General features: G+C 43.6%; 1 protein-coding gene and 1 pseudogene across 1 annotated transcript; both read left to right on the top strand.

Annotated features, from left to right (window-relative positions):
- The first annotated feature begins 33,404 nt into the window (after positions 1 to 33,404).
- LOC149445129 (U2 spliceosomal RNA) lies at positions 33,405 to 33,519 on the top strand (annotated as a pseudogene).
- Positions 33,520 to 66,045: 32,526 nt separating this feature from the next.
- On the top strand, positions 66,046 to 133,030 carry COQ8B (coenzyme Q8B). Its single transcript, XM_089654185.1, has 15 exons — positions 66,046 to 66,642; positions 74,821 to 75,006; positions 81,374 to 81,649; positions 83,552 to 83,618; positions 83,718 to 83,795; positions 86,964 to 87,086; positions 93,361 to 93,446; positions 93,541 to 93,681; positions 94,645 to 94,726; positions 97,475 to 97,568; positions 105,462 to 105,603; positions 105,794 to 105,901; positions 109,415 to 109,480; positions 112,206 to 112,292; positions 128,367 to 133,030. Exons 2-15 carry the CDS (start codon positions 74,830 to 74,832, stop codon positions 128,670 to 128,672), a joined length of 1,833 nt encoding a protein of 610 aa, XP_089510311.1. The 5' UTR covers positions 66,046 to 66,642; positions 74,821 to 74,829; the 3' UTR covers positions 128,673 to 133,030.
- Positions 133,031 to 144,179: the final 11,149 nt, after the last annotated feature.

Raw genomic sequence — 144,179 nt, 5'->3', positions numbered from 1 at the left:
AAAATTATATTTTAGATTCCTAATAATTGTTCCTGTATGCAAATAGAATAATAAAAAACATACTCACCAGCAAGATTTGCTTGCAGAAAAAATCTTTTTTGCAGACAAAATCTTTCTGCTCTCACGCTGCCGTCTTGATTTTTCACATGAGCAGATATACTGGGGGTCTCTGCCAGGTTCCATAGAGTGGCAAAGAACTAAGATGAATGGGAGTATCCTCCTGCGCTATATATATATAAAATCCCTATAATATTCCTATAATAATAGCTGCTGTCACTCGACTTAAACCAATAAGTGATCAATGTGTTTACATAAATTAGTGAAGCTCTGTAAATTTATTACCAATAAATAAATACTAAAGTGCCTTTTATAACTAACTACTAGTGCTCTGTGATCAAAAAAACTCATATACATATATATATCCTTATAGTGAAAAATGCACAAACTTAAAGAGAAATGGTGGTGACAACCATACCATGTGCATATATAGTATTCAATCAAATTATTATACAATGTATTAACATATAACTGTGAATCACAAAAATAAAAAAAACCATCTGTAAATAATCAATATATAAAAACAAGTCCATGCAAGTGAAACTTCGTGAAAGAGTGATCTTCACTTCTAGTGCATAAATCCTCAAATGGCAGCAGTGCCTTCTCACCTCCCCACACTGACCCACACAGGGCCAAAAGGCTATTACTCTCCTGTGTATCAGATCCTCATATGCAGATTGCTCATCCAGGATAAATGGAGACTTCTCTATTCCACTCCACCTCCACTCAATAGTATACAAGACACAAGAAAAATCCTTCCATAGTGCGATAATGTTTAATAAGGACAGCATAAAAGACAAAAATTGCACTCACATATATTCCTTGTTACATCAGCGTTTCACCCCATCCCATGGGTGTATTGCACGAAAGCAGGGGAAACCAATATGGCCGGACGTGCGTCACCACATGACCAGAAATGACGTAACTTAAAACCGGATATGGCGTACCGACACCTTGCGTGAAGTGCATCGTGACTTCATCAGCGTTGATGCATGTACAGGATATTTGTCTAAGACACAGCCTCCTGGGATGTGACATAGGCATCTCAGCAGGCAGCAGGGGGCTGAAAATATGTCATCCAAACCGAGCTCCTGGTCTTCCCCCCACCCCGTGCCCCCCCCATCCTCTCCGTCACTACTAACAACGCCACCATCTCTCCCACCCCACACGCCAAAGTCCTGGGTGTCACCCTGGTCTCCCACCTCTCCTTCCTACCCCACATCCAACTGCTATCTAGATCTTGCTGGCTCCACCTCCGCAACATCTCCAAGATACGCACATTCCTCACCCCGGACACCACCAAACAACTCCTACACTCCCTCATCATCTCACGCCTGGACTATTGCAATTCCCTTCTCACTGGCCTACCCAAACGAACGCTATCCCCACTCCAGTCGATCCTAAACTCAGCGGCATGATATCAGTCTCTGCCAGGTTCCATAGACTGGCAGAGACCTATGGTGGTCTGGAAAAGCATTGGGGATCTTGCACATGTAGGCATGATGTGGGCCTCTGCCAGGTTCCATAGACTGGTGTAGGCATAATGTGCATCTCTGCCAGGTTCCATAGACTGGCAAAGAACTATGGTGGTCTGGAAGTACATGGGGGATCTTGCGCATCTGTGGACATGCCGCCAGGACCGGGACAAGGGTGGGCAGGAGGGGACGTTGCCCTGGGCACTGTGATATCATGTGAGGTGGGGGGCACCACAAGAAGATTGGGGGGGAGGTGTGCTAGGAGGGATGATTTGGGGGGATTTGTATTAGGAGGGGGGAAGAGTATTTGTGTTAGGAGGGGAGATTTGTGGGATTTATGTTAGAAAAGGTGATATGGTAGAGGAGGGAAGACATTTGTGCTAGGAAGGGAAATTTCTTTTGTGGGGTTGTGCTAGTAGGGTATTTGTACTTGGAGAGGAAACTAGAGGGGTAGAGAATTGTGCTTGGAAGGGGAATATTTTCTTGGGGAGGGGGGATTTGTTTCAGGGGCATATGTGGAGAGAGAGGATATGAGCTGGGGGGGAGGGGCAACAATATTTTCTGGAAGGGGAGATTTCAGTAGGGGGGGGCAGATTTGTACTGGGAAGAGGGGGAATATATGCATAGGGGTAGGTGTGCAGATTAGTGCGCAATTTATTTTTTTTTGGGGGGGGGGGGGATTGTTGCTGACACAAAATGCCCATATGTCTTTGGGGGGTGCAATTTGGCATGTTCTAGATGACCTTGTCCCTGCACTGTATGTCATGGGTCTCTGCAAGGTTTCATAGACTGGCAAAGACTTACGGTGGTCTGGAAGTACATTGGGGGTCTTGCACATTTATTTATTTATTTCAGGTACTTATATAGCGCTGTCAATTTACACAGCACTTTACATACAGTTGCAAGAAAAAGTATGTGAACCCCTTGGGATTACATGGAGTTTTGCATGAATTGGGCATAAAATGTGCTCTGAATGTCATCTAAGTCACAACAATAGAAGAACACAGTCTGCTGAACATAATACTACACAAACATTAGATGTTGCCATGGTTTAATTGCACATAACATGTAAACATTCACAGTGCAGGGAGGAAAAAGTATGTGAACCTTTGGACTTAATAACTGGTTGACCCTCCTTTGGCAGCAATAACCTCAACCAAACGTTTCCTGTAGTTGCAGATCAGACCTGCACAACGATCTGGAGTCATTTTGGACCACTCCTCTTCACAAAACGGTTTCAGTGTAGCAATATTCTTGGGATGTCTGGTGTGAATCGCTCTCTTAAGGTCATGCCACAGCATTTCAATGGGGTTGAGGTCAGGACTCTGACTGGGCCACTCCAGAAGGCATATTCTGTGCTGTTGCAGCCATTGTTTTGTTGAATTACTTGTATGCTTTGGGTCATTGTCCTGTTGCATCACCCATCCTCTGCGGAGCTTCAGTTGGTGGACAGATGGTCGTACGTTTTCATGCAAAATGTCTTGATAAACTCTGGAATTCATTTTCCCATCAATGACAACAATCCGTCCAGGCCCTGAGGCAGCAAAGCAGCCCCAAACCATGATGCTCCCTCCGCCATGTTTCACAGTGGGGATGAGGTTTTGATATTGGTGTGCTGTGCCTTTTTTTCTCCACACATAGTGTTGTGTGTTCTTCCCAAACAACTCAATCTTGGTTTCATCTGTTTCATATATTTTGCCAGTAGTGCTGTGGAACATCCAGGTGCTCTTTTGCAAACTTCAAACGTGCTTCAATATTCTTTTTGGACAGCAATGGCTTCTTCCGTGGTGTCCTCCCATGTACTCCATTCTTGTTTAATGTTTTCCTTATTGTAGATGTGTCAACAAAAATGTTACCATGTGCCAGAGATTTCTGTAGGTCTTTAGCTGACACTCTGGGATTCTTCTTTACCTCATGCAGCATTCTGCGCTGTGCTCTTGCAGTCATTTTTACAGGACGACCATGCCTAGGGAGAGTAGCAACAGTGCTAAACTTTCTCCATTTGTAGACAGTCTGTCTTACCATGGACACATGAACATCAAGGCTTTTGGAGATACTTTTGTAACCCTTTCCAGCTTCATGCAAGTCAACAATTCTTGATGGTAGGTCTTCTGAGAGCTCTTTTCTGCGAGGCATGGTTCACATCAGACAGTGCTTCTTGAAACCAGTAAACCCAAAACAGGTGTGTGTTTTTTAAGGGCAGGACAGCTGTCAGCAACACATCCAATATCATCACACTGTTTGGAGTCAAGGTTGGCTCACTCCTGGCTCCAATTAGCTCTGGGAGAAGTCATTAAGCTAGGGCCTCACATACTTTTTCCTCCCTGCATTGTGAATGTTTACATATTATGTGCAATGAAACCATGGCAACATCTAATGTTTGTGTAGTATTATGTTCAGCAGACTGTGTTCTTCTATTGTTGTGACTTAGATGACGTTCAGAGCACATTTTATGCCCAATTCATGAAAAACTCCACGTAATCCCAAGGGGTTCACATACTTTTTCTTGCAACTGTACAAGTGATTATTAATTATGGATCTCCCCCTGCCCACACCCCCCCCCCATCCTATCCATCATCTCCAACCACACCACTATCATTCCCGCCCCACAAGCCAAAGTCCTTGGCGTCATTCTTGACTCGAACCTCTCCTTCCAACCTCATGTCAAATCACTTACAAACACATGCAGGCTCCACCTTCGCAACATCACCAAGATACGCACCTACCTTACCCCAGACACCACTAAAATACTCGTACACTCCCTGATTATCTCACGCCTTGACTACTGAAACTCCCTCCTCACCGGCCTACCCCAGTGCAGGCTCTCCCCGCTTCAGACCATCCTGAACTCAGCGGCTAGACTCATCCACCTCACCAACCGCTCCATCTCCGCCACCCCCCTCTGCCTCTCCCTCCACTGGCTTCCGATTGCCCAACGCATCAAATTTAAACTTCTAACCCTGACCTACAAAACCGTTCACAACACTGCCCCTGTCTACCTCACCAACCTGATCCCCAAGTACCGCCCTACCTGTACCCTTCGCTCCTCACAGGACCTCCTTCTATCCTGCTCCCTGGTCTCCTCCTCCCATGCACGACTGCAAGACTTCTCCAGGTCCTCCCCCATCCTCTGGAACTCACTGCCCCAATCCATCAGACTGTCACCTTCCCTCCTCACATTCAGGCGCTCCCTCAAAACCCATCTCTTCAGGGAAGCCTACCCCACCCTCACCAAACAGCCATTCTCCCTCATTCTTCCCACCACTTCATTCCCCTCGGCCACTTCCTACTGTACCTCTACCCCCTCCCTCCTAGATTGTAAGCTCGAAAGAGTAGGGCCCTCTTACCCCTCGTACGTTGTTTGTTATTGTTGTACTGTGCCATGTATTGTCCCCCCTATATTGTACAGCGCTGAGCAAACCCTTTGGCGCTATATAAACTCGATGTAATAATAATAATAATAATGGATCTGAATGCGTGTTACATTGTTTTCACAGGGGCCATTCACACAGGTGCCTAAAACATGAGCTGCTTTCAGATCCTTAACACAGAATAAAAAAGTCTGCATCCAAGAACATGTGATTTACACGATTATCCATGTACAGTTGCAAGAAAAAGTATGTGGACCCCTTGGGATTACGTGGAGTTTTGCATGAATTGGGTATAAAATGTGCTCTGAACGTCATCTAAGTCACAACAATAGAAGAACACAGTCTGCTGAACATAATACTACACAAACATTAAATGTTGCCATGGTTTAATTGCACATAACATGTAAACATTTACAGTGCAGGGAGGAAAAAGTATGTGAACCTTTGGACTTAATAACTGGTTGACTCTCCTTTTGCAGCAATAACCTCAACCAAACGTTTCCTGTAGTTGCAGATCAGACCTGCACAACGATCTGGAGTAATTTTGGACCACTCCTCTTCACAAAACTGTTTCAGTGTAGCAATATTCTTGGGATGTCTGGTGTGAATCGCTCTCTTAAGGTCATGCCACAGCATTTCAATCGGGTTGAGGTCAGGACTCTGACTGGGCCACTCCAGAAGGCGTATTCTGTGCTGTTGCAGCCATTGTTTTGTTGAATTACTTGTATGCTTTGGGTCATTGTCCTGTTGCATCACCCATCCTCTGCGGAGCTTCAGTTGGCGGACAGATGGTCGTACATTTTCCTGCAAAATGTCTTGATAAACTCTGGAATTCATTTTCCCATCAATGACAACAATCCTTCCAGGCCCTGAGGCAGCAAAGCAGCCCCAAACCATGATGCTCCCTCCGCCACGTTTTACAGTGGGGATGAGGTTTTGATGTTGGTGTGCTGTGCCTTTTTTTCTCCACACATAGTGTTGTGTGTTCTTCCCAAACAACTCAATCTTGGTTTCATCTGTCCACAGTATATTTTGCCAGTAGTGCTGTGGAACATCGAGGTGCTCTTTTGCAAACTTCAAACGTGCTGCAATATTCTTTTTGGACAGCAATGGCTTCCTCTGTGGTGTCCTCCCATGTACTCCATTCTTGTTTAATGTTTTCCTTATTGTAGATGTGTCAACAAAAATGTTACCATGTGCCAGAGATTTCTGTAGGTCTTTAGCTGACACTCTGGGATTCTTCTTTACCTCATGCAGCATTCTGCGCTGTGCTCTTGCAGTCATTTTTACAGGACGACCATGCCTAGGGAGAGTAGCAACAGTGCTAAACGTTCTCCATTTGTAGACAGTCTGTCTTACCGTGGACACATGAACATCAAGGCTTTTGCAGATACTTTTGTAACCCTTTCCAGCTTCATGCAAGTCAACAATTCTTGATCGTAGGTCTTCTGAGAGCTCTTTTCTGCGAGGCATGGTTCACTTTAGACAGTGTTTCTTGAAACCAGCAAACCCAAAACAGGTGTGTGTTTTTTAAGGGCAGGACAGCTGTCAGCAACACATCCAATATCCTCACACTGACTGGAGTCAAAGTTGGCTCACTCTTGGCTCCAATTAGCTCTGGGAGAAGTCATTAAGCTAGGGCTTCACATACTTTTTCCTCCCTGCACTGTGAATGTTTACATGTTATGTGCAATTAAACGATGGCAACATCTAATGTTTGTGTAGTATTATGTTCAGCAGACTGTGTTCTTCTATTGTTGTGACTTAGATGACGTTCAGAGCACATTTTATGCCCAATTCATGCAAAACTCCACGTAATCCCAAGGGGTTCACATACTTTTTCTTGCAACTGTATATACATTTGTAAGTGCGTAAATTAAGTCTAAACAAAAGGGAAAATAAAGACAAGTTATGTACACATACGCATCTTTACACGTTTATACGCATCTATACGCAAGTGTTCTACTGATCATTACCCAAGAACTTTTCTCCTAGAAAACATTTGTGTAATAACAGCAGTAACATTTGTACGACTGTGTAAATGAAGCCTAAGGGAGGGGCGGTGGAGAAGCACACAGAAGATTTTTTTACCTTCATGTATAGAATGCATGAAGGTAGAAAACCTTCAGCCTTTACAACCACTTTAAGAACACCCTCCTGCCTGTATGCCTGAGCTAAGGGCAGATGGACTCCAGGAAGTAAATGCTACATGAATTACCTGTCCTTGTTCAAGATGGCCATGGCTAGAAATGCTAGAGGGGTGCTAGAGGGGTGATTGTGTAACAGAATAAAGCAATGAGACATGAATGGATGAGTTAAAAATGATATATACAGGCGTACCTTGCTTTACGAATGCCTCAGTTAACGTAATTTTCGGTTTACGAATGAAAATCCATTGAAAATAATGTCTCGGTTTACTAATTTTTTGTAATATGAACGGATTAATTGGTTTTCAATGCATTTACAATTTTTATTTATCATGTCCCTGTACAGTATTTATGCCTTTAAAGACTTTTTTTTACTTTTTTTCTGACCTCCGGAACGGATTAATTGGTTTTCAATGCATTTACAAATTAATTTTTAATCATGTCCCTGTACAGTACTTATGCCTTTATAGTGCACTTTACTGTATAAAGAGTTTTGAACAGATAAGTCTTTTTTTTTTACTTTTTTCTGACCTCCGGAATGGATTAATTGGTTTTCAATGCATTTACAAATCTATTTTTAATCATGTCCCTGTACAGTGTTTATGCCTTTAAAGCACACTTTATAAAGAGTTTTGAACATACAAGACTTTTTTTTTACATTTTTCTGACCTCCAAAACAGATTAATTGGTTTTCTGTTTCAATATTTTTATTAGGAAAGTTTTGTTTTTAAGAATAAAACAAGCTCAAAATACGCCCTCGCAGGGGCAGAGCAGAACAATAACACATAAACAGAGTCATCCTGCTGATTTGTATTAGTCAAATAACGAAATGTCCAATGACATCAAGAAGGGACAGCAAAAAAACGAACCAAACACCAGCAGTAATCCAACATAAACACATAAAAAGTGAGCGCTCTAAAATCAGCAGCAAATGCACTCAAGGTAATCACAGCAAACCTCATAAGAAAATAAATAAAGTAAAGTGCAGCGCTTAAATAATAGCAATGGATGTGAGAAGTATAAATGAATGATGAATGAATAATAAATGTCCCGTAAAATATCTGGAAGCACAAATAAACTCTTCATAAAATATGATCCACTTGTTGTAGCAGTATACCAAGGCAAGTTGTGACAGGAACAAGTGATAAAAGTGCGCACTCACCAGACGCGCATATATATTGCGCATGTAATCAATATCCACCCGGATCACTTAGGAAGGTAGAGTACGTGAGTTCCCATCTACAGGTAGGTAATCTTGTCTTGGTGAAATAAAACTGCTAGGTCCAGAGGTCCCCTTAAGGTTAGATGGGTGCACAGCCTGGGTACAGAGCTCCCTCCTTCTGGTGGTAGTGGATTGCAATCAGATGTCCTGGAAATCAATTAGCTTCAAATTGGAGCCAAAAAGATGCCCATAGTGTAGTATTTTAAAAAACACTTTATTTGAAGTATACACAAATAAAACAGGGTAGTATGCACTCTAAAAAAGCCTGTATTGGTGAAGAGTAGTAATCCAACATAATATCGGAAAAAAAGATAAAAGAAAAAAAATTAGAAGAAAATAAAATAAAACAAAAGGGAATCAGAAAGAAAACATGAAAGTAGGGAAACTAGAGGGATCACGCATCCAAGGCTATCACAGGCAGCGACTATAGGAGGCCATAACTAGTAGGAGGCAGGGATGGCAAGGAATAACGTATCCAAGGTTCCCAAACCTTAAGGAATCTCAGATGAGAATCATGAAGAATGCTAGACATCTGTTCGTTGACCAACATAGCATTCATCCGGGTCTTCACCCCCTGGAAGACTACTGGAGGGGTTCTCCATGCTTGAGTTATAGCACGTTTGGCCGAAATGAACAGGTAGGATGCCAATTTCTGCTGAGACCTAGACAGACCCAAAATTGGGCCATGCAGGAGGGCCACCTTTGCATCCCTACGGACCGTAATATGAAATAGCGTTTGTAATAAACCAAAAACCCTAGACCAGAAGCCTATCAATCGCGGGCACGACCACCAAATATGCAAGACGTCCCCACGTAGACCACAGTTCCGGAAAAACCTATCTCCGCCAGTCGGATTAAAGTGAGCAGTCCGAGCCGGGACCCAGTACCACCGCAGTAGAACTTTGTAGGTTGCCTCGAGTGATTGTATTGAATGAACATTTCGCCACCATCAGGATTAATTGGTTTTCAATGCATTGCTATGGGAAACTGCGTTTCGGTTTACGAATTTTTCGCAATAAGAAACGTCCCGCAGAACGCATTCAATTCGTAAACCGAGGTACGCCTGTATAGTGTTTTCAGTTTGCGATGCTTAGATACAGTTTAGTTCTGCTTTTAAAGTAGTTGAATGTAGGAGAATAGGTCACATCACACTTCAAATTCAAAGTAGCTTGATGCATCAATAAGACAACAATAGTGAGAGTTAAAATAGTTCCATATCATCTAATTTAAAAATAAAACACTTAGGACCCATTCACGCTAAAACGTTTTTTCCTTTTAGCATGCGGGCTAGACTACGTTGTGTGGCGTCGGTGGGGTGGTGCCTTCTGTTGTTACAATAAAGGGCAGCATATTCCTTTCCTGGTTTAACACATTTGAAATGTCAATGCGATATTTCATTTAGGGGAGTTCTGGTGTGTTGTGGAAGACGCAGCGTTTTTCCACAACACGCTGCAACCAACCTGAAGGCAGCATTGCAGTCCTGACGAAGTCACGTGATAGCGTGACGCAACGCGTCGACGGCACAGCGTGATTTCGGCGTGACGCACTTCCAGCGCGGCGCCATTTTCAAAATTCCCTGTTTCATCTCAATACACCCTATTACATGGGTAATGCTTGAATCTACGTAAGTCATTTAGCGCTACACCATTTTGTATTTTTATTATTCATTGACCTACAGGTTTAGGATTAGGTGTCTAGCTGCTTTCAACCGCCAAGTAGATCTGTTTGGGACATCTGAGCGCGGGAGGATCATTGTATTTTATTTACAGTTCATTTAACATGATTTTCTATGGGACAGGTTCACATCTCTATGATTTCACCCGATGCATTTTTTGGAAAGGGCCGGGGACTTTTTTGAATGCCAAAAGTTGCGTTTTTGTTTCTATAGACTTCAATGGAAACGCTGCAGAAACAGCATGTATTGAGTTTTTGCCGCGCTTTTTGATGCATTTTTTAAATCTGCCAGGCAACAAGAAAATAAAAAATGAAAAAAAAACCCTGCAAAACTCATTAGGAACACAGTAAAAATGCGGCAAAAACGGCTCAAACGCAACCTGCATAGGTGTGAACCTAGCCTGAGCCCTGGTTCACAATGATGCGGTGCGGAATTTGCAGTGTTTTCAGTGTGAATTCCGCACTGTATCACACTCTCACCCCGTTCATGCAAATCGTTGCAGGTGTGTATGTTAAGTTAACAACACCCCGAAAGCGGTCTGCAAAATGCGATGCGATGTGCAGAATTGGATCGTATAGGTATGCATACCCAATGCGATCCGATTCTAGTGTGGACCTAAAAGGGTCCTGCACATTTTTGGTGTGGGTGCGGTGCTAATAGAGCTATACAAAATGTATGGCTCCGATCACACCGCACACAAATCACATGTGATTTGCACAGGAATGCAGTGTGGTTCCTGTGCGAATCACATGCGATATACCGCACCGCATATATATATGAAGCCAGGCTTAAAGTGGTTCTAAAGGCTCAAGGTTTTTTACCTTCATGCATTTACATAATCATTAATTAAATATTCATTGGAATTTCTCCAAAAATATCAGCAGAGGATACATTTTCAACAAATTTCCGGATCTTCTAGCAAGTTTCCCTCTTTACTGGTTGTCACCACGCAAGTCTGATGATTGTGAATTTGTTTTATAATACATCTGAACTTGTAGAAGTTGTCACTGTCTCTATAGGACCCCGGCCATTCAAGGCATGTGCACAGACAACCTTTAACCTGTTTTTGTATCCTTTTTGTTCAAAAAAAGAAAGGACATTCACCCATGTGCTCTACCACATGAGTGTTATATCACATGTATATCACATGTTGTAGTTCTAAGCCTGATGAAAAGCCCAACTGAACCTTCAATCTAACCTCGTCTCTGGCCCTTTAAACGGGCCTCTATGGTGGAAACCAGCAGGAGGGGATCCCGTTATGTCATTTTGTGCTTGTCTGCACAGTCATGACTTAAAGCAGAACTTCGGGTAAAATATTTATTTTCCCATATAGTGGGGCTGTGCCTGTACTGCATGGGTTAACTGCTTGTTTTGTCCAGGGGTGCAAGGAAAAACTATACTTACCCAATCCTTCGATCCTCCAGAAAACAGAACTCCCCCACTTATGGTGGTCTGTTCTTGCTGTCCTCACGTCCAGAGCCTGTCTGGCGTGATGACGTCAGGAACAGTCCATTCACAAGTTTGCTAGTGTGCGGGGGGGGACAGGAGCGATCTTTCACCCAGAGGATCAGCGGATTAGGTAAATAAGTCTCTGCTCTGCAATCCCCTAGACCAGGGGTGGGCAATCTGCGGCTCTCCAGCTGTTGTGGAACTACATTTCCCATGAGGCTTTGCAAAGACCAGTTACAGCTATGACTTGCAGAGGCAACAGCCGGAGAGCCGCAGTTTGCCCACCCCTGCCTTAGACAAAAATGAACAGTTAATCCATGCAGTGCCAGCACAGCCAAACTGCATAGGAAAATAAATATTTTGACCGGGGTTCTTCTTTAAAGTGATTGTAATACTTCATTTTTTTTTTAAATGAGAATAGTATACATGTTATACTCATCTGCTCTGTGCAATGTCATTGCGCAGAGCTGTCCTGAACCTCCATTTCTGGGGTCCTTCGCTGGCTCCTCCTCTGTTCCAAGTGCCCTCATAACAAGCTGTTTGCTATTGGGGCACTCGTGTGGATTTGTTCCTGACCTAAGCTGTGTGCGTCCATAGACACATTTAGCGCAGCTCAGGTCCAGTCCACACTCCCTCCTCACAGGATTTGATTGACAGCAACAGGAGCCAATGCAGGAAGAGAGGAGAGTAGGGTTGGATCGAGAGTGGTGTCAGGTAAATGTTTGGGTGCGGGGGGAGGCACAGGCATTGAAAGTTTTTTGTACCTTAATGCAGAGAATGCAAAAAAAATCTTTTGCCTTTAGGACCACTTTATTTGGGGGCCTGACGCACTGGCTCCTGATATTTGGTATTTGACTGTGAGCAGCTTGATTGGTGTTCTAGGAGCATCAGGTGAGTGCTCCTGCTGAACAATTCAGTGACGCATATATGCTCAGCTTCAAAGGAGAAGTGTGGGAATGTCACCCGTTATGGCCGGAATGGGGAAAATGGATTTTGAAGAGGTATGCCTAATGCAGGTCAGTGGGGCATTGCTCCCAATATTCAGTCTGACCTCCAGCACAGAGACACCTCTCAGGAATCAGGCTGTACAATCTGACCCAGGCCACATTTCCGCCAGGGCTATATCTGCTGTTGTGGCATTCATGAGCGTTTGTTTTGCTTGTAGCCTGTGGAACTTCTCCTTGAGGTTTCTGCACAGTGGCTGATCCAGTGTGATTCAGAATCATAAGCAATGCCAAGGGTGAACATGATTACATCATTTTTCGTTTCTGACTTTTATATACAGGAATTCAGAGCATATGTCAAGTAGGGGTGAACATATCTGCCTGGGTTTGGTGTGCAGTTTCACAAAGCAAACTTTTTGGCAAACCCCATCAAAGTCTATTGGGGTGAGTCTTACTCAATGCTGGTCATTTGTAAGGCTAATGATAAAACTATTGTCAAACGGAGGCATTTTAAGCTGGGCACTGTCACGGGCGACATGTACCAATTGCTATAATATATTGAAGGGTTGGGGTGACCCTCGGGTGGTAGGAGGTCAAATCCCAGCAGGTAAAAGAGTTCCACGTCCCTGTATAGAATATTGAGAGGAAAAGTATGAAGATGGACTTTCTAGGCACAGAAACTCAATACACAAAAGAATAAAATCAATGTTCCTTTATTAATATCACATCATCTCTATAATGTATCTTGTATGATATCATTGCACAATTAGCCCACAGCTAATATCCCAAGACCCACCAACCACATAGAATAATTACAAAAGATGTCAGCAGTATGGATAGTACCAACAAAGTAATCCTTCAAAGAGGGAGGGGATATTCAAGCTGTGCAAGCAGATACCTCTTTGAAGGATTACTTTGTTGGTACTATCCATACTGCTGCCATCTTTTGTAATTATTCTATGTGGTCGGTGGGGTTGGGTCTCCATTCCTTTAAGTTATTGGCCCTATGGCCAGTATGAGTTGTTGTTTATTTATGGCCAAAAGTTTGCAATTCTTCATTTTTGCAAATCATGGGGGGTTTGTCGTGAACCAAAGCTGTTAACCTAAAGCTCATCCATAACATCAAACCAAAAACGTTTTCTCTAGGTTTGGATAGAATGTCTTAGGATTAGAACTCCCGTCTAGTTTTTACTGCTATCTGCATTATTAACCCCCAACATAGGTGTCAGTGAGTGCAGTAATTACCCCCCAACATTGGTATCAGCGAGTACAATAATAAACCCCAAGCATTGGTGTAGCGCCCTTAAGTTGTGTTTAGTTAGAGGCTTGCTAGAAGCCTGGGTATGAGTCAGCCTGGGAGTGAGTAAGTCAGTGAGATCACTTCAGGTCATGGCTTCTGGAGCCCTCCCACCTTTCTAGAAACTGTTGGTACTTTCTAGAAAACGGGCAGAGGAGGAGGGGAGGCTTGGATTTGCATATATATCAAGGAACCTGGTCAATCCCCAGGCAGGAAGCCTGGCATGGTGGCTAGGACAACCCTTAAATATGGGAGAGCCTGATCAGCAGGGAGAGTTGGAAGATGAAGTGAGGAAGGTGCTGTTGGTGTGAAGCCTGGGAGGGGGCCCCAGAGGAGGCGGCCCAGCCTACAGGCTGAAGCTGGAAAGAAGGACCTTGTCAGGGCAGGGGCCGAGGAACGGACAGGCAGGCCTAACAATGTAACGCACTGGCTGACGACAACCACTACCCACAGACCGAAGTCCCCCAGGGCGCGGAGTCTAAGTCCCAGGCTGCCCTTCACCAGGGCCCCTGATGGTGGGGATGGACTTGACGCAGCCAGGAACCAGGTCGCGGCCCCCGAGACACCTCAGCTGCGGTAATGGCCGCCGCCAATGGCGTGTAGCTGGTGGAAGAGACAAAAGAGTAGTCAGACAAGCCGGGTCAACAACAACAGGACAAAACAGTACAGGACAGCAGACGAGAATCACAGGTCACGAGCCGGGTTCAGCAACAGAGGGTCAGATCAAAGGAGAATACAAAGAATAGTCAAGTCACAAGCCGAATCAGATACCAGGAGAGTCACGAGAGTCAGAACAGAGTAATAGCGACACAAAGACACAAGACACAAGTGCAAAGAGCATGTGCGGGCCACAGGCTTATATGTCATCAGCCACACCCCTCTGGGGGATGGACCACAGAGACCTGAAGGCATAAAAGGATTCCCATCATGCACAGCAGAATCCAAGATGGACGCCAGCACATGGAGTAACATAACCTCAAGGAATAGGTAGGACCTTGACAGACCTCCACTATCCCACAGTCTACCAGGGAAAGACAGCCTGGCAGCAGGGAAGGAGCCAGCCCAGCGTAAGGCCTGAAAGCCGCTGCAACCCATTAAGCTACAGGAACAGGATAGTGTGAGCATTTCTACACCCCTTGGGCCAAAGAAGGGAGCAAGCGGTCAGGTGCAATATCCAACTACTTCTCCCTGGAACTATTTAATTTGTGTGTCTTGGAATCCCTTGCTCTGGGACACTCCCAAGACAGCCAGGTGGATGAGGAGATTTTCATCTGGGGTCCAAGGAGGTTCATTAAAGGGACCAAGTGCTTCTTGTAAAGACTGTGTGCTGCTGATTTTTGTCCTTTTTGCCAAGAAGTTTGTCCTCCAAAGTTGAACAGTTCCATTGGGCATCCCATACACCCGTAGACCCCATCCAAATTAAATCCCCTAAAAAAACAATAAAAACCAAGCTCAATGACTGTTTTACTGACTTTGGATGAAAATGTGGAAAATGAGTGTTGCCTGGCTGTGTAAAGCTTAGAGGGCCTCAGTGGCCCTCAAGAGGATAGCGCTACATTGGTATTAGTGAGTATAACAATATTTATTTCAGGTACTTATATAGTGCCGTCAATTTACGTTGCACCTTACATATATATTGTACATTCACATCAGTCCCTAACCTTCAAGGGGCGTACAGTCTAAGGTCCCTAACTTACATTCATACATACTAGGGCCATATTGTACATTCACATCAGTCCCTAACCTTCAAGGGGTGTACAGTCTAAGGTCCCTAACTTACATTCATACATACTAGGGCCAATGTAGACAGGAGCCAAATCACCTCTCAGCATGTTTTTGGAGTGTGGGAGGAAACAGGAGGAAACCCATGCAGGCACAGGGAGAACATGCAAACTCCAGGCAGGCAATAATAATCCCCAGCAATGGTGTCACTGAACGCAATAATAGCCCCCAACATTGCTAGTACTATTAGCCCCCGCCAGTGGTTACTGGTAGTGAAATGTAATCCCACCCCCCTGCATTGGTTGTCATTGTAGAGAAAGTTAACAACACCCCCCCAGCATTGATGGTCATGGCAGTGAAAGTTTTCCACTGTTCGACCTGAACCACCCATGTGCATGAGTCCTGATATAACACAGCAGGTGGTCATGTGGTTAAACATATGATATGCTGCAGTTCTCTATTTGACTATTTTTCTTCTTAATGCAGCTATCATGCAGGACAGGAAAAGTGTAGAGTCCCCTTTCCATTATGCGATAACCAGTGAAAACGCAATAGAAAACACGGAAACTACAAACATTGTTAAGAGGAATGAAAACTGATCGATGGAGCAAATAGATATTTAAACTGCGGTAAAAGAATTCAACTTTTCTTTCAGTTTTTATTCTGGGTTTTTGGGGAAGGAATTTGAACCCCCACGCACATACTACTCTGATGTTCAGTAAACAAACTTTGTTTCTGTTCAGTAGTACAAGTAGCAGTGTACATCACAGAACCCAGTGTGAAAAAAAAAAAAATGACACGTTATTTAACCACTTGCCTACTAGGCACTTCCTGCCCAGGCCAATTTTCAGCTTTCAGCACTGTCGCGCTTTGAATGACAATTGCACGGTCATGCAACATTGTACCCATATGAAATGTTTATCATTTTTTTCACACAAATAGAGCTTTCTTTTTGGTGGTGTTTACTCACCACTGGGTGTTTTATTTTTTGCGCTATAAACAAAAAAAGAGCAAAAAACTTGAAAATAAAAAGTTTTTCTTTGTTTCTTTTATAAAGTTTTGAAAACAGGTAATTTTGTATCCTTCCCTGATGTGCGATGATGAGTCTGCACTGATAGGCAGCACTGATGGGCACTGATAGGCGGCATTGATGGGCACTTATAGGCGGCACTGATGAGATGGCACGGATAGACGCTGATCGGCGGCACCGATAGGCGGCACTGATGAGATGGCATGGATAGGCGGCACTGATGGGCACTGATAGGCAGCACTGATAGGCGACACTGATGGGCACTGATAGGTGGCACTGATAAGCGGCACTGATGATGGGCATTGATAGTCGGCCCTGCTGGGCACTGACTGGTGGCACTGCTGGACACCGACTGGCGGCACTGCTGGGCACGGATGGGTGACACTGCTGGGCGGCACTGATGGATGGCACTGCTGGGCGGCACTGATGGATGGCACTGCTGGGCTGCACTGATGAGCACTGGTGGGTGGCACTGCTGGGCACTTGTGGGCGGCACTGCTGGGCGCCGATCATCAGGGCACTGATCATCATTGCACTGATGACTGGTGCCGATCCCTCCTCTGACAACTGCCAGTTCTTGGAAGTACTTTCCTCACGTTGTGACAGCGTGAAGGAAAGTGCAGCCGATGACCGGCAATTGCATTTCCTGGTGATCAGTGTGTCATTGGACACGGCTGATCACGTGGTAAAATGCTGCTGTGACTGGCCTTTTACCATATCACGTGATCAGCTGTGTCTGTAGGACACAGTGATCACGGAAATCGCCGGGTGCACGCAGGAGAGTGCATTTTGGGAGGACTTCATATGACGTCCTCCCAGAACTGGACGGCCGCAGTGAATCCGTCATTCGGCAAGTGGTTTTAAAGAAATGGCGTTCAGCTTTTTGCGACATTTATTCTGCCCTTTAATAGCCTACCATAGAGTAAAACACTTTTCCTTCCATGCATTAAAACACAACCACCCATCATCCTCCCCCCTCAACCCCCAAGCCCCCCCACCACCAAGACTCAACACACACCGCTAAGCAAAGTCAACACTGTGTTCTTTATTACTTTTTTAGGTAAGTAACAAATGCAAATAGTGCAGGAATGTTGCATATGCCAAAGTCTCCAGCGGGCTGCGGCACACTACGAGCAGAGAGAAGAGATTTGAATACATAGATGTCATATACATGTCATACAGACATAGTGTTACACGCAGCACTTCCTGAGAGTACCAAGTGAGATCAACCTCTTACACAAGAAATTACAATTTACAGCATGTAGCGGGACTCTGACGCGTGTCTCTGACAAAGGAAGGAAGTGCGATCTTACAGATAAACACAGCAGGCGCAGAATACATAGTGTACTAAGTGAAACATCTGGATTTGCAAATATTGTACAATTCTGATTGTTCTAAGGCTGGCCATAGAAAGTTTTGGGTTTTTTGCCAATCAGCTGATCAGATGAAAAAAGATGGATTGCTCCATCCACACATGTGAGGTGGAAGGAGGATTTCCCCCTGTTGTGCCATTATGTTCTGGCAGCGGGGCCCCTATGCTGTCCGAATACATTGATCAACGTCTGCGGCCGATTGACTGCAAGCCGCTGATCGACAAAAGTTTTCCAACAGAAAAATATGTAAAAAAATGTAAGATCGCACTTCCTTCCTTTGTCAGAGACACGTGTCAGAGTCCCGCTAGATGCTGTAAATTGTAATTTCTTGTGTAAGAGGTTGATCTCACTTGGTACTCTCAGGAAGTGCTGCGTGCAACGGGGGCGGACTGACAACTCATGGGGCCCCCGGGCATAAGGGGATCATGTGGCCCCTGTGTCCTTGTCCACACTCAAAGCACACCCAAAAAAAGCCTATAAAAGGTACCAGGGGCATACCATGGGGCCCCCTACTGACCCCGGGCCCTCGGGCAGCGCCCGAGTGCTCAAATGGTCAGTCCGCCCCTGGCGTGTAACACTATGTCTGTATGACATGTATATGACATCTATGTATTCAAATCTCTTCTCCCTGCTCGTAGTGAGCCGTAGCCCACTGGAGACTTTTGCATATGCAACATTCCTGCACTATTTGCATTTTTGTTTGCATTTGACAAAAGTTGAACATAAGAACAGCCATAAATGGAACAACATTCAGCCAGCCCCTGCTGAACCGTCTGAATTTCGATCCATCTATGAGCATCTTGTAAGCAGGTAAAATGAGTTAGATAGGTGCTGCCCCAGACGGGAGAGTGAAGGTTAATGCCTTTCCCAGTTCTTTGGATTTTGGCAGGATATTTGGGTCCGACCCACTACACCTGTGTGTATAAAAGGGGACAGTGGTCTGAATCCAAGGGTAGTTGCCTGTCCTCACTTCTTTTTGTTTCTGCAGTCTTGCCCATCTTCTCAATTCCCCGTAGAAGTACTGCACCCAGGAGGACAAGTACAACGATGTCCGCCACCAAGATGTAAAGTCGTCAGAACTTGGGGTTCGCCCTGAAGACCCCAGTGCTGGAGAATGCCTTTGGATGGACTCTGTGATAATATGTGTAACACCCTTTAGGTTTAGCTAGATAGGCTTTTTTTGTTTTTGTTAGCTAGAGACTGGGTAGCAGCCTGGGATGAAAGCCTGGACGTGAGGAAGGAGTTCACTTCAGGACAGGCTGCGAGGTTCTACAGGTCAGGCTTTTGGAGCCCTCCCACCTTTCCAGAAACTGAGAGAACTTTCTGGAACAGGGGTGGAGGGAGCCCAGATCTGCATGTTTGAGGGACCTTGGCCAATACCCTAGCAGGAGGCTGGGCTTGGTGAACAAGGATGAATCTTAAATATCACAGAGCCTGGGGAACAGAGGGCAGTGTCGGGTGGAAGATGGATTGAGAGGAAGGCTGGAGTGTAGAGCCCGGGGGGGGGGGGGCCAGGGAGGGGAGCCTACCTACAGACCGGATTCTGGACAGGAAGATCTCCACTGTTCCACCGTCTCCTGGGGAGTACAACCTGTGCAGCAGGGAAGGAGCCAGCCCAGCGTAAGGCCTGTAGGCAGCCACCAACCCACCATGCTAACAGGATAGGACAGTGTAAGTACTTCTACACCCCCTGGACCAAATAAGGAGAGAGGGCGGTCAGGTGCAAGACCCTACTTCATTGTTAGCTCTTGAGACCCCTTGCCCAGGGATACCCTCAGTGCAGCTGAGTGAAGAGGAGGATTCATCCAGGGTCTGAGGAGGTACATCAATGCTTCTTAAAGAGACACTGCTATTTTTCTGATTCACATTCTTGTACAGCTTTTGTTGCCAAGAAGTTCGTCCTCGAGATTTGAAGTTCCTTGGGCATCCCATATGCATATAGACCCCATCCAAGTTGTTTACCCCTTATTAAAAACAACTAAAAACCAGCTCAGAGACTGTATTACCGACTCTGGGTGTGTAAGTGTGGAAAAATGTGTGTTGCCTGGCCGTGCAGAGCTTAGGGGGACCCAAAATAAATCCAGTGGCCTTCAAGAGTCGAGTAGAGTAGTGTGGACTCTACCTCTGCAGGTATGCCGGGGCAGCACATAGCCTGGTTAGGAGTAGGGATTAGGGAACTAGGAAGCAATTGCGTCACTTGAACTGTTCTCTGTTTTGAGATTTTCTGTACTGTGCATACTTTTGTTCATTAACGAGTTGAAACATTGCCTTTTTCCCTTGTCTGAAGTTCTTGAAAAGGGGTGCATTGCAAGTAACCAGCACTATCACACACAGTCTACAGTTTGGGTCACTATCACATGGGGTATGAAGAGTTGACATGCTAAGAGTCACCTAAATGCAAGTTATACATGTGGTTGCCACGAGCAATGGAAGGTACAGTCAGCAAGCAGCCTGTCTACCTGTTATAGGTGAAATTGCCTCTAGCCGCAAGGGAGATGTTGTCAGCACTCCCTATGCCGCATTCCGTCTTCTATAGCAACTGGAGCTGAACTGCACTGCAGATGTCTCCATCCTGTACAGAGGTACAGAAGTTCAATAGTTAAAGTCAAGTGCACTTTGGAATCCACCCTATGTGAACAGCAGGGTTCCATGCTGCTACCAGGACCAGTAGTAGGAAACGCTGGACAGGTGGCTGTGGTCAGTATTCAACATGGCCCGCCTAATTGCATGCAACAGTGGAAAGATGTACAATTGCACGGGGACCCGAGAGTACCTGGAGAACAGTTGTACAAGTGTACATGCTATAAGTTCATCTCTAAGAGTAGAGCCCCGCCTTAAGGTTGAGTATTCCCTGGTGGCAGCCTTGGCCTTGTCCCTGGGCTTTGGTGAAAATGGCACAGAGTAAGGTACCCCATGTGATTGAAGTAGAATGATCCTTTCTCAGGTGCCTAGCGTAGACCAGAAGAACCCACCCCATGGTAGGCCTCTCATGTTTCCCAGACTTGGCGCCCAACGAGTTATTTGGAAAACATAGAGGACGTGACCACCATCCCTACCACCAACCTACCCTTACAAGCTTAAAGTGGTTGTTAACCTCAGACATGAAATATGAACAAAGCATATCCCTCTATAGTGTGTATTTGTCTCAATTAAGAGGCCTAGGTGTCATTTCTGTCTGCTGTTCCATTCCTAAGCTATCAGCTTGAAACACTTCTGACAAGTTTTCCTGACAGCAAGTGAAAAGAAAAGGTGACAGGGGAGGGAGCTCCAGCACACAGCCAGTGATTGACAGTCTCAGTCCTGTTCTTGTGTGAAGAGGTGTGAGGTACCTTCTCTTCAATCAGCTCTCAGAGCTCCCTCACTGAGCCCTACAGAGTGTAACTTCAGCTACCCTTTTTTCTGACAGTTTAGACATATAAATTCTGGACTTTGAACGGATGTAGAGAAGAGAATACTGCAGATAAACAGGTACAGCTTATGTAGGAGGATTTGTTTCATCTCTGTGTATCACCTGAGGCCAGTCAGATCACTGGATATATGTAATGGTTAACAACCACTCTAAGGCAGTGCTATCCCTGAAAGTGGCCTCCACTCTGTCCCAGGGCATTAGTGAGCATGGCACTAGTAAAGCTACCCCATGTGAGAGGCAGGTGACCCTGTTCATGGTGCTTAGCGTATCCCAGAAGAACCCACCCCAGGGTAGGCCTCCTATGTGACCCCCACTTGGCACCCAACAAGGAGGGAAACGTGGAGACCTGCCTGGCCTACAGGTGGAGTGTGGGGGAGAAGACCCTGAAGGGACTAGTGAAGCAGTGGGGAGGATCAGGCAAGTAAATCTGCTTTTCTGTGTCCCCCCCCCCCGCCGACCTAAACGATCAGGGCTCTGCCAAAATAATGCAATGCAATCCACTGGCAAATTTAAATACACAAGTCAAATTAAAGCCAAACTCCAGCTAACACATTATAAGCAGTTACAGCAATAGCTTGCTTTCTTTTGTGGTAAAGGTTTTACATAAATAAAAATTGACTCATGTCAGTGGTAAATGGTTTGTCTCAACCCTGTAACTGCTGCATCTGCAGGAAAGCTTGTTCTGTTGAAATACAACAGCTTTACTGGCTGGATCATCAGATGAAAATAAAGGGGAGAAGGGCTAAAAAAGAAAACTTGTTCAACTTGTTTTTTTTTAATTTTTCAAGTAAATTAACAAGAAGGTTCACAGTTATACATACCATCCAAAGTAGTACTTATTGATCAATTAAACAATCTTGGTCTAAGAATGAGGACCGTTAACTTGATAATATGATTACTACAAACATGTACACTGAGAATCATAGGTAAATTGGGGAGGGTAAGGGGAGGGATGGGGTAAAAAAGAAAACTAATGCAGCCATCACATCTAAGAATTTGTAAGCTGCAATATAATAAATGTTTGCTTTTGGGTTTAATACTGTTTTCATTTTGAAATCTACACTATATCCCTGACGCATGAACTGTGATTGATTATTCTCGGCACATTAGCTGTACTATCTGCATGTCTCCTAAAACTTTTCACTTATTAAGCTGTTTGCATAATTTATGCTTATTTAGGAAACACAAAGGGCAGGAAATGAGTGTTGAGGTAGACAGATCTGAATTATGCTGATTGCTTGCGGAAGAGAATCAGTCACAAGTTCATTGTGTTTTGTTTTTAGGGCACGAATGACTCAAAAGTCGCCAATGCCTACATGACTAGCGCTTGTCATTAATCCCGTTGTGCAATCATGTTAACTCTTCTTGTAGCTGTGGGAAAATGTAGATAGGCATACAGCCTACTGTTCAGTGGGATGAAAGAAAGATTTGTGAACAGCTAACCACTGAGGAAACTACAGCTTTTGACTTTAGTATTAAATAAAAATCATACATACGGTATAATGGCCATTCATTTTATTTTATTTATATATATATACACACTATATTGCCAAAAGTGTTGGGCCAGCCCTCCAAATCATTAAATTAAGGTGTTCCAATCCCCTCCATGGCCACAGGTGTATAAAATCATCACCTAGGCATGCAGACGGCTTCTACAAACATTTGTGAAAGAATGGGTCGCTCTCAGGAGCTCAGTGACTCCAAGTGTGGTCCCGTGATAGGTTTTCACCTTCACAGTAATGCAGGCCATAGATGGGTCAAAAATCGGCCGATTTTCACACCATTAATGGGTTAATTGGTCAGCCATTTTTTTGGATTTTGTCAGATTTTTTTGATCAGTAAAGTTGGAAAAAAATCGGCTGATTTTGCCGATCGGACGATTTTCGCGGTAATGATGGGCAAATCGGCTGATCTTTTTACCGATAAAAAATCTGCGCATGAGCCGTGACCTGCAAGAAAAAGAAAAAGAAGAAAAAGAGGAAGAAGAAGAGAAAAAAGAAGAAGAGAAAGAAGAAGCAGAAGAAGAGAAAGAAGAAGGAGAAGAAGAAGGAGAAGAAGAAGACGAGAAAGAAGAAGAGAAAGAAGAAGCGAAAGAAGAGAGAAAGAAGAAGAAGAGAAAGAAGAAGCAGAAGAAGAGAAAGAAGAAGAGAAAGAAGCAGAAGAAGAGAAAGAAGAAGAAGAGAAAGAGGAAGAAGAGACATAAGAAGAGAAAAAAGAAGAAGAAGAGAAAGAAGAATTCCAGTCCGCTATTATATTTGACATGAAAAAGTATTGCGGTTGCAACAATGTATCTATTTGTATCCAAAAAACCCATCTGTATCCAAAATGGATACAAATAGATACAATGTTGCAACCGCAATACTTTTTCATGTCAAATATAATAGCGGAGCTCTCTGCAGGGACAGAAGTAATTAAATGCCGGCCGTAGACGGGAAGAAAATCGACCAATTTTTTTTACTGTTGGTGGTAATGTCGGCCTATTGAACAACCGAGTTTTCATTTTTTTGTTAAAAAACGGCCGTTTTTTTTCCCTGTCTATGGCCTGCATTAGTCCATCCGTGAAATTTCCTGGCTACTAAATATTCCACGGTCAACTGTTAGTGGTATTATGACAAAGAAGAAGCAACTGGGAGCAACAGCAATTCAGCCACCAAGTGGTAGGCCACGTAAAATGACAGAGTGGGGTCAGCACATGCTGAAGCACACAGTGCGCAGAAGTCGCCAACTGTCTGCAGAGTCAACAGCTAAAGACTTCCAAACTTGGTGTGGCCTTCAGATTAGCACAAGAGCAGTGCGTAGAGAGCTTCATGGAATGGGTTTCCATGGCTGAGCAGCTGCATACAAGCCAGGGGTGTATTTACCACAAGGCAAACAAGGCATTTGCCTAGGGCGGCATCTTTTCAGGGAGGCAGCAGAATTTTTCAGGGGGGTAGCGGCTTTTTTTCAGGGGGGCAGTACTGCTCCCCGAAAGAAGGGATAGAAGAAAGGACACGTGTAGCATGGTAACCAGGTGGGATCTGAGAGAGGCTGCAGGCTGCTTGGTGGTGTATGCAGAGTCTGACTCTGGTTCCCGGGAATGTCCGGAGCTGTGAAGGTGAGTGTCTTCTCCCTCGCTGGAGTGGGGGTTGCCAGTGTGAATGGGGGAGTGGTAGTGGAAGGCTCTCTCGGGTGGGGCTGGGGAGGGGTGTTGTTGGTCAATGTCAGGCTCTTATTGTGGGGGAGAGGGGTGTTTGTCAGTGTCAGGGTCTCTCCGTGGGGGGGGAGCCAATTTTTGTATTGCCTAGGGCAGCACAAAACCTAAATACATCACTGATACAAGCCTTACATCACCAAGTGCAATGCAAAGCGTCAGATGCAGTGGTGTAAAGCACGCCACCACTGGATTCTAGAGCAGTGGATACGTGTTCTCTGGAAAGATGAATCACGCTTCTCTGTCTGGCAATTCAATGGACATGTCTGGGTTTGGTGGTTACCAGAAGAACGGTACTTGCCTGACTGCACTGTGCCAAGTGTAAGGTTTGGTGGAGGGGGGATTATGGTGTGGGTTTGTTTTTCAGAGGTTGGGCTTGGCCCCCTAGTTCCAGTGAAGAGAACTCTTAAGATGTCAGCATACCAAGACATTTTGGACAATTTCATGCTCCCAACTTTGCGGGAACAGTTTAAGGATGGCCCCTTCCTGTTCCAACATGACTGCACACCAGTGCACAAAGCAAGGTCCATAAAGACATGGATGAGCGAGTTTGGGGTGGAGGAACTTGACTGGCCTGCACAGAGTCCTGACCTCAATCCAATGGAACACCTTTGGGATGAATTAGAGCGGAGACTGTGAGCCAGGCCTTCTCCTCCGACATCGGTGCCTGACCTCATAAATGCACCTCTGGAAGAATGGTCCAACATTCCCATAGACACACTCCTAAACCTCGTGGACGGCCTTCCCAGAAGAGGTGAAGCTGTTATAGCTGCAAAGGGCGGGGCCAACTCTATATTGAACCCTACGGACTAAGACTGGGATGCCAATAAAGTTCATGTACGTGTAAAGGCAGGCGTCTCAATTCTTTTGGCGATATATATATACAGTATATATATATATATATATATATATATATATATATATATCGTTACCCCCTCAGGAGCCCCTGAATTTTGGGTTCCCCCTGTTGTCTGCACAGCCATGCAATATGCATTTTTCCAATCTCACAGAATCAGTAACCATTCCATGGGCTTGTTTTTGTTGTTTTATTGAAGGGAAACAACATGGATGGGGATAAGCAAATAAAGGATGCCAAACTTGACTTGGCAGAACAAATTGAGGACAAGCTTCCTTCTCTATATACATGAAAATGCAGATCCTGGACTGTACTCTGTCCGGAACAACATCAGTCTCTAATTGATCAATAGCAAAGTTCCTCTTTTAGGAGCTCTGTGTCCCCTGGGTGAAATTCCCAATAATTCCCAATACTTGGCCTTCTGCTGTGCTCGTCTTCCCATGCTAGACAGGGTGTCTCCTAGATAAGATACTGAAGATCCCTCTCTTCAGCTTCTTCTCCTTCCTTCCACATCTCCAGCCTAGAGGTAAAACCCCCCTACCTGGGGTCCCCTCCCAGACCTCACAACCCTCCATCTTCCACCCAACCACACACTACACCCACTGTCCAGGCTCCTCAATATTTATGGGCCCATCTTACCACCCAGCCAGGCTTCCTGCCTGGGGATTGGTCAAACTCCCATAATGTTCAGATCCTTGCCTCTGAATCTCCGTCCACTAGTTTCTAGAAGTTTCCATAGACCTCCAGAACCAGGTGGCCTATAGCAGAACCCACAACAATCACCCAGACTTACATGACTACTGTGAGTCAGCATAAATTTATCAAACCTAATTGTGCACTAGAGTTTTTCTATTGTCCCCAATCCATCTGATGATGGAACAGAGCATTGGGGGCAAGCTGCACATGCTCAGTTTGGTCCCCAATCCATCTGCTGATAGAACAGAGCATTGGGGGCAAGCTGCACATGCTCAGTTTGGTGTGTATTGCTATAAAGTTTTTTTTTTAATTTTGGGAGAGTACATGTGATCAGCACAGAGCCAGTCAGCTCACATCAGTGTCCCCATCAGAGATCCCCCTTATATCAGTATCCCCATCAAAGTCCCTTTTACATCATTGTCTTCATCTGAGTCTCCCCTAATATCAATGTCCTCATCAGAGACCCCCTTACTTTAGTGTCTACATCAGGCAGTTCCCAACAACCAACAGCACAGCACAGCACATCTGGGGTGGCAAGAAAGGGGGGACAGCAATAGAGAATGCGATTTAGGCTGTGCTGGGGGGAAGATCAAGGGTCCTGGCAGGGTACAGGGGGATGAGAAGTGGAGACTGTGCACATCAGCTGTTAAGGAGAGAGGGGGGTCAGAGACTGTGCGCATCAGCTGTTAAGGAGAGAGGGGGGTCAGAGACTGTGCGCATCAGCTGTTAAGGAGATAGGTGGGTCAGAGACTGTGCGCATCAGCTGTTAAGGAGAGAGGGGGGACAGAGACTGTGCGCATCAGCTGATAAGGAGAGAGAGGGGACAGAGACTGCGCATCAGCTGTTAAGGAGAGAGGGGGGTCAGAGACTGTGCGCATCAGCTGTTAAGGAGAGAGGGGGGACAGAGACTGTGCAGATCAGCTGTTAAGGAGAGAGGGGGGTCAGAGACTGTGCAGATCAGCTGTTAAGGAGAGAGGGGGGACAGAGACTGTGCAGATCAGCTGTTAAGGAGAGAGGGGGGACAGAGACTGTGCAGATCAGCTGTTAAGGAGAGAGGGGGGACAGAGACTGTGCAGATCAGCTGTTAAGGAGAGAGGGGGGTCAGAGACTGTGCGCATCAGCTGTTAAGGAGAGAGGGGGGTCAGAGACTGTGCGCATCAGCTGTTAAGGAGAGAGGGGGGGGGTCAGAGACTGTGCGCATCAGCTGTTAAGGAGAGAGGGGGGACAGAGACTGTGCAGATCAGCTGTTAAGGAGAGAGGGGGGACAGAGACTGTGCAGATCAGCTGTTAAGGAGAGAGGGGGGTCAGAGACTGTGCAGATCAGCTGTTAAGGAGAGAGGGGGGTCAGAGACCGTGCGCATCAGCTGTTAAGGAGAGAGGTGGGTCAGAGACCGTGCAGATCAGCTGTTAAGGAGAGAGGTGGGTCAGAGACCGTGCAGACCAGCTGTTAAGGAGAGAGGTGGGTCAGAGACCGTGCAGATCAGCTGTTAAGGAGAGAGGGGGGTCAGAGACCGTGCGCATCAGCTGTTAAGGAGAGAGAGGGGACAGAGACCGTGCGCATCAGCTGTGAAGGAGAGAGGGGGGTCAGAGACCGTGCGCATCAGCTGTTAAGGAGAGAGGTGGGTCAGAGACCGTGCGCATCAGCTGTGAAGGAGAGAGGGGGGTCAGAGACCGTGCGCATCAGTTGTTAAGAAGAGAGGTGGGTCAGAGACCGTGCGCATCAGTTGTTAAGGAGAGAGGGGGGTCAGAGACCGTGCGCATCAGTTGTTAAGGAGAGAGGGGGTCAGAGACCGTGCGCATCAGCTGTTAAGGAGAGAGGTGGGTCAGAGACCGTGCGCATCAGCTGTTAAGGAGAGAGGGGGGACAGAGACCGTGCAGATCAACTGTTAAGGAGAGAGGGGGGACAGAGACTGTGTAGATCAGCTGTTAAGGAGAGAGGGGGGACAGAGACTGTGTAGATCAGCTGTTAAGGAGAGAGGGGGGACAGAGACTGTGCATATCAGCTGTGGGTTGGATAAGATCGTGTAGAGGGCCGCATGTGGCCCCCGATCCATAGTTTGGAGCCCCCTAGTTTAAATACAGCACAAGTGAACTGTTACTATGCACTGTCCATACATACAGAAAAGGAGAGGATACTCAAAATTATACCCAGCATACAGAAAACATGGAGCCGTACTGTGTTATGTGTATATACAAAGAAAAAAATCCAAGTCAGGGGGTAAGATACGAGGGGAACCTTCCTGGATTTTAGGGTGACTTAACATGGGGCAGAGGAGATTGCATTGTTGAATGCGGTCAGACACAGAAGACAACGCTCATGCTGACACAGCACCAGAAATCATTATCATTTGTGTTTATTGAGCCTTTCAGCCGAATACGCCCCTTTGACGTCTCTACGTGACTTTATTGAATGAGGTTAATATGGTGACTGAAGCTGACAAGGCTGAACCCTCAGGCGAGGAAACTGTAAATTCCTCCGTAGTATACAATAGTGCTTTATGAGCTGTCCCTTTAAGTCTCTTTTTTATTTTCCATGTCTGCCTCCCCACACACCCACCCACAGGAAAATCATGGTGGGGAAAGCAAATGTCAGCTTGAAAAGTGAGGCCCAGTATCCTCTTTTTCTAGAAACGTGGGCACAACCCACAAACTCTCTCTAAATCTCTGCTGAAACTCAGGCCACGGGGCTGGGAAAGTACGCTGACACGTGGATGACACAGCAGACTGTCTTCATAAACAGCTTTCTGGAGGGCTAAGCCAATCAGAGATGAGCTTTCTGATTTTTGGTGGCTGCTGGAGAGTTAAATCTCTACGTTGTTGTTACCTAAGGGGCCTCATACACCATCCAATCTGGTTATTTCTGATCTATGAAAACTGATCCTTGCTCATAGCTTTTGTTCACTCTGGAATAACAAAAGAAGCCAACAAACAGATCTGAGAATTTTCATAAAAGTTTTTTTTTTTTAAACTTTTTAACTTTTTAGATCTTTCAGAGCATTCTACAAGTCAATGGCCCAGATAACACTCCTGAATCCTGATCTCTATGTATATAGCCTGTTACTGATCAAGCATGTGGGCAGCAAAGTGGCTAAGTGGTTAGCATTTCCACCTGGCAGTACTAGGGACGCTGGTTCAAATCCCAACCATGGCACCACCTGCCTGGAGTTTGCATGTTCTCCCTGTGACTGCGTGAGTTTTCTCCCATATTCTAAAGACATATTGGTAGAATAATTGGATCCTGTCTAAATTGGCCCTAGTATGTGTATGTATGAAAGTGAGTTAGGGTCCTTAGATTGTACGCTCCTTGAGGGTTAGGGACTGATGTGAATGTACAATATATATGTAAAGCGCTGCATAAATTGACGGCGCTATATAAGTACCTGTGAGAAGAAATAGTTGTATTTTATTAAAGTGGTAGTAAAGTACAGTTTAAATAAAATCGGTGACAGGCAGGTATTTATGACAGAAGAGACCCTATCGGTTTCTTCTGTCATAAATGCTCCCTTCTGCCTGCCAGCTGTCATGTACACGGAGTCGAGCATGTGCAGCTCAACAAACATTCATGGCCCAAGATCTGTGCCACTGCGATGTGACTCCTACGCAAATGCGCAGGAGGGATGTCATCACAGCCCGGCCATTCAAGTGGCCGAAGGCACAGAACCCAGAATGAAGACTGGGCAATGATGGAAGTGCCGAGGGCCCGCTGGATCGATCATACCGAAGCGCTGGAGGGCACCGTTTGAAAGGTATGGTTGCCATAATGTACTAATATGTAGTGCACATAACCCACCCGGGGGCCAAAAAAAAAATTAAGCATACTTAACTACTTTAAAGCCAGTCAGTTTATTTTTTTCCATCTGTGTCCCCTTGGGAAGATTTCTGTCTCATAGCCAAAACAAGAGGGGACATGAAACATCTTCAAAGTGAGGGAATTCCTGGTTGTCACCAGAATTAGTGTCCCTATTGCAAGTTTTCCCCTCTATTCCTGTACTGGGGACAACCCAAAATGTGGGATTTTTTTTTTACTTTCACTCTCAGTGATAACAGTAAACAGGACAAATAGAGAGGGTGAATCTCCCTAATGGGAAATACAGACAGCAATTAAAAAAAAGGATTGTGTTTTGTTATATCTCAAAAAAGTCCCTTCTATTGCTCTCAGGCTCCTCCAAATTCCTTTTTTTGCTGCTGTGATTGGGCATGCTGTCCCATTGTATGTATGAATGTAGCCACCCTCTCTTGCTTGCTCCCCAGATGGACTATGTGCTGTGTACTATGGACTATAGATTATGGACTATATACTGTGTACTATGGACTATAGATTATGGACTATGGACTATATACTGTGTACTATGGAATGTGTACTATGGACTATAGATTATGGACTATGGACTATATACTGTGTACTCTGGAATATGTACTATGGACTATAGATTATGGACTGTGGACTATTTACTGTGTACTATGGAATATGTACTATGGATTATGGATTATATACTGTGTACTATAGAATATGTACTATGGACTATGGATTAAGGACTATGGACTATATACTGTGTACTATGGAATATGTACTATGGACTATGGATTATGGACTATATACTGTGTACTTTGGACCATGTACTGTGTACTATGGACTATACACTATGTACTAAGCACAATGTACTATGAAATAGGCACTATGGACCATGTACTATGGATTGTGTACTATGGACTATGCGCTAAGGACTATGTACTATGGACTGTGCACTATGGATTATGTACTATGGACACTACACTATGTACTAAGCACTATGGACCATGTACTATGGATTGTGTACTATGGACTATGCGCTAAGGACTATGTACTATGGACTATGTACTATACACTATGGATTATGTACTGTGTACTATGGACTGTGCACTATGGATTATGTACTATGGACTATGTACTATGGACTGTGTACTATGGACTGTGTACTATGGATTATGTACTATGGACTATGTGCTATGAACCATGTACTATGGATTGTGTGCTATAGACTGTACACCGTGGACTATGCGCTAAGGACTATGTACTGTGTACTACGGACTAAGTACTATGGACTGTGAACTATGGAATATGTACTATGGACTATGCACTATGGATTAGGTACTATGGACTGTGCACTATGTACTAAGCACTATGTACTATGGACAGTGTACTATGGACTATGTAAGATGTACTATGGAATATGTACTATGGATTATGGACTATAGACTATGTACTGTGAACTATGTACTATGTACTGTGAACTATGTACTATGTACTGTGCACTATGGACTACGTACTGTGTACTATGGACTATGTACTGTGTACTATGGACTATGTATTATGGACCTTGGTATTTGTAGTGCGCATAGAGCAGTGCACATGACTGCAACTAACGTTCACTGCATTCTAAACACACAGAAGTGAGGGGCAAAATAGAGGTGTGGGAGCTAAATGAGGATCTTACAAGGAGGAAGCAAAACACAATAGGAAAGCAATTTCATGAAAAATAGATTACAGGGCCAATAAATAGATGGATGTGCATGGAATATTTCTGGAGAACAATATCCCGTGGCCCTGAGCGCATGCAAATTAGCAGCCCCACTGTACTGGGCTTTTTTCCGTGGGGCTGCTAATTTATGTCACCTGTCTTTGTGTATAATTCACCTGGAAGCACAAAGTAGTTGTGATGATATGTACAGTTTTCCTAATACTTGTCAAAGTTGCAAAATTGCGCTTAGGCTTTACCCTTAGGCATGAAGGGGTTAAGTTAGCCAGTAAAGGGCATTACTTAAATTCCAAACTTTCTACATTAAAATAAAATTCATATAAATAAAAAAATGCTAAATTGATGCACATGTAGTCAGAACTAAGGACCTGAAAATCTTTGCTTTCTTTACTAGTTGCGATGCCTGGAGACACAGATTCTTGGTCCCCTGCCAAGCATGGTGATTCCTTCCACCAGCCCCTATGTCACTGCTTGACACAGTAATGGCTTAGAGGCCAATGGAAGGAACCAGTAGTAGTATAGTAAAAGGGAAAGTGAGCGCTCTCTAAATAGCAGCTGTAGCTGTAGCAGGTAACCAATAATAAAAACCTCAATAATAGTCAAATAAGAAAGTGCAGCGCTTAAAATTGAATCAATATATCATGAGAAATAGTCCACATAAGATAAATAAAATTATATTAAATGAATGTCAGCTAAACGGTATTAGTCCATAAGTGACAATCTGTGCAGGTATATGGTGAACGGCAGCAATACTTCAGTGCTGGTGCTCCAAAATAGTGGGGTAAGAATACGCACTCACCAGATGCATAATGGTAATACGCATTAAATCAATCAGTGGCAGTCCCCTTTAGGAATAGGATATGAGCCAGGCCAAGGATAATCCTCCCTCTGGAAAGTGGTGGTGCATCAGAAACTCCCAGGTAATATGGGATCCAATCAGCCAGAGGTCCCCTTTAAGGGATGGGTGGGTTTAGAAGCCTGTGGGACAGGAACTCCCTCCTCTGGGTACTGCGGTGGATCGGGTGGGCTCTATAAATCAATTGCTCCACATAGGGAGACATAAAAAGTGCCCATAGTGTACCAGGTAATTGTAAAAATAATTTATTCCAGAATTTGCAAATCCACATAAAACCGATATAAAGTGACACAGTGTTTAAAAAACGGACTGACCGTCCATAAGCAAAGATGGCCGCCGGACCTTCATGAGACTCCGGTGGTGTGACATCACGGCGTATTGGCTCCTCCTTACGTGTTTTGTGTGCACGGTCATCTTCAGAGGGGATGCCAATTTGGCGCACAAAATGCACAAGGAGGAGCCAATACGCCGTGACGTCATGCCGCCGGAGCCATTCACCATATACCTGCACAGATTGTCACTTATGGACTAATACCGTTTAGCTGGCATTCATTGAATGGAAGGAACCAGACCACTTGGTGGGGGACCAGAAACCCGACACATGTGGAACTGTGCCCAGATGAAGAGGGTACTCTAAGAACTGTAGCTCCTGGCGTGGACTGTGGAAGGGGTAAATATAATACCTCTCTTTTGCAGGTAAAATTTTGTTCTAATTTAATATTTTGTAAAAGGGTCATTTTAAAGTGTCCCTATTAGTTATCCCCTTCAGCTGACAGAAAGCTACTCTCAGATGCTGAAAAGGAACTTTTAACCTAAACATGTACCGTAGGAGATATTTACATGTGTAGCAGCTGGTGTCGTCACTGGCACATGAGCAATGTGCTCTCAATGGACGGCACACTAGAGTATGCCGTTGTCAGGAGCGTGCAGCACTTCCTGCTCCATCACAGCTGCTGGTCTCATTCTAGCACCCTGGTTTTGGCTATGATGCACTCTCCCTGTCTGTCCACCTGCGAGGTGATTGATGTGGCCAGTCTCTGGGTGGAGACAACACCTGATTTAAGCCAGCCAAGCCTGCAGTCTCATGCTTGTGATATTGTGTTTGTATCACATGCTCTAAGCTCTTCTCGGCCTTTTGGCTAAGATCAAGTGTAGTATCTGTTCTTATCAGTGTCCAGTGGGGGTGCTACCGACCATTCTAGTTTACGGGGATGGTTGTTGTACAGTACCCTCACTGGTATGATGGGGGTCCGGAAGGCTAGTACCGGAGGGACAGAAACCAGGGAGCGCCATGATTCGTTCTGGGGCCTTGGGAGTAATTCCTCTGGGGAGACCGGAAAGACCCAGTTCCTCCTGGTTTGAGCATGCTACCTTGGTCTGGCCTGGGGCTGAGGAGGCAAAAAGTCCGCAAACTCAGTGCCCCCTGAGGAGACGCGCTCAGGGGTGTCACTAGTAACACTTGGGTGTGGGACCCCACGGTGTGAAGATGACACATGGCCACTGTTTTTTACACTCTTTTTTGCACAGCGCCCTAAGGACCAGGTCTTTTGGCTAAGTCCAGGGCAATTTTTGCTACGGGCCTCAGGGCCTGGTCTGTGCACTATTAGGCACGGTACCACTTTTTTATTTTTATTCTATTTATTTATTCACTCCCACGTTTTGTCACTTTTTGCTTTCTTATGTGTGTGTTTTTTCACGGATGGAGGGTGTGGGTCCTCGGGCCTTACCTGAAGTCTAGGGGGAGGATGTGTGGCCATACGGTTCCTTCCTCCCCTGATCCCTAGGGGGTTTTCTCTTCGGGAGAACCCCCTTGCCTAGTACTGGATGTCCGGCTTCGGCTGGGCATAAGGAACGGTGGTCCACCAGGCCTTTTGGCCAGGAGGACCAAATGGGAACCTTGTCCCTGTCAGGAGCTTCGTGCCCCGGGGGATCGGGTGAACGGTCCAGCCCTTTCGGGGGTAGGACAAACACACCCCTAAGTGCACGTTTTTCGTGTGTGTGTTTCTGCACTTGCACTTTTTTGCGGACACTTACGGGTTTTTTCGTTACAGTCTCACGTTTGCGGACTTAAAAAAAAAAAAAAAAAAAAAAAAAAACATGCTCTAAGCTCTCTATTTGTCTGCTCTGTTCCTGCACCTGATAGATTGGATTCCCTCGTTGACAACCTCAGATCAGATATTGACTACTCTGTGAACTCTGCCAGCCTTTTGACTACGGATTGACCCTGACTATTCTGAACCTTGCCTGCTTGTACCTGGACTGTCACTGAACCACTCTGCCTGTCTGCGAACCACAAGTACCTGTTTGCTGTACACAGTTTGTGCCTGCCTCGGTGTGGTAGCCACGCACTAAAGCATTGTGTATAGGTTCTGGGGGCAAACGAGTACCGGTAGGCCTGCTTGCCTTATGACAAAGGGGGCTGCTACAGGTGAAGAACCTAGAAGTCAGCTATAGCCAGCTGTAGTGTCTGACCACCTGTGTTAGGGGTAAGCTTGACAGCCGTCCATTGAGGGAGCTGAACTGTGACTGTGACTCCTGCGCTCATGCAGGGAAATTACGTTGATTTGGCCATTCAAATAGCCAGAGCCCACAAACCCAGAAGGAAGACCGGGTGAAGATGATGTCCATGTCAGTGGTGACAGCACACCTCTGGAGGGATCTGTTTTTTAGATGCATACTAGCACATTATGACATTACCTATAGGCAGGCACAGACTGACCATTTGGAAACTCGGGCACTACCCGAGGGCCCGGGGTCAGTAGGGGGCCCCATGAGATGCCCCTGGTACGTTTTTCATAGGCTTTTTTGAGTTTGGGCAAGGACACAGGGGCCCCATGATTCCCTATTGCCCGGGGGCCCCATGAGTTGTCAGTCTGCCCCTACCTATAGGGGACCAGGTTTTTTATTAACCCAGTTTACTACCCCTATAAGTATACTACTGACCTTATATTATTTTACTGGTGAGTTTTACCATTATTGAACTTCTCAAAAAGCCATGCAAAATACAGGCAGTAACCAATCAGATTTCAGTTTGCATTATGGCTGAACTCCAGATATTATTTTTATTGCATATTTACAGTGGTCCAGCTTGGCACAATGTATGTATGCATATCCCATACCTGACGGGCTGCTGTGGAAGCTGACAATTATTGTAGTAGTTAGTGCTACTACAGTGATAACCACAATCTTCCCGGTACTGTGCCAAGCGGCTGCCCTCTGTGCACTGATCACAGAGGGCTGTGTGCTTGGCAAAGCTTCCATTCATAGAACAGCTTGTATTTTTTTCAGTGAATACAAGTTTTTTTCTGATTGGATGGGGTGGGAATAAGGACATCGCCGCTTCTCCCGTTTATGTCATCTAATTAGTAAACGTCTTGTATAAACTGAAAAAAGAGTACAAGGCTCTTTGTGAATAGCGGGAGTGCAGAATGAGCGACCCACCGCCTAAGGTCAGTATGCACAGGGGAAGCTGCTCAACACAGACCCTGGAGGGTTGCTGCTATCACTGGAGTAACACTGATTTCTAGAGTGATTATCAGCTTTCCAAGTACACCCCAAGGTATGAGATATGCAAACTCCAAGTTTGACCAATGTAAGTATGCAATACAGGTCATACCTGGAGGTCAGCTTTACGTTTATGCTGGTGGACCAGAAAATGTTGCTTTATCATTGGTTGCTGCCTTGTTGGTCTGGATGACATTGAAGTAAATGGGTACTTTACAGGTTTTGGTGACAAAAGGCAATGTGGGAGGGTAGCCAGCCCAAAATTCACTTTCTGATTATAAAATGGAAAAAAACTGAAGTCCAGCAATATTGCAGTGGGACTTTTGCATTATTAAAAATATACTCCTTCAAATATAATTCACTCTACTCTTCAAGAAAAGGGGAAAAAATGACAAAAACACAGAGCAGATAAGAAAATATTGCATTCTGCATAAGCCACTTGCGCCCCCATATGGCACTCTTACCAAACTACATGATAGGGTTTAAAGTGTTACTAAACCCAGGTCCCTGCATTATTATTATTATACAGGATTTATATAGCGCCAACAGTTTGCGCAGCGCTTTACAAAATGAACATTACAGTTACAATATAATTTGGCACAAGAGGAAACAGAGGGCCCTGCTCGTTAGTCCTTACAATCTAGGAGATTCACTATATCCGGTCTCCCACAGCACACAGAACATGGAAATGTAATTATTTTAGTAAATATAAACTGCTAAATACCTTTTCTCATCAGCAGTTAGAGCAGTCTTGTGACTTCAGCAGAGCACTGGTTAAAGCTTGTAGGAGACGTTTTCTTTCTGCTCTAAGAGGATACAGAACCCCTGACCTTTGTCTGGACAGTGCTGATTGGCCCTGTGCTGATTACATGCACTCTCCCAAGAAAAAAAAAAAACCTCTCTAGCAATACACACCAAACTGAGCATGTGCAGAGAGTCTCCACAGGATGTGATGAGAGCCAGAGCCAGCACTCCTGCCCCCTCCCCAGTCTTGTACTCCAGTGATAAAAAAGCATGCAACAAGTAAAGTCACAGAAAAGTCAAAGTTTTGGCATTTTGGGTCAGTGGTTCAGTAAACATTGAAGTCTTTGGATCAGAATAAAAGCATGCCATCTAGCACTTGGAGACCTACTGCACTATTGGAGGCTTTCTCTGGGCTCGTCATTCCCTTGGGAGCCCGTTTTTGAAGGTTTCTGTGACTTGGATTGGTGTGTGACCCTCCCCCTGGTGGCTGTGACTGGCATATCTGGAGATTAAAGGGTATACCTAGATCAGTGGTTCTCAACCTTTCTAATGCCGCGACCCCTTAATACAGTTCCTCATGTTGTGGTGACCCCCAACCATAAAATTATTTTCGTTGCTACTTCATAACTGTAATTTTGCAGTGGGAGGACTAGCGCCCTATCACTGATGTCAGTGGGAGGAATAGTGTCCCATCGTTGGTATCAGTGGGATGAATAGTGCCCCATCGTTGGTGTCAGTGGGAGGAATAGTGCCCCATCATTGGAATCAGTGGGAGGAATAGTGTCCCATCATTGGTATCAGTGGGAGGAATAGTGCCCCATCATTGGCATTAGTGGGAGGAATAGTGTCCCATCATTGGCGTCAGTGGGGGGAATAGTGCCCCATCATTGGCGTCAGTGGGAGGAATAGTGCCCCATCATTGGTGTCAGTGGGAGGAATAGTGCCCCATCGTTGGTATCAGTGGGATGAATAGTGCCCCATCGTTGGTATCAGTGGGATGAATAGTGCCCCATCGTTGGTGTCAGTGGGAGGAATAGTGCCCCATCATTGGAATCAGTGGGAGGAATAGTGCCCCATCATTGGCATTAGTGGGGGGAATAGTGTCCCATCATTGGTATCAGTGGGAGGAATAGTGCCCCATCATTGGCATTAGTGGGAGGAATAGTGTCCCATCATTGGCGTCAGTGGGGGGAATAGTGCCCCATCATTGGCGTCAGTGGGAGGAATAGTGCCCCATCATTGGTGTCAGTGGGAGGAATAGTGCCCCATCATTGGTATTAGTGGGAGGAATAGTGCCCCATCATTGGTATCAGTGGGAGGAATAGTGCCCCATCATTGGTGTCAGTGGGAGGAATAGTGCCCCATCATTGGTATCAGTGGGAGGAATAGTGCCCCATCATTGGTGTCAGTGGAAGGAATAGTGCCCCATCATTGGTGTCAGTGGGAGGAATAGTGACCCATCATTGGTGTCAGTGGGAGGAATAGTGCTCCATCATTGGTGTCAGTGGGAGGAATAGTGCCCCATCATTGGTGTCAGTGGGAGGAATAGTGCCCCATCATTGGTGTCAGTGGGAGGAATAGTGCCCCATCATTGGTGTCAGTGGGAGGAATAGTGCCCCATCATTGGTGTCAGTGGGAGGAATAGTGCCCCATTGTGGGTGTCAGTGGGAGGAATAGTGCCACATTGTGGGTGTCAGTGGGAGGAATAGTGCCCCATTGTGGGTGTCATTGGGAGGAATAGTGCCTCATCATTGGTGTCAGTGGGAGGAATAGTGCCCCATCATTGGTGTCAGTGGGAGGAATAGTGCCCCATCATTGGTATCAGTGGGAGGAATAGTGCCCCATCATTGGTGTCAGTGGGAGGAATAGTGCCCCATCATTGGTGTCAGTGGGAGGAATAGTGCCCCATTGTGGGTGTCAGTGGGAGGAATAGTGCCCCATTGTGGGTGTCAGTGGGAGGAATATTGCCCCATTGTGGGTGTCATTGGGAGGAATAGTGCCTCATCATTGGTGTCAGTGGGAGGAATAGTGCCCCATCATTGGTATCAGTGGGAGGAATAGTGCCCCATCATTGGTGTCAGTGGGAGGAATAGTGCCCCATCATTGGTGTCAGTGGGAGGAATAGTGCCCCATCATTGGTATCAGTGGGAGGAATAGTGCCCCATCATTGGTGTCAATGTGGTGGAGAGGGGAATAGTGCCCCATCATTGGGGTCAGGGGGGGGAATAGTGGCCCATCATTGGTGTCAGTGGGGGGGGGAATAGTGACCCATCATTGGTGTCAGTGGGGGGGGGAAATAGTGTCCCATCGTTGGTGTCGGTGGGGGGAGGAATAGTGCCCCATTCTTGGTGTCAGTGGGGGGAGGAATAGTGCCCCATCGTTGGTGTCAGTGGGGGGAGGAATAGTGCCCCATCGTTGGTGTCAGTGGGGGGAGGAATAGTGCCCCATCGTTGGTGTCAGTGGGGGGAGGAATAGTGCCCCATCGTTGGTATTAGTGACACCAATGATGGGGCACTATCCCTCCCACTGACACCAATGATACTTACCTTGCTGACCCCTGCTCCAGCCTGGGCTCGCTCTCTCCCTCTCCCATCTACAGCCTGCATACCTGGCTGCAGCAGCAAAATTTGCACTTACCTGTCAGCTGTCTTCCTTCTCTGGCCTCTCTTCACTCGCTCCTGCAGCTCCCTCGATCTTCTTTGATCTCCGCGCGCTGCCGCTCGGCTCCTCCTCTCCAAGCTCCACCTCCTCGCCGGTGATTGGCCGCCTGTGTGCCTCTCCTGAGCTACAGTTCCGGTGGCCAATCAGCGGCGAGGAGGCGGAGCTGTTGAGTGATCCCGGAGGTGTGGCCAGGTTACAGGGGCAGCATATCATCCCGCCCACAGATCGCCTGAGACAGGAGCGGTGTCTCGGTTCCTAAGACCATCGGAAATATGTGTTTTCTGATGGTCTTAGGCGACCCCTGTGAAATGGTCGTTCGACCCCCAAAGGGGTCGCGACCCCCAGGTTGAGAACCGCTGACCTAGATGGATGACACCTAGTGGCCTACACGCTGATGATATCTATTCCTATGGTATTACACGTCCCGAGTGGAGCAGGTCTTATATGCTCCATGCGCAGTAATTATGCTATCTGGTTAGTGCAATGTTTGTCTATCTTCACGAGCACAAAAGTCACAGATTTCCTCTACTGCGGATTCATTAATGCTTGCACACAACACTTCATTGTGTCACTACTAATGGACTCAGTTTTTATATAATGTAGTGCAAGTTTTATTTTATTTTATTCATTTACTAGCGCTGCATATTTATATATTTATGATTCTCCACACGATATGTCTTATCAGGAGATAAGAGGGGGACACTGGAAGAAGGGGAGGATCAGAGAAGACAGGATCAAACATCCTTTTTACACACTATATATATATTTAATCAGAGTATAGCATCAAGTCAATGAAGCTCCTGGGATATTGATCTGGTCAGTTAAGGAGCAGAGGAGGTTGTTAATCAGTTTCAGCTGATTTGGTGTTAATTAAATTAACAACAGGTGCACTAAATGGGCAACAATGGGACGACCCCTAAAACAGGAATGGATTTACAGGTGGAGGCCACTGACATTTTTTTCCCTACTTATCTTTTCTGACTGTTTTCACTAGTTTTGCATTTGGCTAGGGTGAGTGTCATTACTGGTAGCATGAGGTGATACCTGGACCCTACAGAGGTTGCACAGGCAGTCCAACTCCTCCAGGATGGCACATCAATACGTGCCATTGCCAGAAGGTTTGCTGTGTCTCCCAGCACAGTCTCAGGAGAATGGAGGAGATTCCAGGGGACAGGTAGTTACTCTAGGAGAGCTGGACTGGGTCGTAGAAGGTCCTTAACCCATCAGCAGGACCGGTATCTGCTCCTTGTGCAAGGAGGAACAGGATAAGCACTGCCAGAGCCCTAAAAAATGACCTCCAGCAGGCCACTGGTGTGAATGTCTCTGACCAAACAATCAGCAACAGACTTCATGAGGGTGGCCTGATGGTCAGACGTCCTTTAATGGGCTCTGTACTAACTGCCCAACACCATAGAGCTCCATTGGCATTTGCCATTGAACACCAGAATTGGCAGGTCCACCACTGGCGCCCTGTGCTTTTCACAGATGAGAGCAGGGTCACCCTGAGCACATGTGACAGACATGAAAGGGTCTGGAGAAGCCGTGGAGAACGTTATGCTGCCTGTAACATCGTTCAGCATGACCATTTTGGTGGTGGGTCAGTGATGGTCTGGGGAGGCATATCCATGGAGAGACACACAGACCTCTACAGGCTAGACAATGGCACCCTGACTGCCATTAGGTATCGGGATGAAATCCTTGAACCCATGCGGTGAGAGTATGCAGGTAGTTCCTGGAGGATGAAGGAATTGATAACATTGAAGGGCCCCCGCACTCGCCTGACCTAAATCCAATAGCACACCTCTGGGATGTCATGTTTCGGTCCATCTGGCACCCCCAGGTTGCACTCCAGAATGTCCAGGAGCTCAGTGATGCCCTGGTCCAGATCTAGGAGGAAATACCCCAGGACACCATCCGTCATATCATTAGAAGCATGCCCCAACGTTGTCAGGCAGATTAAAAGCACGTGGGGCCATACAAACTACTGAGGACCATTTTGAGTTGCTGAAATTAAATTTCAGCAAAATAGATTAGCCTGCTACATCATTTTTTCACTTTGATTTTCGGGGTGTCTTTGAATTCAGTCCTCTGTAGGTTGATAATTTTCATTTCCATCAAACGATGGGGCATCCTTACATTCCTAACACATTACCCAGTCCATATCAGTATAGATATCCAGCATGATATTTTCCCCCATTGAGATCTGATGTATTTTCAAAAGTGTTCCTTTCATTTTTTTGAGCAGTGTATATTTAACTACCAAGTTTACCCACACTCTAATTATTGATGAATAATTTGTTTAAATATTTAAAAGTTTGATTTGTTCAGCATTATCTAGTGTATTTTTTGTCTTCAAATTATAAATAACAAATACCCATAAAAAAAGTACACATAATAATTAATTTTTTTAGGTCGTTTAGTTGAATTGAATTAAGATCTTCCAATGAAGACATTGTTTTGGTGCGAACTGTCTAACAGGGAGATTTCCCTCACTCTGGAGTTGCATCTGAAGAACAGGAAAAGAAGGGAAATCTCCTCAATGAGACACAGATGGATAATAAAACAATGACGGGTTATAATCATTCCCTACTCTCTCCCAATTTTAAAAAGTGGATTTAGGTATAATTTAAGTGCAAACTGAATTGCTTATGACAACCAATGATAATCCGTATAGTACTGGAATGAGTTTAATAAAGTGATAGTTTATGGTTGGTTCAATAGACTTGGCACTTAACACCTTGTGCTGTTTATGAAAAAGCCAGTTAATGACTTACTACCTATGTGGTAATAAAATTACGCATACGTTCTCTATATGCACTAACCTTCAGAACTGGCCATACGCTACATTATAGAGAAAATATGAAGCCCCCATTTTTATACATAATGCCCAATGTTTGTGGACGCTTGACAACCACAACTATACTGTATGCCCAAAAGTATGTGGACTGCCCTCCAAATTATTGTGCTCAGGGGTTCCTAGTGATATCTACTGTTAATGCTACAGCTTACATACAAAGATATTTTGGACATTTGTCCACTTTCAATGTTATGACAAAAGTTTGGGAAAAGCCCTCTTCTGTTACAGCGTTTCGGTATTGAGAAATTCAGGTGGCCTGCCAGACCTTTGGCCTCAACCCCAACAAACACCATTAGAATGAATCAGTACCTCAAATGACACAAATTCCAACTCTCCACAATCTTGTAGAAAGCCATCCAAGAAGATTGGAGGCTATTATTGCCCAAAGGGGGACAAACACCATATTAATACCCATGGTTTTGGAATAGGATATCAAACAAGTTCATATAGGTGTGATGGTCACTTGTTCACAACCTTTTGTACATAGCAGGGGCGGACTGACCATTCGAGCACTCGAGCAGTGCCCGAGGGCCCAGGGTCAGTAGGGGGTGCCATGAAATGCCCCTGGTACCTTTTATAGGCTTTTTTGGGTGTGCTTTGAGTGTGGGCAAGGACACAGGGGCCCCATGATCCCCTATTGCCCGGGGGGCCCATGAGTTGTCAGTCCGATTATGGTACATAGAGAATAGTCACCAATACTTTGAGTTCAGGGACTGTTTCAGGCCAGATCTAGACTAATAAATGTAAGCTATCACACTGAGCAGGGTTGCTAATCATCTATAAATTTATGGACAGTTTTGTAAAAATCGTCTGATTTTTGCACTCTCCATAAATGTCCATTACAGACTGCATCTGTACGTAAAAAATAAAATGGTTTTTAGACTACTTCCAAACTGCACATGCGCAGTCCCGAAGCCGGCCGGGCTCAGGTAGAGCTCGAGTGGGCTTAAATGGACTTTAGACGACTTTCCCCTTTACATCAGGGTCCACAGAGTTTCCCCTGTAGAGGGGAACCCTGTGAACTCTAATGTAAAGGGGAACTCTGTGGACTCTGATGTAAGGGAGAAGTTTGTGGACTGTGATATAAAGGAGAACTCTGGAGTCTGATGTAAAGGGGAACTCTGTGGACTATGATGTAAAGGGAAGCTCTGTTGACTCTTGTGTGGCGGGAAAGGGGGGCTCTGGTGAGAAAAGACCACCTTAGATTAGAGTTTCCCTTTACACCAGAGTCCATAGCATTCCCTGTTACATCAGCCTCCACAGATTTCTCCTTTACATCACAGTCCACAGTGTTCTGTTTTTACATCAGGGTCCGCACAGTTCCCTTTTACATCAGGGTCCGCACAGTTCCCTTTTACATCGGGGTCCGCACAGTTCCCTTTTACATCGGGGTCCGCACAGTTCCCTTTTACATTAGGGTCCGCACAGTTCCCTTTTACATTAGGGTCCGCACAGTTCCCTTTTACATTAGGGTCCGCACAGTTCCCTTTTACATCAGGGTCCCCACAGTTCCCTTTTACATCAGGGTCCCCACAGTTCCCCCTTGCACTGTAAAGTGGAATCCTGCAGACTCTGATATAAGGGGGAACTCTGTGCTGGGTTATATTACCCTGACCTTTTATGTAAATGAAGAAATATGTTTTTTGCCTTTTGTTATACCTCAAACACATTGCTAATAGCACTAGCTGCATGGTTCAGCTTAAAGATTGACATTTGCACTGTTTTGCAATGAAAATGGTCATTTTATGTACTTTTTTGAAGTGTGAGTAAAACATTTGGCTCTGTCAGTAAATGTCATGAGTTATGTCAGTAAAACATTGGTTGTGTCAGTAGATTTTTGGGTGTCCTGTAAGTAAATTCCACTTTGGGAGGTTGACAACACTGACACCAAGCATCATTTATACCATGTTAAGTATAATGACAGCAGTAACATGCACTGGCTAAAAAAAAATTTCTTGTTCACACACAGAGCTTCTCTATCATGTTAGAAAACCTTTGAACCCGCTGAGTTCTTGTTTCCTTTCCACCTTTTGTCAATAGTGTGAAATATCCATATCTTGGTTTAATCAAGGAGAGAAGATGCAACAGGTCATATAACTGTGCAATTCAAGGGGTTGGCATATTATTGACTCTTGGGAACAGACCTATCTATGTGTTACATAGTTAGTCTGGCTGAAAAAAAGATAAAAGTCCATCCAGTTCAACCATTAAAAAAAAAAAAGTTATAATCCTATACCCACAGTTGATCCAGAGGAAGGCAAAAAACCTCAGCAAAGCATGAACCAATTTGCTCCTGCAGGGAATTAATTCCTTCCTAGTCCCCGAGAGGCAATCGGATATTCCCTGGATCAACTTTACCTATAAATGTTAGTATCCAGTTATATTCTGTGTATCTAAGAAACAATCCAGGACTTTTTTAAAGCAATCCACTGAGCTGGCCAGAACCAACTCTTGAGGGAGTCTATTCCACATTTTCACAGCTCTCACTGTGAAGAAACCTTTCCATGTTTGCAGATTAAGTTTCTTTTCCTTCAGACATAAACAGTGCCCCCTTGTCCTCTGTGATGACCTCAGTGTGAATAACTCTACACCGAGTTCACTATTTGAACCACTGATGTATTTATACATGGAGATCATATCCCCCCTTATGTATTATACATGGAGATCATATCCCCCCTTAAGTATTATACATGGAGATCATATCCCCCCTTATGTATTATACATGGAGATCATATCCCCCTTATGTATTATACATGGAGATCATATCCCCCTTATGTATTATACATGGAGATCATATCCCCCCTTATGTATTATACATGGAGATCATATCCCCCCTTATGTATTATACATGGTGATCATATCCCCCCTTATGTATTATACATGGAGATCATATCCCCCCTTATGTATTATACATGGAGATCATATCCCCCCTTATGTATTATACATGGAGATCATATCCCCCCCTTATGTATTATACATGGAGATCATATCCCCCCCTTATGTATTATACATGGTGATCATATCCCCCCTTATGTATTATACATGGAGATCATATCCCCCCTTATGTATTATACATGGAGATCATATCCCCCCTTATGTATTATACATGGAGATCATATCCCCCCTTATGTATTATACATGGAGATCATATCCCCCCTTATGTATTATACATGGAGATCATATCCCCCCTTATGTATTATACATGGAGATCATATCCCCCCTTATGTATTATACATGGAGATCATATCCCCCTTATGTATTATACATGGAGATCATATCCCCTTTTTGTATTATACATGTGATCATATCCCCCCTTATGTATTATACATGGCGATCATATCCCCCTTATGTATTATACATGTGATCATATCCCCCCCTTAGGTATTCTACATGGAGATCATATCCCCCCCCTTATGTATTATACGTGGAGATCATATCCCCCCTTATGTATTATACATGTTGATCATATCCCCCCTTATTATACATGTTGATCATATCCCCCCTTATGTATTATACATGGAGATCATATCCCCCCCATGTATTATACATGGAGATCATATCCCCCCTTATGTATTATACATGGAGATCATATCGCCCCTTTAGGTATTATACATGGAGATCATATCCCCCTTATGTATTATACATGGAGATCATATCCCCCTTATGTATTATACATGGTGATCATATCCCCCCTTATGTATTCTACATGGTGATCATATCCCCCCTTATGTATTATACATGGAGATCATATCCCCCCCTTATGTATTATACATGGAGATCATATCCCCCTTATGTATTATACACGGTGATCATATCCCCCTTATGTATTATACATGGTGATCATATCCCCCCTTATGTATTATACATGGAGATCATATCCCCCCTTATGTATTATACATGGAGATAATATCCTCCTTATGTATTATACAAGGAGATCATATCCCCCCTTATGTATTATACATGGAGATCATATCCCCCTTATGTATTATACAAGGAGATCATATCCCCCCCTTATGTATTATACATGGTGATCATATCCCCCTTATGTGTTATACATGGAGATCATATCCCCCCTTATGTATTATACATGGAGATCATATCCCCCCTTATGTATTATACATGGAGATCATACCCCCCCTTATGTATTATACATGGTGATCATATCCCCCCTTATGTATTATACAAGGAGATCATATCCCCCCTTATGTATTATACATGGAGATCATATCCCCCTTATGTATTATACAAGGAGATCATATCCTCCTTATATATTATACATGGAGATCATATCCCCCCTTATGTATTATACATGGAAATCATATCCCCCCCTTATGTATTATACATGGTGATCATATCCCCCCCTTATGTATTATACATGGAGATCATATCCCCCTTATGTATTATACATGGTGATCATATCCCCCCTTATGTATTATACATGGAGATCATATCCCCCCCTTATGTATTATACATGGAGATCATATCGCCCCCTTTAGGTATTATACATGGAGATCATATCCCCCCCCCTTATGTATTATACATGGAGATCATATCCCCCCTTATGTATTATGCATGGAGATCATATCGCCCCCTTTAGGTATTATACATGGAGATCACATCCCCCCCCCCCCTTATGTATTATACATGGAGATCATATCCCCCTTATGTATTATACATGGAGATCATACCCCCCCTTATGTATTATACATGGTGATCATATCCCCCCTTATGTATTATACATGGTGATCATATCCCCCCTTATGTATTATACATGGAGATCATATCCCCCTTATGTATTATACACGGTGATCATATCCCCCCTTATGTATTATACATGGAGATAATATCCTCCTTATGTATTATACAAGGAGATCATATCCCCCTTATGTATTATACAAGGAGATCATATCCCCCCCTTATGTATTATACATGGAGATCATATCCCCCTTATGTATTATACATGGAGATCATATCCCCCTTATGTATTATACATGGAGATCATATCCCCCCTTATGTATTATACATGGAGATCATATCCCCCCTTATGTATTATACATGGAGATCATACCCCCCCTTATGTATTATACATGGTGATCATATCCCCCCTTATGTATTATACAAGGAGATCATATCCCCCCTTATGTATTATACATGGAGATCATATCCCCCTTATGTATTATACAAGGAGATCATATCCCCCTTATATATTATACATGGAGATCATATCCCCCCTTATGTATTATACATGGAAATCATATCCCCCCCTTATGTATTATACATGGTGATCATATCCCCCCCTTATGTATTATACATGGAGATCATATCCCCCTTATGTATTATACATGGTGATCATATCCCCCCTTATGTATTATACATGGAGATCATATCCCCCCCTTATGTATTATACATGGAGATCATATCGCCCCCTTTAGGTATTATACATGGAGATCATATCCCCCCCCCTTATGTATTATACATGGAGATCATATCCCCCCTTATGTATTATGCATGGAGATCATATCGCCCCCTTTAGGTATTATACATGGAGATCACATCCCCCCCCCTTATGTATAATACATGGAGATCATATCCCCCTTATGTATTATACATGGAGATCATACCCCCCCTTATGTATTATACATGGTGATCATATCCCCCCTTATGTATTATACATGGTGATCATATCCCCCTTATGTATTATACACGGTGATCATATCCCCCCTTATGTATTATACATGGAGATAATATCCTCCTTATGTATTATACAAGGAGATCATATCCCCCCTTATGTATTATACAAGGAGATCATATCCCCCCCTTATGTATTATACATGGAGATCATATCCCCCTTATGTATTATACATGGAGATCATATCCCCCTTATGTATTATACATGGAGATCATATCCCCCCCTTATGTATTATACATGGTGATCATATCCCCCTTATGTGTTATACATGGAGATCATATCCCCCTTATGTATTATACATGGAGATCATATCCCCCCTTATGTATTATACATGGAGATCATATCCCCCCCTTATGTATTATACATGGTGATCATATCCCCCCTTATGTATTATACATGGAGATCATACCCCCCCTTATGTATTATACATGGTGATCATATCCCCCTTATGTATTATACATGGAGATCATATCCCCCCCCCTTATGTATTATACATGGAGATCATATCCCCCCTTATGTATTATACATGGAGATCATACCCCCCCCTTATGTATTATACATGGTGATCATATCCCCCCTTATGTATTATACATGGAGATCATATCCCCCTTATGTATTATACAAGGAGATCATATCCCCCCTTATGTATTATACATGGAGATCATATCCCCCTTATGTATTATACATGGAGATCATATCCCCCCTTATGTATTATACATGGAAATCATATCCCCCCCTTATGTATTATACATGGTGATCATATCCCCCTTATGTGTTATACATGGAGATCATATCCCCCTTATGTATTATACATGGTGATCATATCCCCCCTTATGTATTATACATGGAGATCATATCCCCCCTTATGTATTATACATGGAGATCATATCGCCCCCTTTAGGTATTATACATGGAGATCATATCCCCCCCCCCTTATGTATTATACATGGAGATCATATCCCCCCTTATGTATTATACATGGAGATCATATCGCCCCCTTTAGGTATTATACATGGAGATCATATTCCCCCCCCCCCCCTTATGTATTATACATGGAGATCATATCCCCCTTATGTATTATACATGGAGATCATACCCCCCCTTATGTATTATACATGGAGATCATATCCCCCTTATGTATTATACAAGGAGATCTTATCCCCCCCTTATGTATTATACATGGAGATCATATCCCCCTTATGTATTATACATGGTGATCATATCCCCCCTTATGTATTCTACATGGTGATCATATCCCCCCTTATGTATTATACATGGAGATCATATCCCCCTTTATGTATTGTACATGGTGATCATATCCCCCCTTATGTATTGTACATGGTGATCATATCCCCCCTTATGTATTATACATGGAGATCATATCCCCCCTTATGTATTATACATGGAGATCATATCCCCCTTATGTATTATACATGGAGATCATATCCCCCCTTATGTATTATACATGGAGATCATATCCCCCCTTATGTATTATACATGGAGATCATATCCCCCCTTATGTATTATACATGGAGATCATATCCCCCTTATGTATTATACATGGAGATCATATCCCCCCTTATGTATTATACATGGAGATCATATCCCCCCTTATGTATTATACATGGAGATCATATCCCCCCTTATGTATTATACATGGAGATCATATCCCCCCTTATGTATTATACATGGTGATCATATCCCCCCTTATGTATTATACATGGAGATCATATCCCCCCTTATGTATTATACATGGTGATCATATCCCCCTTATGTATTATACATGGAGATCATATCCCCCCTTAATCTCCTTTTCTCAAGAGAGAATAAATTCAGTTCCTCTAATCTTTCCTCATAGCTGAGCTCCTCCATGCCTCTTATCAGTTTTGTTGCCCTTCTCTGTACTTTCTCCAGTTCCCCAATGTTCTTTTTGTGAATTGGTGCCCAAAACTGGGGAGTATTAATTTACAGCCACCCACCTGACCACCGGAGAGGGAGTCCTTACAACCCACATAGGGCAGTACCTGAGCTATCACCTGAGGGGAACCCTGGACCACCTTGATGTCCTACTAACAGCATCTAGGACCATTGAAGGGAATATACTGGATTCCAGACACTACCCAGACTAGCGGATGACATCAGGACAAATATATACAAACGCTCATTAAATTGCGCGTTCTGGTGAGTGCGCATTCTTTCCGCACTTTATATCACAGCACCTTACTAATAGGAGGATACAGTCACATGAGAGCACCTGAAGTCATTTGAAGTCACCTAATGAACTGTTTATCTAACGATGTAGATACACGTACTATTCATACTGTATTTCCCTTTTAGCGCTGCACTTTTGATTTACATTGTTCTTTGAGGTTTTTATGGTTACCTGGTGCACAGCTGCTATATATATATTTTTTTTTTTTGTGTGTGCGCTCACATATATCTGTTTTATAGAGTATGAATCATTAACCACTACTCTCTGAATACCATCTTTTAGCCAGTTTTCTATCCATTTACATTCAGATTTTTCCAAGCCAAGGACTTTACCTTACACATTAGCCGTGTGTGGGGAACTGTGTCAAACGCTTTTGCAAAATCCAATATAACTGTTATAACTGTCAGAACATTTTGAAGTGATATCTATATCACTAGAGTAATGCAAGTATCTCAGCATGTGTGGAGCATTAATGAAGGCATCAGTAGACCATTTGCAGAGTCATGGGGTATCCAGCGAGTTGGCAAAATTTGTCAACAAGGAGAAGCTGTCACCATGCTATATTGTCGAAAGACAGACATAGGAAGATTAATCAATAAATTTGCATGACTCTCTAGATTTCATTTAATTACGGGCTGTTTTGTGGGAATCACAACTGATAAATAAATATGAGAGCTGTGCGACAATCTCTCTGTGCACAGAACCCACTGAACCCAAAAAATAACTTTTATTCATACACAGCTAAAAATAACGTATGTTGGCAAAAATTTAAAAAACATAGAAAGCTTGCCCAATATGTACTGAATAGTGAAAGTGCGCACCTGATGGTGGTGACCGTTTCCAAACAATCATATCCCCTGTTATAACCAGCTTAAAGCATAAGGTGAGCTTCATTAATACACAATGAAAACCCCATATCAGTATATCACGGAATAGAAATAAACAGACATACATACGCGGGGGGTCTCTCCAGGCTGGATGATGGAGCTGCAGATAGTGCGGTCACTGCCACAGCACTGTCAGGGATCATCATCAGGCAGCCAAGTCCAAAGCAGCACAGCTTTCTTCCCCCTTACAGCCAATAAGGATGCAGCCAAGAATTCAGCCCTGCTCACAGCCACTAATAACCTGAGTCGGTGCCTTACAGCAATGCCAGGAATACCAAAGAAATTAGAAATTGTGGAATGTTTGAGCACAAATAGTGCAGAACATAACAGGCTTGCCTCGGAAAGCATAATGGATGCATGGGAAAGCTTCCAAACAGAGGTAGCAGAGACAAATAGATGAACAGGGTATATACTGCAGAGCTACCAACTGTCCCTCTAGATAGAACAGTGGTTGTCAGCATAAAAGTGTAGCACTACCCCCGTAGGAGCAGCTAAAGATTTGGGTCCCTCTATAGTCTTGCACACCAAGGCAACACACATTTTCTTCTAAAGAGTAAGCAGTCCTTGAACTTGTTTTTTTTATTTTATTAGGGGATGATAACTTGGAGGGGGATGAGGAATACATGGGATGCCCAAGAAACTGTAAAACTGAGGACAACTCCCTGGAACTATGTACAAGTAGTCAGAAAGGTTTTCTCCTCTCTTCTTGGAGAGCTAGCCAGCCTCTCCTTGAGTACCACCTCAGACCACAGATGAAATCTCCTCTTACCCAGCTGGCCAAGAGGTCCCAGAAGCTGACACCCTAAATTGAAGCATTCCCAGATGGGGGCTATTCAGGTTTCCCACCCAAATGACCTTTCTCCTTATCCAGCCCAGGGGGTGTGGGTTTACTCACACAGTCTCTCCTGCAAGCTTGTGGGTTGGTAGCTGCCTTCAGGCCTTACGCTGGGCTGGATCCTTCCTTGCTTCCCAGGCTGTCCTCTCTCAGGGGATGATGAGGCTGAGAAATCCTTCCTTCCAGGTCTTCCACCTGCAGGTAGGCCCCTCTCCTGGGCCCCCTCCCAAGCTCAACACACCATCTTGCTCTGTCCATCTTACACCCGATCTTTCCTGCTGCTGGGCAGGCTTGGTCGCTCAAAAGGGCTGTCCTGACCCCATGCCAAGCCTCCTGCTTGGGGATTGGCCAGGAATCCTTGAGAGTGCAGACCAGCCACTTCTTACTCCCGCCCACTGAGTTCTCCAAGTCTCTAGATCAGGGGGAAGTCCCAGAGAGCTGATCTGCAGAGCCTCTCAGCCCTGACCAAAATTGTACCCCCTCTGACTATTACACCAGGCTGCTACTCAGCCTCTAACTAAAAACAACCAACTAGCTCCCCCCAGCTACCTAGGAGGGTGCTACAAAAGGAGTGGGAGGCCTGGACTATGGCCCCTGACAGCTTCAAAGAGCCATACATAATATTCAGTAAGCAACAGAAGACTTCAGACATACAACAAGAGATGATCAGGACTGCAGACAGGCAACATTGGTGCTTGGAGAGTGAATAGATACTACAGGAGATAGTCATAGACATGCTACCAGAGACTGTTAGGGATCACTGTCATTAAAGCCCCTCTACAAATGATTGCTTCACCTACTGACTGCTGGGTCCTGCAATGGGTCACCCAGCAAGTTCCAAAGGGCCTCATGTGGCCCTTGGGCCTCAGATTGGGCACCATGGCTCTAGAACCAACTGTCCCTTTTAATCATGCAGTTGTTACTCCTTTAGGTCTAAAGAATGACTGTTTATAGGTATATACAGTATTGAGTCTGGCCTAGTGGGGCTTGGGGCACTATTTCATCCAAAATCCCCCCCGCTGATACCAATGAAGGGGTTCAATTTATCCCAATGACACCTAAGATGGTGCACTATTATTCCTAATGACATCAAGGATGGGGCACAATTTCTCCCAATGACACCAACAATGGGGTCCAATGACACCAATGACTGGACACAATTCATCCCAATGACACTAATGATGGGGCACAATTCCTCCCAATGACACCAACGATGGGATACAATTCCTCTCAATGACACCAGTGATGGGGCACAATTTTTCACAATTACACCAACAATGAGGCCCAGTGACACCAAGGATGAGGCACAATACCTCCCAATGAAACAAATGTTGGGGAACAATTCCTCCACTGACATCAGGATCTTTTCTACTTCCAATGGCCAGAGTCCGGCCCTCTAAAAGTCTGAAGGACAGTAAACTGTCCCTTTGTTTACAAAGTTTGGAGACCCCTGGTCTAGCCCAACAATTAAACCTGAACTCCAGCTATGCACCTAAACAGAGTTAATCTATACATACAGCATGTTCACCATCTATGTGGTTCATACTGTTAAAAGCACAACCAGGAGGGTGACACTGCTCTCTCTGTTATAGATAAAATATACTTAAGTAACCACTTCAGCAATCTGTAAGGGGAAGGGGATCTAATGACTGACCACAAATGTAAGAAACATTTTTCCCACTGACCATCACACTAATGTATCATAGTCTATGGCTATGGAAATTATTAGCAGGGGTTCGCTGAAACAGTAAAGTAAAACAGGGTATGCATGGTCAAAAAATCAGCCGGTCCATGTGTACCCCTGACTGTTAAACACAATCTATCAGACTAGCTTCTGTCAAGCTGTCATGTTGGAAACCAGCATTTATTACGGGATTTCAGCCAATGGCTGCTGAGCTAGTCTGTGTATTCTGGCCAGGGGAAGGGGAGGGCACCCACTGCCATAATACAATAGATCAGCTGGGGAGATCACACATCATTTGTGTTGATGTGGGGATCTGTCGGGATTTTTTGTTTTTATTAACCTGCTGGTTGAACAAAAAGCACTGAACGTGTATACCCTGCTTTATATCAAGGGCTTTTGCATTTTAAAAAGGGTTGAGAGAGGCTGATCTAGGTAGCTCAGAAAAAGAGGAAACAGTCCCATTTTTTCATCAATAAATAACTATGTTCGAATGTGATAAACACATAGAAATACCAATTAGAGCTTACACTTCCTTTTTTTAAATGTCATGATAAACAGACAAAAAAAAATCAATAGCATAGCTGGGCATGTTAAATATAGTATGTCAAACACAAGGATTCAGGCCTTACCATGTGGCCCTTGCACCCAGAACATGGCAGCACTCTATTTTGCCACCTCCTGCTCCTCGTTGTCACTTGTAAACTCAGAAGCCTTCTGTGTTTACAAAGCACAGCTTTGCACAGTGGCTCCTGGACCTGCTCACAGTGGGGGTTGATATCCAGAGAGAGAAAATGATCTCCCTGGAAGGCACGCCGCCTGCACAGGCATGTACAAGATCCAGGGAGAAGCAAGGAAGCTTTGGGGGGTGGGGGGAATGGGGTTGCACACCCTGCACTCTGCACACAGCACACCCCTGAACTCTATGTAGTACTCTCCTAGTTAAGCTAGGGGGAACTAGATCCTAATGGTTAGACAGGAGCTGGTTATCAGCTCAGGTGTAATAACCAGAGGGGTCAAATTGTGGTCAGGAGTGAGAGACTCGACAGACCAGCCCCTCTGGAATTTCCCCCTGCTCTGAGGCTTTTGGAGGAGGGCCTTGGAGGCAGTGGGTGGATCTGAGGAGTGGCTGGCTGCACTCTTGAGGGACCTCAGCCAAACCCCAACAGAAGGCTTGGCAAGGGGATAGGACTTAAAAGTGTAGGAGCCTGCTCAGTAGCAGGAGAGTCGGGTGGAAGAAGAAGAGAAGATGTGAGGCTGGAGGAGGAAGGTTGCCAGGAGGCCTAGTGGGATTGAGCTTACCTGAAAGCCTGGAGTTGGAAAGGCGGAAAACTTAGAGCTCACTGGCCCCCTGAGCGAGGACCACCTGTATGGCAGGGAAGGACTGTTCACCTCATTTAAAGTGACAGAAGCCATATCCCCTGCTCAGGAAAAGTCTCTAGATTGCTGGCTGAAGAGTTCATCTAGGGTCTGGGGTGGTAAAACAAGAAGATGCTGGTTAGCACTCCAACAGAGACTGTGTTTCAGAAGAAACTTGTGAATAGTTCCAGGAAGTTTTGTCCTCAGTTATCAGTTCCCTTGGGCATCCTATATCTCTCTCACCCTATCTCAGTTAAATCCCCTCAATAAAATATATAACAAAAGCACAAGGGCTGATTTCTGACTTCAAATGCAAGTTTGCGACAAGAATGCAGATTGCCTGGCTGTACAGGACTATAGGGAGACCCAATTCATCAGCAACCCCTAAGGGAGTAATGCTACATCTATATGTAGCGCACCCTTAAACTCTACATTCTGTACATATGCACCCTTGAACTTTGCACTCTGTACACAGTACATCCCTGAACTCTGTACACAGTGTACCTCTGAACTCTGCACTCTGCGTAACACTCTCTTGAACACTACACTCTACATAGCACAACCCTGAACTCTGCATTCTGTATGTAGTGCACCCTGAACCCTGCACTCTGTATGTAGTGCACCCCAAATACAACCACCCCTTTGAGGGTAACCATACTGCTGATGCGGCCCAAGATAAACTTGAGTTTGACACCCCTGCTCTACAGTGTGGAACACTTTACTGCAGCTATTACAAGTTCACAATCCAGCCATCTTCCCAGTTGTTTCCAGTAAGTCTCCTAAAGGTAGTTCCATACTCAAGGTGTTTCTCATTCCTAGGCCCAGAGGCCATCTGAAACCAAGGCACAGGCCTGCTAAGTGAAGGTCAGGGGTGGCAAGGCTCTTCCTTTCCCTTGGCTGTCCTGTTGGTGCGCCACTACTGCTCCTGGCAGCCCTGCCCTGCATAGGCCACAGACCTACATGGTGTTTGTCAGGGGTGACCTGTTCCCATACCTGAATTTAGAACCAACCTAAAAGGGCACAGACTCCACCCACTACATCACCAGAAGAGGGGCTCTACATCTGCCAACGTGCTGAAATCTCCATCACACTCTTCAATATTCGACACTTCTGGGAGTGTCAGATGCACATGTCTCTCACTGTTTGCTGGGATTCCAATTGCTTCATTGTAGAGACAATAGGAGACATGGCCTTCCAATTAGGAAAGTACAGTACCTCTTCTATAACAGAAAACAACTTTAGGAAATTTTGCAGGCTTTGATGGTATTTGAAATTTAAAAGAGACACCTTTTTACCCTCTCATGTTGGAGCTTACATGGAGTTCATTACTTTTTACCCTCCCTCACTTGACCGTAAATTCTTGGGATGTGTACGGAGGAGTGCCTGATACAAAAATTCATCTCAGTTTAAGGACTTTTTGAAACTCACTCGGCCACATTTGGTGCTATCAAGAGACTATAGTCACTTCAGAGACATGCTGGTAGGTGAATTGGATCCTGTCTAAATTGTCCCTAGTATGTGTATGTATGAATGTGAGTTAGGGACCTTAGATTGTACGCCCCTTGAGGGTTAGGGACTGATGTGAATGTACAATATATATGTAAAGCACTGCGTAAATTGACGGAGCTATATAAGTACCTGAAATAAATTAAATAAATAAATAGTCTTCAACAAGGCTTAACACAGGTCCCTTAGTCAGTTCTGTCATGATTCTATCAAAGCGGAACTAAATTATCTCAATCAACATGAACTATTTTAATATTTATGTTGCTAACATTAGATAGATAGGAAGTTATTAATACATTTACTGGCTTTAAACTTTTTTTTACGTTTCTTCAGTTGCTTCCTGGTTTCTCGCCAAGGCCAAAATGATGTCATACATCCCAGGATTCTTCATGAGCATTTCCTTTTCTTTCATCTGGTGGAGGGGAGGAGGGGTTTTCTCAGCTAAGTACACCCTCCTGTCTGTATGCTTGAGCTAAAGGCAGATGGATTCCATGCTACATGAATCTGCCCTTACTGAAGATGGCCATAGCTAAAAATGCTTGAGGGTGTTTTTCAAAGTGATTTGCCAACAAAATAAAGCATGAAAACATGGGTGGATGGGTGAATTCGCTTTGAAAATTAAAAATGAATTAAATAGCATTTTCAAGTTATGGTGCTCAGATATAGTTAAGCCTTGTCTTAACATCGACTATTCAAGCCATGAAGAAGGGGGAAGTGTTTCTCCCCAAAACCGTTGGCTGTATTTGATGCTCTTAACCAATGAATGTTTCAAAAAGTCCATTAAACAAGATGAACTTTTGTACCAGGCACTCCTCCATACCTTCCAAGAATTAACTGCCTGGGGAGTGCTCCCTAGGTAGCAGCCTAGGACCAGAAAAGGGTCCATCCAGGCTATACTTTTAGCACAGCTTATTTTAAGGAAAAGTACTCTACAGTACCAAACCCAATTTTCACATATATGGGTCCAGCACTATCATACACACACCAGGTCTCCCTCAACTGACAGTACTTGGGTCTGGTTTTTGGCCACTCAGACTCAAGCACTGAACCCTGGAAGGTAAGGGGGGATGTCAAATGCTCCCCCTCAGCCTAAAACAGCAGATATTTCCCCAGGACAGTAACAGAGCAATGGAATGATGGGAGAGCCAGTATCAGCAAGTGAGGAAGCGTTATTTCACGAAAACCTGTCACCTGAAAAAAATTTCCTTTATCCAAGCTGACATGTAACAAATTCCAGCCATAATACAGCTAAATATATAACCACCTATGAATGTAGCATTCATAATAGATAATTACATTTTAATCTTTTCAATCTTTCATTAATGGTAAAATGTTTTTCAAGCCATGCATCATATTTTAGCACCTTATTATAGCAGCTTATACTTCCTGCAGCCCTAACTATCCACAATGACTCTAACAATTCCATCTAATATTCGCTGCCCATGAAAATCAAATACTTTCTGTGTTTGTGAGTGGTAGGGATCTGCCAAGTCTGTGTTAATTACCCCAGATGATCATTGCGCTGATGTTTTCCATTACTAAACCAACATACCTGTGGGTAAACAAGAGACAGAGGTCTAACTTACAGGTTATATTAGGTTGTTATATGAATTAAAGCCTAGAAATGTGTGGCTAAGAGCCCACAGGCTAACCTCGCTGTAACTGTTAAACAATGACTCTAATCAGCTCCTAAGACTTACAGGGTGGTCCAACCAAAAGTGATATATTAGTAACAGGTCGAGTCTGTTGGGCTGATCCAGTTTCTGCCTTTTCATATGTCCTGGATATTCCAACAGTGAGTTCTTTCCCTGTCTTATCTCCTGACTCTGCCCAATAGGCTATTTTCTTATACCGTCTTGTACCATGCACTGTACATCCTTCACCAAACACTGACTCCTGATGAAGCCATCAACTATGGTGAAACATGTTGGGTGTGGGAGTTTACTACACTGGGGCACATATTAGCAGGGACTTTTACTCAAAGACTGAGTAAAAGGACAATGGAAAAGTTAGGCCCAGAGTAAAAAAATTAAAAACCTAGACGAAGGGCCAGCAGGACAGGGGTTAAAGGGGGTTTGGATCTATGAGGGGTTTTTCCTAAGTTTAAAAGAAACTATAGTCACAAAGATTTACTTGATTGGTGGGTTAAGTAGGAAGGGACGGAGCTGCGAGGGGTGGCCAGTCAGGGGTTGCCTCAGTCAGAAGGGAGTTATTATTTTATTATTATTATACAGTATTTATAAAGCGCCAATAGTTCGCTCAGCGCTGTACATTACAAAGGGGGACAGAACATGTGACAGAACAACAACAAGACAATGCAAAACATGAGGGGATCAAGGGCCCTGCTCTTTCAAGCTTACAATCTAGGAGGGAGGGGATGGTGGCACAGGAGGAGATAGCTGTGGGGGATGGGGTGGTAGGAAGAGTGGAGGAGGTTGGCAAGTTAGCAGGTTAGGTGGGGTAGGCTTCCCTGAAGAGGTGGGTTTTCAGGGTGCACCTAAAGGAGAGGAGAGTAGGTGATAATCTTATGGGTTGGGGCAGGGAGTTCCAGAGGATGGGTGACACCCTGAAGAAGTCCTGGAGGCGGGCATGGGAGGAGGAGACCAGGGAACTAGAGAGAAGGAGGTCTTGTGAGGAGTGGAGTGTGCGTGCTGGGTGGTACTTGGATATTAGGTCAGTGATGTAGTTCGGGGCAGTATGGTGGACGGCTTTGTACGTCAGTGTTAGCATTTTGAATTTGATCCGTTGCGCAATGGAAGCCAGTGGAGGGATTGGCAGAGGGGGATGGCGGAAATGGAGCGGATGAATTGAGTTAGGAAAAACTTCCTGCCCTCCCTCTCGATATCTTGGCTCATGTTTTTTTTTTGGTGGGTTATTATGGTTGGTGTGGTTGAGTCATGGCAGCTAGCAGACTACAAGGTCCTTGTAGGTTAGTATGGGGCACAAATGTACAGTGTAGTGGCTCCCAGTAGTATGATGCTATCTTCATTTGTTGTCTCTGAGTTGATGGTTGTTGAGGTTGGAGGCCTATTTCTTTTGGAAGCAAGTACTCTCTTCTTTGATGCCCACTAGGACCTTGTGACTCAATTTTTTACACTTTGTTTAACATGTTATTTATTTGTTAACTTCTACAGTTTGTTAATAAAGGCGGCTATGGCCATTTGAATCCAACTTGTCATTGTGTGGTTACTTAGGTGTGAATAAGGGGGAGTGATGGTCTGAGTAGAAGGGAGACAAGTAATCTTTATTACCTTGGTCAAGTAGGAAGCAGAGATACAGTAGATGGCAATACATTTGATGAAGTAAAAAAACAATATGACAGAACTTGAAGATCTAAAGCTGGCCACACACTGCTCAATTTTGGGCCATTTCTGCTGAATCAGCCAAATTTTGAGCTGTGGGTGGCTCTGTTGTGATTCATCGCTCAGTTAAGTTTTGTTGAAGAAGTCACTTAGCAGGCAGAAGTGGCCAATAATGGCTTAGAGGGGAAAGCAAGAAGGTTCATTTTGCACCTCTCAGCGGAAGACCAGGATTCCCTTAATAAGAGTTATCTGACTACTAGCAGTGTGTAGCCAACAGGCAACATTAGGGCATTCCATTCCTCCATGTGCACTGCATCTGCAAGACAACAGCAGAAATACGTGGTAGGGAAAGGGGCAGAGTAAGATGGAGTGATGCGGACAGGTGGCTGAAGGAACATTTTGTACCTAGCTTGCTGTCCAAAAAGGTCAGAGAAACCTTGCAAGGGAAAGATAGAAGCAACCCCAATTTGAAGTTCCACCATTAGAAGCAGTCATAATGTTTCAAGGGAAGAGATGTACAGGCATGGATGCACTTTTGATCACCACAGGTAGGAAATCGGTATACATACCTGCAACCAAACAGACAGTTCTATGGGAGGTAGCCAACTGGAAACTGACAGAAGGGATGGCTTGGCTCCAGAAAGAATTCTCCTCCCTACTCCCTCAAGGAGACAGGAGAGGGCAAACACTGTTTTGGAGGTGGCTACGTTCCCAGTGTTGGGGGATGTTAAACTGGGCCATCTCCAATGACACTTCCCCAACCATGCACGGTGAAAGCCATTAAACTAAAGCGTCCTTACTCCGTAATATCAAATGGTTTATGGCTAATCAACTGTATTATTATTTCAGTTCCTTTTTATAAAAATCCTGTATTGTAAAAAAAACAACTGCTTAAGTATTGCCATAAGTTCACCATAAGTTCTATGACACTCTACAGGGAAAACTATTGTGAAGTCGTAGTTTTCAACCAGTTTTACATATTTGTTAGTGTTGGTGGGCTATACTAAGGATTATGAAGTCAGTCTTGATTTTGATATCGTAGTCAATATTGTAATTTGACTTAGTATTGTGTTATCAAGGAAGTTCAAGGAAGTTAGGAAACTCAGTATTCTTATTTGCAGCATGTTTGAAGTGCAGTAGATGTGTGCAAAGGGGAACACACACAGTGACAGGAACCAGGGCAGTGACAAAAATGTGTTCATAATCCTATAGATATAAATCTATATAACCAAACATAGAAAGGTGGGTCACATTATACATCATCAATGTGCAAATATTTGACATGTGAAACTTTTGTTAAATATGTGCTTATTGTATCTTACATATAATAGTCCTATATTATCGTCAGATGGAGGAAGTTCATAAACACTTTAGAATAATAGACTTTCATAATACTTTGTCAGGGTGTACACTCACTGGCCACTTTATTAGGTACACATTGCTAGTTCCAAGAAATATTCCCTCACACCCAGGGGCGGATTGACAACTCATGGGGCCCCCAGGCAATAGGGGATCATGGGGCCCCTGTGTCCTCGCCCACACTCAAACCACACCCAAAAAAGCCTATGAAAGGTACCAGGGGGATCTCATGGGGCCCCCAACTGACCCCGAGCCCTCGGGCAGTGCCTGAGTTCTCGAATGGTCAGTCCGCCCCTGCTCACACCATTACACCACCACCACCAGCCTGAACCATTGATACAAGGCAGGATGGATCCATGCTTTCATGTTGTTTACGCCAAATTCTGACCCTACCATCTGAATGTTGCAGCAACCAGTCTGCCCATTCTCCTCTGACCTCTCTCATCAACAAGACATTTTCATCCACACAACTGCCATTCACTTGATATTTTCTCTTTTTCAAACCATTCTCTGTAAACCCTAGACATGGTTGTGTGTGAAAATCCCAGTAGATCAGCAGTTTTTGAAATACTCAGACCAGCCCGTCTGGCACCAACAACCATGCCACGTTCAAAGTCACTTAAATCCCCTTTCTCCCCCATTCTAATGCCAGTTTGAACTTCAGCAAATCGTCTTCACCACATCTATATGCTTAAATGCATGGAGTTGCTGCCATGTGATTGGCTGATTAGCAATTTGTGTTACCAAGCAATTGTACAGGTGTACCTAATAAAGTGGCCGGTGAGAGTATAATTGTCAGTAGCAGCTTAAACATCTTGATCTGTATCATTATGATGAAAAAAAGCAATGTATTGAGAGATGAGACTCTTCCATACCTGTTCCAGTGGATGGCTTGCATCTCACCCCATAGCAGTGTGGCTTTTGTTTGTTCATGGGGCTATACTCAAGCTTCTAACTACATCTGTCGAGCTTAAACTTCCTCCGCTATCTCTTGCGTCACACTAGTGACACGAGAGATAGCAGAAAGGAAGTGTCAGCAAACTATAGGATAGCAATATTAGCAGCTCTGAGGAACTGTACCAGCCAGCTGTCCTTGAAAGTGCTATGAGGTCTATTGTGTTAGTAATACAATTACCAGTATATTCCTGGAGTACATATGAAACATGTCACATCTATAAAGAGTATAGTGTGAGTATAGTAAGAGTGCTTTCCCCACTCCAGTCGATCCTAAACTCAGCGGCTAGACTCATCCACCTCACCAACTGCTCCACATCTGCCTCCCCCCTCTGCCAATCCCTTCACTGGCTCCCGATTGCCCAACGCATCAAATTCAAACTGCTAACTCTGACCTACAAAGCCATTCACAACGCCGCCCCAAACTACATAACTGACCTGATACTCAGATACTACCCTACCCGTGCCCTCCGCTCCTCACAGGACCTCCTACTCTCTAGCTCCCTGGTCTCCTCCTCCCACGCCCGATTGCAGGACTTCTCTAGGACTTCCCCATCCTCTGGAACTCCCTACCCCAATTCATCAGACTGTCACCTACCCTCCTCACCTTTACTGTAGGCGCACCCTGAAAACCCTCCTCTTCAGGGTAGCCTACCCCACCCTCATCTTACACCTGACCCCACCTAACAACTAACCTCCTCCACTCCACCCACCACTCCATCCCCCTCAGCCATTTCCTCCTGTACCACCTTCCCCTCCCTCCTAGATTGTAAGCTTGAAAGAGTAGGGCCCTCGAACCCCTCGTGTATTGTATTGTTACTGTCTTGTCTCATGTTCTGTCCCCCTTGCGACTGTACAGCGCTGAGCATACCCTTTGGCGCTATATAAATACTGTATAAGAATAATAATAGTCAACAGTAAACAATAAAATGTTAAAGCTCCAATTTCCTAAAAAAATGCCATGACTGTGTTGGAGGGTATAATAGGGATCTTCCCCAGCACACCTTCGTAAAGTGATAACCTTGTCCTTTATTCACATAAAGCAAAAACGCATCACAGGCCAATGTTTTTGGACCTTGCAGAGCTGGTGAAGATCCTTATTTCTCTGTGACTGCATGATGTGCCATCCACCAATCCCTATAGCATCGTGCCTAAACTGTGGACAAACCTGTGAGGAGTGCAATGGATACAATAAGATTTTTTGTGTTTTGGGGTGGGCTGGGACCCTAGGGCCCACTGGAAAAAGTTAGATCTAGGGACCCAGCTGGTAATCCATCACATTTTTTTAACACATCACAAAATGAAGTCTTCCTCTAATAACGTTGCCTTTATTTCTGATGCCACGACTTAAAGAGGAATCGCAGGGCTAGATATTTTATACATAGTTACATTGGTCCAGCTCGGAATAATGTACAGTGGTCTCTTTTGATCATTTCACAGTTGTGTATTCCTTTAAAGATTGCAGGCAGGGGTGGACTGACCATTTGGAAACTTAGGCACTGCCCAAGGGCCCGAGGTCAGTAGGGGGCCCCATGAGATGCCCCTGGTACCTTTTTCATAGGCTTTTTTAAGTTTGGGCAAGGACACAGGGGCCCCATGATCCCCTATTGCCCGGGGGCCCCATGAGTTGTCAGTCCGCCCCTGTTTGCAGGTATGGATATTTTAATCATAGTTACATTGGTCTAGCTTGGTCCAGTATACGTAACTATGTATATGCCATAGCTGGCCAATGGTCCTGGAAGCTGGAAATTACTGAATTACCAAATCAGACACTGCTTCTCCAGTGATCTCCACTTACTTGCAGATCTTGTGCCGAGTGACTGCCCTGCTGCATTCTGAACACACTAAACCAGGGGTCTCCAAACTTTTTAAAGAAAGGGGAAGTTTACTGTCCTTCAGGCTTTAGGGGGGCCAGACTGTTGCCAATGGAAGTAGAAAATGTCCTGGTGTCAGTGAGAGTAAACAATGCCCCAGTGTCATTGGGAGGAATAATACCATCATTGGTATTAATGTGAGGAATAATGCCCCAGCATTGGTGTCAGTGGTAGGAATAGTGCCCCATCATTAGTGTCAGTAGGAGGAATAGTGCCCCATCATTGGTGTGTGTGGGAGGAATAGTGCCCCATCATTGGTGTCAGTGGGAGGAATAGTGCCCCATCATTGGTGTCAGTGGGAGGAATAGTGCCCCATCATTGGTGTCAGTGGAAGGAATTGTGCCCAATTATTGTTGTCAGTGGGAGGAATAATACCCCATCATTGGTGTAAGTGGGATCAATAGTGCCCCATCATTGGTGTCAGTGGGATCAATAGTGCCCCGTCATTGGTGTCAGTGGGAGCAATAGTGCCCCATCATTAGTGTGTGTGGGAGGAATAGCGCCCCATCATTGGTATCAGTGGGAGGAATAGTGTCCCATCATTGGTGTCAGCGGGAGGAAAAGTGTCCCATCATTGGTGTGTGTGGGAGGAATAGTGCCCCATCATTGGTGTGTGTGGGAGGAATAGTGCCCCATCATTGGTGTCAGTAGAAGGAATAGTACCCTATCATTGGTGTCAACGGGAGGAATGGTGCCCCATCATTGGTATCAGTGGGAGGAATAGTGCCCCATCATTGGTATCAGTGGGAGGAATAGTGCCCCATCATTGGTATCAGTGGGAGGAATAGTGCCCCATCATTGGTGTCAGTGGGGGGAATAGTGCCCATCATTGGTATCAGTGGGGGGAATAGTGCCCATCATTGGTATCGGTGGGGGGAATAGTGCCCCATGATTAGTGTCAGAGAAGAGATCCCAATATGACATTTTAAACACTTTGGGCAGAATTCACAAAGGGTGGGTAGGGATCTGATGTTCTCTACTGTTAGCTGCTAATATCACAGTTTTGTTTAATTTTGCACATAATTTCCTACCCTTGCTGGTGGGACTGGGAGGCTCTGAAAGAAGAAGTAGAGAGACAGAGAAAGTCTCACACATTTGCACATTTCCCATTTTAAAAACAAAGTGCAAAATTGTCAAAAAACCCCACCCCCCTCATTTGTAAATAACTTTGCAATGCCTTGTACCAGAATCATTTTACTATCATTTTAAACAGGACAAATTACAGAATAATTAGTGCAATTCTTATCAGCAGAAACACGATTTATTTTTAAATGAACAATGCTCAAAATGAAAAAGAAAATTGTACATAAGGGGGAGGGGATTGTGCAAGGGGGGGGGTGTCCAGAAGAGGAGATGGTTCGGGAGGGGATAGCATAGGAGTTGAAGATTGTACAGGAGGGGGAGGGGATTGTAAGGAGGGGGAGGAGATAGTATAGGAGGGGAAGATTGTACAGGAGGGGGAGGAGATTGTGCAGGGGGGAGGAGATAGTCCAGAGGGGAGGAGATTGTCCAGAGGGGAGGAGATTGTCCAGAAGAGGAGATGGTCAGGGAGGGGAGGAGATAGTATAGGAGGGGAAGATTGTACAGGAGGGGGAGGAGATTTTAAGGAGGGGGAGGAGATTGTGCAGGGGGGAGGAGATAGTCCAGAGGGGAGGAGATTGTCCAGAGGGGAGGAGATTGTCCAGAAGAGGAGATGGTCAGGGAGGGGAGGAGATAGTATAGGAGGGGAAAATTGTACAGGAGGGGGAGGAGATTGTAAGGAGGGGGAGTAAATTGTGCAGGGGGGAGGAGATAGTATAGGAGGGGAAGATTGTATAGGAGGGGGAGGAGATTGTGCAGAAGAGGAGATGGTCAGGGAGGGGAGGGGAGGAGATAGTATAGGAGGGGAAGATTGTATAGGAGGGGGAGGAGATTGTCCAGGAGGGGGCGGAGAGTGTACAGGAGGGGGAGGAGATTGTACAGGAAGGGAAGGAGATAGTAAGGGAAGGTGTGGAGATTGTTTTGGGGGAAGGAGATTGTGGGGGAAGAGGAGATTGTACAGGAAGGGGATAGTACAGGAGGGGGATGAGATTGTACAAGAGGGGGATGAGATTGTACAGGAGGGGGATGAGATTGTACAGGAGGGGGAGGAGATTGTACAGGAGGGGGAGGAGATAGTGCAGGAGGAGGAGGGGATTGTACAGTAGGGGGAGGAGATAGTACAGGAGGGGGGATTGTAGAGTAGGGGGAGGGGATTGTACAGGAGGAGGGAGATTGTGAGGGAGGGGGTGGGGTTTTTGTAGGAGGGGGTCAGGATTTGTGCAGGAGGAGGAGATTTTGTGCAGGAGGGGGCGGATCTGGGAAGGTGGAGTTGGGACGTGTTGCAGCGCCCCTGCTGGTCACTGCTATCATCACGACACTTAGGCGGACTCCAGGGTGTCTGGTTGCGGGGGAGGGTTTCAGTGAGGATAACTCAGGCCCATTGGTACACACCGTCTATTCAGCCACTTGTCTTTCTCGCTCCAGCTAGACCAGTCTCAGGGTGATACCCCCTCCCCCCTCGGTCCTCTGCTGAAACAGACCACGTGACCGCCCTCCGGCTCGCATGTTCCAATACATAACCTTTACATCGGACCGGCATCTGCTGACAGCCAATCACAGTTCTTGTCTTATCCTTCGAAGACGAACTCTCTTAAGAAAAGGGCAGCGATTAGCGGATTGAATGCACGAAGTTGATTGGCTGCAAACATCGTTCTGCCCTTAGTTGGAAGAGTCTCCCCGTCCATATTGTAGCCTGTCCTATTGGTCTTGGGGTTCACTGTGTGCTTTGTGACAGTCACCCGGATCGGTCTCCAGATTTAGAGGCTCCGAGGCGGGCGGAGTTCCTTCGTGTAGAAGTTGCCATAATCCAAGATGGCGCCTGAAGTAGCACAGTAAGGGCAAAAGAGAGAAAGGTGAGCCCTGTCTATGTCATGTTTTCATGCTTTTCTAGTGTCCGATTCTTAATGACAAATGGCCCTTCTAGTCGTCTTATAGTGTGTCGGATCCTGGAGTACAATGGGATGTGAGGGTCATGTGATGGCTGCCTGTGTTTTCAGGATGTGCTGAGTGTTCCTCATGTCTAACTCTGTGCCAGAGCAATTGGGGGATTAGTTTCTCTCTTCCTGTCCCTGTGACCACAATACAGGTAATGAGAGGAAGCTGTCAACCCAATGGGGGGTTTGTTGTTTCAAATAGAATGGGGGGACATAATTCTCTTCAGGTTTCCCTTTCTGTCTGTGTCCCCTTTTGGGGATTATTTCCTCACTTCCTGTTCTTGTGACCACAATTCAGGAAATGAGGGTGAGTCTTGACCAGGACAGGAAGGAAAAATTCTATTCAGGTTTTCATTTCTGTCTGTGTCCCCATTGGGGGATTAGGACTTCACTTCTCCCTGTGACCACAATACAAGAAATGAGGGAGGAGCCGTGAACAGGACAGGGAGGAAACATTCTATTCTGGTTTTCATTTCTGTCTGTGTCCCCATTGGGGGATTAGTTCCTCTCTTCCTGTCCCTGTGACCACAATACAGGAAATGAGAGGAAGCTGTAACCAGGATAGGAAGGAAACATTCTATTCAGGCTTTCATTTCTGTTAGTGTCCCCATTGGGGGATTAGGTCTTCCCTTCCTGTGACTACAATACAGGAAAGGAGGGGAGCCATGATCAGGACAGAAAGGAAACATTCTCTTCAGGTTTTCATTTCTGTCTGTGTCCCCATTGGGGGATTAGTTCCTCACTTCCTTTCCCTGTGACCACAATACAGGAAATGAGGGGGCACCAGAACAGGAAGGAAACATTCTGTTCAGGTTTTCATTTCTGTCTGTGTCCCCATTGGGGGATTAGGTCTTCCCTTCCGGTCCTTGTGACTACAATACAAGAAATGAGGGGGGAGCCGTTGAACAGGATAGGGAGAAAACAATTTCTGTCTGTGTCCCCTTTGGGGGATTAGGTCTTTGCTTCCTGTCCCTGTGACTACAATACAGGAAAGGAGGGGGAGCCAGGACAGAAAGGAAACATTCTCTTCAGGTTTTCATTTCTGTCTGTGCCCCCATTGGGGGATTAGTTCCTCACTTCCTGTCCCTGTGACTACAATACAGGAAATGAGGGGGAGCCAGGACAGAAAGGAAACATTCTATTCAGGTTTTCATTTCTGTCTGTGCCCCCATTGGGGGATTAGTTCCTCATTTCCTGTCCCTGTGACCACAATACAGGAAATGAGGGTGAGCCGTGACCAGGACAGGAAGGAAACATTCTAATCAGGCTTTTATTTCTGTGTCCCCATTGGGGGATTAGTTCCTCACTTCCTGTCCCTGTGACCACAATACAGGAAATGAGGGGGTGCCAGGATAGGGAGGAAAAATTTAATTAATTTCTGTCAGTGTCTCCATTGGGGGTTTAGTTCCTCACTTCCTGTTCCTGTGACCACAATACAGGAAAAGAGGGGGAATTTCCTCTCACCACAAATGTTGGTGCTTGCAGCAAATTGGTGTGCCTGTCAGGAAGTGGTTCATGACTTTGTCAGGGGAACAGTCCAGGAGTGTCCATATCAGACCCTAAGTGCCCGGTCACACCGGATGCGACTTGCCATGCGATTTGTCATGCCATGGGAGTTACAAATCGCATGCCAAGTCCCACCCTATTGTCTGCAATTACAGCGGTCATATCGGTGTGAATCTACTTGGCCGGAGACAGTGGCGCATGCGCTGCTTCAGGTGCGACTTGCATAGACCTCTGACTTGAAAGTCGCACCTCAAGTCAGAATGACGTCCGACTTTAAAATCGCGTGATGTCACTGGAAGTCGCATGTTTTCAAAGTCAGATCGGTGTGACCAGGTGGGGGGGGGGTGTAACACTGACCCTGATCTAAATTACAGGCACAACATTACTAACCCCCCCAACTACTGCTCCCCACACACAGACAGGTGCCGCAGGTGAAAAGTTTGGTTGTAGGTAGGTGAAGCATGACCCAGACTCCCCCCAATCAGGCTCCACCCGCTCTCAGTGTGCCCCTCCGGCATTGGTTGCCAGGACGCTGGCAGTATGTGTCCTAGCAACCAGTGAAGCAAAAACACAATGGTAGTAAAGTTATTATTATACAGGATTTATATGGCGCCAACAGTTTGCTCAGCACTTTACAATATAACAGGAGACAATACAGCAACAATACAGGTCAATGCAAGAGGGATAGGAGGGCCCTGATCCTGGGAGCTTACAATCTAGGAGATTAAATACACATTGGTTCTATAGACTTCAATGGGAATGCCGCAGAAAAGCATGTAATGCGTTTTTGATGCACTTTAAATCTGCCTAGCAACAAGAAAAATAAAATTAAAAAAAAATTGTCAAAAACGCAAAACACAATGCAGGTATGAACCTAGCCTTAGGCTCCCTGTACACAGGACACTTCTGAACGATGGAAACTGACTGCTGGAAAATGTAGGTTAAAAAACGTCTGTTTAGCCGCATTTGTATACCGCATTTATGAGCGTTTGCGTTTAGAAGCGTTTTTTTTTAAGATAACCTCAGGAGACCTTCCAAAATGCCCAGAATGCACTGAAAAACAGTAAAAAAATGAACTATTTCAGACATTGAGAGAAATAGAGAGAGCAGAAGCAGAGAGAGCAGTATGTGGTGAGATTATATGTCTTTTTTTTTTTTTTGTGGTGTTTGGATGTGTTCCAGCTCATTTCTGTGCAGAAATTATTGCAGCAATGTCTGACATATTTTCTTTCATGCGAAACCTCAAAGTATGGTGTACCGGGTCCATTTGAGTACCGGGAAAACACTTTGCATGCATTTTTCATGATGAAAAAAGGTTCTGGACAGCATCTGGAAATGGAGTTAAAAAAAATTTCCAAACGCTTATAAACACGGTTATCCGCATTTACAAGTGTTTGAAACGCTGATAAAATCTACTCCTGAACGCAAGTTTGGTGCGTTCAAGAAAACGACTGTAAATTCAACTGACTGTAAGTGATTATATGTACATGGACACGTAGGAACACGTTAGGGAGAGTTCAGGGGCTGCTGGGAAGAAAACAGCAGAAAAGCTGAATGTGAGTTTATCAGCTGCAGTGTACATGGAGCCTTTTACAGGAAATGTGTTACTGGTCTGATCACCAGGAGAAAATACAAAGTAAAAAGCCTAAAAAAGGAAAAGTAACACAGCCACCATATCTAATGATTGGTAAGCTGCAATCATTTTTTTTTTTTTTTTTGGTGGGTTTAATGGCGGTTTTAAGAAGTTTTAAAATCTTCCAGAAAATGAGGGGAGATCTCCCAATCAGTGCCACAGACAGTGATCATTTTCCACTGAATGGTGAAGCACTCCTCTCTTTCTAACATTGATAAGGAGTAAGGGCTCGTTCACACTAGGCTGTTTTGCCAACGCTTGCCAAACGCCCCTATAGCGTTTGGCAAGCGTTGGTCCGGTGTTTGCGGAGCGTTTTTAACGCTCGGCAAACGCTCCGCAAACGCCGCATGCGCGGTTTAGCGGCGGTTGCTAGGCGTTTGCCGAGCGTTAATAACGCCCCACAAACGCTTATAATGCATTTGAGTGGTGTTACCGCTCCGCAAACGCCCCGCAACCGCGTCGCAACCGCACCGCAAACGCCGGCCGGGCGTTTGCGGAGCGGCACCATAGACGAGAATAGGAGGCTTCAAAGCCTCCTGACTCGACCAGAGGCGTCCGTTTTGCCGCGACGCAACGCAACGCAAACGCTCCTGTTAGAACAGCACCATGTGCTGTAATGTGCAGAGTTGGCAGAGGCGTTTGGGAAGCGGTAAAAACGCTTCCCAAACGCCTCTCTGCCGCCTGCACACAAGGCTAGTGTGAACGTAGCCTAAGAGGCGCTATGTGATGTAACTGTAGATATGTACAGTGTACTTCAACTCACTTCCGGCGATATCGGTTTTTTGCATATCCAAATAAAGTGCAACTTTATACAAACGTGCACATCAAATAAACATGTCCTATAAAATGAACAACATATCCTCGTACATAAAACAATTAAATACTATTTCACCGTAAACTACTTTCACATCCCAATAAAGTGCAGCATATCTCAATAAAGTCATTTCTGTCGAACCGGATATCGTATGTACTCTCCAGCGCCTCAGGATATGCATAGCCAAAAGGGAAGCCAAGGGTTCCAGGACAGCGACAATCAAAGGAAATGCTTCAGGGGTGCAGCCCTCCTGTCAGGAATGGACTTGCCAATAGTGGTGGGACTCACATGCAGTACCAGGGCTGGCCAGCGGGTGCTCTCAGCAACCAGAGGCTCATTCCTGCAATCAGCCAAAACACCTGAGGCTGATTGCAGGAGGTGCATATAAGGAATGACCAGGCCTGTGATCTGGACCTTGGTGTATGTTTCCCATGAGCCCCTGTACCTGGTATCCTGTGTTCCTGTTCTGCTGACGATCTGATTTGTTGCCGACCCTGCCTGATCCTGACCTCTGCTGACTTCTCCTGTTGAACCCCTGGCTTGCCTGACCATCCTTCTGCCTGATCCTCGGTACCGCGCTGCCTGCTACCTGCTGAACCTGGCTTGTGACCCTGACCATTCTCTGCTTGCTCCTCCTGTACCACTCTGCCCGCACGATACCGACCCGGCCTGTCTGACTACGCTTACTTCACCCGACGATCCATCCATCCCGCACGGATCACCTTTAGTAAGTCTGCCTTCCTCTTCCCATCAGACTCCGTTCCTGCACTCCCCTGCAAGTACTCTCTACCACAGCTGGACGCACTCAGGGGTCGCAACCTGGTTCCAGTCTGCACCAAGTCCATCCCCACCATCAGGGGCCCTGGTGAATAGCAGGCTGGGACTTAGACCCCGCACCCTGAGGAAATCTGTGCTGTGGGCTGCTAGAGACACTGCCAGGCGGCACCTGACACTACCTTACGGCCTGCCTGACCATTTCACCTCTCCAGCCCTGACTACGCCTGTGTTCCTGAAGCCTGCTACTTCCCTGTGTCAGTCCACACATTTCTGGTCATACCCGGATCCCTAACACCTCCTCAGACGGGGAAATCAGCCACTGGATAGAGAGAAAACAGGTGGCGCACACACCTAGTGCATTATCCAAGGTTTATTGTAGGAGTGAAAGAATAATAAAAACATACTCACAGATGAAGCATGTATCTAAAAAGCATAGAAAAATTACAATGGCCACAACGGCAGGCAAGGTGTTCTCACTGTCAGTGCGGTCAAATGGCTGACGCGTTTGGGGGACGAATCCCTTTCCTCAGAGCTGATGACCAGCCTCTGATGCAGATGTATGATGAATGGAAAGTAGGAGCCTTGCTGTTGATGCCTTCCCATGCCCGCCTCCAGGACTTCTCCAGGGTGTCACCCATCCTCTGGAACTCCCTGCCCCAACCCATCAGATTATCACCTACTCTCCTCTCCTTTAGGCGCACCCTGAAAACCCACCTCTTCAGGGAAGCCTACCCCACCCCCTGCTAACCTGCCGACCTCCTCCACTCTTCCTACCACTCCATCCCCCACAGCTATCTCCTCCTGTGCCACCATCCCCTCCCTCCTAGATTGTAAGCTCCAAGGAGCAGGGCCCTCAATCCCCTCATGTTTTGCATTGTATTGGTATTGTTCTGTCACATGTTCTGTCCCCCTTTGTAATGTACAGCGCTGAGCGAACTATTGGTGCTTTATAAATACTGTATAATAATAATGCACTAGGTGTGTGCGCCACCTGTTTTCTCTCTATAAAGTAATTTCTGTGTATCAATGTGTCTTTGTGCATAAAAAGTGTCCTTGTGCTTCCAATTCTTCACAGTGTAATACAAAATAACTTTTCTATGTCCGTGCTCAAACCTGCTCTCTTCAGTCAATGCCGGAGTGTTTCAGTGATCCACCAACTCAGAACACTCACCAGATTTGTATGACTACCTATCACAGGTTAGTCATACAGCGCTTGGTGTCATGGAGAACCACCGTTAACTTTCTGATCCTGGGCCAACTGTATTCCTTCTTTATTATATACACTATATTGCCAAAAGTATTGGTTGGCCTGCCTTTCCACGCACATGAACTTCAATGGCATCACAGTCTTAGTCCGTAGGGTTCAATATTGAGTTGCTTTCCCAATATGGCAGTCTCCCTCCATCTCTGCTTACATGCTATGTGAGATCCACTATATTGCCAAAAGTATTGGGCCAGCCCTCCAAATCATTAGATTCAGGTGTTCCGATCGCCTCCATGGCCACAGGTGTATAAAATCATCACCTAGGCATGCACACTGCTTCTACAAACATTTGTGAAAGAATGGGTCGCTCTCAGGAGCTCAGTGAATTCAAGCGTGATAGGTTGCCTCCTGTGCAATATGTCCATCCGTGACATTTCCTGGCTACTAAATATTCCACGGTCATCTGTTAGTGGTATTATAACAAAGTGGAAGCAACTGGGAACAACAGCAACCCAGCCACTAAGTGGAAGGCCACTTAACATGACAGAGCGGGGTCACTACATGCTGAAGTGCGCAGTAGTTGCCAACTGTCTGCAGAGTCAATGGCTAAGGACCTCCAAACTTGGTGTGGCCTTCAGATTAGCACAACAATCCGTTGACCGTCTCTGGGTTTGACGGTTGCCAGGAGAACGGTACTTGCCTGACTGCATTGTGCCAAGTGTAAAGTTTGGTGGAGGGGGGATTATGGTGTGGGGTTGCTTTTCAGGGGTTGGGCTTGGCCCCTTAGTTCCAATGAAGGGAACTCTTAAGGTGTCAGCATACCAAGACATTTTGGACAATTTCATGCTTTTGAAATTGGAAACCGTTTGAGGATGGCCCTTTCGTGTTCCAACATGACTGCACACCAGTGCTGACCTCACCAATGTGCTTCTGGAAGAATGGTCAAACCTTCCCATAGACACCCTCCTAAACCTTGTGGACCGCCTTCCCAGAAGAGTTGAAGCTGTTATAGCTGCAAAGGGCGGGGCCAACTCCATATTGAAACCTACGGACTAATGCAGGCCATAGATGGGTCAAAAAACTGCCAATTTTTCGGCCGAAAATAAAATCGGCCGATTTTCGGATCGTTAGTGGGCTAAATGTTCGGCCGCTTTTCAGTATTTTTGGCAGATTTTTTTTTATCGGTAAAGTTGGAAAAAAATCGGCCAATTTTGCCAATCGGCCGATTTTCGCGGCAATGATGGGCAAATCGGCCGATCTTTTACCGAAAAAAAAATCTGCGCATGAGCAGTGACCTGCAAGAGGAAGACAAAAAGAAGAAGAGGATGAAGAAGAGGATGAAGAAGAAGAAGAGGAAGAGGATGAAGAAGAAGAAGAAGGGGAAGAGGAAGAAGAGGATGAAGAAGAAGAAGAGGATGAAGAAGAGGAAGGAGGATGAAGAAGAAGAGGATGAAGAGGATGAAGAAGAAGAGGAATTCCAGTCCGGCAAAAAGTGTCCCTGCAGAGAGCTCCGCTATTTCTTTGACAGTTCCTTGACATTTATAGTGGTTGCAACAATGTATCTATTTGTTTCCGAATAAAAACATCTGTATCCTAAATGGATACAAATACATTGTTGCAACCGCTATAAATGTCAAGGAACTGTCAAAGAAATAGCGGAGCTCTCTACAGGGACACTTTTTGCCGGCTGTAGACGGGATGAAAATCGGCCGTTTTTTTTTTTTTTCTTTTATACCGTTGCTGGTAACATCGGCCGCTTGAACGACCGATTTTTTTCGTTTTTTAAAAGAAAAATCGGCCGATTTTCGACCCGTCTATGGCCTGCATAAGACTGGGATGTCATTAAAGTTCATGTGTGTGTGTAAAGGCAGACGTCCCAATCCATTTGACAAAATAGTGTATATATAAGGGCTGATGCACTTTGTACAGCAGCTGTGGTGAATTAAGGGGTTAATATCCAAAGCCCTGGTATTCACTATTTAGAATCTGTGCAGTGTGTTGTAGGCAGACTTCTGTTCTTTCAGTACACACAGCACTGTAATGCTGTTTAGTGACCTTCAGAATGTTTCCATCACCAGTTCTCGTAAAATCTGCATGTGATTGCCTTGTACACATCATTAAAGTATATATGTATAAACCTCCTGCTGACGTTTTACATTTCAGACTTGTAGAATGTTGGGCGAGTTGGTGTTGGTGTTACAGGGAGCATCCCGCGTGGCCCAGGCTGTAGCGAAGTTGGGTTGTGAAGAACTGCGGATGGCTGCTGCAGCCTCTACCTTGGGAGGCGCCGTGAGATCTATGCAGGCTACTGCGGAGCGATGTGTGGGGAGTGCGTTCACAAACATGCAGGTAATTAAAGATTTTCCAGCTAGTAACCAGTTAGTTTCTTCATTTCATTTTCTAACCTGCCTACCAGCAAGAAGGGGAAAACCTGGTTGGCTGCTTAGCGAGAAAGGCGAGCACTATACACACACATTTTTAAATGTCTTTTGTTCTCTCTAAATAAAACAAATAATGACCTGTTTTGTAATCATTCTAGAAGAGTAAAGCCGGTCATAGATGGATCGAATCTTAGCCGGATTAGCAGGGACTGGCTTAGATTCGATCCATCTATGGGCAGGCTGGTTGTACTGAAGCCTATTCATCAATCGACTTCAGAACAACTTTTTTTGCATGCGATTACTTGTGGCTATAGCAGCCGGCAGTGATCATTGTGTTCTGCTGGCAGAGAAGGCTTCCTTCTGACAGAACACAGTAGCACTGCAGGAGGGATTCTCCCATCAACACTGACTATGTTGACGAGGGAATCAAGCAATTTCCTTTTCTTCAACCACAAAGAAAATTGCATAATGTATGGCATGCCTTAGCAAGGGACTAAAGTGCAGAGTAGATAGGCTTCTTCGGAGTTCCAGTGCCACACTACAGTTTCTATAGTGAGAAGCTCCATTCTGGGCTGGTTACATAGTTAGTCTGGCTGAAAAAAGACACAAGTCCATCTTGTTCAACCATAAAGGGGAAGAAAAAAAAAAGTATAATCCTACACCCACAGTTAGTCCAGAGGAAGGCAAAAACCCAGCTAAGCATGATCCAATTTACTCCTGCAGGGGAAAAAAATCCTTCCTGATCCCCCGAGAGGCAATCAGATGTTCCCTGGATCAACTTTACCTGTAAATGTTATATCCAGTTATATTCTGTGTATCTAAGAATCCAGGACTTTTTTAAAGCAATCCACTGAAGGCCAGAACCAACTCTTGAGGGAGTCTGTTCCACATTTTCACAGCTCTTGCTGTGAAGAAACCTTTCCGTGTTTGGAGATTAAATCACTTTTCCTCCAGACGTAAAGTGTGCCCCCTTGTCCTCTGTGATGACCTCAGGGTGAATAACTCTACATTGTGTTCACTATATGAACCACTGATGTATTTATACATGGAGATCATATCCCCTTATGTATTATACATGGAGATCATATCCCCCCCTTATGTATTATACATGGAGATCATATCCCCCCTTATGTATTATACATGGAGATCATATCCCCCTTATGTATTATACATGGAGATCATATCCCCCTTATGTATTATACATGGAGATCATATCCCCCCTTATGTATTATACATGGAGATCATATCCCCCCTTATGTATTATACATGGAGATCATATCCCCCCTTATGTATTATACATGGAGATCATATCCCCCCTTATGTATTATACATGGAGATCATATCCCCCTTATGTATTATACATGGAGATCATATCCCCCTTATGTATTATACATGGAGATCATATCCCCCCTTATGTATTATACATGGAGATCATATCCCCCCTTATGTATTATACATGGAGATCATATCCCCCCTTATGTATTATACATGGAGATCATATCCCCCCTTATGTATTATACATGGAGATCATATCCCCCTTATGTATTATACATGGAGATCATATCCCCCTTATGTATTATACATGGAGATCATATCCCCCCTTATGTATTATACATGGAGATCATATCCCCCCTTATGTATTATACATGGAGATCATATCCCCCCTTATGTATTATACATGGAGATCATATCCCCCCTTATGTATTATACATGGAGATTATATCCCCCCTTATGTATTATACATGGAGATCATAATCATATCCCCCCTTATGTATTATACATGGTGATCATATCCCCCCTTATGTATTATACATGGAGATCATATCCCCCCTTATGTATTATACATGGAGATCATATCCCCCCTTATGTATTATACATGGAGATTATATCCCCCCTTATGTATTATACATGGAGATCATAATCATATCCCCCCTTATGTATTATACATGGTGATCATATCCCCCCTTATGTATTATACATGGAGATCATATCCCCCTTAATCTCCTCTTCTCAAGAGAGAATAAATTCATTTCCTCTAATCTTTCCTCATAGCTGTGCTCCTCCATGCCTCGTATCAGTTTGGTTGCCCTTCTCTGTACTTTCTCCAGTTCCCCAATGTTCTTTTTGTGAATTTGTGCCCAAAACTGAACTGCATATTCCAGATGAGGTCTTCCTAATGATTTGTACCGGGGGTAATGATATCTCTCTCTGGAGTCTATACCTCTTTTAATACAAGAGAGGATTTTGCTCGCTTTAGAACCCGCAGCTTGGCATTGCATGACATTATTAAGCTCGTGATGTACCAGAACTCCCAGATCCTTCTCCACCATTGATTCCCCCAGTTGTACCCCCCCTAGTATGTATGATGCATACATATTCTTAGCCCCCAAGTGCAGAACCTTACATTTATCAACATTAAACCTCATTTGCCACATAGTTGCCCAATTACACAGAGCATTGAGGTCGGCTTGTAAATTGGAGACATCCTGTAAGGACGTTATTCCACTGCACAGCTTGGTGTCATCTGCAAAGACTGAAATGGGATTTATAATCTCAGACCCTATATTGTTTATAAATATATTAAAAAGTAAGGGTCCCAACACTGAACCTTGGGGTACACCACTGATGACCCCAGACCATTCAGAGTATGAATCATTAACCACTACTCCCTGAATACGATCTTTTAGCCAGTTTTCTATCCATTTACATACAGATTTTTCCAAGCCTGTAGACTTTACCTTACACATTAGCCGTGTGTGGGGAATTGTGTCAAACGCTTTTGCAAAATCCAAGTATGCCACGTCAACCGCCACCCCTCTGTCCAAGTATACCACGTCCACCGCCACCCCTCTGTCCAAGTATACCACGTCCACCGCCACCCCTCTGTCCAAGTATACCACGTCCACCGCCACCCCTCTGTCCAAGTATGCCACGTCCACCGCCACCCCTCTGTCCAAGTATACCACGTCCACAGCCACCTTTCTGTCCAAGTATACCACGTCCACAGCCACCTTTCCGTCCAAGTATACCACGTCCACCGCCACTCCTTTGTCCAAGGTTTTGCTCACCTCCTCATAAAATTAAATCAGATTTGTTTGACAACTGTCTTTCATGAATCCATGCTGTCTGTTTCTTAAATTATTTTTGTTCTAGCAAGAACTCATCTATGTGGTCTTTTATTAAACTCTCCAGTATCTTCCCAACTATAGAAGTTAAAGTGGTTGTAAAGGCTGAAGGTTTTTTACTTCCATGCATTCTATGTGTGTAGCAGCTCCCAATACTTACCTGAGCCTCATTGCGATCCAGTGATGTGAATGACAGCCGCGGCTGTCCTGGGTCTCTGCCTCCTCATTGGCTGAGGCAGTAAGCGGGAGCCATTACCTCCCGCTGCTGTCAATCACAGCCAGTCAGCCAGTGAGGAGAGAGAGGGGGGAGGGCCAAGCCACGGCTCCGTGTGTGAATGGACACACAAAGCAGCGGGTACCCCCATAGCATTCTGCTTGCTGTGGGGGCACCTGACAGACAGGAGGAGCTAGGAGAGCCTGCGGGGGACTCAAGAAGAGGAGGATCCAAGCTGCTCCTGTGCAAAACCACTGCACAGTAGGTATAAACATGATTGTTATTTTACAAAAAGGCACCACGCCAATCCAGTGGTACTATGCCAGTCATTAGAGTCCCTAAAAATTAGAAACAATGGCTTCAAAATTACAGATCTCAATTTTTTTTTTTTTTAAGGGCCTGTGGGTGTCTGACATCCGGTCCAGGTGCTTCATTCACCTTTTATTCTATCTAAATATTTCTGGACCATATAAATTTTGAGCCATTGTGGATCATTTGGAGCTGTCAGTATCATACTACCCCACCCTCATGCTCCTTTGTATACAGAAGGTATTTAATAAATGTGCCTTCTCTTTGTCCCCAGTCACCCACTCTAGATTATTCTGTAAAGGGCCTACATGCTCAGACCTGACCTTTTTACTATTAATATATTTGAAGAATTTTTTGGGGTTTGCCCTGCTATCTTTTGCAATCTGTCGTTCATTTTCAATTTTTGCAGCCTTGGTTTCATTTTTACATATTCTGATATATTCTTTGTAATATTTAAACGAAGAGCGTTCCTTCATATTTATATTTAATAAAAGTTCTTTTTCTTATTTTATAGCTCTTTTTTTTTTCTTTTTTTTACTTTGGCCATAAGCCGCATAGGTTTTATTTTTAGCCTTTTAAAATTGTTTCCCATAGTAATATATTTTGCAGTGTTTTCATATAGTCTTTTTGAGGAACTCCCCATTTCTGCTCCGTGTTTATTGATGGCAATATTCCCTCCCAATCCAAGTCTTGAGAGCAGCTCTCATCCTTGAAAAATTAGCTCTCCTAAAGTTGAATGTTTTTAGCTTTCCTGGATGTGCTTGTTGTTTACAGATGTTCATTTATATGAACATTAGTAATAAGCTCTACATGGTTTGAGATTACTAAGTCCAGCAGAGCATCATTCCTAGTTGGGGCCTCTATGAGGTGTACCCTAAAATTTTCTTGTAATAGGTTTATGAATTTTTGGCCTTTAAATGTTCCTGCAGTGCCATTATTCCAGTCAGTTCTGGGTAGTTACAATCCCCCATTATTATCACTGTCCCAGCCCTTGCAGCCCTTTGGATGTGCACAAAGAGCTGAATCTCTACCCCCTCTGGGAGGCTTATGACAAACTCCAATGACTACCTTTGTAGTACGCACCCCCATGTGCAGTTCCATCCATAATACTTCATCACAATCTCCATCTATGTCCTCTTTTATAACAGTTGGTGGATCCCCTTTTTGACTGCTGATCTTGTCTCCAGCACAAAGACAGATGCCACATCATCCTCAGGGACCCCTGCAACCGGTCTTTGGAATAGAGCGATTTTCATACCTTCCACCCATGGTCGAAGGAAAGAATATTGTATGATCTATGGCTTGCTTTAAGCTAGCAATACACGGCTCAACGTCCATGAGAAAATCGATTGTTTTCCCCATCCATGCTGCTGGCTAACATACACAGGCAGCCTAAGTACCTACCTGAATACAATGGCACTGCTGAATAATTGATTGCAGTTGTTTGGCCAATACTTTTTTTTCACCTGGCTCAAATCGACTTTTGTTGAGCCAGGTGGTACCTACAGTATGAATGTGCTGAAATTTGAGCTTTCTATGGCCAGTTTAAAGCGGTATTAAACCCAAAACCCTAAATCTAATATACTGCAGCTTACCAATCCATACATGTGGTGGCTGCGTTTAGTTTTTATTTTTTAGACTTTTTTTCGCCTGGTGATCTGGCTAGTAATACACCTCCTGTATTAGAGTGCCCCCATTTTGGATGAAGGAATCACCTTTTGGACAGCAGCATTGTCCGTCTGGGGGGAGGAGAGTGTTAGTGGAACTAGCAGATTTAAATACACTAACAAATGTAAGCCAAACTCCAGTTCGCGGCTTATAAGCAGTTACAGCAAACCATTTTTTCCTTTTGAGATAAAGGTTTTGCATGAATTAATAAAAGCTGATCATTTTAAGCACCCCTTTTCTCAAGTTTTTTGTTGCTGTCTCTGTCCCCATTGGGGAGATTTCTCTCCAATGGTTGTCCCTAAAAACACAGGAAGTACATAGAAAATCTTCCAAAAATGAGAGGAAATTCCAATTCTGATAGTTGTCATTGGATCGAGTGTTCCCATTGGAAGATTTTCCTGAACCTCCTGCTATGGGGCAGCACAGTGGCTAAATGGTTAGCACTTCCGCCTGGCAGTACTAGCGTCGTTGGTTCGAATCCCAATCACAGCACCACCTGCATGGGGTTTGTATGTTCTCCCTGTGCCTGTGTGGGTTTCCTCCGGGTACTCCGGTTTCCTCCCACACTCCAAAAGACATGCTGGTAGGTTAATTGGATCCTGTCTAAATTGGCCCTAATATGTGTATGTATGAATGTGAGTTAGGGACCTTAGATTGTACACCCCTTGAGGGTTAGGGACTGATGTGAATGTACAATATGTATGTAAAGCGCTGCATAAATTGACAGCATTATATAAGTACCTAAAATAAATAATTACGGTGACAACTGTAAAAGTTTGAGCTTCAACTTATTTTCTCTGGTGAAAGTTGTCACAAGGCCCAATAGTGGACTAGGCTCTTCCAAAAAGGGACTTGGACTGCAATAAATCCAGGTTCCATCACTTCCCCACTGTATACATAATATTTGGTCAAATATTTTCCCCAAACGGGTCTATTTGCTGTAATAAAAGTTCTGTTGTTTATATTAATTTGGTTTATTGGGTTATTCATTTGGCTTTTTTTCTTTGTTTCTTGTATAGGTCCGGCAGACCGATTCTAGAGTGCGCGCAGCATCCTCTGATTTCAATGCAGATACCTGGAATGTGATGTCAGAGTTTCCTCCAGGAGAAGAGGAGCCGCCCCCCAGGACAAACCCTGGTCAGTGGTCGCAGAAGACAGGCGTAGGAACGTCTGGAATGAACACAGGACAAGTCAGAAGTTACAGCACCGTCAGAGGCCTCACATCTGATGAACTGCAGAGAGCGCGTGAAGCCAAGGCCCAGGATGGAGACCTTGGGAGACATAAGAGACAGAAGGTAAGAGCTTAGTGCTTGGAAATAAAATGGTGAAAGTAGCTTCATTCCACAAGTGGTGCGCAGACCTTTTCACAACTACCCCAACAGTGCAAGTATGCAGAGAGAGGGGGATTTACTAAAAGTGGAGCAGCTGTTCATGGCAACCAATTAGCTTTTATCTTTCATTCGCAAAGCCTAACTGAAAAAGCTGAAGATGGAAGCTGATTGGTTACTATGCTCAGCTTCTCCACATTCTGTGTGCTCGAGTATTTAGTAATTTTCCCCAGCAGAGTTTAAAGTGGAACTAAACCCTCCTATCTTTTTCAGCCAAGCAAGCTGCCATCTTAGCCTCTGTTTGATCTGCAACTACCAAGGTGCTGCACATGTGATCAGTTATGACACCAGCCATCATTTGATAGTTTGACAATTTGGTTGAGAGCACAAGCAAAAGTGACAGTTAGCATTCCCGGCATGCTGGGAATGTAAGGCTGGCCATACATTATCTTCTTGCTGACCCACCACAGTACATTTGCTGCGGCAGGTCAGCCTGTACAGGCACAATCACATATCTGTACGTCGCGGCTTTCTTCCGGGTCCGCTCACCCATGCACGCACGGACCTGGAAGACTGTGCTTCCATCTGATGCAGCACAAGCCAATTAGCGGGTTCCGGCCAATGATTTATGGCCAAGACCCCTGATCGGCTCAGCAAATGACAGAAGAGAGCCCTGTGTTGGTTCAATGGAGCAGCAATGTGCTGTGTGTGTGTGGTTTGTCTTTTTTTTTTTTTTTTCTCCCTGCAAAGCAGGGAGTAAAAACCTGCACATTTCTTGGTAAAATAACACACTAAACATTGTTAGGCACACATTTAACCCCCTTGATTTCTCTAGATGTTAACCTCTTCCCAGCCAGTGTCATGAGCGGGGCGGACTGACCATTTGAGTACTCAGACACTGCCCAGGGTCAGTAGGGGGCCCCCATGAAATGCCCCTGGTACATTTTTATTTTATAAGCTTTTTTTGGGTGTGCTTTGAGTGTGGGCAAGGACACGGGCCCAGGGGTGTATTTACCACAAGGCACTTGCCTAGGGTGGCATTTTTCAGGGGGGCAGCACCTCCCCCCAGAAGAAGGGATGAAATAAGGGACACGCGCATCTTGGAAACCAGGTGGGATCTGGGAGAGGCTGCGGGCAGCATGATGGTGTATGTAGAGCCTGACACTCATTCTTTGGGATGTCCGGAGCTGTGAAGAGGAGTGTCTCTCCATCGTTGGGGGGGGGGGGGGGTAGTGGAAGACTCTCTCCCGGGTGGGGGGTGTTGTTGGTCAACGTCAGGCTTTCTCTGCAGGAGGGTGAAGGGGGGTTTGTATTGGTTGGTGTCTGTGGGGGCAGACAATTTTTGTGTTGCCTAGGGCAGCACAAAACCGAAATACACCACTGCAGGGGCCCCATTATCCCCTATTGCCCGGGGGCCCCATGAGTTGTCAGTCCGCCCCTGGTCATGAGTACAGTAACAGTGTATATTTTTAACACTGATCACTGTATTAGTGTCTGGAAACGTCAGTGGCAGTCAGTCGTCCCCCCCCCCCCCCCAGCGTCCGTTAGTGTCACATTGCCCGCTGCATTATCGCAGTCCCAGTATGAGTCGCTGATTGCCACCATTACTAGTATAAAAAATAAATGCAAATTTCAGTATCTATACCATAGTTTATAGATGCTATAACTTTCTTGCAAACCAATCAATATATAACCTTTTGGGTTTTTTACCAAAGACATGTAACAGAATCCATTTTGGTCAGAGTCCAGGATCACAACACCCTGAAATGATTGTAATAGCTGTGGCGATACCGATATGTTTATTATTTTATGTGCATGGAATTTTGGAGCCACAAATACTCCTTATCATGACTATGTTTTTATTGACAGCTGAGTGAGAGGGCTCGGGAGAGGAAGGTACCTGCATCTCGTCTCAGCCGCATGGCAAGCTTTGGGGGTAATTTAACTTGTTTTCTTGAGGAAATTGCTTTTATTGTGTTTGTTCTTCTAATCTTGACTGGTATTTCAATTTGTGTGTCTTTTCATCATCACACAGGCCTAGCTGTCAGCCTTGGAATTGGTGCTCTGACTGAGGTAGCAAAACAGTCTTTGAAAGGGGAGAAGGCGGCAGGAGGTGAGTGTGTATGTTGGCTTTTTACAAGAGTAACAGTCATTTAGGGGGAACTTTGCATTTCTTGGAAAGCCTGCCCCAAAGCACACTTATATTTTCCTTCCCTGTGCTCCTCCTCCTGCCTCACTCCTCCATGTTAGAAGCGTATACTGGTTTCATGTGTTGGACCTAGCGTTGGACCAGTCGGGTCCTAGCACTGCATTGTTGGAGATGGTCACATGTTCCCCCAAACTTGGAAGCACGGAGTATTTTGCGGAGGCTCTAACTAAGGATTTGGGGAGTATGGCAAAGGTGAGTATAGGTGGCTCAGGGTGTGGGCTTTATTGAGACCATTGCTTTGCCCTAAAAATTGAAATACATCTCCCACCTATTCAGTAGTGAATGATTGCAAGAAAATTTGAACTACACATTTTGCATGGAAACATTAATCAAGCATGCATTGCATGCAGTTGTTGAACTCTAGTGATGCAGGCATTTCGCTCCAGTGATGCAGATGCCCCACCACCCATTAAAGGAGAGGTATGGCCAAAGCTCTTTTGGGTCACAGGTATGTGCTTGGTTCTGCACAACTGTGACTCAGATTCAGTCGACGGTGAGCTAAAGTCTGCTGTCAGCTGACATCACAGATCCAGTACAGGCTCTTTAGGGATCCCGACAACAATGTTGGGATTCACCCAGATGCCTGACCAGCAGCTGTCTCAGCATGTCACGGGTAGACTGAACCAGCTGCTCCCGGTGCTTCAGTGAACATTGGAGGGGCAGAGCAGAGAGCTGGATATTGACAGTCACCAAATGAGGAAAGAAAAAACAGAGGGCGCACAGGCCTAGTGCATTACCATAAAAAATGTTTAATAAAAATAAAGTATGTGTTGTACTCAAACGACAATATAGTCAGGGCACATCATAAAGAACAGCTGGGTCAACACCGCGCTGAGTAACAGTCCACAATAGGGAGTATAGACATCCAAAAGTCTGACGCGTTTCGAGGACTTGCCTCTTCCTCAGAGCTGGCTCAGGAGCATTTGAGTTTGCTGGTTCATTGACAGTCACCAATCTGGGCTTAGAGCATACGTGAGAACTGAGCGATCAGCGTTCTTTGATTGCTCAGTTCTTGGTGTAGAGCTGATGGGGGACATTGGATCGATGCTGCATCCACCTAGGTGAGTATGAATGTTTGTTTATTTTTTTAAATCCCGCATTTCACTTTTAAGTCATTCTCCTCTCTGTTGCCTTGGGTTATGTAGGATGTCTTGTAATTCAAATCACTGTACTTTATGCTCAGAAGGAAAAAGTATCATTGGTTCGTAAAGGATAAATCCACCTTTGAGAACATGTACCAACAGCCGCTGCCTGATTCTGCCTCCCCCGTGACAGCAGTATGGGGAGAAGTTCCCTGTGCTGTAAGTTTTTGAAATCCGCACGCCCATGATCGGTTCCAGAATGAAATACAATCCAAACGCACACGTTACTACGTTAAAAATAGCTGTGTGCTTTGCTGTAACTATGTGATCGTTCATTAAAACTTTTGGACTCATATTGGTGATCCTCTGTGTGCTGGTGACATTCTTCCATGCGAGGTTCCACCCACACGGCCACGTCATTCATTATGTGAATGCATGGACTACAAGTCCTGACAGCCTTAGCGGCTGTCGGCTGGTGTTTCTCAATGAACTACCACAGCGCTGTGGAGCACCGTGGTAGCTCATTATTATTTATTATACAGTATTTATAAAGCGCCAATAGTTCGCTCAGCGCTGTACATTACAAAGGGGGACAGAACATGACAGAACAATACCAATACAATGCAAAACATGAGGGGATCGAGGGCCCTGCTCTTTGGAGCTTACAATCTGGGAGGGAGGGGATGGTGGCACAGGAGGAGATAGCTGTGGGGGATGGAGTGGTAGGAAGAGTGGAGGAGGTCGGCAAGTTAGCAGGGGGTAGGGTAGGCTTCCCTGAAGAGATGGGTTTTCAGGGTGCGCCTAAAGGAGAGGAGAGTAAGTGATAATCTGATGGGTTGGGGCAGGGAGTTCCAGAGGATGGGTGACACCCTGGAGAAGTCCCGGAGGCGGGCATGGGAGGAGGAGACCAGGGAACTAGAGAGAAGGAGGTCTTGTGAGGAGCGGAGTGTGCATGCTGGGTGGTACTTGGATATTAGGTCAGTGATGTAGTTCGGGGCAGTATGGTGGACAGCTTTGTACGTCAGTGTTAGGATTTTGAATTTGATCCGTTGCGCAATCGGAAGCCAGTGGAGGGATTGGCAGAGGGGGGTGGCGGAGATGGAGCGGTTGGAAAGGTGAATGAGTCTGGCAGCCGTATTCAGGATCGACTGAAGCGGGGATAGCCAGCGGCGAGGCAGGCCAGTGAGGAGGGAGTTGCAGTAGTCGAGTAAACTCCATTGATTCTTCCTGTCAGTATACCTGCTTGCCCATACAGGACGTACGGGCAAACGGATATACTGACAGGTCTGCAGGAGACCTGCATGGCGCCAGGCTCTTGCAGCAAAAAATAATAAATGCACTTCTTTTTTTTTTTTTTTTTTTGACCTGCCACAAAAATTGCATTTTATTATTTTTTGTTAAATGTTGAACTTCTTCTTTTAAAGCAGTAAAGGCTGTTATGTATTTTAAGGGATCATGTCTGAGGCCAACACTACTTCTTTTTGCCTGCCACAATGGTAGCGCTAGTAGATTAGCTTGTTGTAGAAATGGCTATGACCAGTTCATAGCTGTAGCTGCTATTCACCCAGTAGGCTATTTATTTATTTATCTTATTTGAGGTTCTTATAGCGCCAACAATTTGCACAGAGCTTTACATGTATAAATAATATTCATTCACATCAGTTCCTGCCCTCAAGGATTTTACAATCTAAGGTCCCTAACTTGCATTCATAAACCAGGGCCGATTTAGACAGGAGCCAATGAACCTACCATGATGTGTTTGAAGTGTGGAAGGAAATCGGAGTACCAGGAGGAAACACATGCAGGCATAGGGAGAACATGCAAACTCCATGCAGACAGTTTAGTGGTTGTGACTCAAACCAGTGACTCTGTTACCAGGCAAAGGTGCTAACCACTAAGCCACTGTGCTGTCAAGTGGGTTCACAGGTTAGGAACAAACCTTTAGCGAGCCTGAGATAATATTGATGTCCATTTTGTCTTTTCTCTTTAGCCGGCAACACCGTTCTGGAGACACATTCAATTATGACTGAGGGGAATGCAGAGAAAATTGTGGACACGCTGTGTAAAGTGCGGGGAGCTGCTCTGAAGATTGGTCAGATGCTTAGTATTCAAGGTAATAAAAATAATATGTGTGTTTATGAATGTGAGTTAGGGACCTAAGATTGTACACCCCTTGAGGGTTAGGGACTGATGTGAATGTACATTATATATGTGTAAAGTGCTGCGTAAATTGACGGCGCTATACAAGTACCTGAAATAAATAACTAAAAAATAAATAAAATTAAAAAAATAATAATTTGTATACTGGGGCCATAAGTATTCAGCATATGTCATACCGCAACCTGTAGGAATCACAACTGAGACCATGTCCTCATTAGTCCCATATCCACTCAGCGTGTGTGTATGCTGTATCTATTAGTTGTGTGTATGCTGTATCTATTAGTTGTGTGTGTACGCTGTATCTATTGTGTGTGTACATTGATTAGACGTATTTATAATGCCGCGCTCCTACTATAAATACTTAATAATGTATTTTATATCACTCATAAACATCAATAAACTAAATAAATTAATAATAAATATAATAAAAATCAATAAATTAATTAATGTGATATAGTGAATGAAAAATCAAATCATAGATATGCTAAATTGTGCCATTAGTGCTCAAACAATATTATCAATGCCATATTCCAATTTCATGATTAAATAAAGAGTCTTTTATATCTTTGTGCAAAAGTGCATACAAAAATGAACAGTCTTATATATCTTTGTGCAAAATGTGCAATGTGCAGGTTAACTCCTTAATCCCTCTTTCCAGGTGCCGTGTAGTCTCAATATGCGCTCACCTTAATATTTGCCCAAATAAATTTAGGCAAATAGACTTGTAGTCCTTCTAGGACTGGTGGGATAGTGCTCCTTTATGCAGTATTCCAGATGGATGTGCAGACCTGCTCAGATCCTCCTCCTATAATCTCCTCTTAATTCATCCACGTGGCCACTCATAGATAGATTTTTGAAAGGGGTATCAGTATCTCCTATTTCCCCTCCTGGGGACACCTCCTTCTTATATCCACCTTTCCTCAATGTTGAGTATATAGATCAGATGGAGAAAAAAAGACCATGGTGTCTTATCCTTTTGAATAAGCGTATTTATTGCTACCAGATGCGGTGATACAAGCATATGAGGCACTTATCTTATGCAGATATGCAGAGCTGGTGATTCCCTCTGCCTCTCTGTCTGCCTCTGCTAGAGTCGCCGAGCCTCTCCGATGCAACGTCGTGACGTCAGAGCCCCTCCCCTACGCGTTGCGTCACAGGGTCACGTGACTTTATCAGGGGGACTTTGATTGGCCAATCAAATTCCCCCTGATGAAGTCACGTGACCCTGTGACGCAACGCGTAGGGGAGGGGCTCTGACGTCACAACGTTGCATCGGAGAGGCTCGGCGACTCTAGCAGAGGCAGACAGAGAGGCAGAGGGAATCACCAGCTCTGCATATCTGCATAAGATAAGTGCCTCATATGCTTGTATCACCGCATCTGGTAGCAATAAATACGCTTATTCAAAAGGATAAGACACCATGGTCTTTTTTTCTCCATCTGATCTATATACTCAACATTGAGGAAAGGTGGATATAAGAAGGAGGTGTCCCCAGGAGGGGAAATAGGAGATACTGATACCCCTTTCAAAAATCTATCTATGAGTGGCCACGTGGATGAATTAAGAGGAGATTATAGGAGGAGGATCTGAGCAGGTCTGCACATCCATCTGGAATACTGCATAAAGGAGCACTATCCCACCAGTCCTAGAAGGACTACAAGTCTATTTGCCTAAATTTATTTGGGCAAATATTAAGGTGAGCGCATATTGAGACTACACGGCACCTGGAAAGAGGGATTAAGGAGTTCACCTGCACATTGCACATTTTGCACAAAGATATATAAGACTGTTCATTTTTATATGCACTTTTGCACAAAGATATAAAAGACTCTTTATTTAATCATGAAATTGGAATATGGCATTGATAATATTGTTTGAGCACTAATGGCACAATTTTTAGCATATCTATGATTTGATTTTTCATTCACTATATCACATTAATTAATTTATTGAATTTTATTATATTTATTATTAATTTATTTAGTTTATTGATGTTTATGAGTGATGTAAAATACATTATTAAGTATTTATAGTAGGAGCGCGGCATTATAAATACGTCTAATCAATTTACATATACACAATTAAGTGAGTTTGTGAAAGTGCCAGCGCACCTAACACAACAGGTAGTTCACTACCACCTATTGCACATATTATACTGAACATCTGAGACATAGTGGCTCACAAGTATTCACTTTTTTTATTGTGTGTGTACGCTGTATCTATTAGTTGTGTGTACGCTGTATCTATTAGTTGTGTGTACGCTGTATCTATTAGTTGTGTGTACGCTGTATCTATTAGTTGTGTGTACGCTGTATCTATTAGTTGTGTGTGTATGCTGTATCTATTAGTTGTGTGTGTACGCTGTATCTATTAGTTGTGTGTGTATGCTGTATCTATTAGTTGTGTGTGTATGCTGTATCTATTAGTTGTGTGTGTACGCTGTATCTATTAGTTGTGTGTACGCTGTATCTATTAGTTGTGTGTGTACGCTGTATCTATTGTGTGTACGCTGTATCTATTAGTTGTGTGTACGCTGTATCTATTGTGTGTATGCTGTATCTATTAGTTGTGTGTGTATGCTGTATCTATTAGTTGTGTGTGTATGCTGTATCTATTAGTTGTGTGTGTATGCTGTATCTATTAGTTGTGTGTGTACGCTGTATCTATTAGTTGTGTGTACGCTGTATCTATTAGTTGTGTGTGTACGCTGTATCTATTAGTTGTGTGTACGCTGTATCTATTGTGTGTACGCTGTATCTATTAGTTGTGTGTACGCTGTATCTATTGTGTGTACGCTGTATCTATTGTGTGTACGCTGTATCTATTAGTTGTGTGTACGCTGTATCTATTAGTTGTGTGTATGCTGTATCTATTAGTTGTGTGTGTACGCTGTATCTATTAGTTGTGTGTATGCTGTATCTATTAGTTGTGTGTATGCTGTATCTATTAGTTGTGTGTGTACGCTGTATCTATTAGTTGTGTGTATGCTGTATCTATTAGTTGTGTGTGTACGCTGTATCTATTAGTTGTGTGTACGCTGTATCTATTAGTTGTGTGTACGCTGTATCTATTAGTTGTGTGTGTACGCTGTATCTATTAGTTGTGTGTACGCTGTATCTATTAGTTGTGTGTACGCTGTATCTATTAGTTGTGTGTGTACACTGTATCTATTAGTTGTTTGTGTATGCTGTATCTATTAGTTGTGTGTGTATGCTGTATCTATTAGTTGTGTGTGTATGCTGTATCTATTACTTGTGTGTATGCTGTATCTATTAGTTGTGTGTATGCTGTATCAGTTGTGTGTGTATGCTGTATCTATTAGTTGTGTGTGTGCGCTGTATCTATTGTGTGTATGCTGTATCTATTAGTTGTGTGTACGCTGTATCTATTAGTTGTGTGTACGCTGTATCTATTAGTTGTGTGTGTGCGCTGTATCTATTGTGTGTGTACGCTGTATCTATTAGTTGTGTGTGTACGCTGTATCTATTAGTTGTGTGTGTGCGCTGTATCTATTGTGTGTGTACGCTGTATCTATTAGTTGTGTGTGTACGCTGTATCTATTAGTTGTGTGTGTGCGCTGTATCTATTGTGTGTGTACGCTGTATCTATTAGTTGTGTGTGTATGCTGTATCTATTAGTTGTGTGTGTGCGCTGTATCTATTGTGTGTATGCTGTATCTATTAGTTGTGTGTACGCTGTATCTATTAGTTGTGTGTGTGCGCTGTATCTATTGTGTGTGTACGCTGTATCTATTAGTTGTGTGTGTATGCTGTATCTATTGTGTGTACGCTGTATCTATTAGTTGTGTGTGTATGCTGTATCTATTAGTTGTGTGTGTACACTGTATCAGTTGTGTGTGTATGCTGTATCAGTTGTGTGTGTATGCTGTATCTATTAGTTGTGTGTGTACGCTGTATCTATTAGTTGTGTGTATGCTGTATCTATTAGTTGTGTGTACGCTGTATCTATTAGTTGTGTGTGTACGCTGTATCTATTAGTTGTGTGTACACTGTATCAATTGTGTGTTTGGTGTGTTTTTTGTTTTATGGGATATATCACCAAACACACTAGGTTTGTGCATTGATGGGTTACCTGCAGGTGGTTGCTTCTGCTAAAAAATGATCCCTACAATCTCTCCTTCACAGCAGTAAAGGGTAACAGCAATGACTGCTACTGAGAAAAGTTGCTCCAACCACCTGGCCTCTTTTTCCTTCTCCACCATTCACAAAAGTCTTATTACTTCTCTCTCCCACAATGCATTGCATTCTGCGACTAGGAAAGGAGCAGTTGAATTATGCTGGGTGCTCAGTCTGTGGCCCTCCAGCTCTCCTCTGCCCATTCACAAGAACATGATGCATTGTGGAAGTGTGGTATTACAAGCAATAGTTATGGAAAAGCGGAAAGAAGGAGGTGGGAAAGTGGCTCAGCTTTCCTCAGTAGCTGCCTCTGTTGTTAACCATTACAGTGCCAGTAACTCCCCTTTTGTTGGGACAGAAGCGATCTCCTCTGCGTGATCAATGTACATTGTAGGAATTTCACCAAACTTTGTAGCAGATTCCTAGCTTTAGCTGCTGTGAAGAAATAGCAATTTGCTTCACCAGACTAATTCTTAATGAGAGCGACTAATTTATTATTAGTCAGCTGATCTAGTTCTGAGTTCTGGTGAGGAAAGCTGCAGTGTCTGCATCCCTTTAGAAGTATCTAACTCCTACAGAGTATCTCACCAAAACTGGAATTCCTTTTACAGGAAGTGTGTAGAATTTGACTTGTATCTTAGTACAGACTTCTCAGAAAATCAATTAGCCAATCACACAAGCAGGGAATGACATTTCATGTACAGAACTCCTCCAAGATGCCACATTGCATTGCATTATACAGAAAGTTACAGCGGCTGCAGATTAAAAAGCAAAAGGTCATTTTTTTAGAAATTTATAATTACTTTTTTTTTTGTTAGATTTTTCCATGAAAGTTGAATTACCCTTTGATAATGTTATGTGAACCAGATCATAACTGTTATAGGTAGCCCAAGTAGCAAGTTGTCTGTGTACTGGGCTACCACACAAACTGAATGCCCCTCATTTTAGATGACGAGTGTTCTTTAAAGTGAACCTGAACTCACATACTTAAGATTTGATACCTATTAGGTAACATTTAGAAATCTTAATTGTGCCCAAGCAGTACCTAGAATTCCTCCTGAAACATAATGGTTCATTTTCTGTGCCTTGAGCCTCATAGCCAGAGGAGGACTGACAACTCATGGGGCCCCTGGGCAATAGGGGATCATGGGGCCCCTGTGTCCTTGCCCGAACTCAAAAAAGCCTATGAAAAAGGTACCAGGGGCATCTCATGGGGCCCCCTACTGACCCGAGCCCTCGAGCAGTGCCTGAGTTTCCTCATAGCCAGGGGAGGACTGACAACTCATGGGGCCCCTGGGCAATAGGGGATCATGGGGCCCGTGTCCTTGCCCGAACTCAAAACCTATGAAAAAGGTACCAGGGGCATCTCATGGGGCCCCCTACTGACCCGAGCCCTCGAGCAGTGCCTGAGTTTCCTCATAGCCAGGGGAGGACTGACAACTCATGGGGCCCCTGGGCAATAGGGGATCATGGGGCCCGTGTCCTTGCCCGAACTCAAAACCTATGAAAAAGGTACCAGGGGCATCTCATGGGGCCCCCTACTGACCCCGAGCCCTCGAGCAGTGCCTGAGTTTCCTCATAGCCACGGGAGGACTGACAACTCTATGACAACTCTGACAATAACTATGATTAAAATATTCATACCTGCAATCGGGGCGGACTGACAACTCATGGGGCCCCCGGGCAATAGGGGATCATGGGGCCCCTGTGTCCTTGCCCGAACTCAAAAAAGCCCATGAAAAAGGTACCAGGGGCATCTCATGGGGCCCCCTACTGACCCCGAGCCCTCGAGCAGTGCCTGAGTTTCCAAATAGTCAGTTCGCCCCTGCTCATGGCCCTATATCTAAAGTGCAAGATCATCAAAGGCACTACTGCTTCTGACTGCTAGTCTCACAAGGTTTGATTATGTCACCATTGTGGCTCTCACTGTTCTCCTTGATTAAAACCTGCACATGAGGACCTGCAGTGCAAGGATCTCCCTGCTTCTGTTTCATTCATTCCGTTCTGTTCTTTTTTTAATATCTCCCGGTGCTTCTTGACTATTTGGATCTATAAAATGTTTATAATTTTTGTTTCTGTTTTGTTCCGTAGATAATAGCTTCATTAGTCCACAGCTGCAGAAAATATTTGAGAGGGTTAGACAGAGTGCCGATTATATGCCAGCCTGGCAGATGGCGGTGAGTGTGGCCCTAATTCCAAGTTCACTGTTCATTTTAAGGTAATATTGTCCAGAGGGATAATGGGGTCTTAGGTGTTCCATTGTTTCCACAGAAAGTCCTAGAGGAAGAACTGGGACCTGGCTGGAGAGACAAACTGGCATATTTTGAGGAGCGACCCTTTGCAGCAGCCTCTATTGGACAAGTGCACCTCGCAAGGCTGTTGGATGGGAGTGAAGTGGCTATGAAAATTCAGGTGAGTTTACGGAGATAGATTAAGGCAGAATGGGGTCGTAGACACAGTAGCAACATTTCACCCCCCCTCATCCTTCAGTTGATCTTGATAACTAGTGCAAAATGTACGGAGAAAATGTCTCATTTGCATTGTCCGTACTGGCATAGTCTACCCCATCAGACATCGACTTCCTACAAATAAATCCTTCCTTCTGACGTGACAGGCATGTACTCAGCAGCTTTCACCAACTGTGCTCTTCACGTGATTTAACTCCGGAGCATGAAGGTTGTAGCTGTCTTGGACATATGCTGGGCCCATGGCTCCTGCCTAGGTTGCCCTGTCTATGATCTGACTTTGGTTCACTCTGTAAGTCAGTAGAACCTGATTGCTGCCACCTTCGGCTACCAGGATCATTTCTGCAGTATCTTTTTGGTGAGATAATATGAAGACATATGAGAAGTGGTTATCCTAGCCGGATCTTGTAGTATGTTTGTTTTTTATTTAATTTTTTTCAAGTGTGTGTGAAACTGAACTAATGGGTGTTTTTTATGTTTACACAGCTCTGCTTTAATCTCACACATTAAATCCATTGTACATATTCTTCCATGTGCTTGTTAAGCCATTGATAGATGGATCAAAATTCATCTGGTTTGGCAGGAATCGGCCAAATTTCTATTGAGTGACTTCAGTGGAATCAGCCTGTCTGATTGTATTTCACTCGATCACAGCTAGTGGCTTTATTCGCCAACAGTGCTCATTAAATTCTGCCAGTCCCCTGCACTCCCCGCCAGCAGAACACAATAGCGCTGTGGGAGGGACTACAATCAGTGCTGATTGGGGAATCAAGCAATTTTTTGAAGGAAAGAAAATTGCATAATGTATGGCCTGCCTTAGAGTACACACGTGTGAATGCAGTTCTTTGTACTACTATATCTCTTTTAAGCGCACAGCTCATGTTCTATTTCCCATTGTTTCCCCATTCAGTATCCTGGAATTGCTCAGAGTATCAAGAGTGATGTGGACAATCTGCTGTCGCTCCTCAAGATGAGCCTCGTTCTGCCTGACGGTAAGAGTTGCAGTGTAAAGGCAGTACACAACTAAATAACATTTATCAATGGAAACACAACATTCAAGATTTTGTAAAATAAATTGCTGGTATTGAGTAAATATCATATCCTATGTCTTCTACGGCTGTCACTCTGTTGCATAGTACCCCTACTACAGCAAAATCATTTTACCTAGAAAAGCAAACTGTTACAGAAATGATATTGAGTATCTATGGGGGGAATTTACCGAGACTGGAGCAGCCAGAATCAGTAGCTGCTGTGCTCATAAGCCAGTCGGCTTCTGTTATTTATTTTGAAAGCTTTACTGAACAAGCTGAACATAGAAGCTGCCACAAAATACCCCCACAAATGCAGGCAGTTGATTGCAAACAAGGTTTGTTAACCACTTGCCGCCCTGCCACTGTAGAAATACGTTGGCAGGGCGGCACGGGCAGGCAAAACCACGTTTTAAAACGTGTGTTTTGTAAACAGGGGGCGCGCGGGAGGCGCACCGCCGCCCTACCTGTCCCGCCAATCACAGCCGCGGATGTCAGTTGCCGGGTCACAGCCGGTCCTTACCGGCTATCTCCCGGCGATCGGCGGCAATCGGTGACAGAGAGCACAGCTGCAGTAGCTGTGCTTTCTGTCACTTCCCTGACAGCTTGAGAACACGCTGACCGGGACAGAAGAGTTTCTCTCTCCGGATCAGCAGTGTTCCCTGCAGCACACCCCCCCGCCCCCTAGTAAAACACTCCCCTCACACAGATAACCCTTCCCTGAAAAATAAAGTTAACCCCTTCCTCTTCAGTGCCATTAGTACAGTGTCAGTGTTTTTTTTTTTGCACTGATCACTGTATTGGTGTCACTGGGGATGTCAGTGACCCCAAGTCAGTACCCTCCAATGTCAGAATGTCCGCCGCAGTCCCGCCATAAGTCGCTGATTGCCGCCATAAGTCGCTGATCGCCACCATTATTAGTATAAAAAAAATCTAAAAATCCCAGTATCTTTCCCGCCATTTGTAAACGCTATAACTTTCACGTAAACCAATTAATTTACATGTATTGGGGTTTTTTTTTTACCAAAGACATGTCGCAGAATGCATTTTGGCAGAAATTTATGACTGAATTTGATTTTTAAATTTTTTTTACTGGACATGTTTTATAGCAAAAAGTCCAAAATATTGTTTTTTTTTCCTCAAAATTGTCAGCCTTTTTTTTTTATAGTGCAAAAAATAAAAACCGCACAGGCGATCAAATACCACCGAAAGAAAGCTCAATTTGTGGGGAAAAAAAGGATGTAAATTTCATTTATGTACCGTATTGCATGACCGCGCAATTGTCCGATAAACTAGCGCAGCGCTGTATAGCAAAAAAATGGCGTAAATTGCAGTATCTATACCATAATTTGTAGATGCTATAGCGTTCACAAAAAGCAATCAATATACACTTATTGGGATTTTTTTTTTACCAAAAACATGTAGCAGAATACATTTTGGCGTAAATTTATAACCAACTTTGAGTTTACTATATATTTTTTATAGCTGAAAGTAAAAAATATTGTTTTTCTTCAAAATTTTTGGCCTTTTTTTGTTTATAGCGTGAAAAATAAAAAGCGCACAGATGATCAAATACCACCAAAAGAAAGCTCTATTTGTGTGAAAAAAAGGACGTAAATTTCATTTGGGTGCAGCATTGCATGACTGCGCAATTATCAGTTGAATTAGTGCAGCGCCGAGTAGCAAAAAGAGGCCTGGTCATTAAGGGGGGTAAATCCTCTGGAGGTCAAGTGGTTAATTTGCATACACAAAGTATTTTTCCTAACAAATTCATTCAAGACCATGTTGCAAAAATGAATACACCCCAATGAAAGTTTTAGGAGCAATGTTAAATTTTAGACAACAAAAATCCTAATTAACAAGAATTCAATTACAGGTGAGTCTAATTATTCATTAAACAGGTGTCCAGCAGACAGATGATTATAAAAGGGCATTACTTAACAAAGAAAATCTCTTCCCATTTCATGCTGTCAGCAATGGCACCACATGGAAGAGAAAATGTCACAAGGCCTGAAAAAGAAAATAATTTCTTTACACAGAAAGGTGAAGTCTGCAAGGAGATCAACAAAGCTTTACTTATCAGTCAGAATACTGTAGGAAAAGTGATACAAAAATGTTAACAAAGTTGGAAGTGCAACCATCTCACAGAGACCTCCAGGCCATCCATGAAAGTTATCACCTCAACAGGAGCATCTTCTGATGAGAAGAGTTGAAGTAAATTGCCATGCAAGTTCAGTGCAGTTGGCTGAAGAAGTAGAAAGTCAAACTGGGGTGATTGATTCCTGTGACACAATACGGCGTACACTGTGGAGGAATGGCATGCATGGGTGTCATCCATGAAGGAAGCATATCCTAAAGCCCATGCACAAAAAAGCCCACTTAGAATTTGCCAGGGCCAATGCTGAAAAAGACAACTACTGGGACTCTGTACTCTGGAGTGATCATACCAAGATAAATGTTTTTAGAACTGCTGGTTCAAAACTGTATAACGTCGCAAAGGTGAGGAGTACAAAGAAAAATGCATAGAGCCTACAGTGAAACATGGTGGGGGCAGTATCCTTCTGTGGGGCTGCATGAGTGCTGCTGATGTCGGGAGCTGCATTTCATTGATTGCTGATTTTCCATTTAGGTTGCAAACATTTAGAGCCATTCTAGCTTGTTTTATCACATAATGGCTAGCAGTCAAGTAATATCTGTCTGATCTATGCCCAGGTTTGTTTCCTGAGAACAGTGTTCAGGTCCTGCAGAAAGAGCTGTCCTGGGAATGTGACTACCTGCGGGAAGCTGAGTGCGGCAAAAAGTTCAGGTACGTCTAATTGTTTATGTACAAATATAAAATGCGGCGCTGTGTGATGTTGCCCTAAATGTGAGCAACACTAGTGATATAGAAATAAAACCAAACATAAAATTATAAAATTTAAATCATAAATGAAATGCAGTCCTGTAATAGTGCTCGCTGTTTTCCAGTGCAAATGGTAGAAATGCGCACTAACCAGAAGCATATTGGTAATACGCATGTGTATAAAATATCCTGAAGATTCCTCTCTCTGGTCAAAAAATGGATAGGAGCTGGAAAGTGTGGAGATGAAGCGCCCTCGTGTGGTGAAGATGAAGTCCCACAGGCTCGAGATATCCTTGCAGAGATGTGTGGAGTAGGTAATTCCCCCTCTCTGAAGCTGGTACAAGGGTCTCCTCCCTTTGAGAGACGGGGCTGGGAGCATTGAGGGCTGAGTGTGAAGTGAGGAGCCTTTCAACTTTTGCAGCCTCAGAGTGACCCTTGTACCAGCTTCAGAGAGGGGGAATTACCTACTCCACACATCTCTGCAAGGATATCTCGGGCCTGTGGGACTTCATCTTCACCACACGAGGGCGCTTCATCTCCACACTTTCCAGCTCCTATCCATTTTCTGACCAGAAAGAGAGGGGAATCTTCAGGATATTTTATACACATGCGTATTACCAATACGCTTCTGGTTAGTGCGCATTTCTACCATTTGCACTGGAAAACAGCGAGCACTATTACAGGACTGCATTTCATTTATGATTTAAATTTTATAATTTTATGTTTGGTTTTATTTCTATATCACTAGTGTTGCTCACATTTAGGGCAACATCACACAGCGCTGCATTTTATATTTGTACATTTATCTTGGGACTTCTTATGTGTTTTCCTTGAATGTTCAGCTGCTGACATTTTGGAGCGCTCCCTGTAGCTTTTCTATTTATATATGTCTAATTGTTTGTTTGCTGTTTATGCAAGGGGTGTTAGAATGAAAACTAGAATCTTAGTAGTTAAAGGGTTACTCCACTTTCATGGGGAAACAGAAGTAGCAAATAAAAAAGAAAAACTAATATAACGTAGACAATTGTGAGGCATTGGCTGGCAGGATTATAGACCGTGTATATGTATCCTCTAGGTTTCTGACATACACCTGGTGAAGGACTTCAAGTTGTATAGCTGATGTTAAGAAGACAAACGTTTTGTTTTTCAGAATCTTAATAAGTTCTGTTTTTAAGGTGCTGCAGCCCCGAGGCTTTGTAGAGCTTTGGGTGACCTGAAGTCTCTATTCCTAGGTCCACATCTTACCTGGTAGCCAGACCTTGATAATAGTTTCAGCTGCCCACTAGCCCCATGGTAACTGCAGATCTCAGGCTAAGCTGGCAGCTTCCTTGGCTATAAATGGTAGGAGGGTTTAATTGTGCATTCATTTGTTTGACTATATTACAGAAAACTGACATTGCTAACGCTAGTGACAGATTGCATCCTATGTCCTTTTTAATTTTGCCCATAGCTTCATTTTAAGCAGGAATGTTCATCACATTGCCTGATACATGAATGATCACAAATCAGTATCTGACCTTTAAATAATGCTTATAATATGTAATGGCAAGTGATAATTTGAATGGCTCAATAAATGCAGGATGGGAGTTTTAGAAATTCACAAGTTGCTTGCTTGTCCCTGGCCAATGTCTAAGTAGGTAGTAAAGCCAGGATAATGATGACCACTCCAAAGCCTGCATTTCTAATCAGGATGACTGCTCTAGAACCTGAATGTTTACTCATCAAACTGTAAGCTACTACTGAAACATCAAATATAAACTAGAAAAGCTACAATTTCTGGGGAAATTGTGTGAATTGTTCTTGCCTCCACCAGTGGTCTACAACTGGAGTGGGCGGAGTAACTGCTCCACATTGCCCACTTCACTGTTATCTTCAAATGGTCGTGGTTGTTAAAATTATAGATCCTACAGTGAAGAGCTTTATATTGTGAGAATCACAAGACCCAGACCTACATTTTGATGCATAGTATGTCTCTGAAATATTAAAAATGAAGGCACAGTCGCAGTTTAGAAATACCCTTCAAATTTGAGGTGGCTAGAGTGGAGTTTCAATAAATGTCAATGGGTGAGTTGCAAACAAATGGTCATATTTTGAAAACTATCAGGATTATGGCTTAGCCGTGGACATTTTTAGTGGCAGCAGGGATAGCTGAACGTTTTGATATAAGATTTGTGTAGGTGGGCTTGAAAATGAGGGAGCGATGGCAGTTTTACAAATCATGTCCTGATTTTTCAGCTCACACTCTAGCTTTTGTCAGCTCCCACTCTAGTTTTGAACATTCCGCCATTCATTCCTATGGGACCAATTTCACCACAAAAACGCCGATATTTCGTGAACCATTCGGCGAAACGTTCCACAAAGTAATAGCACACCAATCGGGAACAATCCACACGTTTCGGTATATTACTGTCTATGTAGTGTAAAAACTGTGGGAGGAGTTAGGGGGGTAAATTTGGCTATAATAATAAGAATATACCGTATTTGCCGGCGTATAAGACGACTGGGCGTATAAGACGACCCCCCTACTTTTCCTGCTAAAATGTAGTGTTTGGGCTATACTCGCCGTATAAGACTACCCCTCTTCCAATGCACACCAGTGGGAGGAATAGTGCCCCATCATTGATGTCAGTGGGAGGAATAGTGCCCCATCATTGGTGTCAGTGGGAGGAATAGTGCCCCATCATTGGTATCAGTGGCAGGAATGGTGCCCCATCATTGGTATCAGTGGCAGGAATAGTGCCCCATCATTGGTATCAGTGGCAGGAATAGTGCCCCATCATTGGTGTCAGTGGGAGGAATGGTGTCCCATCATTGGTATCAGTGGCAGGAATAGTGCCCCATCATTGGTGTCAGTGGGAGGAATGGTGTCCCATCATTGGTGTCAGTGAGGGGTGGAATAGTGCCCCATCGTTGGTGTCAGTGGGGGGGAGGAATAGTGCCCCATCGTTGGTGTCAGTGGGAGGAATAGTGCCCCATCGTTGGTATCAGTGGGAGGAATAGTGCCCCATCATTGGTATCAGTGACACCAATGATGGGGCACTATTCCTCCCACTGAGACTTGCTGACCCTGTTCTCGTATGGTGCTGCTGCAGCCAGCATATGTGGTTGCAGCAGCACCTCTACACAGAACACTTACCTGCTGCTCCGGCACTCAATTTTCGCGGGGCCGCTCGGCTCCGCCCCCTCGCGAGTGATTGGCCGCCTGTGTGCCTTTCCTGAGCTACAGTTCTGGCGGCCAATCACCGGTGAGGAGGCGGAGCCGAGCAGCCGCACAAACATCCAGTGGCCGAACTGAAGGAGACGCCGCGCTTCCTGGACCGGATCGTCGTGGGACTGGATCCAGGTAAGAGACATCAGCCCCTGCAAACCCCTGTACTTAATGCCGCAGCCCCCCTAACATGTGTACCGGCGTATAAGACGACCCCCGACTTTTGAGAAGATTTTCAAGGGTCAAAAAGTCGTCTTATACGCCGGCAAATACGGTATATGTGAGATAACAGTAAGTGGTCTTGCCGTGCAAAAACACTTAATGACCTGTTCACAGCTATCTGTGTAATAAGATTCAAATATTAATGTTGTATGGAGTCATTTAAATATTCTAAGCAGAAAAATATCTGAAAAAAATATGGCTCAGAAATCCATAGAGGGCTTACAAATGCTCAAATATTGAAAACCATAAAAAGTCTGGCAATAAAGGATGGACACCCTTGCTGCTTCCATTAAATAAAGACCAGTTAAATAACAAGTTCATCTTTTTGACAAAAATAATAAATGCACATTTTTTCGCAGGTAAAATGTAGTATTTTTGTCAAAAATAATAAATGCACATTTTTTTCACAGGTAAAATGTATTATTTTTGTCTGCAGGAGCCTGGAAAGCATTGCACCAGTGATCAGTGGATCGTTGATGCCATGCAGGTCTCCTGCAGACCTGTCAGAATATCTGCTTGCTGTACAGTGGGGATCAAAAGTTTGGGCACCCCAGCTAAAAATTTGTAATGTGCATAAAGAAGCCAAGGAAAGATGGAAAAATCTCCAAAAGGCATCAAATTACAGATTAGACATTCTTATAATATGTCAACAAAAGTTAGATTTTATTTCCATCATTTACACTTTCAAAATAACAGAAAATAAACAAATGGCGTCTGCAAAAGTTTGGGCACCCTGCAGAATTTATAGCATGCACTGCCCCCTTTGCCAAGCGGAGACCTGCCAGTGTCATGGATTGTTCTCAATCATTGTCTGGGAGGACCAGGTGATGTCAATCTCAAAGGTTTTAAATGCCCAGACTCATCTGACCTTGCCCCAACAATCAGCACCATGGGTTCTTCTAAGCAGTTGTCTAGAAAACTGAAACTGAAAATAGTTGACGCTCACAAAGCTGGAGAAGGCTATAAGAAGATAGCAAAGCGTTTTCAGATGTCAATATCCTCTGTTCGGAATGTAATTAAGAAATGGCAGTCATCAGGAACAGTGGAAGTTAAAGCAAGATCTGGAAGACCAAGAAAAATATCAGACAGAACAGCTCACAGGATTGTGAGAAAAACAATTCAAAACCCACGTTTGACTGCACGATCCCTCCAGAAAGATCTGGCAGACACTGGAGTTGTGGTACACTATTCCACTATAAAGAGATACTTGTACAAATATGGTCCTCATGGAAGAGTCATCAGCAGAAAACCTCTTCTACATCCTCACCACAAAAATCATCGTTTGAACTTTGCAAATGAACATATAGACAAGCCTGATGCATTTTGGAAACAAGTTCTGTGGACAGATGAGGTTAATATTGAACTTTTTGGCCGGAATGAGCAAAGGTACGTTTGGAGAAGAAGGGGCACAGAATTTAATGAAAAGAACCTCTGTCCAACTGTTAAGCATGGGGTTGAATCAATCATGCTTTGGGGTTGTGTTGCAGCCAGTGGCACAGGGAACATCTCACGAGTAGAAAGAAAAATGGATTCAATAAAATTTCAGCAAATTTTGGATGGTAACTTGATGCCATCTGTGAAAAAGCTGAAGTTAAAGAGAGGATGGCTTCTACAAATGGATAATGATCCTAAACACACCTCGAAATCCACGGGGGATTACATCAAGAGGCGTAAACTGAAGGTTTTGCCATGGCCTTCACAATCTCCTGACCTCAACATAATTGAAAATCTATGGATAGACCTTTAAAAGAGCAGTGCGTGACAGACAGCCCAGAGATCTCAAAGGACTGGAAGACTTTTGTAAGGAAGAATGGGCAAAGATACCTCAAACAAGATTTGAAAGACTCTTGGCTGGCTACAAAAAGCGTTTACAAGCTGTGATACTTGCCAAAGGGGGCAGTACAAGATATTAACTCTGCAGGGTGCCCAAACTTTTGCAGACGCCATTTTTTTGTTTTCTGTTATTTTGAAAGTGTAAATGATGGAAATAAAATCTAACTTTTGTTGACATATTATAAGAATGTCTAATCTGTAATTTGATGCCTTTTGGAGATTTTTCCATCTTTCCTTGGCTTCTTTATGCACATTAATACAAATTTTTAGCTGGGGTGCCGAACTTTCGATCCCCACTGTATGAGCAAGCAGATAATCTGACAGGAAGTTTCAATGAACTACTATGATGCTCCATGGTAGTTCATTGTAAACTACAAGTCGACAGCCACTAAGTCAGCCGGGACTTGTAGGCATTCATTCACAGAACTCTGGGAACGAGTGGCACGGCCGTGTGGGCGGAGCCCTGCGCGACCACACTGTTTTCAAATCTAACAGTACGGGGAAACTTTGTCGCCATACCATCTGTCAGAGGGGGGGGGGGCGGCGGGCGCAGCTGCAGCTATGGGAACTTTTAACATGTTCCCAAAGGTGAACGTATCCTTTTAAAGCACTGAAATACCTATTCACTGGAATGGATTCCCGTTGGCTTAGGACCTCTAATGCTTTTTGGATAAAGGATTCTAGTTGGCTTAGGACTTCCAGTGCTTCCTTTTATCATTTTGATTCTTTGTTGTGACCATTATTGAGCAGGCAGTCAGTACTTCGGCCTCACACAGAGCCTTCCCTCAACTTGATTCTCCTGCCTAGAGGTGGCCATGCCTCAGAATGAAGGCTTTTCTTTCATGCATACATATTCCCGTTAACTGAAATCCATCTAAATTTAATTTCAAGGAAACTTGTTCCCAGACAAATATGCATACTGTTATAGCTCCTCAGAAAGATAGTTGCTGTTTTCCCATGTTAATTGTTTTTGATTAACTACTTGCCAACCGCAGATAGCCGAATGACGGCTACACTGCGGCCGGCCAGTTCTGGGAGGGCATCCTATGATGTACTCCCAGAAAGCGCTCTCCTGCGTGCCCCCGGCAATCTCCGTGATCGCTGTGTCCTGCGGACACAGCTGATCACGTGATGTGGTAAAAGGCCAATCACAGTGGCCTTTTACCACGTGATCAGCCGTGTCCAATGACACGCTGATCACCGGGAAATGCAATTGCCGTTTCTCGGCTGCACTTTCCTTGCGCTGTCAGAGCGTGAAGAAAGTACTACCGAAAACTGGCAGTTGTCAGAGCAGGGATCGGCAGCGATCATCAGGGCACTGATGATCGGTGCCCACCAGTGCCACACACCTGTGCTCAGAAGTGCCACCTACCTGTGCCCAGCAGTGCCACCCACCTGTGCCACTCATCAGTGCAGCCCAGCAGTGCTGCCAGTCAGTGCCCAGCAGTTGTGCCAATCAGTGCCCAGCACTTGCGCCAGTCAATGCCTAGCAGACCCACCAGTCAGTGCCCAGTAGTGATGCCAATCAGTGCCACCTATCAGTGCTGTCTATCAGTGCCCATCATCAGTGCCACCTATCAGTGCTGTCTATCAGTACCCATCATCAGTGCCGCCTATCAGTGCCAACTATCAGTGCCGCCTATCCTTGACGCCTCATTAGTGCTGCCTATCAGTGCCGCCTCTCAGTGCCCATCAGTGCTGCCTCTCAGTGCCCATCAGTGCTGCCTCATCAACGCATATCAGTGAAGGAGAAAAATTACCTGTTTGCAAAATGTTATAATAGAAACAAAGAAACTTTTTTTTTTTTCAAATTTTTTGCACTGTTTTTGTTTATAGCGCAAAAAGTAAAGTGCCCAGCGGTGAGTAAATACCACCAAAACAAAGCTCTATATGTGAGAAAAAAATGATAAAAATTTCATATGGGTACAATCTTGCATGACCGCGCAATTGTCATTCAAAGTGCAACAGCGCTGAAAGCTGAAAATTGGCCTGGTAAAGAAGGGGGTATAAGTGCCCGGTAGGCAAGTGGTTAAATATTTTCTGCATCATTGACCTTGCAAGAGTTGCTGCATTCTTGTTGCACATCTGTAGAGGTATTGCAAAAGACAACCAAGCAGCTAGTATCTTCAGAGGTCAGCAGGCAATAGCAACAATAGGATACTTCTGTTTTTGACAGGTGTACTTTATTAGGATCTCAGGATAGTATTTGAGATGACGAGCCATCCTTGGCTTCATGATCGCGTAAATCACTGAGCTGGAACAAATATGTGCAGTTGGGTGTCCTGGCTGGCTGAGTGCTTGTTCCAGGAGAGTGTCTCATCACATAGTGAAGAAAAGGATGAGGATGACAGTGTCAGCACAATAACTCCCAGAGTTTGATCATGACAGATTCCCCCTTTAAAGTCCAGAGATTTTGCTTCCGTTTTATGTTGATTAGAGCCAACATCCCAATACTGATGATAATTGTAGTCCATGCGAATACTGCACACCAGTAGCAGTTTTGTGTTTATGTTGTTGGTTTATTTGCTGTCCTAAGCTGTTGATTGTCTTTTTTTTTTAATTCAGTTTAAATTATAATAATCTTTGCTGTACAGGGAGCTCTTGAGCAATGATCCCTTCTTTAAAGTTCCTCGGGTCATAGATGAGCTTTCCTCTAAGAGGGTGTTGACCGTTGAACTGGTGTCTGGGGTGCCACTGGACCAATGTGCCGCGATGGACCAAGAAACTCGTAATGAGGTAAGGCAAACAATTCATCGATCTTCCCATAGAAAGTTCTTGGAATGACCCATAGTATTTTATTCTTGTCACAAGCATATACTGTATGCCAGGTTCTTATGGGTTTTGATGTGTATTTCTCTATACTAGTGATTGGCAATTTTTTTTTTTAAGTTTTGTAATTGTTCGGTGCATATTTTTATTCATTTAGATTTCATACAACATCCTACACCTTTGCCTGCGGGAGTTATTTCAGTTCCACTTCATGCAGACTGATCCAAATTGGGCAAACTTTTTTTATGATGCTGATATCAACAAGGTGAGTATGACACCCCATATAGGTGAGGTGGCCAGGAGGAGTATGTTATGAAAGAAAACAATTATTAATGCTACTTACTTTCTAATTTGTTGAGGGACACAGGAAGTCCTAAACTTTCAGGTTATACAGCTACCTACAGGAGGATTGGACCCCGGCAAACAAAACTGTAGGCCAACCTCTCCTACTTACAGCATGCCTGGTTTTTGCTAGTGTCCTAGAATTGACGTCTTTTCTTCAGCTGTGGTGTTGTAAAGACTAACTTGTGTTTTTCTAGCAATTTTATAATCATCTGTCATCTTTTGTGGTACGGTCCAAAAACCAGGCGTGGTAGTCCTTAGCCTGGTTTTGGACCATACCACATCCAGACCCTGCTAGACTTGATATTGTGGGGCTAGCCTGGAAGTGACCTTTGGACTCTGGGTTTCCAGACTTAGGTTTTGCTTAGGTTCACAGCAGTGTGCTTTCCACTCACTTACATCAGTAGATCTTCTTTTCATTGATTGCTGGGTGCCATTATGCCTTGTTTTCATCCAGCTTTGCCATGTGGAGTTATTGCTGTGGGCCTGAACTCTGATGTCCTCCGCTGGGTGGAGTGTTGCAGATGAGTGACCTGCACTTCTTCCTTCCTTCTTTCTTCTTTTTCTGCTTTCTTCTTTTTCTGCTTTCTTCTTTCTTCTTCTCTTTCTTCTTCTTCTCTTTCTTCTTCTTCTTTTTCTTCTTACTTCTTTCTTCTTACTTCTTTTTCTTCTTTCTTCTTTTTCTTTTTTTTTTTTTGCCATACTGCAATGAGGAAGTATCTCCCTGCTGCTGCTTCTGTTGCAAAGAGCTACATGGAACTTTTATCTGCTGCCTACAATGATTCTGAACACTTCTGCCCATCTAAACCTTTGGTCACCGACTCTCACTTAATACCAGCTGTCTGGGTTTTGTAGGGGTTTGAGGCCTAACCTCTTACCACGAGCCTGGACATTGCCTAACTGCTTTTCTACTGTAACATATCTAAATCTAGACCTGAAGGGACAGTCACCCACTGCCCCAGCTCACATGTGTTGTAGGTTGCTTGCAATGCAGTGCCACCGTCTGCAGACTAGAGTTGTGTTGGGTTGGGTGTAGCTGGGTCCCCTGCCCTCTCGACTGAGGTTTGTACTACAACCATGGAGGATGTTATGACCCAGATTACCCAGCATATCTGTTAACTCTGACCACAGGCACTATAACCCCCATATTCTGTTTTTGATTTCATCATGGTTTGAACCATTTACTCACCAGCTTGTAATGACCTCTTTGCTCCTCCAGACACTTCATGTTCTTTACTAGTTCCATGTCCTTTCCAAATGCAGGATCTTAACAACTCGCATGAGAAAACAAATGAAGCTTTGCATAATGACAAACTTTTTATTTAAAACACTTAAGAGGCTTACAAACAGGTGTTCTCACACCACTAAGGATCTACAAGCAATCAGTAAAAAGCACATGTTCGCACTACAATCCACTTATGTTCATGTGTGCTTGGCTTGCGTGATGACATCACACCACCTCACCCAATCCAACGTGTTTTGTCATATGATAGACTGCTACTCATGGTTCACTTATAGATATTCATACAGCAGCTTAGATACATTGTTTATATTTATTGAGAAACAACATGGAGCGTATTATTATTATTTTTTTTTGTTTCAGAGACGCTTGGCCTTCCACTCGTTCTAAGATCTTATTTTGCAGGTGTTCTCCCATGTCACTGGCCCCCTCCATGGTCTGTTCCCTATGATACTGTGGGGGAACTGAATCTGGTTCTCTCTGCAATACAGAAGCAGCTGTTTGAATTAATTAGAGGCATTCCTCTTTCAACTCTCTCCCATAAGGTTGCTTTCCTGTAGCTATCGCATTGTGCAAGGCAAGTGTCTTAACTGGTGACTTTGTCTTGCAAAGAACCCATTTTGGTGTCGCATGGAGCAAAGTAGTGTTATGGCTCAGGACTCTTTTTCTCTTAGGTAGTCTGTACTTTTCACCCTAACCTGTCCTTTTATCTGCTTTCGATTCATCAAAAGGATACTTCCCTCCATTGTCTAGATATGTCTCAATTGTCTAGACTAGTCTCAGCCACTGCTTCTTTTAGAAAATCTGGTTCCCTGGCTTCTCATTCCACCATCTCTAGGTGACTCAGTCAGACCATCGTTTGAATCTCAAAGATTGGGTTACTCTACTAGATCTTTGAGCACCTCTTGGGATCTTTGGCATCAGGCAACTGTTTATCAGATATGCAGGACTGCCAGCTGGTCTTCTGTTAACTTGGTTTTCTAATTTTTTCTTTTTAGGTGGACGTTTCTGCCTCATCTGATGCCAACTTCGGGTGTCAGGTCCTTCAGGCAGCTCTTTAAGCTGCTGGCAGTTCCCAGTTTTCTTTAGCGTATCTTGAGCCCATTAGTCTCATTGGCTGGATTGCTTTTAGGCCTTCTGAAGGTTTAGGACTTTTTGTGTCCCCTAGTAGACAAGAGAGAAAAAATCCTATTTTTGGAATTCATCGAGGCACACCGGCACCCCCTCTTCCGTATTTATGATCATGCTCATTGCACTACTTTGGCATTCTGGTACTAGGAAGGGTTATACTGTGGGCTGACCTACAATTTCTCTTTGCTAGTTTCCAATCCTCCTGTAGGCAGCAGTATACTCCAAAGGTTGAAGACTTCTTCTATGTCGCTCATTGGACTCCAAGAAAAAGATTTCATGGGGAGTACAAAATAATGGGTTAAAGTTCACCAGTCTATTCCTGAATAAACACTGTTCCACAAACAATAATAATGCTCACTCAGCCTTGCTGCTCTTTGGTTGTGTAAGGGTCCACCTCAAAGATTTTAAAGCTGAACTCTTGGCAAATGTTTTTTTCCATTCAGTGGGGCTGTACCCACACTGCATAGGTCAACTGCTTGTTTTGTCAAGGGACAAGCAGAAAGCTTTATACTCACCCCCTCCATGATCCAGCTGTGGACTGTTCCTGACGTCTTCAAGTCCAGAGCAGGTCTATGAGCGTGATGACGTCAGGAACAGTCCACCACACAAGACTGTTAGACTGCGGGGGGGGCAGGAGCTGCAAGGATCGGTCTGGGAGGAGCAGAGGATTAGGTAAGTATATCTCCATTCTCCAGACTCCTAGACAAAAACGAGCAGTTAATCCATGCAATGTTGGCACAGCCCCACTACATGGGGAAAAAAATTTGCCCTGAGTTTAGTTATAATCTAAAAAATAGAACCCATCAGAGTGTAGTACATTTATTAAAACTATACTTTGTAAATGGGGAAGGGCACAGTTCTTGGCTACATTGGTCTTTCATGGTCAGCAAGTGAAAAGTGCATGAAATGTATACATATGTCACTTTCAGTTCCTCCTTTAAATGGTATATTATAATATCTGACAGAACATCTATTTGTCTTACACTTGGCAGATCATTTTCAGATATATATCCGAAAAATTATAAAAAGTCTACAGTTCCTCTATAACAAGTTTTCGTTTTCTAGGTCATGCTGTTGGACTTTGGAGCCAGTCGAGAATTTGGGGAGAAATTCACAGATGATTATATTGAGGTGTGTATCATTTGTCTATATTTCACAGTATAATTTTAGAACCACATCATAAGGAGTGCTGAAGCAGTAATGTTTTAGGTAGAACTGCGGTCAGTTGCTGTCTTTATCCATTAGGGGGATTCCCTTTTCACTTCTTGCCCTTTTAGACGCAACAGAAAGTGAGAGGAAATCTTTCCACATTGATGGGAAGTCCCCTCCTTAGCAATCTGTGGAACAGTTGTCCCCTTTTGAAGATTTAATCTTCAGTCACACCAAATCCAACTTTGAAATTGTGCGACTTCACTTGAAATCACACGATTTCAAAGTCTGTGTGACTGCGAAGACATCCGTGCGATTTCATGCACAGATGTCAATGCAATTCGCACCTGAACTTGCAAAAAGTACTTTCAAAATTGGTGTGACTCCGGAGACAGAATCGCACCAATATGACCGCTTCCGTTGCAGAAAATAGAGTGCGACTTGTCTTGTGATTTGAAACTCAAATCGCATTACAAGCTGCACCGGTGTGACCAGGAACTTACCCTCACCTTTTTGTTCTGGTGATATCTTTGAAATAAGGATTTCCCATCACTTTTATTTCTTTTTTGACATCTCTGACCAAAATATAGAGAAAGAATGAATCTTCCCAGGAGGAACACAGATGGTATAAAAACTTGACAAAGGGTCTAACCCAGCAATGGGCAAACTGCGGGCCGTATACGGCCCGGCGGACCTTTTAATCCGGCCCACGGAGCGTGATACTGTCAGGATGGCTGTCAGGATGTGTGTAGGCGGGGCAGCGTGACGAACGTGAGGGGAGCTAGGCTCCTCTCACAGTCCGCCCTGAAGACCGGAACGGCGCGGGAACACGGCGAGAGGAACGCGCGGAGCAAAGGTAAGTAAATTGACACGGGGGACTTGGGGACTTAATATGGGGAATGAATTACTATAGGGGGGATGAGTTAATATGGGGAATGAATTACTATATGGGGGATGAATTAATATGGGGGATGAATTACTATAGGGGGGATGAATTACTATATGGGGGATGAATTAATATGGGGAATGAATTACTATATGGGGGATGAATTACTATGGGGGATGAATTACTATAAGGGGGATGAATTACTATGGGGGATGAATTAGTATATGGGGGATGAATTAGTATATGGGGGATGAATTACTATATGGGGGATGAATTACTATATGGGGGATGAATTACTATATGGGGGATGAATTACTATGGGGGATGAATTACTATGGGGGATGAATTACTATATGGGGGATGAATTACTATGGGGGATGAATTACTATATGGGGGATGAATTACTATATGGGGGATGAATTACTATGGGGGATGAATTACTATGGGGGATGAATTACTATATGGGGGATGAATTACTATGGGGGATGAATTACTATATGGGGGATGAATTACTATATGGGGGATTAATTACTATGCTTACTATGGGGGAATATTACTATACTTACTATGGATGACACATACACATCATTCATCTACTCTTGGTCCGGCCCCCGGGTCCAATATATGAACCCATTGCGGCCCTCAAGTCAAAAAGTTTGCCCACCCCTGGTCTAACCCCTCCACACTCTGTACATTTTTGTGTTTAATTTGTTAAATATTCATTAAATGTGTCTAATGCACAGGTGTTGTCATATTTTTCCATAATTCATAGGTATGTCGGCTGCAGGGGCGGACTGACAACTCATGGGGCCCCCGGGCAATAGGGGATTATGGGGCCCCTGTGTCTTTGCCCAAACTCAAAAAAGCCTATGAAAAAGGTACCAGGGGCATCTCATGGGGCCCCCTACTGACCTCGGGCAGTGCCCGAGTTTCCAAATGGTCAGTCCGCCCCTGGTCGGCTGTGTCCTTAAGTTAGGATTCACTTTATGCTACCAACTAAGAATGTTAATTATGAACATTTTAATGTATATTCTGAAAAACCTCAAAGAGTTTGGGTTGTAGAGTCCCGTTATGGGGCATCAATAAAGCAGTTTCACCAGTTGCAGCATTCTTCTGCTCTCTCCAGTTCATAAACCTTTTCTACAGACCTTGTTGACTTTAGATGGCAGAAAAAAATTGGGCCATTTAGTGATCTGAGTGCAAATTTGGATTAAAGCGGAGTGCCATTCACCCTGTCAAAAAATAAAAGTCAGTAGCTACAAAAACTGTAGCTGCTGACTGTTAAAAAACAGCCACTTGCCTGTCCCTCAGTCCCGTGGTGTGTCCCCCGGTAGCCCGTTTCGCCGGCCGTCCTGTATTCCAGAAGGCCGGCATATTCAGTGTGGGCACCCGGCTGTGACAGCTTGCGGCTTTACAGCCGGGTACCCACTGCGCATGTGCGAGTAGTGCTGCGCTTCATGAATAATGGTCCTCTAGTCTTCTGGGACCTGTCACGTGTCCCAAAAGACTACAGGGAGGGAGGGAGGACACCTGCCGATCGCCTAGACGATCGGACCGGAAGTGGGAGTGGGTACCTGTCAATTCCCCCCAAAGGTGCCAATCCTTAATGGGGAGCGGGAGAGCAGTCCTTAAAGCGGAACTTCCATTTTTGGGTGGAGCTCTGCTTTAAGCTTTGTTCTAGTGGAACACTAGATTTTACTCCCTAATGTTCAGACCTCTGAATTGAAAGGTTCCAAAGGAAGGTGGTTCTTGTTGTCCCTGGCAGTTGTGCATGTGATGCTCTAACCTAAAAAGCTCTAATGAACAATCTAAATCACACAGGTTGTGAAAGCAGCAGCAGAAGGGGATCGAGCAAGAGTTCTCCAGAAATCCAGAGATCTCAAATTTCTGACTGGGTATGAAACAAAGGTAAGCGTTGCAAGAGTGGGAAAAATGGTACCAGTACGTGTTCATTTTATCTGACAAATGAGAACCGGTCATAGGTTACATTCTGTGATTGGTTTTGAGATACTTGAATGCTTGAGATAATTGTAGCCATATTAATGCACTTACAAAAAGGACAGTTGAGTAGCGATACTTGTTTTATTTGCACTGCCATCCAAATTTTCAGGAGACGTTTTTTCGCGGCATGTCCCCTTCAAGCTCCAAGCCGGGGTATCATGTGATCGCTATGATCAATCATAGCAATCACCTGATTACAATATAAACATCAGTCATGAATGGCTTCAATAACTTGGACTCTATACTTTGCAATAAACAGCATTTTGGAGGTATTTTTAGGCCTCAAGAAATGAGATATTCTGTCAGTACAGCAGAACTGAACAATTTTCAATATATATATTGAAAATATATATATTGAATATATATATATATATATATATATATATATATATTGAATATACATATACACCATAGATTTTAGACTCCATAGCTTTCACACAGAATAAATAAATAATGTACATTGATTTGGGTTATTTTTACCAAAGACATGTAACATAATACCTTTTTACCTAAATCCATGAACAAAGATTGTTTGCAAAATTTTATAACAGAAAAAGGTGGCTTGTTATTTTTTTTTTTGTTTTTTTTGTTTTTTTTTGTTTCTTTTCAAGATTTACAGTATTTTTTTTTCTTAAATTTGTATAGCAAAAATTAAAAAGAACACAAGCGTGATTTAAATACCAACAAAAGAGAGCTTGCTTGGTGTGAAAAAAAAAATGATAAAAATGTAATTTTGAGTACACGGTTGTAAGACCGAGCAATCGCTTGTTAAAGTAGCACAGTGCTGATTAGCAAAAAAAATTGCCCTGGTCATGAAGGGGGAAAAACCTTCCTGTGGTCAAGTGGTTTACCCTCTCTATTTGTCCTGTTTTACCATTTATCCTTGAAAATGAAAGTAAAAAAAATCCCAAATTTTGGGTTGTCCCCAGAAAATAATAGACATCTTACAATGGGGACACTAGTTCTGGGGACCTGGGAGTCTCCAAGCGATTCCCTTGAAGGATAAGTTCACCTTTTAAACAAAAAATAATAAATGCATATTTTTTAATTATTTTTTTTTCTTTTGCGGGTAAAAAAATGTGCATTTATTTTTTGTCTCTGGAGCCTGTAAAGTATTTCACCAGTGATCAGCTGATCACTGGTGCCATGCAGGTCTCCTGCAGACCTGTCAGTGTATCTGTGTGCCCATACACCTCGTAGATACTTACTGACAGGAAGAATCAATGAACTACCACGGTTCTCCACAGCGCCATGGTTGTTCAGCAAAGGCTGCCAGAGATTGTAGTGTTCTCATTCACAGAACTCTGTGGTTGAGTGACACGGCTGGGCTGGCGGAGCCCCGCACAGCCCCATTTTTTTTAAAATTGCAACAGCTAGCGGGAGGGAGAAGATCCCCTTCGACAGCTCTTTGATCTTCACCATAGTGGAGTTTGGAGTGTGACTGTTTGAGGTTGTGGACAGGTGTCTTTTATACTGATAACAAGTACAAACAGGTGCCATTGATACAGGTAATGAGTGCAGGACAGAGGAGCCTCTTAAAGAAGAAGGTACAGGTCTGTGAGAGCCAGAAATCTTGCTTGTTTGTAGGTGACCAAATACTTATTTTCCACCATAATTTACAAATAAATTCTTTCCAAATCAGCCAATGTGATTGTCTGGATTTTTTTTCTCCTTTTGTCTCTCATATTTGAGGTCTACCTATGATGCCAATTACAGGCCTCTCTCATCTTTTTAAGTGGGAGAACTTGCACAATTGGTGGCTGACTAAATACTTTTTTGCCCCACTGTATATAGCGCTGTCAATTTACACAGAACATTACATATATATTGTACATTCACATCAGTCCCTAACCCTCAAGGGGTGTACAATCTAAGGTCCCTAACTCACATTCATACATGCACATACTAGGGACAATTTAGACAGGATCCAATTCACCTACCAGCATGTCTTTTTAGTGTGGGAGGAAACCCATGCAGGCACAGGGAGAACTTGCAAACTCCAGGCAGGTGCTGCCGTGGTTGAGATTCGAACCAACGACCCGAGTACTGCCAGGTGGAAGTGCTAACCATTTAGCCACTGTGCTGCTAAGTTAAAGAGGAATTCCTGGTATGGATAGTTAATACATAGTTACATTAGTCCAGCTTGGACTAATGAAACTATGCAGCTTTGTATACACCGTACCTGGCTGATGCCCCTGAAACTGGAAATCACTGATGCTGCTATTCAAGCGATCTCCACTTGCTTCCAGGTCCTGTGCTGAGATGCTGGTCTGATGCAATAACACAGGAGGTCAGACGCTCAGCAGGAGTGACAGTCACAGAATGCTTTACATTTTCTGAAAGGATGCAAGGCGTTCTTTGATTGGATGAGGTGGAGATCATAATGTCAAGGCCCCACCTTTCCATCTCATCCAATCAGAGGATGCTTTGCGTTCTTTCAGAAAATAAATGCAAAGTGGCCAACCTATGTTCAGACTGCTTTAGGATGGCTGCTCAGCCCGGGACCTGGAAGCAAGTGGAGATCACTGGGGTAGTTGTGTCTAATTCACTGATTTCCAGCTTCCAGAGGCATCAACCAGAAATGCTATGTACACAGTTACATTGGTCCAAGCTAGAGCTAAGTAATGCTACGTGATGTTTCTGAAATGCTTACAGATACATAGTTGCATAGTTAGTCTGGCTGCAAAAAGACAAAAGTCCATCCAGTTCAACCATTAAAAAAAAAAGTTATAATCCTATACCCACAGTTGATCCAGAGGAAGGCAAAAAAACCCAGCAAAGCATGATCCAATTTACTCCTGATGGGGAAAAAAATTCCTTCCTGACCCCCCGAGAGGCAATACGGATATTCCCTGGATCAACTTTACCTATAAATGTTATATCCAGTTATATTCTGTGTATCTAAGAAAGAATCCAGGACTTTTTTTTAAAGCAATCCACTGAGCTGGCCAGAACCAACTCTTGAGGGAGTCTATTCCACATTTTCACAGCTCTCACTGTGAAGAAACCTTTCCGTGTTTTGGAGATTAAATTTATTTTCCTCCAGACGTAAAGAGTGTCCCCTTGTCCTCTGTGATGACCTCAGGGGGAATAGCTCTACACCGAGTTCACTATATGAACCACTGATGTATTTATACATGGCGATCATATCCCCCCTTATGTATTATACATGGAGATCATATCCCCCCTTATGTATTATACATGGAGATCATATCCCCCCTTATGTATTATACATGGAGATCATATCCCCCCTTATGTATTATACATGGTGATCATATCCCCCCTTATGTATTATACATGGAGATCATATCCCCCCTTATGTATTATACATGGAGATCATATCCCCCCTTATGTATTATACATGGTGATCATATCCCCCCTTATGTATTATACATGGTGATCATATCCCCCCTTATGTATTATACACGGAGATCATATCCCCCCTTATGTATTATACACGGAGATCATATCCCCCCTTATGTATTATACATGGAGATCATATCCCCCCTTATGTATTATACACGGAGATCATATCCCCCCTTATGTGTTATACATGGTGATCATATCCCCCTTATGTATTATACATGGAGATCATATCCCCCCTTATGTGTTATACATGGAGATCATATCCCCCCTTATGTATTATACACGGAGATCATATCCCCCCTTATGTATTATACACGGAGATCATATCCCCCTTATGTATTATATATGGAGATCATATCCCCCCTTATGTATTATACATGGAGATCATACTCCCCCTTATGTATTATACATGGAGATCATACCCCCCCTTATGTATTATACATGGAGATCATATCCCCCTTATGTATTATACGTGGAGATCATATCCCCCCTTATGTATTATACATGGAGATCATATCCCCCCTTATGTATTATACATGGTGATCATATCCCCTCTTATGTATTATACATGGAGATCATATCCCGCTTAATCTCCTCTTCTCAAGAGAGAATAAATTCAGTTCCTCTAATCTTTCCTCATAGCTGATCTCCTCCATGCCTCTTATCAGTTTGGTTGCCCTTCTCTGTACTTTCTCCAGTTCCCCAATGTTCTTTTTGTGAATTGGTGCCCAAAACTGAGCTGCATATTCCAGATGAGGTATTACTAATGATTTGTATCGGGGGAATGATATCTCTCTGTGGAGTCTATACCTCTTTTAAGACAAGAGAGGATTTTGCTCGCTTTAGAACCCGCAGCTTGGCATTGCTGCCATTATTAAGCTTGTGATCTACCAGAACCCCCAGATCCTTCTCCACCATTGATTCCCCCAGTTGTATAAACTATCATTTTATATCCGAGGATTGAACAATGCTTGCGTGTTTTTAAGGTTTTTCCCTGGCCATAGGTAGCATATGGAGGTGAGATGTACAGTCAGACTTTGGCCAAACATTGAACTTTCGGAAACTGGAGTAGAGATTGTGGTGCTCAGCTGAATCTCTGTTTACTGTCCATGCTGTGAGGAACATGGTGTCTGTACAGCAGGCTGGTCAGGACATTGCTGTGTTCCATTTACATTGTTAAATGTTCTCCTGCCATGAACGCACAAGGCAGCTTGTTTCTCCCGAGCCATAGTAATCAGTGATTTGATGTACAGAAAATCTCAGGACAGCGATGATCTGTTATGTTACAGCTGATACTACAGCAACTACCTTTTCCAGCCGCAGCTGAGCACAGAGCTCCTCCTGGATTAATTGTACGAAGTACAAACAGCAAATGTTGCACAGTCAGCGAATTAGCCGCAGGCAGCCAGTTATCTGTATAAAGAACTTTTGTATTTGCATTTTGTTGTGATGGTAACAAAATGAACCTGTTCTTTAGTGCAAATGTCAAGATGATTTATAGCTAAAATATGATATCTTGTGTGATAATTTTCCAAATTCTATGACTGCCGAATGTAAGCTAGAAGTAGATGAATTGGGCGCTTTCCCTGCAATCTTGACTCATTCATAGTAAGCTGCGCTCACTGAAAAGCAAATGGAAGACAGCCGCACTTCAAATGAAATCTCCTTTTCTTTCTCATCCTTTTGAGGGACACAGAAGTATTTCACCATCGGGGTATACTTCTGCCTACAGGAAGGTTGGACACTGGCAAACAAAAACATCTGGGCATGATAGCCCCTCTTGCTACCAGTTTCTGTGTCCTATGAGAATGGATTTCTTTTTCAGCTCTGCTGTGTTAAGACACATCCCCTTTTTAAAAATTAATTTTATTTATTTTTATTTTCCTTCAATCAATACTCTTTACCTTGCTGTTTTGGAGCTTGTCTCTTCATTTGCAATTGCAACTATCTGGCACGGTCATACTCAGCCTTGCCTTCAGAGTATTGTTCTGGACTGGATGTTGCAGGGATAGCACAGTAATCTACAATCACTTGGTTCCATATGGGACTGTGTTTTGGTCAAAGTTAGCTGCAGTGGACTTTCTAGGTCCAGAGCTGCTGGCATTGCCTCAGCACTTGCCGTGCCTCTAAAAGCTCACTTGGTGAGTAGGCTAGGCAGGCCGAGCATTGGAAGCTACCACATTTTCATAGGTCGCTGGGGGCCTTTGCTTCCAATTCCCCCCTGGTTTCTACCATAGAAAAGGTTAATGCTGTAGGACTGAGCATGGACTTCATCCACTGGGTAATGTGTCTTGGATGCTCCGCACTCTTTCCTGCCATACAGCATTGAGAGACTTTCTCTGCTCCTGCAAGGACCACGTGGATCTTTGATCAATCCTTGCTGCCTGCTTACAGATATTTTGGTTACCTTTTGGCATCTGACTCTCATGTACTACCAGTTTTCCAGTTTTCAGGAGTATCTAAAGCATGGGAGTCAAACTGGCGGCCCTCCAGCTGTTTCCAAACTACAAGTCCCATGAGGCATTGCAAGATGGACAGTTACAAGCATGACTTCCAAAGGCAGAGGCATGATGGGACTTGTAGTTTCGGAACAGCTGCAGGGTGTCAGGGCTCCGGGTATGACCAGAGGTGTGTGGACTGACACAGGGAAACGCAGGCTTCAGATATGGTATAAACAATATAATTTATTAAGACTAACAATACAAAACGCAGTGCAAAACTAAACCTAAACACAGTGCAAACAAACCAAACCACCCACAGATAACAATACATACAATGCAAGATTCATCAGGCAGGCCAGGTCAGTAGCAAACTGGCAAACGGAGTACCAGGAACAGGCGGGAGAGTGGTCGGGGTCACAAGCTGGGTTCAGTAACTCACGGGCAGCGCGGTGCAGAGGGTCAGGCAGAGAGTGGTCAGGGTCACAAGCCAGGGATCAAACAGGAGAAGTCAGCAGAGGTCAGGATCAGGAAGGGTCGGCAACAAGTCAGGCAGAAACAGGAACAGGAACAGGAATACAGGATACAAGATACAGGGGCCCATGGAAAAACACACACCAAGGCCCTGACTGTGAGTCTGGCCATTCCTTAAATACAACCCCTGCAATCAGCTTCAGGTGTTTGGCTGACTGCAGAGTGAGTCTCTGATTGCTGAGAGCACCCGCTGGCCAGCCCTGGTACTGCAGCCCACAAGGCAGGTGAGTCCCACCATTATTGGCAAGTCCATTCCTGACACAGGGCTACCAGTTTCACACCTCTAATCAAAAGCTTTGCCTCTTTCTTTCTTTCTTTCTTTCTTTGTATGTATGTTGCCTTACCACCCCATGGTCAGAACAGGTCTAACTCTAGAAACAGAGGGGACAGTCCCGCTGGGTACCCACACATTAATAGCAACTCCGGGGCTGCTTGCAACACGCCTACTGATGGTGCTGATGTCTGCAGCCTAGACTTGTGTTGCCCTCTACTCCTAGATCCTATCTTATCACTGGAGTCCCCTTTAGCTCTATTGGGTATGGCTGCATCTTCTACCCTTTTGGATACAGTCACGCAAGACTTTACGGCCCAAATCAACTAGTTATTTGCTATTGATTACATTACTTATTGATGCAGTGCACACCACCATAAAACCAGAAGATCTGCCTGTTGCTTCTACCAGTGCAGTCTCCAGTCTTGGGCCCTCTTAAGCTCCTAAGGTCAGGAAGACTTTGCCTTTGCACGCATATTTTAAACTTTTCTTTTCAGAAACATTCGGATGAGCCTAACCTCGACGCTTACTGTTCCACTAGAAGACATTCCTGCCTTTAAGGATCCAACCGATAAGCTTTTGCAAGTCCTTTCCAGAGCTCTGTTCCCTCAGGTGGGTCTTTACCTAGTCCTGGCTGTGACTTTACTTCATCAAACAATGGCTGATTCCCTATGGGAATTTTTTTTTTTTAAATCATACTTATCTTGGTGGGTGCAGCTTCGATCCAATGCTGCATCTGTCCCCCGCCGGCTCTAAGGGTGAGAACTGAGCGATCAAACACCGCTGATCGCTCAGTTCTCCCATCCGCTCTGAGCAGAGAGACAGGACTGTCAATTGCTGCTGTCTGCTCTGCCCCTCCAGCGCTCACTGGAGAGCTGGGTTGTGGAGGAGGCAGGAGCAACTGGCTTAGTCTCTCAGCATCTCGCTGAGAAGCTGAGCCAGGTGCCGGTCCAGGCTCCTGGGTGGCTCTCGACCATATAGTTGGAGTCTTTCCCCAACCTAAACAGAGTGATGTCAGCCGACAGTGGAATTTAACTTGCTGTCAGCTGAAAAATGGCCACAGGAGCAGGGGTGGACTGACAACTCATGGGGCCCCCGGGCAATAGGGATCATGGGCTAGACACAGGCTGGAGGGGAGTGACTCAGCCATTGACTGGCAGAAATCCGCCCACACCATGTTATTGCCAAAAAAAACCCAATTATTTGATTTCCAATATATAGTGTTTTTATTTGACAATTTTAAAACCATTTATTTTGACTCTGTATCTCAAAGGCTGTTTTTCCCTTTTTTTTTTTTTTTTTTTTTTTTTAACATGTTGCCAGGACTAGAAGCTCCTCCTGCCACTGTTTCCCTGAAAACCAGCCGGGAAAGAGCTGTATATTGATTAGGAAGAAAAGTACTTAGATGTCTTCCTTTTATCAAAATAATTACAGTGCTATCATCCATATACAGAAAGAGAGGGAGTAATGTAAATTAAACGATGTGTGTTTAGTATCACTTTTAGAGAGACACTGGTGGACAGTGCTGCCATTTAGGGCTCATATTGCTTTTGTGTTGTGGTAACATTACTATATTATGCTGCCATTCATTTTGGTTCCCCAGCCTTGAAGATAACACACCTGTGCTGCAGAATGCCTCAAAGTAGGGAAATATTTTACATAGTTACATAGTTAGTCTGGCTGAAAAAAGACAAAAGTCCATCCAGTTCAACCATTAAAAAAAAAAAAAAAGTTATAATCCTACACCCACAGTTGATCCAGAGGAAGGCAAAAAAACCCAGCAAAGCCTGATCCAATTTGCTCCTGCTGGGAAAAAAATTCCTTCCTGATCCCCCGAGAGGCGATCGGATATTCCCTGGATCAACTTTACCTATAAATGTTAGTATCCAGTTATATTCTTTGTATCTAAGAAACAATCCAGGACTTTTATAAAGCAATCCACTGAGCTGGCCAGAACCAACTCTTGAGGGAGTCTATTCCACATTTTCACAGCTCTCACTGTGAAGAAACCTTTCTGTGTTTGGAGATTACATTTCTTTTCCTCCAGATGTAAAGAGTGCCCCCTTGTCCTCTGTGATGACCTCAGGGTGAATAACTACACCGAGTTCACTATATGAACCACTGATGTATTATACATGGTGATCATATCCCCCCTTATGTATTATACATGGAGATCATATCCCCCCCTTATGTATTATACATGGAGATCATATCCCTCCTTATGTATTATACATGGTGATCATATCCCCCTTATGTATTATACATGGAGATCATATCCCCCCTTATGTATTATACATGGAGATCATATCCCCCCCTTATGTATTATACATGGAGATCATATCCCCCCTTATGTATTATACATGGTGATCATATCCCCCCTTATGTATTATACATGGAGATCATATCCCCCCTTATGTATTATACATGGAGATCATCTCCCCCTTATGTATTATACATGGAGACCATCTCCCCCCTTATGTATTATACATGGAGATCATATCCCCCTTATGTATTATACATGGAGATCATATCCCCCCCTTATGTATTATACATGGAGATCATATCCCCCCCTTATGTATTACACATGGAGATCATATCCCCCCTTATGTATTATATATGGAGATCATATCCCCCCTTATGTATTATACATGGAGATCATCTCCCCCCTTATGTATTATACATGGAGATCATATCCCCCCTTATTTATTATACATGGAGATCATATCCCCCCTTATTTATTATACATGGACATCATATCCCCCCTTATGTATTCTACATGGACATCATATCCCCCCTTATGTATTATACATGGAGATCATATCCCCCCTTATGTATTATACATGGTGATCATATCCCCCCTTATGTATTATACATGGAGATCATATCCCCCCTTATGTATTATACATGGAGATCATATCCCCCCTTATGTATTATACATGGAGATCATATCCCCCCTTATGTATTATACATGGAGATCATATCCCCCCTTATGTATTATACATGGAGATTATATACCCCCTTATGTATTTATACATGGAGATCATATCCCCCTTATGTATTATACATGGTGATCATATCCCCCCTTATGTATTATAGATGGAGATCATATCCCCCTTATGTATTGTACATGGAGATCATATCCCCCTTATGTATTATACATGGAGATCATATCCCCCCTTATGTATTATACATGGAGATCATATCCCCCCTTATGTATTATACATGGAGATCGTATCCCCCCTTATGTATTTATACATGGAGATTATAAACCCCCTTATGTATTTATACATGGAGATCATATCCCCCCTTATGTATTATACATGGTGATCATATCCCCCCTTATGTATTATACATGGTGATCATATCCCCCCTTATGTATTATACATGGAGATCATATCCCCCCTTATGTATTATACATGGAGATCATATCCCCCTTATGTATTATACATGGAGATCATATCCCCCCTTATGTATTATACATGGTGATCATATCCCCCCTTATGTATTATACATGGAGATCATATCCCCTCTTATGTATTATACATGGAGACCATCTCCCCCCTTATGTATTATACATGGAGATCATCTCCCCCCTTATGTATTATACATGGAGATCATCTCCCCCCTTATGTATTATACATGGAGATCATATCCCCCCCTTATGTCTTATGCATGGACATCATATCCCCCTTATGTATTATACATGGAGATCATATCCCTCCTTATGTATTTATACATGGAGATCATATCCCCCCTTATGTATTTATACATGGAGATCATATCCCCCCTTATGTATTTATACATGGAGATCATATCCCCCCTTATGTATTTATACATGGAGATCATATCCCCCCTTATGTATTATACATGGAGATTATATCCCCCTTATGTATTATACATGGAGATCATATCCCCCCTTATGTATTATACATGGTGATCATATCCCCCTTATGTATTGTACATGGAGATCATATCCCCCTTATGTATTATACATGGTGATCATATCCCCCTTATGTATTATACATGGAGATCATATCCCCCCTTATGTATTATACATGGAGATCGTATCCCCCCTTATGTATTTATACATGGAGATTATAAACCCCCTTATGTATTTATACATGGAGATCATATCCCCCCTTATGTATTATACATGGTGATCATATCCCCCCTTATGTATTATACATGGAGATCATATCCCCCTTATGTATTATACATGGAGATCATATCCCCCTTATGTATTATACATGGAGATCATATCCCCCCTTATGTATTATACATGGTGATCATATCCCCCTTATGTATTATACATGGTGATCATATCCCCCTTATGTATTATACATGGAGATCATATCCCCCCTTATGTATTTTACATGGAGATTATATACCCCCTTATGTATTTATACAAGGAGATCATATCCCCCTTATGTATTATACATGGAGATCATATCCCCCCTTATGTATTATACATGGTGATCATATCCCCCTTATGTATTGTACATGGAGATCATATCCCCCTTATGTATTATACATGGTGATCATATCCCCCTTATGTATTATACATGGAGATCATATCCCCCCTTATGTATTATACATGGAGATCGTATCCCCCCTTATGTATTTATACATGGAGATTATAAACCCCCTTATGTATTTATACATGGAGATCATATCCCCCCTTATGTATTATACATGGTGATCATATCCCCCCTTATGTATTATACATGGAGATCATATCCCCCTTATGTATTATACATGGAGATCATATCCCCCTTATGTATTATACATGGAGATCATATCCCCCCTTATGTATTATACATGGTGATCATATCCCCCTTATGTATTATACATGGTGATCATATCCCCCTTATGTATTATACATGGAGATCATATCCCCCCTTATGTATTTTACATGGAGATTATATACCCCCTTATGTATTTATACAAGGAGATCATATCCCCCCTTATGTATTATACATGGAGATCATATCCCCCCTTATGTATTATACATGGAGATCATATCCCCCTTATGTATTATACATGGCGATCATATCCCCCCCTTATGTATTATACATGGAGATCATATCCCCCTTATGTATTATACATGGCGATCATATCCCCCCCTTATGTATTATACATGGCGATCATATCCCCCCTTATGTATTATACATGGCGATCATATCCCCCCTTATGTATTATACATGGCGATCATATCCCCCTTATGTATTATACATGGAGATCATATCCCCCCTTATGTATTATACATGGAGATCATATCCCCCCTTATGTATTATACATGGAGATCATATCCCTCCTTATGTATTATACATGGAGATCATATCCCCCCTTATGTATTATACATGGAGATCATATCCCCCCTTATGTATTATACATGGAGATCATATCCCCCCCTTATGTATTATACATGGCGATCACATCCCCCCTTATGTATTATATATGGAGATCATATCCCCCCTTATGTATTATACATGGTGATCATATCCCCCCTTAATCTCCTCTTCTCAAGAGAGAATAAATTCAGTTCCTCTAATCTTTCCTCATAGCTGAGCTCCTCCATGCCTCTTATCAGTTTGGTTGCCCTTCTCTGTACTTTCTCCAGTTCCCCAATGTTCTTTTTGTGAATTGGTGCCCAAAACTGAACTGCATATTCCAGATGAGGTCTTACTAATGATCTGTACTGGGGGAAATGATCTCTCTCTCTCTCTCTCTCTCTCGTCTATACCTCCTTTTTAATACCAGAGAGGATGTTGCATTACAACCTCACCAGATTTTCCACAATGTTTACGTTCTTTGGCAGCCCATTCATTTCAGTGGACTGCCTTAACACAACGTATGTTAACACACTGAAAAAATGTAAGTGGGTCCTTATTTTTTTTTTCAAGGGTTTAGAAACATTGCATGAAATGACCCCTGTTTTTCTGCCGTAATAGGTTTTCCTTTAAGCTTGTCATACTTGGGTTGGCAACAGGGGCGCACTGACCATTTGGGTACTTGGGCACTGCCCGAGGGCCTGGGGTTAGTTGAGGGCCCCATGAGATGCCCCTGGTACCTTTTTCATAGGCTTTTTTGGGTGTGGTTTGAGCGTGGGCGAGGACACAGGGGCCCCATGATCCCCTATTGCCTGGGGGCCCCATGAGTTGTCAGTCCACCCCTGTTTGAGCACACATTACTCCTGGATGTGGCAGCCCTGCGCTCTGCAAGGAAAGTCCATGAGTGCATACCCTTTAATATATAAAGGGGGAAAGAATGGGCGAAGTAAAAATGCAGTAGACCTATATTTTAGTATGTAGTTTGTCATTACCATTTGTAATGCCAGTATTCATTACTAAACATTTTCTTATTGTTGTTCTTGAACTTTTATTTTAATTCATGCTACTTATCACAATAGGATTTTTTTCTCATGACACTGCTTAGCTGAGAGTATTTTTTCTGATATACATTATCATTAAAGAATGCTGCCCAAGCCTTTTGTATTCCTGGCATGTGCTTGTTGTACCATGTACTTCTATTAAAAAATATCCCATTCTTTGTATTTCTTCCCTTGTGTGAAATCCCTGGGGATCCTGCCAGTGCCCCTGCTTTCTCATTTCAAACTGACCACACTAGGCATGAGAGCACATACATTTCAGTGTGGACAGTTTTCTGGCTGTGCTAAGGGAACAGCCTACTTGTCCTCCAATGATCAGGCTTGTGCTGAACAGCCATTCACTGGGAAGATTAGCCAGCTGTGGTTTCTCCACCCCACCTTTCTAAGCCCCTTATTCAGCCGAGACCAGAGATTATGTGATCACTTTTTATTAAATGTATTTAACATTTTTATACATGAATGTTTTGCAGTTCATTTTTGTTTTAAACTGAATGGGTTGTTTTTACAAAGTATTTTTCACATATACGTTAAACCAACCAAAACTTGAACTACTATATATTAATGACCATGACTAGTGTGTTTATATTTAAGTGCCGTCTGGTAACGCACAAATGCCTCTTGTGTTCAGAGAGTCAGGGAGGTCTTGTAGGTTAAGTTGTTTAACCTTTTGGCACCGGCTGAACGCAAATGTGTGGCCTCCTGGCATCTGGGCCTAGACACCGAGCGGCCACACATTTGCGTTCTATTTAAAAAAACACATATGTGCTGAGAGCGCGCGCTCCCGACACACATGTTGGTACTCACGGAAAGGTCCCGATCTCCTCTTTTGAGTGGGACCTTTCCCGATCATGTCACAGCGAATCACGGCGGTCACATGACCCTAGAACCCTGCCCCGCCTCCCGGCTTCTGGTATCCTTAAAGTACCGGGAGGCGCCGGCGCCAAGGGGTTAAGAAAAAGAAAAAAAAATGAATCGTATAGGCAGCCTAGACACTCGGCATGACCACACTTTCAGCTACACGCTGGAATATAGTCCTAGTGGTAGCGTGTTTTCTGCATAGACCTGCTGTATGGGAGAATTGGAATTGTCAGCCTAGGTCAGGAAACCTCTTACTGGCAGGATCAACAGTTGACATTTTCAAGAAGAGGGTGAGCTTCAATTACAAAAATGGGTCCCTTAACATATGCAATTGAGGGTTATCTGCTGTTCGGGATATTTCATTTCGGGGTTTACATACTCTTTATTTAACAAACCAGCAGCATTTTGTGGAGTGAAGAATGGAGCATCCATGGATGTCCTATAGCAGATCCAGTACCTGTTCTGTGAAGCTGAACAGAACGTACAGCTGGTGACATTGAAGTGTTTTTTTCAGATGTAATTTGGGCATTTTTGCATGTCTGTCAAGCTTCAGGAGTTCATTTCTTGGGCTGGGCAAGAGGAGTGGAATTCCCCAAGTGTAAAAACATGCAAAATCACGCATTTACAGGAGATTCCATCACTGTCTATAGGATCAAAAAATTCCTGAATACACTCATAAAAAAGCTCATGTATTTTTTTTGAGTAGCACTTGGGGGGGGGGGGGGGGTCTGAGCATACAAGTGTAAACAGAGATTGTTGGAAAGAATGGGGTTCTATGTAGTCAGGCATAGTAAAATGAGCAGAAACATGATCAAGTATGAGGCTCCATGCACACTGGACTTAAAAAAGAAAAAAAATGCCAGTTGCCTTGGCAGAAAAAAAAACCCTAATATGGAGCATCTTTGTACACTGTTTTAGGTGAGTTTAGGATCGTTTAGCATGAATGCTCCAATCAAAAATGCAAACCAGATGGGTTTTTTTTTTCCTGCCTTAAAGGTTGAGCTTAAAATATGCCTCTTATCATCCTAATATGCATAGACACATAGGAAAACCCTGAGCTGCTTCTACAGGCAAAATACAAAACTGTAAAAGCCAGTGTGCATGGAGCCTTAATGGGGGCTAACATCAAGGAACAACAATGTAGTGAATGGGCCTTTCTGATTTAGATATTAAAATCATGGTTTGGAAAACCCTCATATTACATAGTTTAGATAAATCTAAACAAGGTTGTTCAGTAAGCTTGTTGGCAGTATGGCCAGCTTAACCAACCAAACTCGGATACCTTTGAGGAGGCGGATCCCTTTTGATAACATGCGTGTGCACGAAACGCGTCAGAGGGGGCCTACGTGCTGACGTCACGCCGCTGCGTCTATACGATGGTCCGGCGGCCATCTTTGTAAATGGTTTTACCTATCTGTTTTGCTCCACGTGGATGCTTTTACAATTGCAATAAAAATACTGCACCATTGGTGCTCTCTCTCTCTCTATGCTCTTTTGTGAGTCTCTTTAAAGTGGGGCTATTTTTTTTATGCTGAGGATTGAGCGATCTTTTAGAGGTATCTCCCATTCCTGATGCATGACAGCTGTACATTCCATCTACCTGTGTCCAGTGGTGAATAAGGCTGACCTGTTGGAGTTTGTTATCATTGCTTTTAATGCGCATTTTATATGAGCTTCTCGTGAGTACATTAGAAAGAATTTGTCATGGATTCGCCTATCACATGATGCCACGATCATCTTTTGGACTTTTTTTGATACAATTGTTTATTGGTCTTTTTTTTTGAGTTGCTATATTTGTTGATCTGTTCACTGGAGTCTAGATCTAGAGTTTTGTCGCCATTGTGCTGTATTCTAGCGCTACACTATATTCATTCATTCATTCATTCATTTTTGCTTTTCTGTCTATCACCGTAGCGCCGGCTCAGAGCGCTTCACTAATATTATATTAAATAATTTTTCGATGTTTGTTCACTCAAGTCACTGTTTAATTATTTTTATGCATTAGAATCAGAGATATTTCTATTGTCCTATGTCATTTTCACCAGCACTGCACTTTTTTTTTATCTAAGGATACCTTTTGTACCTTGTGAGTAACCAGTGTTTGTTGGTTTTGTGTTGTTCTCCAGGTATTTGAAGAAGCACATGTAGATGCTGTCATGATCCTAGGAGAGGCCTTTGCTTCTAAGGAGCCATTCAATTTTGGTTCACAGAACACAACCAGAAGGATCCACGATTTGATTCCTGTGCTGCTGAAGCACCGACTTACCCCTCCACCTGAAGAAATATACTCCTTGCACCGAAAAATGGCAGGTTCATTTCTGATCTGTGCCAAGCTTAAGGCCACCATTCCGTGCAAGGACCTCTTTGATGATGTCTACACAGAGTATTGGTCAAAACGTGAACCTGAGGGGAAGAAGGCGACCTCTGAATGAACCACTTTACCATTTTGTCAAGTACTTGAACTGAAACTTGAAATTCAAGCAGGAAGCAGGAAATCGTGCCTTTAAAAAAGGTCTTCTTTAAATGTCAGTCTGTTTGGCAAGAGATTAGAGGACTTGTCAGACACAAAGACTCATTTATGGCAATTTGTGGTGGAACACTGGTGTATCACAGAGATAAATGTCCTTTTTTGAAGTTTTCACTATGGGTCCACCTTGCTAGTAAAGTTGCTTTATAAAAAAAAAAACACCCTCATTGAAAACAATCTTCAATATGCATGAGCAACCTGTGATCCTGTGGCCAACCAGAACTTGTACTGCCTGGATTAATGGCTGTAAACCAAACATACACCAAAATATGTGGACATCTGATGGTCACACATGAGCTTGTTGGGCTTCCCAGTTCAAACCCATGGGCATTATTATAGGGTTGTCCCTCCTTCTTTGCCTTTTGAACAGCTACCACTCTATTTGGAAGGCTTTCCATAAGATTTTGGGATGTGTTTATGGCAGTGTGGGCTCAATCAGCCAATGGAGCCATTAGTGAACTCAGCTGCTGTTGTTGGATGATATGACCTGGTTTGCATTTGGCATTTCAGTTAGTCTAAGCCCTGGTTCACACTAGATCCAACTTCAAAATCGTGCGACTTCACTTCCGTTGCCAGTCATTGCATGCGATTTGAACGGTCAAATCGCATGACAATTCGCATCATTGTGAATCAAGGCTAAAAGTGGTAAGCAGGAATGAGGTCAATGCTAAGTGCATGCCATTCAAGTTCTCCACACAAAACTCATCAAGCCATTTATTTATTGGACTGACCTTGTGCACCTACACTCAGTTATGTGGAGGGGTGTCCACATATTATTGGCCATATAGTGTAGCTTATACCCAGAGGTGGTCAAATAAATATAGAAATTTGGAACTAGTCAATGAGGTCCAGAAGCAAGCAGGAACTTCTAAAGTGCAACCCCAGGTTTTTTCGTTTAGAGAACCATTGTTGACACCTGATTAGTCAGCACTGTAATAAGTAAAGTTGCACCATCTGCATACCCTTTGCTGTAGAAGATTCTTACAAATGACCTCACTAAAAATGTATTTATTACAGACATTTATATAGTGCCATAAATTTTATGCAGCGCTTTACATATTGTACATTCACATCAGCCTCTGACCTCAAAGAGCTTACAATCTAAACCAATTGACCTACAGGCCTGTATTGAAGTATGGGAGGAAAGTGTACCTGTAACTGAAATCCATGCTAGGACAGGGAGAACATGAAAACTTCTTACAGAAGTGCTGACTGGGTTTTAAACTAGGGACCCCAGTGTTGCAAGGCAGAAGTGCTAATCCAAAGCCATTGAGCAACTCTTATTGCAGGGAATGCTTTACATTTGACTCCAGCTTTTTGCAGCATTAATTTTTATAATCGTAGAAAATGGCACATGTTGTGAATCTATATAATACCGATCAGCAATAACATTATGTCTCCACTAGACCTCTGAAAATATGTTGTGGTATCTGGCACCAAGCCGTCCGTAGCAAATCCTTTAAGTCCCGTAAGTTGTGAGGTGGCTTCTCCATGGATTGGACTTCATTCTGAATTTGGAGGCCAAGTCAACATTTCAAACTTGTTATGTTTTTCAAACTGTTCTTGGATTCATCAGATCAGGCCAACTTCTTCAATTGCTCCGTAGTCTCTGATGCTCATATGCCCATTGTATTCCTTTTTGCTGTGGATACTGGTCAGCATGGGTATCCTGATTGGTCTGTGACTTTGCAGCCCGATATGCAACAAACTGCTATGCACTATGTTCTGACACCTTTCTATCTGAACCAACATTCAGTTTTAAGCAATTTGAGCTTCAGTAGCTCTTCTGTTGGACTGGACTATGCAGGCCAGCCCTCCCTCCCCATGCGCATAAATGAGCCTTGGTTGCCTATGACCTTCATTTGCTGGTTTTCCTTCCCCAATGGTAGTAAGTCCTGACCACTGCAGATTGGGAACATCCCACAAGAGCTGCAGTTTTGGAGTTGCTCTGACCAGGTGTCTTGCCGTTACAATTTGGCCCTTGTCAAAATTGCTCAATTCCTTACACTTGCCCATATTTTTTTCTGCTTTTAACACATCAGCTTTAGGGACAACGTGCTCACTTGCTGTCTAATATATCCCACCTGCTTTCAGATGCCATTGTAATGAAATGATCAACATTATACACGTTACCTGTCAGTGGTCATAGTGTTATGGCTGATCAGTGTAGCAAATGTGTAGGTTTGATAGCTCTGGGCTAATAGGAATGAGGTGTTGGTATTGTTGGATATATCATAGAATTCAGTCCTCCTTCACGGGTGCTGATGTGCACTGAACGTGCCATGTACATGAATCTTGTTCTGGTCTTGGACTGCTTCCCTTCTGATGGTCTCTAGATGAACACTCCATGGATGGCATTGCTCTAGGGTTGGGTATTGAGGAGCACCCAGTAGAAAAGTTCATGACACAAAAAGGTCAAAAAGAAGTGTTTTGTTGACCAACGTTATCCGATGAAGCCAACATGTTTCGAGGGAAATGCCTCCCCCTTCCTCAGGACTGAAACTGTGGGTATGAATGGGCTCACAATAACATACAATCAGGAGACTTATGTAAGGGTTTGATCCAAACTGTCAAACTTGGGCTTATTGCAGAATGGCAGCATAGTCTCCCCAAACCTTTTGGTTTCACCTGATACCTTTGTTCAATAAACACTTTAATTTGACCTTTTTGTTCATTTATCTTTTGTACTGTGTGCCCCTCAATACCCACCCAAGAGTTTTAAAAGCCAAGGAACATATGCAAGCCTAAGAAAAGTTAGGTACACTGGTTACCTGGCTGCTGGATTTGATTGTTTTTTGCTTCTTACATAGTTAGAATGGCTGAAAAAAGACAAAAGTCCATCTAGTTCAACCATTAAAAAAAAAAAGTTATCCTACACCCAGAGTTGATCCAGAGGAAGGCAAAAAAACCCAGCAAAGCATGATCCAATCTGCTCCTGCAGGGAAAAAATTCCTTCCTGATCTCCCGAGAGGCAATCAGATATTCCCTGGATCAACTTACCTATAAATATTAGTATCCAGTTATATTCTGTGTATCTAGGAAACAATCCAGGCCTTTTTTGAAGCAATCCACTGAGCTGGCCAGAACCAACTCTTGAGGGAGTCTATTCCACATTTTCACAGCTCTCACTGTGCAGAAACCTTTCCATGTTTTGCAGATTAAATCTCTTTTCCTTCAGACGTAAAGAGTGCCCCCTTGTCCTCTTGGCTTCTAATCTACACTGGCTTTTATTTTGGCAGCGCAGGGATTAATGGCCAATAGACTTGATAAGAAAATCGGACGTACATATCTGTAAGAGGAATGGTTGGTCAGCAGCTGAAAGGCATACAGATAGGATGATGTCATGCTGTCCCATTATTTTTCCACTGTGGGCTTAATTTACAGGGCATATTTATTTTATTTATTTATTTCAGGTACTTGTAAGCGCCGTCAATTTACGCAGCGCTTTACATATATATTGTACATTCACATCAGTCCCTAACCCTCAAGGGGCGTACAATCTAAGGTCCCTAACTCACATTCATACATACACATACTAGGGCCAATTTATACAGGAGCCAATGAACCTACCAGCATGTCTTTGGAGTGTGGGAGGAAACCGGAGTACCCGGAGGAAACCCACGCAGGCACAGGGAGAACATGCAAATTCCAGGCAGGTGGTGCCGTGGTTGGGATTGGACCGACGATCCTAGTACTGCCAGGCGGAAGTGCTAACCATTTAGCCACTGTGCTGCCCATAGCCACTGTGCTGCCCATATGAATGAGTGTTGTGTAAGAGCCCCCTTTAGCCTTCTCAGTGGCTGCATTGGTGACATTTCACTTTGCAGTTTTGTGCTGCTGCCCACAAGGTCTTCACAGTAGTGTTCTCCTGAAGTGATTTGTATATGTAGAATCCATACGGGGAGTATCCATCCAGATGGGTGCACCTAGGAACTCATTGTTGAAGCAACGTAGATGCCTGCAACCAGACCAGATTTCCCCAGAATTCCATAATACCCAGAGCAGGTGGCTGGTGATAGACACCATGCTGTCAAGATTTTTAGAATGTTTCTAGCATAATAAAACTTGAACAATGGGAAACACCCCTCCCAGGTGAAACAGAATGTATTTATCCATTTTGTTCTTTTAACTCCATTATTTTGTATCAGTTTTATATAGCTTTTATGTGCAAATAAATTCAAACCATTACACTGGTAACGTATTTAAAAACACATTTAAATTGTTAAACCTTTACAGAATAAATATGTTCCTCTTTTTCTCTTACATATACATGCTGGATCTCCTCTTTAGTACTAGTGCACAGAGATTGCATTTTACTGTTCTGCTGTGTGTTTTCTTAGAGTGCTCTTATAAAAGCAATGCAGCCAGATTTAGTGCTGCTTGAGATGTTTGGGTAGCCAATGGGTCATGTAGCAGGGGTGTCATACTGGTGGCCCTCCAGCTGTTGCGAAACTACAAGTGCCATCATGCCTCTGCCTTTGGGAGTCATGCTTGTAACTGTCAGTCTTGCAATGCCTCATGGGACTTGTAGTTTGGCAACATCTGGTGGGCCAGCAGTTTGACACCCGTGAGCTAGAGGATATGTAATGAGCATTTATATCTGTTGAGAACTCTGGTGATAAGATTATCCACACGTCAGGTCTGTACGCTAGGTGCAGCCATTTATTTGGGATCAGGCTTTTTATTTTATTTTTAAAGAAACCTGTACTGATTGATATGTGTGGGCCTCCATTTCCATTGGTGACAGCCTGAATATGCTAATTGCCTGGCTGTTACTGATTTTTTGAGTCCCTGAGCTGAAACAAGCATAAAACCAATGAAATATGAGCACCTTGAACTTTTTATTCAAGTATTGAAGCCAGAAAATCAGGATGACAGACATCTAACCTTTTTTCAGATGGAGAAGACCTACCCAGTAAAAAAATAACCTTTTACTCAATACCTCCCCATAATGTTACACTTTTGGTGAAAAGACCTCTTGTATATCTACAAGTATGTGCTGTTGTTTGTATGTAAAAATTGCTAAATAAATTTAAAGAAAAACATTGGAGGCCACCAATGGCAGCATATGGACATCAATGGCAATTTCACACGGGATTCAACTTGTATAAGAGCAGTATAAACAGCAAGCTTTGACAAAGCATTTTCAGATATTTCATCAAGCTTTATTGACATTTTAATGTACCATTCAACGCCAGCTTGTAAATATCAAGCACAGATTCTAACAGAAGTGCTGATGACCACTTTAAACAACCTGCTAGCATTCTTCAGCGCTTGTTGAAAATCTGAAGCCTTCTAGCAGCTCGTTTAAAGTGGCAATCAACACTCACATTAGGATCTGTGTTTGACACTTGGTTTTAAAAGTACCATTCAACTAGTTTGTAAGTGTCAAACACAGATCCTAATGTGAGTGTTGATTGCCACTTTAAACGAGCTGCTAGAAGGCTGCAGATTTTCAACAAGCGGTGAAGAATGCTAGCAGCTTGTTTAAAGTGGTCATCAGCACTTTCGTTAGAATCTGTGCTTGATATTTACAAGCTGGCGTTGAATGGTACATTAAAACGTCAACAAAGCTTGATGAAAGCTCTGAAAATGCTTTGTCAAAGCTTGCTGTTCACACTGCTCTTATACAAGCTGAAAAGCATACAATACAAGCTAATTTATGCTTTGCTCATCTGCTCTCATTAGTGGGTTTTAAAGTGAGGCCAAAACTTCATCCCTGTGCTTGCTGAACACGTTTGTCTGTTTTCTTATGCCCAGATCGAGGTCTCTCTAATCTGTTCATGCCTTGGATTGTGTCTGTGTATTGTTTAGTGCACTGTATTCAACTGGTCTGTGCTTATCTTGGATAATCGGGCTGTTACCTCTGTTATTGATGATTGATCTGTTTGAAACCTCGATGCTGTTAGATTGCATCTGACCCGGCTCTCTGCTTGTTTGCTCTGCTACTTGTCTGCTGTTTTCTCTGGCCACAGACTTACCGATCTGCATCTGTCATGCCGGTTAGCTGTTGCCCCTCTGGAGGGATTGCTAAAACACCAGGACAAACTATTTCTGCCAGGATCTGCGTCAGGAAGATCTCAATGCTAAAGTCCACAAAAGATACTGTAGATGGCCTGTGGGTGGTCTTTGGGTGGCTCTGCCCTTCTTCTGTCTCCATTTATAAATTAAGCTTCACTTTCAGGCGGACTGAACCTTCAATACTTGAACTATCAAACAATTTATACTTTCTCTAGTAAGTGAACAGATTTGTCTCCTCTATTTTCAGTTCTGAGAATCTCCTGAAACAAACATATCTCTTTAAGTATATGGGTTTTTTTTTTCAACTGGTTATGTAATATATTTCTGCAAAGCTGGAAAAAGTCAGGCCTGTCCCAAAATTGTCGGATTGACTTTCACTGACTTGTCATTTGACTGGTTTAATTAATCACATAATCCACTGTTCTGTGTCCTTTGAAGCTGCCTGGTTGTTCGGGAAGATAGGATTCCCCATGAAATTTCCCCGTTGACAGGAGGACCCCCGGAACAATGTAAAATAGGTCAGCCAGGTTTCAGGCATTGATATGCCTCCAGAAAGCCAAATCGCAGCTTTATATTCCGGAGCCAGAATATACAATAGAGATTAAAGAAATAAATGGATGGCAGCATGCACCTCCTAGTAGGAAATTCATGCCAGCCATGCATAGAGCAGACATTTCCTCACCCACATTCTTTCCTGCTGCTACTGTGAAGAGCGCCTTTATTTTACCCTAATCAGTCTTTCCCCAGAAGTTAAACTTTTTTTGCTCTGATTTTAGATGCATTTGTTTTAATGGCATCTGTAAAACTCCACTGAGATATCCATATGATAAAGAATCCCCTTGTTTTGTGGTTCCTGTGTGCCTTACTTCCCTCCATGAAGTGTACTGCCCTACTGAAGCCTTCACCTTCGTTTCCTCTGATTGTGACACTACATACAGTCATATGAAACCTTTTAAGTATACCCTATGGAAATTGTGGAGATATTTAACATATTTAAACAGGCAAGCATTAGATCATTATTTAGTGTCTATGGAATAAAGGTAGTATACTTGAATAAGGAGTCACGTATTCAACAAAAATATCCATAGATGTGTGGTGGAAAAAGTATGTACACCTTTATCAGAAGCTGCTATTGCCTCTTTAGCGGTAATTAATTTGGCCCAAACCTTACTTCACCCCTATCCATAACCCCTATATTTCTTCCTTTTGAGACATTTCTTGGTGGATTTGCTAGTGTGCTTCTGATCATTATCCTGTTAAAAGACCAATTTGTGGTTCAGCTTCATCTTTTGGGCAGGTGGACTCACATTCTCATCAAGCACACTTTGATATGATGCAGAATGTATAGTTGACTGGACGACTGCAGCTATCCAGGGCCTAAAGCAGCAAAACGACACCAAACCATTATTTTCCATCACTAAGCTTCACAGTTGGTGTGAGGTTCTTCTCCAGAAATGATGTTTTGGTTGGTAGTAAACTTGACTATTGTTACTGTGACCAGACAACTCTCTTTGATGGATCAGTCTTTTGCACATTGTTCCAGTAGGCCTGGTCCAGGGGCGGACTGACCATTTGGAAACTCTGGCACTGCCCGGGGTCAGTAGGGGGCCCCATGAGATGCCCCTGGTACATTTTTCATAGGCTTTTTTGAGTTTGGGCAAGAACACAGGGGCCTCATGATACCCTATTGCCCGGGGGCCCCATGAGTTGTCAGTCCACCCCTGGCCTGGTCTTTGCTTTTCAAAAAGATTGCAGTTTACCATTGAACATATAGTCATATAGTTTTTCCTGAAACACGTCTCATGCGGGTTAAATTGGTGCAACCTCTTTCTGATTTATAGATTGGTGCAATTCCACTCCAACTGTTGCAGTTTGTTACCTGAACACCCTGCAATGAAATTTTGCAATGATCAGCTTTTGGGTTAAATTTGCTGGGCTACCCAGTTGTTTGAAATATACTCAACTCATTGACTATTTTCCTTGTGGAATGATTGGCAAATTATTTTAAATCAATCATTTGAAATCTCTTTCCAGACTCCAGGCATCCACAATTTTTCTTTTTGAGGGCATTGGATAGCTCTACTGATTTTGGCATGATGACACCACAAACGTCAATAGCTAAGAACACACCAGAAGTCAAAGACAACCTAGATGTCTGAGGTTTAAATATGACAGGTTCTGTCCGCATACTTTAACCTCCCTGGCGGTATGATTATTTCAGATTTTTGGTGCTGAAAGCGGTACCATTTTTTTGCATGGAAATATGTATTTTTTTTATTGTAGGCTGTAATTTTTAGGAAAAACTCACTGAAATCTGTCCGAACAAGAGTCTAGTAAACATCCCGGGTATGATAAAATTTGAAACACAAAATCATAAATTATAATTTAATAAATAATCATACAAATAATATAAAAATAATAAAAAATTTAATTCAATAATATAATCAAACCAAAAACACTGAAATGTGAAATAGAGCGCCAAGTTCGCACATTGCTGAGCTCAGTCGCAAAATCGTTTTCAGTTTCTGATGACGAATTTCCCCCACGAATCATTATCACTCAATTCTGTAAGTGGTTCTGATTTACTATCGCTGTTCTCTAGCTGATCTAAACCGCTTTTGACCTAAAGGGACACTTTTTGGACGCCATGGACATTTCTCAGTTTCCAGGCAGAAAGAACAGACAAAATGCAGGCAGGGCGCAGGACAAAGCACTAGGGACAATATGTATGTGAAATAGGTTGAAACAGCAATGTTTTACTGTGTAAAATTAAAAATTTTAAAAAATGTCATTTTTTTTTTTTTTTCAATTTCCCGCCGACGGCGGCGGCGGCGGCGCCCGTACGTCCCGACGTCACAGGGACAGGAGACAGAAGCCGGATGCCGGCATCGGCCGGAGGAGATGGCCGGGGACACTGCAGGGGACACATCGTGGGAGCGCAGGGTAAGGTAAGTGAAGAACACATGCCAGAGCAGCGCCGCATGGTATTCCCGAGTGTAGCTTGGGGTTACCGCTTTTGGTACTGAAATGTTACCCCGAGCTACACTCGGGAATACCGCCAAGGAGGTCAAAGGAGGTTCTCATCATCGGCACCCAATCTGGAACACCCAATTATAATTTCTTTAATTTTAGGTGGAGGTAAATGTAGCTCTGTGCTTACATTTTTCCATAGAACAAATCTGCATTTCATTAATTTTAGATCATGAAAATGTTTACACCGTGTGCATTTTCTGTCATTTGTTCAAGTACATCACCTTTATATGTAGCCACTATTTGAATCAAAATCTAATGTTCGCCTTTACAAGTATGTTGAAAAAGTGAACAATTTGTATTAGGTGCGTACTTTGTTTTTCACATGACTGTCATCGATGTATCTTGCCAGCCCCAGCCTCCCCACCAATTGGCAAAACGAACTACATTTGAGCATAGTGAGTGAAGAGACTTGATGAAAGAAGATTGTTAGTACAATGTCTGTGTGACTTAGGTTGAACTTTAAAGTAGTCATAAGTCCATTTTGCTTTAATAACAGTTGCATAGTGTATCTAAATATGGCTGTGTGTTCTGTAGTCTAATAGACCTGGTCAGGCGCACCCTCTCTTTTCTTCCACCCTAGAAGTGAGGATACTTGTAAAAAGGGCTATGACTGTAATCACTTCCAGTTTAGAGCATTATATTGGGAGGACAGGAAAAAAAATCATAAAATATAAAGTGGGGAAAAAGTGGTGATGTTTAATTGGGTTTTAAAGGGTTGCAAAAGCAGAACTCAGGAAATATTTTCAGCAGATTGATATGGTTTCTCATCATAGCCATATAAGCATGGTCAGCTCTAAGGCTCCGTTTTTTTTTCACGCGTTTTTGATGCATTTTTGACTCGTTTTTTGAAAATTTTTTTTTTTGTTCAGCTCTCTACTTGTTCAAGTGGATTTTTGTTCTCACCTAATTATAGACCTTATCTTCCAATGCGAAATGGAGGAAAAATCTGCAATCAATACTTCCTCCCACTTTAAATTTAACCAGAAATGGACCCGATGGTTAAGTCACCCAAAATGTTCTGTACAACCCTGATAACATTCAAATGGTTAAAAACAAACCTTTAACCTTGTCTGGTACATCCTCATCCTTATCCACCCAGTTATATCTTTCCCCCCCTTTTCTCCCCCCCACCTCCATCTCCCCTACCAATAGCCCCCCTATCAATCCTTCTCCTCACCAAGGTTCTTCATACATATATAGATACCTCTGATGATATCGCTAAATGAGACCAACTCCACCAATGCCTAACGAATGGAATAATAACAACAACAATGCTCAACTGTATAATGTTTTATTGCAATAATGTATGAATGAACAATGTCTCATTCCTTTGTTTTTTCCCTGAAAAATTCAATAAAAATATTGAAATATAAATGTTTCTACAGCTTAAAGGAACTGCTATGAATTGAGATAAAGAGTAATCTTCATCAGTAAACCTATATTCCCGAAAACAGCCATTTGTACATTAGACTGGGCATGGTTACAGGTACCCATAACATTGGGTTGATTATTTGCTGATGCAGTAGTTCGTAACCCCGGTCCTCATTCACCCCAACAGGCCATGTTTTGGGAATTTACCCTTAAAGTAGCTGTCATGAATACAAAGGCATTGACATTTGATTGAATACACCTGTGCAAGGTGAAAGAAATCATGACCTGTGGGGGGAGGACTTGAAGACCGTGGATGAAAACCAGTGCTTAAGAGTTTCTCAGCATATGGTTGGCCTTTATGGAAACTAATGCTGTCTTTCTACAATAGATCAACCTAAATCTGCTTAGATATTGTATATGGATTATTTTATATAAAAGTTGCACCTTTATATTCTGATAACTGCTTCGACTTCCTCAAATATTTTGTGGGTGTCACTGGATGGGTAAATTATTGCAGATCATGGCATTTTTTTTTTTATTATTCTCTGCTGGTGGAGGACATTTAGGAAAAAGAATCTTGGAGTTGGACTTCAATTTTTTCCTAGCACAGAAACTTTAAGAAAGATCTTTACCTGCTACAAAATCGCCAGTCTCACATAGCCTTACAATTGATGATAACCTAGACTTGATTTGGCTTTGCAGTGAATGGAAATCCAAACTTGACCAAATGTACCAGTGGAACTTATCTTGTACTTTTTATTCACTGGCTGTTTAAAGATTGTGTCCAAGGAGTAGCCTAAGTTATATTGTTCTGCCAATTGGTACATACTATAATATCCATTATCAGACAAGCATATCCTCCTTTTTTTAGACTTAGTGCCCTCTTTTTTTTTTTTTGCCAGTGCCAGGTATAATTCTGTAGTGAAAAAACCTCACGTTGCACAAAATCATGATTGTATACTCGCCAAAAAACATCCACCTTGTGCTTCATCACATGCTTTGTGTAAAACATGAATGTACTTTTAATAAATAATTTATACAGATCGCCTTGTATTTCTTATATATTTTGTGTTTAACTTTATTTACCAAACAGCTGAAAGTATTACATCTGCATATAGAGAGTATAGATTTGCTACAGCATTCATCAGAAATCTAGAACACCATCAATCATTCTAGAAAGCTTGGAGAATTAGTCTGACATGGTAGTCATCCAAGGTGGTACGTTTTTTGTCCACTATAATGCATATTTGGTATTACTATATATAGGTTCATGATTAAAATCTGCATTTTGTGAACTGTTGGAAAGGGTAAGACTGCTGCCGAACGTAACACAAGGTTAGTTTGATTTTGTAATCTGCATTGTGAAGCATGGATAAAGGGCTGTGCCCCCCTTTGGGGCTAGGCCATGTCTCCTGCCATTTTAATTGTCAACTGTCAGCAACTTAGTGGGCGTTACTGGCCCTGACATTGGACAGTTGAATGTCAGAGGGTGGAATTTGGTGCTGGGAGGAGGACTTAATCTTGACTTGGTTAGAAGTCAAGACCTTTTTGTATAGCATAGTATTCAAGAGGACTCCACAAGGATCATTTATAGATTATCACAGATACCTGCAGACACCACAAGGTCCTGCCCTGCAGCACTGTTGCTACTTTAGAAACCTCTATGGTTAGATCAAGTTTGCCCAACATCTGCTAAAATGTTCTATTTATTTTGGAAGGTTAAAGCACATATCAGGCTTTTATTCCCAATTAGGGAGATACCTGAAAGGGTTAGTTCCATTGACTTGAATGGGACTTTGCTGGTGCATTATGGGTACATTCCATTCAGGTCTATGGGATGTTAATATATGGGCAGCCTAGCAATAGACGTTTACCAGCCAGTGTGTAGACAGCATGAGGCAGCTTTCTTTGGAGAAGGTACTTAAGCAACTGTGGGGGATGTGGTTCACCTAAGAGGTATAGTGGCTGGGGGTGTTTCAGAAAATGACTTAAAAAAATGCATTGTATTTATGCTATACAGATATGACACACTAATGTTACCTTGGGAAGTGATTGGGAAATTAGAACATGAACGATGATTGTGTGGCAAATCCAGGAATCTTGGTAATCTAATATTTTTTTTTTTTTAAATGTGGTGTCCTATATATTTTTTTTGGGCCCAGGGGCTTAAATTGTACCTCCATGGCAGATAGGCTCAGTACAGTGAAGACTCTTTAAGGGATTACTGATTCCATGTTTACTTTCACATACCAGGCAAACAGAAAATATGCTTTACTCTAGCACAGTGGACTTTAAGCTGTGGCCCTTTGCTTTCCTTTATTCAGGCCCTTTGGGCACTATTCCATCCACTGACTTGAGCAATGGGACATAATTCTTCCTAACAACACTAATGGCGGGCCACTTTTCCTCCCACTGATACTAATGATGGGGCACAACTCCTCGCAATGATATCAACGATGGGGCACTATTCCTCAGCCTGAAACTAATGATGGGGCACAATTATTCCCAATGATATCAATGATGGGGCACAATTCCTTCCAATGACACCAATGATGGAGCACTATGCTTCCCCCTAATATCAAAGATTGGTCATGTTTACTCCCACTTGCCCCCTAAGGACTGAAGGACCGTAACATGGGCACTTGTTTAGAAAGTTTGGAGACCCCTGCTCTAGCACAAAGACAAAGTAAGTCAATACTTCAGTAGATGCATTCAAATTCATGCGGAGGGCTTTTGCTTGACCCAGCCAACTTTCAGTTCAATAGGTGAACGCTCCAAGTATTTTCTCACGACAAACAGAAATGTTACTTCACCATCAACAGAGTTCTTTTCAAACTTCCATAGCCACTCCTTTGGTTGAGGCTTCCCAGCTCTTTCAATGAACCGGGTATCCTATGGATTGGTTCAGCTGGACTGCGCCAGGGTTGCCAACCATCAGTAAATTTATGGACAGCTTGTAAAAATCAGTGATTTTTTTATTTTTTTTATTTTTACAACTGTCTGTAAATATCAGGGGCTGATCATTTGTCATGCAGTGTGGACTTTTTAAGTATAAGCCAGGCAAATTACTTGGTATGGTATTGTCATTGTTTCCATATTGTGTTTCTACTGTTTAAATATCATTTGTCGTAGTTTTTAATAGGAGTTCTGTCATTTTTCAGGTTGCCAGTAAAAAAAAAGCTCTGTTAGTACATTTTCCATGTTTTTGTCAGTAAAGAATGTGGTTGGAGGTTGGCAACATTTCTGCGGACCCACCCAATCTCTTCTGCAGCCTGAACTCCAGGCCTTGTAAAGAGAAACTCACCTGTTTTCTTCGCCAGGCTTCCCTGAAGCCCATGACCACCCCAGTCAACATTCTGGGCGACCAATTTCTCCCATCAACCACGTTATCTGTCAGTTTCACCCAGACCCTGTCTTACTCTTTCTATCTGTGTCTGTGTAACATTGTGTGTATGTGTACTATAGATACATTTTCCACCATGTTTAAGCCCTGATGAAGGGGGGTGCTTAGTCACTGATAATGCCACTGACATACATTGGACCTGTGTTTCTCAACCTTTTTTCAGTCAAGGCACCCTTTAAAATTATGGCCAGTCGCGAGGCACCCTTTAAAATTATGGAGAGTCTTGAGGAACCCCATTCTAAAATGTGAAAAACTATTCTAATAGTTTTATATAACACAGCAACATCCACATATGTACGACACCCAATGTTAGAGGTGATTTATTCTTCCAAAGCAAATACACTTCTGCACACTTACTGACTAGTATTCCAATGTTTCTCTTCTCCCTCAATTTTTCCTCCATCACTGAGCTAATGTGACCCCAGCACTGATGGAGAGGGGCAGGGGAGGGTCAACTAGGATGCTGTACAGGCAGCTGACATCCTTATCAACTGATGATGTCATTGGTTGTCAGGACACCAGCGGCTAGAAGGTCGTAATGGTTCACAATGAAAACCTGTAGCTTTTGTGTAACTAAAAGGCTGGTTTGTTCCCCCCGCTGGATTGTATACAAGTTTTGGGCAATATTTGGACATTTTGCCAAGGCACCCCTGAAGAAACCTCAAGGCATCCCAGGGTGCCTAGGCACCCTGGCTGAGAAAGGCTGCATTGAACCCTGATAAGATCATTTAGCACTCTTTGTCTAAACTTTTCTATGCATGGATCTCCAAGCCACTAGGCTCAATTAAAGACTCCACTTTGACAGTTTAAAAGATCTGAATCTATTGCCTCGCCTATACCACCCTTCGATTTTGATCGCTGTCTGTGTTCTTGCTGGGTAGGTTCACCCTTTCTACATGGGGGCACTTGTATTGTGAACAGCTGCTTAAGATTATTTTGGCAAGATCTCCACCTAATTCCTCTTGTGTCTATGGAACAGGAAGCAAAGGTACTTCTAATCAACTGTGATACAGGAGGTAATAAATAACCTGATAGGAGTTTTAATTATTTCTTCTCTATCTAAGGCCCTATGCACACAGGATGTTTTACCCCTCCCCTTTACACCTATTCTCTGGGGAGGAAAAAGCAGCGTTAACGTACCTAAAGCTGTGTTTTGCAAGTACGTTTAAGCACGTCAAGCACTTGGGTGTTCATTCCATTGGCCAGAATATACCGTATTTTTCGCTCCATAAGACGCACTTTTTCCCCCCCAAAAAAGCGGGGAAAATGTCAGTGCGTCTTATGGAGCGAATGTAAAGCGGCCGGTCCGGTATTTCTGCTGCCACAATGTCAGAATATCGGACCGGCCGCTTAGCTCTTCTCTCCTGCAGGACCTTACCTGTTCCTAGCTCCAGCGCTGCAGTCTTCCCGCAGTGGCTTCTGTGACAGCCGGGTGCCCACTGCGCATGCGCAAGAAGCGCTGTGCTTTGTGAATGGTCCTGTGTCTTCTGGGACACATGACAGGTCCCAGAAGGCTCCGGGCCATTCACAAAGCGCGGCGCTTCTCGCGCATGCGCAGTGGGCACCCGGCTGTCATAGAAGCTG

Source organism: Staurois parvus, unplaced genomic scaffold, assembly GCF_062004578.1.
Source record: "Staurois parvus isolate SC_StPar_1 unplaced genomic scaffold, SC_StPar_1.0 ptg000746l, whole genome shotgun sequence".
NCBI lineage: Eukaryota > Metazoa > Chordata > Amphibia > Anura > Ranidae > Staurois > Staurois parvus.
Note: the sequence above shows the minus strand (reverse complement) of the source record. Positions and strands in the feature narration are given on the sequence as shown.

Coding starts and splice junctions, on each gene's coding strand:
- COQ8B (XM_089654185.1), top strand. CDS start 74,830: ATGTTGGGCGAGTTGGTGTTGGTGTTACAGGGAGCATCCCGCGTGGCC. Junction 87,087..93,360: donor TCAGATGCTTAGTATTCAAG/GTAATAAAAATA, acceptor TTTGTTCCGTAG/ATAATAGCTTCATTAGTCCA. Junction 112,293..128,366: donor TGACTGGGTATGAAACAAAG/GTAAGCGTTGCA, acceptor GTTGTTCTCCAG/GTATTTGAAGAAGCACATGT.